This window comes from Haliotis cracherodii, unplaced genomic scaffold (genome assembly GCF_022045235.1).
Source record: "Haliotis cracherodii isolate W230 unplaced genomic scaffold, xgHalCrac1.p SCAF_5, whole genome shotgun sequence".
Classification (NCBI taxonomy): domain Eukaryota; kingdom Metazoa; phylum Mollusca; class Gastropoda; order Lepetellida; family Haliotidae; genus Haliotis; species Haliotis cracherodii.
In genome coordinates, this window is record NW_027266308.1 from 55603075 (window position 1) to 55747253 (window position 144179).

The 144179-nt window shown below is 39.6% G+C and overlaps 4 protein-coding genes across 11 annotated transcripts; 1 reads left to right on the forward strand and 3 right to left on the reverse strand.

The window, feature by feature from the left end:
* The first annotated feature begins 13886 nt into the window (after nt 1–13886).
* On the forward strand, nt 13887–51457 carry LOC139442181 (FERM domain-containing protein 8-like). 8 transcript variants are annotated; one of them, XM_071222965.1, is made up of 14 exons: nt 13887–14123; nt 16507–16606; nt 20228–20287; nt 28861–28881; nt 32414–32581; nt 33230–33331; nt 34620–34678; nt 37018–37184; nt 38768–38980; nt 40701–40833; nt 42763–42918; nt 43830–43938; nt 44723–44791; nt 45757–51457. In XM_071222965.1, the coding sequence occupies exons 1-14, from the start codon at nt 14082–14084 to the stop codon at nt 45771–45773; spliced, it is 1416 nt and encodes a 471-aa protein (XP_071079066.1). In that variant the 5' UTR covers nt 13887–14081; the 3' UTR covers nt 45774–51457. The 8 variants fall into 8 exon arrangements, with proteins under 8 accessions (XP_071079066.1, XP_071079067.1, XP_071079068.1 ...); XM_071222970.1 differs by lacking the exon at nt 13887–14123 and adding an exon at nt 14235–14313; XM_071222969.1 differs by lacking the exon at nt 13887–14123 and adding an exon at nt 14532–14634.
* Nucleotides 51458–54449: 2992 nt separating this feature from the next.
* On the reverse strand, nt 54450–54962 carry LOC139443778 (KH domain-containing protein 3-like). The gene has a single exon (XM_071224696.1). The coding sequence runs from the start codon at nt 54960–54962 to the stop codon at nt 54450–54452; it is 513 nt and encodes a 170-aa protein (XP_071080797.1).
* Nucleotides 54963–57570: 2608 nt separating this feature from the next.
* LOC139442024 (sprouty-related, EVH1 domain-containing protein 2-like) lies at nt 57571–109678 on the reverse strand. The gene is made up of 5 exons (XM_071222777.1): nt 109560–109678; nt 76830–77016; nt 67357–67525; nt 66157–66209; nt 57571–65682 (listed from the first exon to the last, which is right to left on the reverse strand). Exons 1-5 carry the CDS (start codon nt 109580–109582, stop codon nt 64750–64752), a joined length of 1365 nt encoding a protein of 454 aa, XP_071078878.1. The 5' UTR covers nt 109583–109678; the 3' UTR covers nt 57571–64749.
* A 3021-nt stretch (nt 109679–112699) lies between these two features.
* On the reverse strand, nt 112700–117347 carry LOC139443779 (autotransporter adhesin EhaG-like). The gene is made up of 3 exons (XM_071224697.1): nt 117343–117347; nt 114223–116725; nt 112700–112708 (listed from the first exon to the last, which is right to left on the reverse strand). Exons 1-3 carry the CDS (start codon nt 117345–117347, stop codon nt 112700–112702), a joined length of 2517 nt encoding a protein of 838 aa, XP_071080798.1.
* Nucleotides 117348–144179: the final 26832 nt, after the last annotated feature.

The window sequence follows — 144179 nt, forward strand, 5'->3', positions numbered from 1 at the left end:
TGTGTCACTTATCGACCTATTAGCTGAAATATACATCGAGTTTCCACTCAATAACCATTACCTGCGTCCGTTATGAGACGACCAAGGATAAGGATGCTAGACAACTTTTTTACCTGGTGACGGGTACACGGGTACAAGTCGTATAGTTCACCTATTTGTTATTTGGTGTGTGAGAACTAACATATCTGTATTAGATAGATTCATTGGTGGGCTTGATAAAGATATTTCGGTACCACAACGTCGGCAGAAATGTTTGAAATTAAAATTATGTGCAAACTTTCAGCCACCTAGGCCTTCCGGCTCCTGTTGGCCATTCTGAAAATTTCACGACAGACGTCAGAAACGTCCTTCAAACTCGTACTCAAGTTCTGAACATTCTGACTGTTGATTTGCATCGTCCGCACATTTTAATGTCCATTATGTGCGGTAATACAGCAACCGTAATTTGATGCATGTAGGTGGAGGTCTAAAAAACAACTAGTAAACAATCACAATTGTTTATTTTGCAAGGTCATGAATGAACTATCGATGACCGGAACACCTTTGTTGTTTCATTTACATTTTTGAAGTCATTTACTCCTTAATCTTGTAGTTATGACAAAAATCGTTGTAATACACTTTAAACATTTGCTTATTTTTAAGGCTGCTATGCTCCACGATGGGGTGACCATGGCTTGACGTTAAAACTAGACTTCATTCCATGTGACATTGTCTCTCCGGGAAGACTTTACCCACTACAGCATGGAGGCGGTCCATCATTTGCAATTAGTCAGTCCATTTACGTTCATGGTCAAATTCAATATAAAGGTTTATGGTGAGTCAGCTACATGTCGCCACCGAGACCTCACTTTAGTTAGACTATCCACAGTTTTGATACAGCTCATACAATAAAAATCTTATACAATCATAAAGATATTGTCATTTGAGAAAACGAACGGAGTTTAATCATAAGCAATAGATTCAAAATACTTTCACTAAATCCACTTACAAGTCAATGAAATGGCAAAGAGGGCTCCAGGGTTTCGCAAGATAGATGGAATGTCCCATGTAAATACCTTCGTGCGTGAGACCAAAGCCACTATTACCATATAAGCTGTGATAACACTCAAATCAAAGCGGAAATTAATGTTTTTGATATTCATTAATCTAAATGATGCGTTTAAGGCCATGAGATAAACGGTGTTTGAAATCAACTTGCGATCAACCAGAACCGCGTATTATGCAAGGTCATTACACAAGCAATGACTGGAAAAAACTTGTCGTGACGATTGTAGAAAGCAAATGCCATCTGAAGTTTACTGAAAAAACAATATGTTAAGTGCTGGACTTCTTCATTGATAACATCTTTGTGGGCACCACCTATGGGCTCGGAATTTCTGCTCTGTTTGGCAAAGTCAAAAGAAGTTTAACTTAAGCTTCAGGTATATCGATGATCTGATATCGTTCAATAATCATCAAATAGCCAATTCGCTTCCCATTCAATCCTCAACCTGAACTAAAGATAGTGGGTGAGTGAGTATGGTTTTACGCCGCTTTTAGCAATATTCCAGCAAAATCACGGCGGGGGACACCAGAAATGGGCTTCACACATTGTACCCATGTCGGGAATAGAACCCGGGTCTTCGGCGTGACGGGAGAACGCTTTAACCACTAAGCTACCCGACCGCCCCTTAACTGGAGATAAAGGACACTCGTGAAACCGCCTCATCTGTTTCATATTTAGATCTATGCATACACATTCAGAGTGACAAAACTCTCTCCACAAGACTGTATGACAAGAGGGATGACGACAACTTTCCAATAGTCAACGTTACCTGTATGTTGAGCAATATTCACGCAGCTCCAGCCCTTGTGTTTACATTTCACAACTTTTGAGGTATAATCGAGCATGCTCTTCTTAACAAGATTTAAAAGCGCATCATTCGACTCTTCCTCTTATTTGATGAAGGTTACGACATTTAAGGCCTCAGTAGGCTTTTAAAAGTTTAATGGAAGACAATTGGAGGACATATCCCAATTTGACGCATCAGTGACGAATATGATGTCCGATGCAAAGTCTTTCGACGTGTATCATAAATACGTTCCCATGTGTTTTTTCAAGTGAGCAGTTGACTTGCCCTTGCTAACCATAAACACATGCTCATGATATCGTACAATGGACTCTGCTTTTGGCAGATATTACTCATGAATAGGTAAATAAAGAGTTTTGTCGCTTTTATTTATTTGCAAGGCACAGTAAATGAGGACAAAATCACTCAAACATTTTTTTAAATCTAAAAGAAAACTACTAGACTGATATTTATAACAAAAAAAGACAAACGAAATGGTTTTTGAATATCTTGAATCAAATGTGCTACAACTGCCAACAAAGCCGAGCCAAGTCTCCGTTTAATGAACTAAAATCTGGTAAACGGATTGGGTTCTTTTTGGGTGTTCGTGATTTCCGTACCTCTACGCTCATTCATATCTGGACGATGTACCACAATCTTGCAATTGGTTAAAGGAAACGATCAATTACTGTTACCTGCTCCTAATCACTAAAATTAGTACGTGCCCATCTGTGAATGGCTGCTTGTACTAGTCCGATTTTTTAGTACTAGCTCACTTAGACACCATGGAACAGTTTAACATGGACAACCCACCCAAACACTGTAAACTGACTCCGAACATTCCAGTTCTTCTTTTATCGCCTTAATACGAAGCACCAGACAGAATGAAAAGTACCTTTTGTCGCCTTTTTGTGTAAAGCGGCCACGGGACCGAACCACTGACTTTCTGCTCTCTGGGTAGACGCTCTATCCACTACACTAGAGCACTGACGCGGTTAATCATATCCAACTATAAATGAGTCAGTGTACGTTGACGGACAAATATAATATAAAGGTTTATGGCGAGTAAGCTACACGTCCTCATATAAAAGAATGAACCTTAATTAACGGCTTTACGATCAAGTTTCCCTTACGATAGCTTTATCGACAGGTTGGCATAATAAGCCTTAAGCCTATTTCTTGAAGTAGTTACAGTTCCGTAGACGTTTTAACGATTATTATTCTCTTATTACAATTTAATCAGTATGTGAGAATTCTTCTTAAAGTCATTACTTCGCGTCATAATGGCAATAGTCAACAGCGAAAAGATTATATATTTTCAAATTTCCATCTTCCTTCTCGCAAGGAAACATATAAAGAGAAACCTTGGTGAGAATCATGAGTGTGTACTAATGTCCCCATTAATCTCAATCATAATAGTTAGGTGGGTTTTCTAACTGTTAGGGCCAGGACACATGAGTTTTCACTGCTTGGTAGTTACATTCTTAACATGTTCACCAGGCTACCACTTAATGTTCTTCTTGCCTGAAAGTGACTGGCAATAGTGTTGGCTAAACTTGTGTCTGAAAAGCCTCAGCATGGGGAATTAAATAGACTTATATCTGATCACCGAAACTTCGTCAATCCGTAAAAGGGCCATAATAATGTTATTTTACAATAGAAACCCGTTGAAAGTTACACAACAATGCTGACTATTATGCTATGGTAACATCTGAAATACAGACAGTGTGCTATAATATCACAGCAACACGATTTTGTGGCAATTATCGATGCATTGTAATTGTCCATCATCTGATTGGAATACTTCAAACCTGTTATAAATACTTTACATTTCGTTTTCCTTTTTGTAGGATAAATCTTCTTCTGTAGCGTTCCTGTGATCATCCGCTCTGTCTACTGAACCCAGCGAACATGTTATATGTATGTGCATAACTCATGTGTCAACATAAAACAACTGCATTCATTTCAGTTTGTTGTTGTATCATTTGGTACTTGTAATTTCTGGTAATAAATGAGTTGTCCAAAAAACAAGTTGTTGACAAATGTGTTGTGAAGAGTATAGTCTGTGTCGTCATGCTGAACAGAGAGAAGATCAGGGTTCTCATCGTTGTGTTATATCAATACTGTTTTAACTTACCAACTGAATCAGTACTTTTGCCGTTGTGACAATGCCACTTCTATGTAGTAAAGAAGAACGGTCGTTGGCATAGCCTTGTGTTGAAAGGGTTGCTCATGTTCCCCATATGGGTACAATATGTGAAGATCATTTCTGGTGTAAGTTTCTATGTAAGTTTCAATCTGTAATATTGAATATTCAGAGAGCGTCAACTTCAAATACGGTCCTCAGATTCTAATAATGTAATGTATTTACACAATTTATTTCCTATACACCGCATTACCTCCTATTTTACGCCTCGTCTTACATTTTTGTGATTGAACAACGCTGATGCTCATCACAAGAAATATATCAACCAAATGAAATCCAACGATAATGTCAGTTCACGCAGGCACACACTTTGCAAGGTGAGTGAGCTTGAATCGGAATTCATTGAAAGTAGCAAATGTGTGGTATTAGTGAGCATGTGCCGATGTAACATTTTGGTTCAAATAATTCAAAATTTCATTAATTATGTAATTATGAGAGATCGTTTTTAATATGGTTTAATAAAATTACTCGACACTTACATTTAAATTATTATGTTCCAACATCGTTTTATTCTTTGGCTCGTCACGATATGGCTGAAACATTGCCTATGTGACGTTAAATAATAACTCACTCACTTTATTCTTTGGTGCGTTTGGAAATGTTCTCCACATGTCTGCCATAAAACCTTTTAAAAGCATTTGCATAAGTAAGGCTTTGAATGTTGTAACCCTGATCAATCAACTTTTGAGCAAAAGACGTATGACGCTAGCGCTCTTAGATATCTTCGCAGAAAGAGCATGCTCGGTTGCAGCTTAAGCTTAAGTTGTACTCACGTAAATGTTTCATCTACGAGGAAGTCCAGCTCTTCATATATTGGTTTCTCAGTCACTCAGCCAACGAGGCTTCCTAAAAAATAAACAATTAAAAAAATGGTAGTCCAGATTACGTTCTTTGTGTACCCCTCTGATAAGGGTTAATTGGTACGGGTCATATCGCCGTAAGCTATATGAATACACTATACCTTTAAGAAAGTGGTTAAATATGACAAATGTTATATTTGGGATAACACTTTCTTAGTAAATTCCAAATTCTAGTACTTCTCGCGATTCGAACCCACACTCTCCGAGTGAGGTACCTAATACACAAAGTACGTGATCTGGACCACTAATTATGGGACTTCCATATTTCTGAAAGCCTCGGCGGCCTGACTTTGTTGTGCTGGCAATTAGGTCCCTCACGCTGAGAGTGTGGGTTCGAAACTTTACTGAACATTTTTCCCGGTATGGGATGTGGGGTGATATGGTCTATTTTCTCTTATATCCCAACTTTCATGACAAGAATGGAGTGATTTTCAGAAATTGAAACGTTTGGTAGACACAAATGGAAATATATCTCTTGGTGCCCGATCCATACTGACTGACTTGCGTTGGTAATTTCCGCTGTGGACCTGCAAACATATAACAGTCTACAGGGGATACATTCATTGCAACAATGGACGTTTTTAATTTGACATGACAGATCTTCAAAAGGTGTTGTGGAGATATTGGCTGCAAATTTGGATTTGAAGTTAGATTTGAAATTCAGAGTCCTAAACGGAGGTGGGTTCGGAAATTAATAGCAAATGAAGTTTTGTTAAGAAATATGCATAAAGTTAACGACATTGGAATGCGCATACATGACACAAATCGGATTTATGACAATATTTGGGATTGTTCATGTCCCAGAAATGCACCCAGTCTTCAAAATGCGAAAGATATAACCTAGAGCTGATTAGGTTAAATATATGCTATTAACATAAAACTGATTAGGCACGGGATGTCCCAAATTGGGTCGACCTCTCCCATAGATTTAAAAGAATTTTTATGTACAATTTATACATTAAAAGACATTATATTATGTATATACTAGAAATTCCAGAGATTGGGAAAAAGTATTTACAATGAAATATTAACGAAGGTCATTGCATGTGAGAGTGCAAGCAATCTATTCAGTTCGTTTACCTTGAGATAGCAAACGATAATATCCAATATCACTGAATCCAATAAAGACATGCATGTACACCTATATAACACCACCTATATCGCACCTGATTGTTTGATCTTCAGTCACAAATTATTGTTAATCTCCACGCTTCTACATTCTGCAATATCCGTGAAGGATGTGTGAAATCCCCAAGGCTTTCCAACAGACATTATGAAGTAGTAATCTTTTGTCAGTAGAGATATCTCAAAGGAAGAGTAATGTTTTGTTATTTTTCAGCACTGTATCAGGCGTACAGATAACCCTGTCAGAAAACAATTCGGCTAATATACCTTCCCTGAAGACGTCGTGATAAAACGATATGTATTTTATGATGACACTGCTGTTTATAATGGCCGGCAAATTGACTCAATCCTGCCTTCCTCATGATACTCCTTGATCAAAAATAGAAAATAGCTTTGGCGTTCGTGACAGTTGTAATTTGGTCATATTTGCGGATGTGTTTTGTGTGAAATCATCTTGTTTGTTTGACACATTAGATAGAATTCAATAGAATGTGAATTTCCACAGGGGGTAGATTTCTGAGATGATTTAAGATTGTGTTCTAACAATGTGTGTATTCCGTACTATATTCATTCTACAATGCCGCTAATGAGTTTAGTCAGAAGTCATCCAATTTAATTATTCCAACATTAATGACATTGCTACATGACGACAGCTATATTAAGTGCACTGAGAGTGATCAAATGTATTTTCAGAATAATGAAAACAAGTTTGTATTTTTGCATGCATTCATTCTAAGATACTACAATTCGCCGTTGTAAGACATAGTTAATAAAGAAAGTGTATAACATGGAATAAATAGAATGCCAGACTGAGTATAACATGGAACATAGAGAATGCCAGATTAGGAATAACATGGAATAAATAGAATGCCAGACTGAGTATAACATGGAACATAGAGAATGCCAGATTAGGAATAACATGGAATAAATAGAATGCCAGACTGAGTATAACATAGAACATAGAAAATGCCAGATTAGGAATAACATGGAATAAATAGAATGCCAGACTGAGTATAACATGGAACATAGAGAATGCCAGATTAGGAATAACATGGAATAAAGAGAATGCCAGGCTGGGTATAACATGGAACAGAGAGAATGCTAGATTAGAAATAACATGGAATAAATAGAATGTCAGACTGAGTATAACATAGAACATAGAAAATGCCAGATTAGGAATAACATGGAATAAATAGAATGCCAGACTGAGTATAACATGGAACATAGAGAATGCCAGATTAGGAATAACATGGAATAGAATGCCAGACTGAATATAACATGGAACATAGAGAATGCCAGATTAGGAATAACATGGAATAAATAGAATGCCAGGCTGGGTATAACATGGAACAGAGAGAATGCTAGATTAGAAATAACATGGAATAAATAGAATGCCAGACTGAGTATAACATGGAACATAGAGAATGCCAGATTAGGAATAACATGGAATAGAATGCCAGACTGAATATAACATAGAACATAGAGAATGCCAGATTAGGAATAACATAGAATAAAGAGAATGCCAGGCTGGGTATAACATGGAACATAGAGAATGCCAGATTAGGAATAACATGGAATAAATAGAATGCCAGACTGAGTATAACATGGAACATAGAGAATGCCAGATTAGGAATAACATGGAATAAATAGAATGCCAGACTGAGTATAACATAGAACATAGAAAATGCCAGATTAGGAATAACATGGAATTAATAGAATGCCAGACTGAGTATAACATGGAACATAGAGAATACCAGATTAGGAATAACATGGAATAGAATGCCAGACTGAATATAACATGGAACATAGAGAATGCCAGATTAGGAATAACATAGAATAAAGAGAATGCCAGGCTGGGTATAACATGGAACAGAGAGAATGCCAGATTAGAAATAACATGGAATAAATAGAATGCCAGACTGAGTATAACATGGAACATAGAGAATGCCAGATTAGGAATAACATGGAATAGAATGCCAGACTGAATATAACATGGAACATAGAGAATGCCAGATTAGGAATAACATAGAATAAAGAGAATGCCAGGCTGGGTATAACATGGAACAGAGAGAATGCTAGATTAGAAATAACATGGAATAAATAGAATGCCAAACTGTGTATAACATGGAACATAGAGAATGCCAGATTAGGAATAACATGGAATAGAATGCCAGACTGAATATAACATGGAACATAGAGAATACCAGATTAGGAATAACATGGAATAAAAAGAATGCCAGACTGAGTATAGCACGGAATAAAGAGAATGTCAGACTGAGTATAACATGGATTAAAGAAAATGTCAGACCGAGTATAACACGGAATAAGAGGAATAACAAACAGTTTAACATGGCATAAAGAGAAAGTCAAACGGAGTGTAACACGGAATAAGAGTATAACATGGACTAAAAGGGAATGCCAGACTGAGTATAGCATGGATTAAAGAAAATGTCAGACCGAGTATAACACAGAATAAGAGGAAAGTCAAACCAAGTATAAGATGGACTAAAAGAGAATGTCAGACTGAGTATAATATGGATTGACATGACTAGAAACGTTTATACAGTTGGGAAAGTGATAAATTCCAGTAGGATTCCTTATTTTGTTCATTCAATCGTGGGGGATATTCCGAGTAATGCGTTGCCATATCCTGATGGGCTGTTGTTTCCTCCATACGTCTTGGAGAACAATTGTTAGACTGAGGTTCATGCGATCTGTCATAGAAAGGTTATGTGATCATGGAGTGTCCTGTCAAATTATTCAGCACATCCTAAACTACTGTTGCGTTGCCATCATGCATGAGATCCAATTTAACAACGATGGTGGCATACACATCACGTGAACTACACATACAGCAGACAATATCCGGTCAAAGGTGCAATCCACAACTCAGCCAATTTAGAATCGACTCAGAGTAAATTAAACTCAGGAACCAAATGCTAGTCGGCGACAAAAAAAGAATCCATCTCAACCGTCGTGTTCTGAAAAATTACCCAAATTTGGAACTAGCACGCATGAAGTCTGCATACAGGAGTCATGCCAGTCAAGAAATTCAGATTGATATTACCTTAAGCTTCAAGTTGTCGTGCAAGAGCTGAACTGTATAATGACAGATCGTCGTTATCGTTTGCACAGGGTATTTCATTAGGATTGAATTAGCTCACTAGCCTATAAGACCTGACAATTTTGGAGTGAAGACCTCTGGTCAACCATTTGATTGTCTGGCTTGTTTACATGTTGTCGTCGCGTGGTTGCTGCGTGGTGTCAGGCAACAAACACATACTTTTGTACGCAAATTGTGAAAGTGACGGGTGTTATCGTTAGGGTGTGTGTGTGTGTGTGTGTGTGTGTGTGTGTGTGTGACAAAGTGTGAGTGACATATTTAGATTTCAAAACTTGAAACACTAACGATCTGCTTTTATGGGCTATTCTTTTCATCTTGATTATTCATGGATAATTTGCAAAGCTTTTGTGTCAGCAATTGCAGTAATACCCGAGGACTCGTTCAACAAAGCGATCCTAACGAAAGGATCGTTGTAATGCCCCTATGTGATACTTTACCTAACCTTACATGTACAATAATTTTATTGGTCAAATCTTTTGAAAAATGTCCCTGTAACCCGCTGTATACCAAAGGCAGCTTCAAAACCAAATTGCTCACTCACTCACTCACGTATTACAGAGAGAGAGAGAGAGAGAGAGAGAGAGAGAGAGAGAGAGAGAGAGAGAGAGAGAGAGAGAGAATTCCAGGTGATTTCCCATTTGGCCATGTCATTCGAGCCAAATAAAACCAGCATTGGTAGCAATATGAAAGCCCGTGTCTACAGCTTAGATTGTTTGGTTCAACCTAAAGCACTGGTTGTTGAAAAGCATGGGTGTTCCGTTTTGGTATATTTCTGGGTGTACGGCACGTCCATTCTGTCCGTCCCTTCAAAATGTTCCCGAGTTTAAAGTACACAGTTAAGAAGTCCCAATATGAGTGAGAGACCATTTGAGAAAACTCACAGCGTGTGGACCTATTGGCGAAGGAGAGCTGAAAGCGTCATTGGCGTTTGTTTACAATCTCGTGTGAAATCCAGCATCACGGGAGTAGTAATTATATACATAATGGATAGGGCCATTAGGGTGTCGATGCCATAAACAAATTCGTTACGCTTAGTATTAAGATCCGGTAAATATGCAAAAGAGTTCAACTAGAAGGAACTACTTTTAATTGGCACTATATAATATATTTTGTTTTCACTCTGGAATCGTATTACCACGTGGTTTCTAAAGTTTCTTTAGTGAATTAAAATGTGCCTGAAACGATTGCTTTAAGAATGCCATTAGATAAAAAGGAGATTAGTGTTTTCCCTCGAAAATATCATATTTTGACATTACGAATTGAATATGTTTTATTCTTGCCAATGGTTCGCTTATACAATATTTATTCTTAATGTATGATGTATACGAGATGAAAACATAATCGGATGATAACCTCTATAGATAGACCGAGCCTCATTATCGTGTCACTGGATTCTGCAGGGACGCAGTTTGGCACGAGTCCGGGCGACAAATTCCACTGTTTTCTTAGAAGTAACTGTCGCAGATCTGGACACAGCGTGTCGAACATCTACGAGGTGCGTTCAATAAGTTTTGCAACTTTAATATAAGACCAAGTCGCAGAATATTTTTCTGCACTTTTACTTTTCAATATACTCTCCATTCACCTCAATACACTTATTCCATTTGTCCTTCAAGCTTTTAGGTGGATCATATGGGAAAACCATACACACGAATCTGGTTCAGACAAACGGGGGATCATATGGGAAACCCATTAACAAGGATCTGGTTTAGACAAACGGGGGATCATATGGGAAAACCATACACACGGATCTGGTGCAGACAAACGGGGGATCATATGGGAAACCCATACACACGGATCTGGTGCAGACAAACGGGGGAAATCATATGGGAAACCACAAACACGGGCCTGATGAAGACAAACCAAGAATCATATGGGAAACCAGAAACACGGGCATGATGAAGACAAACCAAGTATCATATGGGAAACCAACAAACACGGGTCTGATGAAGACAAACCAAGAATCATATGGGAAACCAACAAACACGGGTCTGATGAAGACAAACGGGGGATCATATGGGAAACCACAAACACAGGTCTGATGAAGACAAACTGGGGATCATATGTGAAACCCATACATGATTTACACCAAATCTGCAGATGGCCTTCAGCAAAAGAAATGTGGTGTATCTATGATTCATTTAAACCCACACGCAATGTCACAATATTTCTTGACACACCCAAATTATCGTGTAGTATGAGGACGCCAACCAGCAATTTCTTTTCCACTGGACCACCTCGGCATGTACCTGTGAAGATCCGGGTTAGAATTGATCTTCAGCAACCCATGCTTGTCGTAAGAGATGACAAAGGTTCGGGTAATCAGACTTGCTGTTTTGGTTGATGCATGTCATCGTTTTCCAATTTCGTCGATCCATGATCATGCTGTCAATCACTGGATTTTCTGGTCCAGACCCGATCATTTACAACCGCCGTCATACAGCTGGAATATGAATGACTGCGACGTTAAACAACAAACACACAAACCTCGACATATTAGTAACACCGCGACTCTATACTGCGATACGGTTATTATATCTTAACAAGATTTATAGACGCGGTAACATTCGTTCTTATGCTGATGCAGATTGCCAGATATGTTTTGCTATTTCTTTATGTTTCCACAACGAGAAACATCAATTGCGATGTTCCTTTACTTATAGGGGGCGGTCGGGAAGCCTAGTGGTTAAAGCGTCCGCTCGTCACGCCGATGACCCGGGTTCGATTCCCGACATGGGTACAATGTGTGAAGCCCATTTCTGATGTCGCCCGCCGTGATATTGCTGGTATATTGCTAAAAGCGGCGTAAAACCATACTCACTCACTCACCTTTACTTATAGCAACAAGCTGACAAAAGTCAACTTTGATATATTTTACAAGCGCTTCGTGAACTAGTTCAACATCAGCGTTAAATATGATGAAGCTCTTTTGGGTTCCTTGTGGCTACCCTCTGGCGACTTTCCGGCTACATCTTCATCTCGATTGATCGGGCCACTTTTGAAATAAGTTCAAAGGTTACAATACCACATTACACAGTAAACTAGGCATATCACATATGTTTTCCTTATCAAATTCCACAATGATAGATGAAAATGTGGCTGAGTAATAGATAAAGATGGGTTTTTTTCCAGTATGACTGCCTGTCTCCTAGTCAGTAATACCCTTGCTATATCACGGCAGCCTGTAAATAATCATGTCTGGACCAGACAAACCAGTGGTTGAGACAATGAGCAAGGCCCTACACCGTCGGAAGACGGTGAAGCGCCATCACCAAGTCAACGAACACAACCAGTCGATGCATGTAGCCGCTTAGCACAAAGATAAGTTACTGCGGACCAGTTCCAACCCGTAATATCCACGCAGGTCCGCCAGGAACATCGCATATACATCGATTGGACCTTTAAAGTATTCACGTCTGGATAACCAGTGGTTGATAACGCGAACATATATCAGCAGATGACGTGCATTCATGATAATCCGGGTTGGTGGTTGTAGCCTAGTGGTTAAAGGGTTCGAGTCCCCACATGGGTCCAATGTAAGAAGCCCATGTCTGGTGTCGCCCGCCGTGATACTGCTGAAATATTGCTAGCGGCTAAAAACCATACTCACTTAGTCACTCGTGATAATCTTTGGATGACAGGCGTGCCTGAATAAAAGTCGTCGAGATGTAGACAATTAAACCACTCAGAACTGACGTACACAGTTCACATATCAGCCTGGTTCCCTGGGTATGCTGCGCTGGCGCTACACAGCGCGAGTGCAGCATACCTAGGGAACCAGCTTGTTCACATATTGGAATTTATACCTAAACATTCGTTGGGGTACGAAAGCCCATTAGGACGATATTGGTATTTTGTTGTTTTTTCTGTTTTAAAAGTCGTAATTACGAAACTTTTCAAAACTCGTAATAGCCAGAAGAAAGTAGTAATTACGAAAAGGGTCGTAATTACGACCTTTCAAAACTCGTAATTACGAGAAAAAATTAGTTTATAATAAGATTCTATTTATTGTTTTGTCATTATATCACGGTGATTTTCATCATCATTGTAAAAGTCGTAATTACAACTTTGTTTCTCGTAATTACGACTATATTCTCGTAATTACGAGTTTTGAAATGTCGTAATTACGCCTTTTAATGTTGGTACGTCATTATCAAACTTAGCGGGTCGGGGTTAATTAAAGGAATACTTGGGCGTCATAACAAAATGAAAATGTACTCCTCAAGCAGACATAGGATGATATGTTTTAAACCTCATTCTAGAGTTAATGCGATTAAATTGTTTGGCAGTTTTGTTAAAATGAAGTGATAATAAAGAGATATACATAAAGCAGATGTTCACAAATATAATACGTTTTCAGCATAGTCTCTCTATTACGTGTGAAATACCTACACCTACTATACATATATATATATATATATAAATATATATATATATATATACATATATATATATATACTTAAGCATGAACACAACGCATGATTCAAACGCACATTTCTGCATACACAGTATGTCTATGTTGACTTTATTTATTGCAAATCTTATTTTGATCACTTGAATGTAGGCTAGTCGAAATCGATCCGTAATATATGTATACTGACAGTGTGTAAACTGTCTGAAAACATTTATTTCATCTGAAGTTGGGTAGTTTAGTTCCTTGTCACGTTATTCCATCGACCCCCGTACATGTTCACGGTCACGTTATGTAAGGGAGGTAACTGTGTGTAGATGTTCGTGTTTGTTTTGATCATGGTCGCTCGGTGACTGGCAACTGGCCCCGTTGGAAGAAGATCCACGCGATATGTGCTGATTGGCTTGAATAATTCACATCGCAGCTTCGACTTTAATCATCCAGCAACCTACATTGGCCTATCTGCCCGTGAAATACATCAAAAAACCTTAGTTAGATGGTCATTGGAAAACGAACCTGATTCAAGATGGCCACACCCCCACATCATGCAGACCTACCTTTGGAACCGGTGAGACTAAATTATTCGGACCCTGCTTCATAAATGATTAATCAAGCGTAGCGAACAGCTCTAGTTTGTAGTTATCGTGAATAATTTAGTGCATTTGGAAGAAATGAAATCTTAGTGGAGGTGACGCATTCTGAATCATTGGTGACTGTGAGTAAACAGCTGTATATTTCGAAAGAACACCTGTAAGCCAGTAAGTCGTCTGTCTTAGCGCGTCAAATTCGTTTATTGTTTTCACAGCAAACAAGAACGGCGGGTGTTTGTGACGACAGGCTTTGTTCCGTTGTTGTGATAGACGCTCGACCTGGCAATCGATCTCAGGCATGTCACTATTATTGTCAGGGCGACCTGTTTACGTTTCATAACTCTATTTCTGATGGTGACAGGGAAGATTAAATCGATAAAGGAAGTAGCTACCGAAAATTGGGGTTTACCGCATTTTGAACGCTATGCTTTTGTAATCACAGCCTACTTTGTCTGTAATATCTGATACTGTGGTAGTTCAACAACTAAGGTAAGTTACTATCTGCTACCTGGCCATATATCTGCCATCATTAATAGCTTCTTGTCAGGTATATCGTGATGGGTAAATAATATTGGTATTTTTGACAATACTATTGAGACTGTAACACAACTATCAATGCTAAAGATGGTTGCTAAGTTCAATGTGTCTATTATGCATAGTACAATTGTTGCAAATATCTGTAAAATACCCAGTTATCGCATGGCTACACAGTGTAACAGCATATGCCATAAAATGTTTATGGCAGGGCCATTGTCAAAAATTATGTAATGTATGATACATAATATACCTGTTGACAATGGCCCTGCCATAAATATTTTATGTCATATGCTGCTACACTGTTATGTCATGTGTAGCCAAACAATATCTGGGTGCTGCTATACTATGGTCTGGCGCCTATTTTCTGCCAAGGGCTAGACATTGTAATAAATACTATGTGAGAGACAGACATTGTTGTGTAATTAAGGTAATCATGAGTTAGTGCCAAATTGATACACATAAATGATAAAGCAGAGCTCCAGATAAGCTTTTGGTGTTGTGGGTATTTTACCCATGCATTTTAAAGTCATTGGGTATCAGTAATTCTATCTGGGTATTCAAATTTCTATTACCCACTAGTTTTTACACATGTGGGTATTTAAGTTTAATATTTAAAAACACTATTCATTTAGTCCCTGCAAATTGGTGTCGTGTTGGTTCGAGAGCTTTATAGGACTCAAAAATACCACGACACTTCCACAAGAAAGTGTGATGACAAATGACCATGATGTAACTGTCATTGTGGAGTTTGGCAAGGTTGACGGAATGCCCATTTATAATTTCAAAATAAGTTGCTGATTTGCTAATCGAATACGCAGGGATACTTCACAATATTTTGATGATACGCACAAGTTTTATTTTTGTACTGTTTGTTGCGTATTTGATACGCTTGGATTTTATTTTACTGCATATTTCTACATTTCTGATGCATATTTTATGTAGATACACAGCTTATCTGGAGCTCTGGTTAAAGTAATGTTTGAATTATGTGAATCAACTCTGCTGGGACTGCAAATTAAGCAAGACCTATGGTCCCCCTGTATGTGTCTGTATAGGTATACAGCTATGACATGAAATGAAAACAACAAATACTAATGCATACTGATTGAACTTGTTGCTTACATCATCAGCAAAAGTACGTATTCACTATACTATATATATATATTGTACACTGCTCTTATGTGGGATGCGTGTCCTGCCTCCAGATCTGACTATTGAAAGAATTTAGATGGATCTCACTTGTCATGATAATGACTTTTAACTTGTCCCAAATTAAATGTTCCACTCTAAATAGGTTGTTACCTATAAATTTATAATATATAAACTAATCTCCAATGTCAGCAACCCCGTACCTACTGGAACAAAAATATTTATAACATACTTATTATAGGTTTGGTCTAATTTGCAGTCATGATCCAGATTACAGTAGAACAAATCAGATCAATTTTAATTCATTTATCATATAAGTGTTGCAGGTCACCCACAGAAGCCAGTAATAATAGGATGTTTGTTTGTTGTTTAACGCTGCACTTGGCAATATTCTAGTTATATGACAGCGGTCGTCTGTAAATAATCGAGTCTGGACCCGACAATCCTGTGATTGACATCATGAGCATCGAGCTACGCAATTGGAATATGTTGATATGCATCAGCCTAGTATGCCAGCCTGACCACCCGATCCCATTAGTCACCTCTTACGACAAGCATGGGTTGCTCAAGACCAATTCTCACATGGATCTTCACAGGTCTAATAATATGATGATTATACAAGTTGCAGGGCACCCACAGAATCCAGTAATAATATGATGATTATACATGTTGCAGGGCACCCATAGACTCAGTGCCAAGTACATTGGTTCAGAGGATCAAGAGGAGAGCAAGCACTTATTAGAAGAAGCTAACGGAGTTGCTGTCATGGATGAACGTAAGCATCACAAGTTATATTCATCACCTATCACTGATCATGATTTATTTTACTTCCTTAAACTTTCCTTAAAGCACCCGTCATTTTGTATTTGCATAATTGATTTATAACCACCGCATTAATTGTGTGTTAGTATATATCTTGTAAGTTCACAAGTTCCCGTGTAAAGTTATGTTGTTAACATTGCAGAAAATGTTAATGTGTAGATGTAAATGCTCTTTTTAGTCAGTTATTTTGATAAATAAATCCAGTTTTTTTTTAATGATGTGACATCACAATAACAAATTCCTGTCCTTATTATGTTGGTGAATTTTTTGTGCGTGCATGTTTTCATGATAGGGGAGACAGGGTAGGCTAGTGGTTGGTGCCCTTTATTATAACACACAAGTCCGATTTCAATTCCCATGGGTAGAAGGTATGGAGGGTGATTGTTATGTTCTGAGCCTCATACAGAAACACTTGACATAACCACATTAAAATGATTTACTTCTCAACATTCCCTTCCACGTTGATATACTTTTACCAACGATGTTGGCCGGATTTTATCCCATTTTTGTAGAAGTCTTTCCCTTGGCTGTACAAAAAGCTTGTCGCAACTGTTATAATGTCATAGTTCGAACTAAAACAGGTTCAGGCTAGATCAGGAGAATGAGGTGGATGCTGAAGGAGTTCAACGCCATACTTGTGGATTGTAGACATGGCAGTGACAGATCTGTGCACTCGTTGAAGAGCAAACCTTTTCTCAGCTTCCGATGTCTCTTAGTCTTACCTTACGTCTATTAGCCTTAATTGCATCTTATAACTGCCTCAGAGTGCACCATCATTTGCTACGTGTATTGTCTGACCTTTTGGAAGATAGTCCTCCATGTCGACACCCTCGGCATTCCAGAGTATGTTTTGGTGAACCAAGGTTTCATCCATAGTCACAAGCCATTGCACAAGGATCTGCTGAAACAAAGAAAGATTATCATAAGACATGTTGTGCCTGGAGCGTTTTTGATCAGATGACAGAAGCTATTGAACCCATTGATCTCATATTTCTTCATTGCCAAAGTCTCTGTGATAATGGTATGTACTCTCTCCTGAAAAATGCCTGCTAAACTAACAATGTGACGCTCAGTCATTCGCCAGTCGGTCATCACCATACCTTGGTTTTCTGGATCATTTGTGGTGTTGCTGATGTGTCAGGCCCTCCAGGACTGGGGTCGTCTAAGGTTGTCCCTGTCGCACTTTACTCTGCTGCCTACCTCTTTATGGTAGGATGGGCATACTTCCCAAATGTTGTGTTCATATCTTCATGGATGGCTGTTTGTTAAACCCTTTTTCTTCATGAACTTGATCACTGCACAGGCCTCCAGTTTGTCCATTTTCCAAAGGTCATAGACCCCTGATTATTTTTAGTACTTGTCACAATGAAAAACTTTGCTCAGTTGACTCAAATTCTTGTGGATATACCTCTATGACATAATGTAATTTCCATAGCCAAATATTACACAAAATATTATACAATTCCTTCTATTAGAGGCTCAGAATGTGGCAATGAACCCTCATAAAGACTACTTAGTTATTTTCTATGCCAGAATTGTGATGGTAAATTTGTAGAAGCAGCAAAATGTTCAGTTAAGGCACTCAATCAAAATGTAATTGTACTTGTAGTCATGTATCATCCTCATCAATTTTTTTTTTGCGCAGTTCACAGCTTTGTAGATTAATTTCATAAACTGCACTTTGCATCAGACATTACCCATCGTCTCAAGCTCAGCTGGCCGAAAGGGTGGTTAAAGCATTAACTTGTCACGCCAAAGGTCCAGGTTTGATTCCCAACATCGACACAATGTGTGAAGCCCATTTCTTGTATCCTATGCTGTCGTATTGCTCAAATGCAGTATCTTTCCATATTCACTCACTCTGACACACAGGTTAAAGCGCAAATAAGGCCAAGTTGATAAAAGTTTATTACCTAAACGATACAAGATTATATTATATCTGCTTGCAGCAGTTTATAATTGTCTTCCAGTGCCTTTGTTTTAGATAAAAAATTATTGTAGTCCACAGATTTCTGTTATACAGAAATATAATGGATGTGTAAAATCTTCAGGGGAGGGACATGGAAACACGGACAGTTATGCTTGTTGTACTGATGTATGAATTTCACAGTAGTCAATTTAATTAAAATCAGATCTTAGCTCTCGCTACTGCTAAACAAGGAGCTGTGGACATCCCATTAGGGATCACGTCAGAACGACCTTTCATCCGACCAATTGGAGCATCGCTTACCAGATCATGAAAGTGACAGTCGGAATGTGATTTCTAATCATGCAATCTTGAAAACATTAACACGGGGTATTCCGAACGATAGCTACTGGTTTAACAACTGAATCCATACAATCTAGACCATATATTTGCCATTCCAGAATGTTCTTTTGTTCAGGTTTCAAATTTTTAATTGAGAATACGTCAAAATATGTTTCAAAGCGTAGTCACCAATTTGAAATTAGTGCCGTAAAGCACGAGAAAGCTGCCTTCTGATTGGCTAATGTCGACTTCTTGTCAGTCCTTCCATTGGTCGGTCAAAATTTGCGCAAGGTCGGTCTGACGTAACCCGTAATGGGATGTCCTCAGATCTTTGTTTAGCGATAGCGAGGACTAAGATCTGATTTTAATGAGATTGCACAGCAGTGGGAAGGTTCGTGATAGAACGGCACAATCGTGTGGATTGGGTCAACTTTAATTATACACACATGCACACGCAATTTACCTGGGGTGAGTGAGTGCCTTTCAGCAAGTGATAGTTTTGGGTGTAGCTGCAAAATGGTAGCTAAAGTCCAATGCTGATTTTGCACCAGAATTCACAAGATCTACTAGAGTACAGATTACAGAATATTGTTGAAATATTTTATACCCACTGCTTCCCAATCCATTTGCATTTGAATACAGCCAAACTTTGCTTTGGAAAGTTATGAGACTACGAACACAAAGGATGTCGAGTTGACAGCCTTGGTTGCTGTTAATATTTTTAGACAGTAAACAAGGCAGTAACTCTTTGTGTTTACATGTTTATAACATTTGCTGAAATTACATTTTGAGTCAAAATATTTGGTGTACTTAAAGATGAATGGTTTGGGATCTCAGGGTTTTTATAAAAAAAAAGTCCATTATATACCTTAATTTGCACTCTGACAGAGCTTGTGTTTGTTTTATTGCTTATTGCCATATATCAGCAATATTCCAGCTATTGGACAGCGGTCTGTAAATAATGGAGTCTGGACCAGACAATCCAGTGATTGACAGCATGACCATGATCTAAGCAGTTGGGTTACGATGACATGCATCTACCAAGTCAGAGAGTCTGACCATACAATCCTGTTAGTTGCCTCTTACGACAAGTGTGGATTGCTGCAGAACAATTCTAACCAGGATCCTCACTGGGTGGAGCTTGTCTGGTGCAAAGTCAGTCGTCTTTAGTAGAACACTAGGAACAGTCATAAAGGCGCGCATCATTGCAACTCAGTATTAGCATCCAGTAAATGTCCTACAGTAAAAGCGTAGCAGTACATGGCTGCGATTTCACAGCTGTGTTAGGTAGAAACATGCTTTGTAATGTCATCCTCGTCTGCATAGGCTTCCTGCTAGAGGGGTCCTCCACAACAGTCAATACTATCCCAGATGCAGAGAAAGAAGGTACACTTGGTGGCAGGGGTATTCACTATTGCTTGCGTCTATACTGCAGTTGCATTTCTTCCTACTGCAGTTGCTTCCCTTTACAATGCAGTTTCTGCTTGCATCCTGTGAATATGCTGCGCTCATTCATGCATTGTTGATGTTTTTGTGTTTGGGATGAAATGGTCACCTGGGTGTGAATCGGTTATTTCTATATAAAAAAGCAATAGTTAAGCCTCAACAAATACTTGTGCAGTCATTGTAATTAGCCACTAGTCCAAACTAAGTACTAAAATCCCATTCCATTTCATCCCTGGCAAGCATGATTAGAGATAGCTATGTGTCTAATATTGTATCTATGTGTCTAATATTGTATCTATGTGTCTAATATTGTATCTATGTGTCTGATATTGTATGTGTTCTATTACTAACAAACATGTCAAGCTTGTATCCTGTATGTCTGATGTCTATGTTTTTCCAAGAAATTATTTCAAGGTATAGCCTTGTGATTGAGTAAGATTTCCCAAAACAGCCATCTTCCTCCTAGAGGAAAGAGTTGCCAGACTTCTATGCTGTGCTGGTGGTTGGACTCTGTTTATAGTCCACGAAATGTAATGTCAGTGTTTGTCTTTGTTATTAATATTAGAGTTAAGGATTCACCTTCCCCAAATTTTACAAATGTAAAATAAAAATATATTGTTTATCTTATTTTTATCTCACTAATGAGTTGGTTGAATAATTTCTGTATTGAAATGTTTCACAGCTGTTAAATAGGGAAATGGAAGTAAACCTGTAATTTGTCATTCCAACATTGTCCAAATGGCTATTTCCTTTCTTTTTTCATTTTTCTCCTGCCCCTGTGCCCGCACACTTGGTAATTTGTTGAAGGAATCATACGTTTTTAGGGTTTTATATTTTTTTTGTTTCCTCCACTGTGGAAAATGATGTGTAATCTAAGTAAGGAAGGAAGAGGGCCTCTGTTTTATTTAAATGATTATATGATGGAAAATTTCTGACAATTTCAGGGTTGCTAAATATATGATAGGTGTTTGTTCATATGAAAACAAAAGGTCAATAAGTGTCACTGACATGATTGAGGGGAACAAATAATTAGTGGGCGAGATTGACCAATCAGGGCTGTATTAGGTCTTGTGGGGGAAATTAGAGGGATGGGAAGAGATGTATTCTCGGGAAAACCTACTGGCAACCCTTCCTTTAAGCTGTTGTAGTGATTAGATTTGATGTAGTGGAGATGTGTACCTGTCAATTATGAATGAAAATGAGTGTACTAGCCTGACCTCTAATTCATCAAACATAGCTTTCATTTCTCTCCTTGCAACCATGAGGCTCCTTGGTTATCAGCCTAAATCATAATTTCTGGATGATATAAATGATAAGAACAAGTTGTCCCTATGTCCGCTTATCTAGACTTGCCTACTATAACAATAGAATTACTATACACCCAAGTACTTATCATTCAGTACAGCCTTAGAGAAAGGCTAAGTTGGGTCCAATCATCCTTTTGGTTGGGAGTTTTTCTCTCATTTTCAAACCTTGGTCTGTCGGCACCATGCTAATATTTTTCACCAAAGTGGTTACCATCTACAACGCTTAGCTGACACACGTCCACTTGTAGCAGTCAAGGACTTGGTTTGAACAGAGCTTCAGATAGGCTTTTGGTGTTGTGGGTATTTTACCCATGCATTTTAAAATCATTGGGTATCAGTAATTCTATCTGCGTATTCAAATTTCTGTTACCCACTAGTTTTTACACATGTGGGTATTTAAGTTAAATATTTAAAAACACTATTCATTAAGTCCCTGCAAACTGGTGTCGTGTGGGTTCGAGAGCTTTATAGGACTCAAAAATACTACGATACTTCCACAAGAAAGTGTGATGGCAAATGATCATGATGTGACTGTCATCGTGGAGTTTGGCAAGGTTGACGGAATGCCCGTTTATAATTTCAAAATAAGTTGCTGATTTGCTAATCGAATACGCACGGTTACTTCACAATATTTTGATGATACGCACACGTTTTATTTTTGTAGCGTATCTGTAATGTTCGTTGTGTATTTGTAATGTTCGTTTATATTTTACTGCGTATTTCTGCATTTCTGATGCGTATTTCACGCAGATACGCAGCTTATCTGGAGCTCTGTTTGAATCTTAGCGTGGGTAGATTCATTGTGAAGTCAGTAGGTGTTTCCTTGGCTTATTTTGATATCACTTCAAAGTGTCTCACTTTAACCTTGTTTTTTTACTGCCTTCGATTTTGTCAGCCTAGCTTCAACGTATGATTTATTACCAGAAAACTGTCAACCCTCTCTAGACATTTGATAAACATTTTTTTAAGACTTGTCTGCTGTAACCCCTAATCAGCAGGTTGATTTTTTACCTTAAATATTCAAATGCTTCCCTTTGAAAACTAAAAATCTCCAAGTAAAATTCCTTATACAGATTGATTTAAACTTACCACTATTCATCAATCACAGAGGTAGAATGACTTTTATTTAGCTCATTGTTTCAAGGCTACTTTCATATGTCTTGTTCTTCTGATAAACAGACTGTCAAGACACGCATCGATGTCAACTTGTTAGTAGAATGATGAAAATCCCCCGTTAAACAAACTTATCTATTGTAGGGGTATTTTAAAAAAAAAGTTGTGTTGTTGATGTTAAAGCTGCACCATGCAACCTTTTAGCTATTTGACAACGGTCTGTAAATAATCGAGTCTGGATCAGACAATCCAGTCATGAGAATGAATCTACACAATTGAGATGATATGCATCAGCCATGTCAGCGAGCCTGTCCACCTGATCCTGTTAGTCACCTCTCACGACAAGCATAGTCGCCTCTCATGACAAGCATGGGTTGCTGAAGACCTATTCTACCCCGGATCTTCACGGGTATTAGGGATGTTGTAATTCCAAGCATTGTGTTGAGAAAACATTTCATTCTATGCAGTTAAAGTGTTAGGCGGAGTTTTTTCTGATGTTATGGTTTTACTGGCCCAGAACAACATCAATGTTCATGAATGTGGAATAAAATATAAGTTTTGAGAATTTTCTATTTTTAACTGAATCTGTAAACTACTTTAAAAAATGAAACTTTAACTTGTAAAGGCATTTGGTGAGTTTCTTCTGGGCCTGTTGAGCAAAGCTGTATATTGCTAGAATATTATTAAATTTATTACTTCATATCTTTCAACTGTGATATTCAAGATGAGACAAGGTAAAAAGTGAGCTATATTTTAGTGTTTTAAAATTGGATTCCATCTGATCATCAGTGGGGATAATTGATTTGTTCTATATGCAGAATCATTGTGATAGTTGTAAACAAATTCTTTATGTTTTTCCCTGAAATAAGAACTACCTCTTTTTGTTAAGATTTGAATCTTTGAAAGTCTTATTCCTCAACTGAAAATCTTTGGAGGACCCAGATGGGATAGAATGTTTTTGTCACCAATATTCTTTTGCTTGTAAGAGGCAACAAAATTGTATCAGATTATCAGCTTTGGCGACTTGTTGATTGCATGTCATTGTACCATGCAACATGGGACATTGTTCACTGCATCAACCACTGCTATGGCTGGCTAAGACTAACATATGTACAGGCTTATAAACCATGATAAAGAAAGAATATTGGGGTGTAAAACAACAGACTTGAACAGAAGAACAGAAAAAATCTGTTCGATTTCATATTGATGAGACAGTGTTTATTTGTAAGTATATTATTAACATTTTAAAGCATTGCAATGATAGAGGGTAACCAATCAGTTGTTGATAATAATAAACCATCAAAACATCACAATAGTGTGTGGGATGGTTGGATAGCCTTGGTTAATGTGTTCGCTGGTCATCCCATAGACCAGGGTGCGATTCCCCACATGGGTACAATGTGTATAGCCCCTTCTGTTATATTGCTGGAATATTTCTAAAAGGGACATAAAAACCATACTCACTCACTCATTCACAATATTGGATTGTGCAAATTAGACATATTTCCCAAATTGGGATTGCTTGGGACTTTTAGTATTTTGTTTTTGGAACCTTGTAGAAATGCCATTTAGTGAAATAAATTCTGTTGCAATTTGTTCCAAGTGAAACCTTGTTTTGCCTGGACTATAGGAGCAAAAACATAAGTTCCTCATATGCTTCTCCTGAATTATGAATAATTTAGGAACCAAAGTCTTTCTTCCACAGTATACTACTTTAACCTGCAGTTCTGACAGCGTAACCAAGTTTCTAGGTCAGCCATAAGAATGTGTCGGTCATGTCAGCCTGTGTGGCAGGTCCTACAATTCCATACTTCCTGACCTGATAGCATGAAGCAAACTATGTCATCATGCATGGCTGATTTCATTAATATGACACATGCTTTGCACTCATAATCCGTAGGAGGAGAGCGTACCCGCTCACACTAATTATTTCCCCCATCCCTGGGTTCCCCATGATGTTGTCAGTGCTGTGAGCTTGACAGGCTTTGATCTCTCACCCAGCCCGGCAATAAACGTTGATCAGGTGATGAGTGGTTGTGCCATTGTTTATTTTCTGATATAAGCAAGAGCAGGTTGAGTGTTAAGGCTGTTAGGTACACAGTTGCCTGTTACAAGCTTATCTGGGTGCTGGCATAGATTGTGATAGATATATTCAAGTACAGGTAATATGATCATTTGTATGTCTTGTTAGTGAGAGTATGTTATGATTTTCTGTTAAGCCTTACATAAAGGCAGTAGTGATAAGTAATTCAGGCTTCCTTTAGCACAGTTTTACTGTAGTTCACATGCTTTGTTTACAGAGAGTGAGTGAGTGAGTTGCGTTAAACACCGCTTTGAACAGTATTCCAGCTGTATCATGACGTGTGATCATAATGTGGGAGGAAAGCCTGAATTGATGCAGGTCCCAGATGTTTACTACTTTGTGTATAGAGACAGGTAGATGTATACCAGTACATGTACCTAGAGAACAAAAATTATGCAAGTTCTGTAAACTGGGCTATTTAGAGAGTATTATTTGTATGTAAATTGTATGAAGAGAATAACAAATTATACATATCCCAAAATGTTCTGTACATTGATCAATCGCAAAATTGAATATGCATATGTTTTTCATGTTAACATTTTCAAGAAATGTGACTCCTTTGTAACTACTAAGTAGCATCTTCCTGAGGCAAGGGAGTTAACTGACTGTTAAAGTCCAGTTTCCACCCTTGCTTAACTAGGCTGGAATTTCCAGGCTCAATCGTAGCACCACCAGTGGCTATTACAAGTTATGTCCCTTTTATGTCCCTCCCATTGACCAATCACATTCCATCTCTCATATCACTTGCATTTGCTTCAAACAAAATCACAGCGCACAATCTAGACGATCTGATCGATAATCAAGATCTATATTGTTACCAAACGTGTCTTACCATGCTGTGTGCATTAAATCGCTTGAGCACCTTCATTAAAAACATGAAACGATTTACAAATCTATCGATGCTCAGTTGACGGTACACATGCTTTGCAAATCCTGCAATCGACCAAAATCTGCTCATTGAAATCCTTGTTGTTCATGAATTGGATGTCTAGATCGTTACACGAGTTTGCTTGGACGATGCATAGACTAGTTAGTCAAGCCAAAATGTAATTCTGGAATTTCAGTCTAGTTCGGCAAGAGTGGAAACATGACTTTTTTATCAGTTAACCCCCCTTCCTTCAGGAAGATCAAATTTGATGAATGTAAGACAGTCTAAGTTATCATGGTAAGCAATAATCCAAGCCCCTGTTAAGCCACTGTTTTAATTTACCAAGCAGAAATGTACTTTAATGTACCATGGGCTTGTGGCTTACGTCAGTACTGAATCAAGAAATACCAAATATGAAAGTACAGAATAATGGTATTTAACATCCACAGTGTGCAGGATTTGGTTAAAGGACAGGCAAAGCTGGGGATAGGTTTTAAAGCCCTAAAAAGTTTTATTTCTATGTGTTTATGTTTCAGTTGATTCATTTGAGTCTGTATTGTGGACTAATATGAATATCATTATCAAAAGATATATACATATATATTTGTATGTGCTAGTCACACTTTAGTATTGGGAAATAAGATTTTACTCATAAAATGACATGATAAAGATCTGCCACCTTGATTAAGTACTTGAAGAACCTTTAGACCATGATATGTTAATTATTAGATTTTCATCCAAATCTTTTAAAAATATACAAAACATTATATCAGAGACTATGTGTTAGTCTAGACCTATTTGGCTCACTGCTCTTTTACCCCAAGTTGAGAGTCATGTAATTTGAACTACCCTACACATACTCCATGTGCATATCATCTTTCTCAGGGCTCAGTGCAAACAATCTGCAAGGGTTGTTTAGCAGAATTTATGATATCAAACATATTTTCATTGTGATTTGAATAGAAATAGAAAATTAAAAAAGGCTGTGTTTGCTATCCAGCATGGTATGAACTCCCATCAAATATTTGTATCCCAATACATATTGTATCTTAGGCTGCATAACAAAATGCTTCCCTAAGTTACATTTGTTTCAAAAACAATGAAATTTTGAATAATTTGCCCGCAATGTATACCAACTAACACAACTGTGCATGCATTAAACTTGGTTCTTAAATAATATTTGTTGTCAAGCATTTTATTTTTGGAGAACAGAGTATGCTTTGTATGAGAGAGGTAATCTGTTTAAAAAATATTTTTATTTGCAATAAAATACTGATGCACAGGATTAAAAGTGATGCGCCAATGCAGGAGAAACGTTTCCTCTTCGTTTTATGTAGCCGTAACAATGTTAACCATTATGACACGAAAACAGATCAGTTTCTTTGTACCACTGGCCATCACGGGAGGATGTAGTGTAGAAACACGTCAGGCAAGTCCACTGATAATATCTCTTATTCTGTATCATGAATAATATCAACGAGCTGAACAAGTACGACAAAAATGGTTGACAAGAGCTGCCTGTAAGTTGTGTTGATGTTGTGTACAGTTTGTTGAGTTAAAGGTCATCTTGGGTCACGGTAGTGGTGACAGGGTAAGTCATTGAGATGAATAGACTGATTGCCCTGTATCGAGTTCAGGCAAAGGGAATATCTGTCATCAGCCTGTCAGTGCTTTATGATGGAGTTGACTGTACTATACTGTACTGTGTTGAGGAATCCTGCCCTGAAATACTTGTGTTGCCATTATTTTGCCAGACCCTTATGAGTCTGCATCATGCTAATCAAAAGAAAAATGATAAAAACATATCTATTTTGAAATTGTTTTTACCATATCAACAAATGGTTTTTTAAATGGTATTCTGCCATCAGTGTTAATATTAATCACTTTGTGGATTGATCTCCGGATACCTGGTACCTCTTATTGTGAAAATATTGTTTGACACAATTATTTCAATGACTTGGTTTTTCCACAAGCCCTTAATTCCACAAGTGTGATAAAATTTTAAAGTACAACATTCTTTCCTAGCTGCTGGGTGTTTACAAATTTAAAAATTTAAAAAAAAATGAAAGAAACTTCAGACATTGTGGTATGTTAAAGACTGGTTCCCCTTCGACTTCTCATTTCAAAACATACTTTTCATTTCCACTTAATTTCACAAACCAATAATACTTTTCAGAAATAACTTTAAAAAATATCTGAAATGTTATGTTTATGCTTATTCAACCATTACCTTTTATTTTGGGAGAAGAATTGATCTGTGTCCCAGACCGTAGAGAATAATTTAATGAAGGAGTCTAACTCAAATCTAGAATATTTTGGCAAGTTTAGATTGGCTCAGCTCTGAAATTAAGGATTGTTCTGGGCTCCAGTTGGATTATGTTTTAATGTATTTTGAAGATGTATATTTTCAAATAAGATGACTTTATTTCTGGGACTAAATATCAGTCTCAAGAATGTAGAATGTGATTAAAGAAAAATGGTCTCATGAACATAATGAATTAGAAGAGACAGAAAGAAATAAATGGTTACAAATGTGGCTGGTTGTATGATGTCACCTGTGTAATGCATCATCAATGTGGAGCATGAAGAGAATGGACTTTGTTATACCCTCCTGTGTTCTGTCTGGGTTAGGGGGCACGGGTGGCCCGGTCATCTAAGGCGCCGCAATTCGCTATGCAGTGTTCCTTGGGCACGCCAGAAACCTATGATTGTTGGTTCAAATCCTGTTTCGCCCGATTATGTTTCTAGGTTTGTCAGCACCATACCCTTTGCTTGTGGGTTTTACCAAAGTGGTAAACATCTGAGACCTGCATTCGGGCTTTCCTCCCACATTAAGCTGACACGCAGTGATGTAACTGGAATACTGTTAAAAGCGGCGTTAAACCCAACTCACTCACACTCACTCACTCTGTCTGGGTTATTATGAATATATTTTATGCCAATTACTGTAATACTTTAACATTAGATGCAAACATCACTGTATATACAGGAGTGTTGGCTTTTAAATATAATGACTGCAGCAGCATCCGTGTATATATCCGCATGTGTATTTTGCATGGTCTGTTAATTCGCTGATAATTACTTGCTATGTTATGTTATGTTATCATCTGAGTAAAGTGAGATGACATTGCCTTACATGCAGCAGAGGAGAGTCCAAAGAAAGGTAATGTGTCAGTGTAGCTGTATATGGTTGAAGCTGTACATGGTGTACTTAGTTGCATGTGTATGGTATGTGATAGATAGATGACCTTTGTTTTGTTTACATTTCATTCTGGTTATGTTGTTGCATGGTGTAGAGTTAGAAATAAACAATAATATCTGTCACGATGAACTATAATGATTGCACATTCTTCTTCAGTGTTATTGTATCAGGACAAAAACTTTAAAATAAATGCTCTATGCATGTTTATCTATAAATTCATTTGAATCAATCAAATCGTATTCGTAATGTAACTTAAAACATCTGAGCATGATTCAGTACAAGTCAGCATACGATAACGTTTATTAATATCTGACTAATTCCATTAATTGCTTTCTCAGTAGCGTGTGAGAAAGTTTTCAAGAGACAGGAAATTCCTGTGTATACAGCTTATGCCCTTTCCTACAGCCAGGGCCAGTGAGACAAGTGGGACTCCACAGTGTCAAGGCCCATTTCCGTTCTCCCTTCTGTGCTCTTATAGTGTAATTAGATCTACTTGGCCAGGGCCCACTTGCACAAAGCGATCTTAACGCTACGACTATTGTAAGCCTATGTTAAAATGTGGGAGTTACGATCATCTTAGCGCCAAGCCAGGGGAGTTTTGTTACATTGAAACTTACACTGATCCAGTATTTTTAGAACTGAAATTTGGACAACTTTTGTACCCAATTATTTTTTGATTATGTATTTTTGCAATTGTATTGGGATGGATTTAAAGGGTTTTGTATGAGATGTTTATGTGAAAATTGAATGTTAGGGTGAAGGAATATAGAAACATAAGACTTTTACATAAATCTGATTTTTTTTTTATTTCTGGTACTCAATGGATCATGGATCTGATGGTTCCAATTTACAGAGATATAATTTGTTAAAAAGTAATTGTTCAACCATGTAAATATCAATAAACTTCTTTTAAACCTTAAGGGTCAGTATATCCATGTAAGATTAATTTTAGTTTAGATTTAAGCTGTGCATGGGAAGGCATATTCTCTGCCTATTTTCTTGTCACGTTAATCAACCAAAAGATGTGTTAACTGCTGCTTTTGGCACTTATTTTATTTTGAGACTTTTCTCACCTCCATCTGCGGTGCCCACCTAAATAGATATGTGATACTTGTAAAGAAAAATGTTGGTGTAATATTATGAACACAGACCTTTTAGAAAACTTCTGAGAATAATAAAAACTCCAGTTGAATATTATGCTGAAAAGGTTTGAGATTAATACTCTTGATCATCTGAGGGAAATTAAAGTATAGGATAGATATAGTTACATTCAGTAACTTAATATTATTTAATTATGATAATAAATGTGGAGTTAATGTAGGCTGTCATCCAACAACAAGATTCAATAAATATTATGCTTACCCATTTTGCAAACACCTAGTTCTCATCACATATTTTCGGTGATCCATTTATATTTTCACTGTTATTTTGCCTTTAATGCCCAATTGAATCTGTTTTGGCAGATAATGGAAGGGGATTATTCTCTTGCAGTGACATTTCATGTTGTATATCACAAAACAGGAAAAATTGAATCGGTGATGATAACTGCTTAGTTGACACCAAATTAAGCAACAATGAAATGAAATTGCCAATTTTAAAGTAAACAAATTACTGGAGCAGCAAGCATTTCAAGTTACATGAACGTAAATATGGTGTAATTCAATCATGATAGGGAATACCCTGACATTTGAACCAGCACTGAATGTCAGCTGAAACACCTGCAGTGTGTTTCACGTTATTGTCAAACAAATCCAAGGCCACGTATGCTGGCCCAACTTTATATATCCGAGATATTGACTCACGAAGACGGTGAGTGTTCAAGAACAGCTGACATCAATAAAGCATGTAACCGTCCTCCCACGCAGTTACTCGCTAGGTATAGAATTTGTCATACATAACGCCTAACTCCAGGCATTGACATGTATTGAAATATGCAGGAGAACTCTCTTGTCCCACTGCTGAAAGATCGTAGCTCATGTTTTTGTGTGCATACAATGCGTCAATGTTGACTCAAGGCCTGCTGGCAACTTTTTGGGGGTTGTGTTTTCCTTGAGGCAGGCACTGTTTATACTGTGCTGTGTCGAATGTGAGGCGGTGGTAGTGGTGGTTTAGTCAGTGGAGAATCGTGGCAGAAGTAAGCTCGTGATCGACTGCATACAGTTGGTGCTTTAACTGCCAACAATGCATGGTAGTATATCATTTTGCTTGTATTGAATTCTCATCGCTAATGCCATTTTTTTGTAAGCTTTGGTTTTATGTCTAATAAGCCGTAAGTGTTCTCTCCTGTTTATTATTTCTGTCCTTGATTAAGTTATGTGTCTCCAATGTTGTTGTTATTGGCATGTAAATGTTTGACACAGATGACTTCACTCAACCACTTCCCATGAGGAGGTATAATTTAATAAATCACTTCGAATTTTTTTTTTACTTTTGATAAGTTAATGGTTCATTATGAGATTTATCATAATTCTGCTTATGGTGTGAAGCTGACTTATACTCTGAATATGTAATCAATCAAACATTAGATGGTATTTAGAAGATTTAGCCCACATCATATTTAAACACCTTTTTTTATCAAATCAGTGTTCATTAATGTTCATTACTAGATGTTGTGTTGAAGTTTTTGGATTGAAATAACTCTCCAATAGATCTTAGTCATTTCTTCAAACTGATTCGGTTAAAGAAGACATAAAAGAGACATGTTGATATAATTTCTAAACATTTTACCAGCTAATAAATTGCTTACAAGTAGAAATGTTCAGGTAACTCCTAAGCATATTAAGTGTTAATTAATGGCAGATAAACAGACATTTTGATAAAAGTTATCATATGAACAGATGGAAATTGAAAGGTTTCTATGTGTGTTATCAGACTGATTAAGTAGTTCAGTATTGAACCAACTATCAGTTTGTGCATCATGCAGTGACAGCTGACTTCAGTGTTTCTCCTTTCATGTAGGTTTTTTCTGCTGTTGTGCTCAAGCATTACCATAAAGAATTATGTGTTGTGTGTATATTTATAGTTACGCTGCAGGGTGTGTAAAATATAATAGCCTTATGGTCTGATGTGTGCTCCCTACAGGGGCCATGAGATTGCAGTTTGTATAGTCATTAGTGCATTACCATGTTTGATATGCAGATAGCTGGGTGTTGAATCACGAAGTTGAACACTTCAAATTACTCCATTCGTCAACGTGTTGTCAAAGTGTCGTCAAAGTCATCATTAATCTTCCTAGATTTATGTGTTTCTGTTAATTGGGCTCAGGTTGTCAGTGTCACATATGGTATTTTGATCATGAGAGGTAAGTTTTCGTTAAATTGCATACCGTTCCATTTTAAATTTAATTGCAAGTATTTTCTGTTTTATTTCAAGAAAATTATTCTTAGACCCTGTTGGTTCAATATGTATTGAACTCATGCTCTTAGAAATATGGTACTGTCATTTTCATTGGTTGTTTTGTCACTGGTTTATATTCTTTAATGTCTATTTTCAGTGGTAGACATGATCGTGTACTTGAGGGACCGAAATGGGATCTTCTACAGTTTAGAAGATGGCCATCTTGCCCAGGCGGAGGAGCTTCTGGATATGACAATGAAGGAACAGGGCTTGAGTGAGGTCGCCCGCGAGGTCTTCGCAATATGGCTCGTCTCAGAGCTTCTTGGTGGGTAGTTACAATGAGGAGCTGTAAAACAATTAGAAATGTGTCACAATATGATTGGTTGAAACTTAGAGGCATAGCCTCTGAGGAAACATCAAAATAACACACAAAAGAAACTGTACCTATGCATTGTAAAGATGATACAACACAAACTCAACAGTGAATCAGTCTATCAGGTGGACTCTCGGTAGGGAACATGATATGTGCACATAGCTGTGCAAATCAATGTACACATAGCAATGATTAACGTTTAAGTCCCTTGGGCACGCCAGAATCCCGGTTCGCCCCAATTATGTTTCTAGGTTTGTCAGCACCATACCCATGCTCTGGGTTTCACCGAAGTGTTTAATTGTGTGAGACCTGGCTCACTTCGGGCTTTCCTCCCACATTAAGCTGACACACCGTGATGTAACTGGAACACTGTTAAAAGCGACGTTAAAGCCTGCTCATTCACTCACTCACTAATGTATAAGTGGGGTGTTAGTGTTAAGTTAAATGTACATAACAGTTGCAAAAAAATCTTTAAAATTGGAGAAACTCACATAGGCCATGGAAAAATAACCTGATCTTGCATCTTTAAACAGTGACAGTTTATGTAGTTAGATACTTTTACATCTGTAGAACTGTGTATGTAAACTTTTTTATCTACAGAGATCAGATTAAAGAAAAATCATCAGCCACATCAAGTTGTGCAGAAATGGGATGAGTTGTGTGTTCTGTATACCGATGCCAAGTTGTCGGACATTGAGAAAAGTGAGTACCACAGTACAGGGTTGTTGAGAATTATGTGCAGGATTCATCTGTGCTGTGTGTGAGCTGCATCTGTGCTGTGTGTGAGCTGCATCTGTGCTGTGTGTGAGCTGCATCTGTGCTGTGTGAGCTGCATCTGAGCTGTGTGTGAGCTGCATCTGTGCTGTGTGTGAGCTGCATCTGTGCTGTGTGAGCTGCATCTGTGCTGTGTGTGAGCTGCATCTGTGCTGTGTGTGAGCTGCATCTGTGCTGTGTGTGAGCTGCATCTGTGCTGTGTGTGAGCTGCATCTGAGCTGTGTGTGAGCTGCATCTGTGCTGTGTGAGCTGCATCTGTGCTGTGTGTGAGCTGCATCTGTGCTGTGTGTGAGCTGCATCTGTGCTGTGTGTGAGCTGCATCTGAGCTGTGTGTGTGTTGTGTGTGAGCTGCATCTGAGCTGTGTGTGAGCTGCATCTGAGCTGTGTGTGTGTTGTGTGTATGTTTGATTGTCTGCTGCATCTGAACTGTGTGTGAGCTGCATCTGAGCTGTGTGTGTGTTGTGTGTAAGCTGTGTGAGCTGCATCTGTGCTGTGTGTGAGCTGCATCTGAGCTGTGTGTGTGTTGTGTGTGAGCTGTCTCTGACCTGTGTGTGTGTTGTGTGTATGTTTGATTGTCTGCTGCATCTGAGCTGTGTGTGTGTTGTGTGTAAGCTGTGTGAGCTGCATCTGAACTGTGTGTGAGCTGCATCTGAGCTGTGTGTGTGTTGTGTGTAAGCTGTGTGAGCTGCATCTGTGCTGTGTGTGAGCTGCATCTGAGCTGTGTGTGTTGTGTGTAAGCTGTGTGAGCTGTCTCTGACCTGTGTGTGTGTTGTGTGTATGTTTGATTGTCTGCTGCATCTGACCTGCTTGTGTGTTGTGTGTAAGCTGTGTGAGTTGTGTATCCTGTATATATGGCATTGCCTGTATATTATGCATATGCTTGAAGATAAGCTGGTTTAAAGTCACGTGACACACCATGCAGCATTGTTGAAGTAACACGATTGTGGATGTCATGTGTAATAACAGCAGGTAGATTGCATAGCTGGTGTCACAGCTTATCAGCAAGCTTGTCAATATAAGATGCCTCTGGCTACAGCTTATCCTATAGTGTGAACGATAAGGAAATTATGACATGAGTGTATCCTACAGATTTTGCATTAATGCTGACTCATTTCTTAAAATCAATGGGATACAAAATGACATAATTTCTATTTGACACGACTCTCGGATAGTCAGGTACATGTCTCTAGTCACTGAGACTGTTCTGTTTGTGCAGGTGAGCCAGTTCTGATGATGCAGAGAGACGTCTTCTATCCCAAGTATAAAGAAAAAACTGTGAGCAGCACCTTTCTCTACTCAAAAGAAAACCTGATTTTATGGTATTTGATGTAGAACTTTCAATTCCATTCCAAGTTGGGTGTATAGCTGCTTAATAAGTAATGAATAATGATGGCTGAGTATTCACTGATCATTTCACATGGGAAGTTACCGTGACAATATAACAGTAAGGATCATTTCACATAGGGAGTTACCATGACATTACAAGAGTAAGGATCATTTCACATCAGGAGTTACCATGACAATATAACAGTAAGGATCATTTCACATAGGGAGTTACCGTGACAATACAACAGTTAGGATCATTTCACATAGGGAGTTACCATGACAATACAACAGTAAGGATCATTTCATATAGGGAGTTACCATGATAATATAACAGTAAGGATCATTTCACATCAGGAGTTACCATGATAATATAACAGTAAGGATCATTTCACATCAGGAGTTACCATGACAATATAACAGTAAGGATCATTTAAGATAGGGAGTTACCGTGACAACATAACAGTAAGGATCATTTCACATAGGGAGTTACCGTGACAATATACCAGTAAGGATTATTTCACATAGGGAGTTACCATGACAATACAACAGTTAGGATCATTTCACATAGGAAGTTACTGTGACAACATAACAGTCAGGATCATTTCATTGGGAGTTACCATGACAATATATGCAGGTTAGATTATTTTGATGTAACTTTGTTGATAAAACAAACATAGATATATGATGTGCAATAGATTGTTTATGTCAACATAACATGCAGCATTCACACTTGATTCCGTCATGTCCATCTGGCACAAGATTATTGTATTTCTGTGAAGTGACTTTTGTCTGCAGACATTTAACAGCAAGAGTAGATTGTTAACGTTGAACAACCTACAGACAGGAACTAAAGTACTCACGGAAATGAAAAAAAACTGTTTTTTCGACCTCAGATCTTTAATAAATGCAGTTAATATACAAAATATGTAAATATTCAAACAACTAAAATAGTACTAATTGGGCCGTGGCACAAATACAGCATATCAAATGTTTTTATGCCTTTTTACACGTAAAAGTGTGTAAAAATGTGAATAAAACAGACTATTGTGAAACAGGGCATAACCAGATGTGAGTAGATCAAGGTGACTTATGACACCTTGACGACAGGTGAGAACAGGTGCTATGTTAATTTGGTCTTAGTTTTATTTTTGAATGTTGAAAGTGCCGACAAATTACCTCCTGTAAAGTACATTTTGTATTGTTCACCGAGATCAAACAAGCAAATCCAGACTAGTACTTTTCGAGTTGTTTTGTTATTTCGTGTTTACAGCTACATAACACTTTGTGTCGATTTTTAAATTGAGAAAAACAGGTTTTTTTCATTTCCGTGAGTACTTTAGTTTCAAGTTGATCATGTTGATTAACAAAGCCTGTGGCTTACTTCCTAAAACTGATGGTACAGTACATCCTGTTTTGAATAGTGAAGCTGCCTTCCATTTTGGCCACTGGTCTGAAGCTCGAATATGCCTTCTTTGATCCGGTATGGGTAAAACCTTAGACAACCTACATGTGTACTCTGACGAAACATATCTAACATACCGTATTCGACATAATAAGCGCGCTCTCAAAATTAGAAATGGGGTGCTCTTATTAGAATATTATTTTGGTGGAAAAAAACAGAATTGAAGATAAATTTTGTGGTTTATGCTGACAGCCTGAAATGTTTATATACGACATATATTTTTCCAGAATTTAATTGCCCATAATTAAGGGTGCATATAGCACACGAGTGCATATTATACACGAGTAAATAAGTCTTGTGTACATTGATCAATCGGAAGGGGTGCTACTTGGGATTATTCACTGGCTAATATATTAGCAAATATCGCCATGGGCGCTTATTAGAGCGGGGGCTTATTATGTCAAATACGGTAGCTGGAGCAAATTGGTTGAATTTGTTGGCACAGACTGAGACAGAAGTAAGATTTGGTATAAATTTCACCACTCTAAACCGGAAAATAAGAATAACCTTATGGATAATAACAGGTGTGCTAGGATTAAGATGGTGCCAGGTAAAGAAGAGAAAATGAAACAACAACAGGAAGACACTGGTTATTTCTTGGGAACGTCGCATCAACATGTATACACAAGAGTTACGTCAACTATGTATAATGTCAACTCATGTTTGAGATCATGTGGCAGTGAGGGTAATATCTGAAACAATTTAAACACCTGATGCAGAGGAAAGCTGTAGATCTGTGGATTACAGATATATAGAAACCTGGAAGAGAGATGTGACCTGTGACAGCACTGCTACATTTGTAACTTGTGGATTCTCTATGTTGCAGATTACCAATGAGGAGATCTTGTGTTTGCTGTACCACGAGGCAAAGTTCAATGTGATCGAGGGCAGGTATCCCCTCCACCCCGAGGACTATCACACCCTGGCAGGCATACAGGCCCTCATACACCTTGGCAAATATAACCCTAGGGAGCATGTGCAGGCAGAATACAGGTGTGTACAGTCAAGGAGTAGTGTGCTTTGTGTACAGGTGGGTGGGTGCAGTCAGTGAGTAGTGTACTTTGTGTACAGTCAGGGAGTAGTGTACAGGTGTGTACAGTCAGGGAGTAGTGTACAGGTGTGTACAGTCAGGGAGTAGTGTACAGGTGTTTACAGTCAGTGAGTAGTGTATTTTGTGTACAGTCAGGGAGTAGTGTACAGGTGTGTACAGTCAGGGAGTAGTGTACAGGTGTGTACAGTCAGGGAGTAGTGTACAGGTGTGTACAGTCAGGGAGTAGTGTACAGGTGTTTACAGTCAGTGAGTAGTGTATTTTGTGTACAGTCAGGGAGTAGTGTACAGGTGTGTACAGTCAGGGAGTAGTTTACTTTGTGTACAGTCAGGGAGTAGTGTACAGGTGTGTACAGTCAGGGAGTAGTGTACTTTGTGTACAGTCAGGGAGTAGTGTACAGGTGTGTACAGTCAGGGAGTAGTGTACTTTGTGTACAGTCAGGGAGTAGTGTACAGGTGTGTACAGTCAGGGAGTAGTGTACAGGTGTGTACAGTCAGGGAGTAGTGTACTTTGTGTACAGTCAGGGAGTAGTGTACAGGTGTGTACAGTCAGGGAGTAGTGTACAGGTGTGTACAGTCAGGGAGTAGTGTACAGGTATGTACAGTCAGGGAGTAGTTTACTTTGTGTACAGTCAGGGAGTAGTGTACAGGTGTGTACAGTCAGGGAGTAGTGTACTTTGTGTACAGTCAGGGAGTAGTATACAGGTGTGTACAGTCAGGGAGTAGTTTACTTTGTGTACAGTCAGGGAGTAGTGTAATTTGTGTACAGGTGTGTACAGTCAATGAGTAGTTAACTTTAGTTTTGCCACAGTTACAGTCAAGGTTAGTGAGTCAGGGACATATTACATAGTTACATACTTCGAGACAGGCCTAGCACTTGTGAATATATATATATGCCAGAGTACCCTGAGAAGTTCCAACAAAATGGCAGCTTCACTTTGGGATTCCTTACTCATGGAAGCTGATACGCTGTGCATCCGTGAGGATCTGGAGTAGAATAGGTCTTCAGCAACCAATGCTTGCCGTAAATGGCAACTGTGCTTGTCGTAAGAGGCGGCTAACAGGATCGGGTGGTCAGGCTTGCTGACTTGGTTCATGCACGTCATCGTATCCAAATTGCGTAGATTGATGCTCATGATGTCAATCACTGGATTGTCTAGTCTGGATTTTTTACAGACTGCCGTTGTATTGAGGGAATATTGCTTAGTGCAGCGTAAAACGACAAACACACAAACAAACAGACTAACAAACGTGTTGTGGTATAACTGAAATCAGACCAAGAATGTCTTTTCTGGAGATGGACATGAGAACATGGACGCAAGTCTGAATTACCGATCAGTTGAACCAAGGTTGTTCTGAGTTCCAGGAATGAAGTTTCTTATTAAGGTTTGAATTCCTATAAAGGCTGGGAGTGTGTGAACAATCAGAGGCCATGTTCTTACAGTCGAGCATATGCATGAAAAATTCATCCAATCATACTCAACGATGGAAATACATCTGCAGATGAAAGGCAACTCTATTGTTTCAGGGCAAACCTGGTCAAGTTCTACCCAGACCACATGTTCCAGAAGGAGAAGTTCCTGTTCTTCACGAGGAAAGACGAGAGTGCCAAATGCGAGGAACAGTTCATGACAGCTCATGCCCGCTTGTCCGAACAGTATGAACAACAGGACGTGCAAACAGTATTGGGCAATCTCTACCGGCAATACCTGGATATATGCTGGTCTTATCCATTCTATGGGTAAGATATGCAGGCAGTATTTATGTTGTTGCACTTCTTGGTGATGTTTGTAATTTCATTAAAGGGAAACCCTCGTCTAAACATTTTAATATCTTCATTTGGGAAATTCAGACATTCGGTAATCTTTTAGATTGACACTCATAGTAAACATTTGAGCTGACCATCAATTCCTTCTGTCCAACTTGTTGTGTCAGGGATGTGGAATGTCAGTGCCCAACTTGCCAGACTCATGTGAGACCGTTGGACCAACAAAACAATCAGCTTCAGTTGACTGCAGAGAACTTTAATATGTTGCAGACCTTTGGTCAATTTTGGATAACTGATTGGTAACAAGTACTATACATGTCTTTTAAGTGGCATTTAGAATTGATACACATAAGGAAGAGAATTTATGGATTTCAACGTCTTTATTATGAGGAATTCAATGTTTCGGAGTGCATGTATATACTTATTCCTCATCAGGTTAATATATGCTATGAAGCAATGAACATATATGTGCCTTTAAGAGCAACAAAAGTAATAAGATATATAACAATGGCGGAAACTTAACAAGGGAAGCCAACAGTTAATAACCGCTTATAGGTGATAGCAATTGACTACTGAAAGCCAGGACTAAATTATCACTGATTGGTAATAGGTAATGGACAATGGACGAACAGGAGGCAGGGGTAATTAGCACTGATAGGTAATAGAATGGAAATGGCATTGGCTCCTTGTAGTTTCCTTTATTGCCAGTTGTTGTTGTTGTTGTTGGTGGTAGACAAGACTTTGGTGGCCATACATAATGTTATGGTCTTGGTTCTTGATGATGAGTTCGGAAATAGTGGATTTTAGGTCTTTTTTTTGACAGAGGTCTGATGTTCTTTGAGTCTGGTGTTGAGGGGTCTGAGGGTTTCTCCCATGTGCTAATTACCATGGCCACCCACTTCATTTCTTTACCAAGTCAATTTGGAAATTTTAATTTTAACAAAAGAAATTCACACAGCATAAATATTCCTTCAATGGTGCTCTCATTATGGGTGTAGATGCCATGTAAAATATTGTATCAAATATTCACAACAATTTGATGATGCAGCCTTTATTATCTACATTCAGAACTGGTCATTCTTAATTCATTTTTTGGAGACCCATGAAGATCTGGGGTAGAATAGGTCTTCATCAACCCATGCTTGCCGTAAAAGGCGACTATGCTTTTTGTAAGAGGCAACTTACGAGATCGGGTGGTCAGTGTCCACGATGTGCTGAAGGGTATCTTTTGCTCATGAGACACATGACGATCCAGGTTTGAATAGGTTTTAAAGAGCCAACTATGCTTGTCGTAAGAGGCGAATAACAGGATCAGATGGTCAGGCTCGCTGACTTGCTTGATGCATGTCATCGTCTCCCAATTGCGTGGATCGATGTTCATGATGTCAATCACTGGATTGTCTGGTCCAGACTGGATTATTTACAGACCAGTCATATAGTTGGAATATTGCTGAGTGCAGCATTAAACAACAAACAAACAAACAAAACATTTTTGGTATATAGAAATCAGATATGGCCATACTCAGAATTTAGAAACCTGTACACTGATTGGCTGATTATAAAAATCACCCTACATGACTTCAAATGGAGGTGTTGAGGTATTGCATCCGATTTCAATGAAATTAGTACATAGTGCCACTGAACATATACCTAAATCTAAAGACAAGTAAGAATTTCTGTATCCTTCCTTCAGGAGTGCCTTCTTCAAAGGACAGGTGGAGACGCCTACACGCAAGTTCATGAAGATGATTAAGAGTGCACCAGATACCAAGGTGCTCGTGGCCATCAACACAGAGGGTGTGAGCATCATAGACAAAGAAAAGGAGGTGAGTGCTGCTTCCTCCGTGTCAGACACTCAACTGTCTTTGTAACCTATTTTGCTTTAGTTAACATCAAATTTCAAACTTCTGTTCTTTGGACTAACGGGATTGGATGGTCAGGCTCGCTGACTTGGTTGATGCATGTCATCGATCCCAAATGCATGGATCGATGCTCATGATATCAATCACTGGATTGTCTGTTCCAGACTCGATTATTTACAGGCCGCCATCATTTAGCTGGAATATGGCTGAGTGCGGCGTTAAAAAACAAACCAAACTAAAACCAAAACCTGCCATGTTTAAGAATATCAAGCAATAAGTTTAGCTCTGACTGAGTTTTGCTTTCCATGTGTCATGGTAGATGACACAAAAATGAGGGTTTACACATTAAATTTATGTTTGGAAACAAACTAGGGTCTCTACGACGTGATTAGCAAATACAGTTTGCACTCAGCTGTCCCTACCACGTCTTAGACAGTTTGCCTGCTCATGTAAGTTATCTCCCTTTATCAGTATTTGGCCAAGCTCCTTTCCCGCGTGACACCTTCGTTACATTCTACATAACATCGCTGCGCCCAAGGTGGGCATGGCCATTACAAGAATCATGAAATTTGCCCTCTAACCTCAAATGTAGTAATGTTTATACTTTTGTTTACGTCTTTGGGAATGCCTTTATGGTGAATTTTTAATTTTTTTATGACTGACCAGATTTCCCGGATGAATTTACCTTTTTGTTTGCTTGATCGGATTGGTTTGAGTTTGCAGACTAACGGAAAATCACCCAACTTCCCCCTTGCATTCTTATTGCAATGAAGCAGAAATTCAAATTGACAAACAAAGAAAATAATTTTGCAGTGGTAAGAGTATTCGGCGTCACGGCATCCATCACTTTTTTGTGAACATAACGGTCAGTCGGTTGCGAGTTCAACTCCAAGCATGGTTGTGGCCACCTATCACAATGGGGAGTTTTGACTGGTGGCAGCGATCGTATAGAGAGCTCCGCGAACACACTATCACTGTGAGGAGCTTGGTATTTGGCATGCTGACGCCTTTGTGAGGGCTTTAAGTATTAGGGGTAAATTGATTCAGTGCTGACTGGCTCTCTTCCATTCTTAATGTCATGGTTAGTAGAAAAAAAGGAGAAAAGTATGAACTCAGTGTGTTTCAAGAGCTGGAAAAAGGAGTGTGCACCCTCTTTTATACCAAACATTTAAACATTTGGAAGTTTATAGCAGATCATTAAGTTTGACATTTGTGTTGACATAGAACAATAATTAGGACTTGGAACCAGCTCCAACCATCACCCAGCAAGTGTTATGTAACATCAACCTCATTAAAATCAGATCTTAGTTCTCGCTACCGCTAAAACCAAGATCTGAGGACATCCCATTACAGGTCAGGTCAGACCGACCTTGCACAAACTTTGATCGACCAATGGAATGACCAATCAGAAGGCAGCTTTCTCGTGCTATACAGGACAAATTCCAAATTGGTGACTACGCTTCGAAACATATCAAACAAATTCTCTATTACAAATTTGAAACCTGAACGAAAAAAACATTCTGGAATGTCTAATAGATGGTCTAGATTGTAAGGATTCAGTTGTTAAACCCGTAATTATCGTTCGGAATACCCCACGTTAATGTTTTCGCGATTGCATGATTAGAAATCACATTCTGACTGTCACTTTCATAATCTGGTAAGCCACGCACTGATTGGTCGGATGAAAGGTCATTCTGACGTGACCCCTAATGGGATGTCTTCAGATCTTTATTTAGCGGTAGCGAGAACTAAGGTCTGATTTTAATGAGATTGAATGTAACATTAAATATTTGTTTTCCTTGCATAGGTAAACAATTAAAAAGGGTTTAAAATTAATTATTTCTATGCATTGAGTAGAGAGATGTCATGTTCCTGACTGTGCTGTTGATGTAGATCCTGCTGCTGCATGCACCGTTTGACCAGTTGCTGTGGGAGTTCCGCGAGGCCGAGTTTGATGGCGATGATGACATCATGCCCTCCCTGTTCCTGCAGTTCCTTGTCGAGGGAGAACAGGAAGTCACGAAGCTGCTACAAGTCTATTCAAGAGAGGTACTGTCTTCCTGATTTCTTTGTGCTTGTTGATTCCTATCCTCCATATTGTCTACTCTTCACGGGTTTAATATGCACCACATTTCTCCATCACACGTGAATACAAAGGACCCCTTTCTGAGGTAGAAGTGATGTGTGTCTTTTTATTAAGCTGATGAAATGAGGCCATTCTCAGGGAAGCCAAATTGGATGTTCTGGAAATACCACCAACGCCTTATATTGAATGTGTGGAGCCTGGAGCCGACAGCTGCACATATTGCATGAGAAATATTACCGTTTGTGCAATGTAATCTGAGCGTTCATTGGTTGGAGCTCGCTAGTTTCCCTCTTACAAGATCCAGACAATGACTATTTTGATGGTTAAAAATAGTGATTTCTGTGTGAAGTCTTGATGGTGTATCCTCCCTCACAATCAGAATTTCAATTCAAGATTCACAGTATAAACAGAAATCTGTTTTTGTGTCTGTTTTCTGTTTCCTGAAATTGTCTGCCACGATTTTTATAACAATAATTCACTGGATCAAGACATTATGGATGGATTCAATGATTGGAGCTCAATTCTAGTTTAGTTCTTGATGTCATTTGGGCCATGTGGGAAACAGACATCATCTCAGTATAATAAGCATAATTATCAACTGCTAAGTTGCATCAGCAAATTTGAGTCATCAGCGAACAAGATGGGTCTTGAATGACGTAAGTCTGCCAGATGAGCCCAACATTGTTTTTTATGACACTTAGCTAATTACTATAGACTGAGATGTACATACCAGAGTAGATGTGATTTGCTATGTTGTGTGTCTCATGCTCATGATGTGCTGTGTTGTGTGTGTTGTTCATGATGTGCTGTGTTGTGTGTTTCATGTTCATGATGATGCTGTGTGTTGTTCCTGATGTGCTATGTTGTATTGCAGGCTAAACTGATGAATGCATTGATCAACACTTGTGTCATGAAGAAGAAGCTGAGTAGGAAGGACGATAGTGTAGACTTTGTCGATGCGGGGCTGTTCCCTGGTAGAAATGGTGAGTACTGTAGAAGACTGTAGGCTTTGTTAGGCCAGGCTTTTTTTTATTTTTAGGATTACGGATTTTTCAGCACAAAGTCCAAGGTTGGAGGAGGGAAAAAAAAGACAGATGCATTTTTTCTTTAATGCAGAATGCCTCTGGCATACTTTATGAACATATTCTGTGCTCAAAAGACCGCCATTTGTGATGATAAAGCCCCTTGTAACAATAAAAATTCTAACAATAAAAATTCTACCACTAATTGTCAAGAGAGGCTATTCATGTTACAATGGTAAATTCATATGTGTATAATTAAAAGGTGATGATAACAATTACAATAACTGACTACCCGGCTATCGGCAGGGGAAAAAAATGGAAATCTGATTTTTGTTTTTACATTTTCCCAAAAATTAGAGTCGGCGGGTCCTTTATCCGAAAAATAAAAAAAACACCTGCACCTGGCCTTAGAAAATGGTGTAGGCTATATAGAATAGGTTGTAGGCTTTGTTAGAAGACTTTGTAGACTTTAAAGAAGATGGTGTAGGCTTTATAGAATAGGGTGTAGGCATTATAGAAGATGGTGTTGCTTTATAGAAGATAGTGTAGAGATAGTAGAAGATGGATTAGATTATAAAGAAGATGACACAGACTTGGTAGAGGATGGCGTAGAATTTAAAAAGGATGGTTCGTATGTGAGTGCATATCAATATAGAGATATGTTCCTGGGATGCATGTGTAGTGCCCTATATAACGCCACGATAGTGACACGATAGTGACATTGTACATGCTCCTGTTGTTGCAGATACCTCTCATGCCTCCAAGGTATGTAATAAGCTGGATAAGCTCTGTTTGACAACCTACACAAAGAAAGGTGAGTCCCTTGTACCATTTCCTATATGTTTGGAATACAAAACGGTCATGAGACAGATTTAACAGAAACAGATTTAACAGCTATGATGCAGTAATTCTATTGCTGAACTCATGTTAACATCATGGGTACATTATGATTTGGCAAAACCAAAGTGTCTCATTGTAGTGCAGGTCTATACTTTTCCTTACACAATTCCGAATTCAGCCATTCCTAATTTTCCCCATTTTACATCTTAGTCTTCAACCCCAGTTTAGCTGTTTGCATGTTCATGGAACCCGTGAAGATTCTGGGGTAGAAAGAGGTCTTCAGCAACCCATGCTTGCCGTTAAAGGTGACTATGCTTGTCGTAAAAGGGGACTAACGGGATTGGATGGTCAGCCTCGCTGACTTGGTTGATGCATGTCATCGATCCCAAATGCATGGATTGATGCTCATGATATCAATCACTGGATTGTCTGTTCCAGACTCGATTATTTACAGACCGCCGTCATATAGCTGGAACATTGCTGAGTGTGGCGTTAAACAACAAACCAACCAACCATGTTCATGGAATGAACTTCAACACTTTTCTTGTTGGAATTATGTACTTTCTTATTTTAGTGTCTCTGGTTGTCATCTTTCATTCACTGTTGGAAAACAAAACCATGTACAAAAAAACGTAGTCATCTTTAAAATCCGGAATTGATGAAAAACATCTTTTGTGGCGTTGGTTTGGTTCCATCAGAATGGTGGCATCGTTTGCAGTCTTTGTAAAACATTCTCTATGAATGGTAACCAACATGTATATGTATATATGTTTAGTACTTCTGGATTTAATCAATCTAAGAATTCAATAATAAATTTGATCTAAGACAATAGCCACTTAAGATTAATTCACATTGAAATGAAACAACCAGACTTCAAACATAATGGCCTGAAAAGCTATTGGTGTTTTATTGGGTTGACATCCTGTTCTGTGTTCTCAGGTGAATGCATAGACTGAGTCAACAGCAGCGCCATCTGCACAGAACGTCTCAGGGGAGGTAATCTCAAGTGCTACACTATGTGACTCCAGCAGAGCAACCACAGGATCAACCGGTACACACACTGAAGAATAACCTGGACAGACCCATATTCAGTCTGTGGGTCTGCCTAGATTAGATTGTGTCATCCTGGCTAACCCCATCCATATTTTTCATCCATAGATCAGGTTGTGTTAATCTTTACAGACTTGCATTCAGTCTGTGGGCCTATCCCAGTGCATAGAGCAGGTCTTGTTGACCTGGACAGACCCACTTGCAGTCTAACCCTGTGCATATTGCATGTCTTGTTGACCTGGACAGACAAACATTCACTTTGTGGGTCTGTCTCAGTGCATATAGCAGGTCTTGTTGACCTGGACAGACCCACATTCAGTCTGTATGTCTAACCCTGTGCATAGAGCAAGTGGTGTAGACCTGGAAAGACCCCATATTTGGTCTGTAGGTCTAACCCTGTGCATATAGCAGGTCTTGTTGACCTGGTCAGACCCACATACAGTTTTTAGGTTTAATCATTTGAAGTTGTGTTCACCTGTTGAAGGTCTATTGTTTTGACCTGGGAAGTTCAAGCCAACTGTGTGATGTCCATGTGCAGTGTGATACTATCTAGCAAGGACAAATACAGAGTCAACATGAGTCTCCCCCTTGCATGAGCTACTGCTTGTACCTATTCTGTGACATCTTCCCGAGGCAAGGGTGTTAACTGACTATAAAAGTCCAGTTTCCGCCCTTACCGAACTAGGCTGGAATTCCTGGGCTCGATCGTTGCGCCAACAGTGGTTATTACGAGTTATGTCCCTTTTAAGACTGTCCTATGGACCAATCAGATTCCACCTCTCGTATCACTTGCATTTGTTCCACACAAAATGGCGGCGCCTAGTCAAGACGATGTGATCAATAATCAAGATCTATATCTGGATCTTACTTCGCGAAGTGCATCAAACCACGTGAGAACCTTGATTAAAAAAACGTGAAAAGACTTGGAAAATATCTGTTGACAATGAGTTGGCAGTGCAGATGCTTTGCAAATCCTGCAATCGACCTAAATCTGCACGACAGTTTAGTAACCGGATTTCGATTTCGGTGTGCGATTTTGTTTGAACTATGCATAGACTCGTTAGTCCAGCCACAATGTAACTCCATAATACCAGCCTAGTTCGGCAAGGTTGGAAACTGGACTTTTATAGGAAGATGATTCTGTAAGGACAAGTCACACAACATGGTTATTCTCCAATGTGTTTACCACTAATAAATTGGACCATTAATTGCTCGGACGCACTTCATTGACATTGTGATATTGTGATGGACTGAAAGTGACATTCTTGAAACTTGTTGTGAATTGAAAGCAGAACAGGAACTGCAAGTAAGACATTTCAATGGCACATATTTGCAATATGTATTATTTTGCCATTATTAAATATTACATATCATGTCACTGTACTTTTAAATTTCAAGTGTTTTATCAGATGTTTTTTTGTGTATATACTGAGCAATGTTATATTTCCTCTCAGCTTCTCCGGGATATCCAGATAAATGTTTATTTATTGGAGTAATATCATCCTCGATGGTCTAGTGCAGTATATCTCCATTCTGTTATGGTAAATACCATGGACGTTTTCACTGTTCCATTCAAATAATATGATGCTAATAATAGTCATCTGGTCACATTACACTCATGGGTGAAATTCTTTGCTAAGGCTAAAAAAAATAAAAGTCTTGGCTCTCAGGCACCGCCTGCATCATGATTAAGTCTGACGCTAGTTCCGTTTTTATTTCCATTTTTAAAAAAAATTTAAAAAACTTATACTTGAAAACTATGCAATCCAGTAGCATGCAGTTACTTCCCTTTACATGCATACTGATTTACTGTGCATCTTGTGTTATGGTCATGGCGGCAGTAAGAGTTTGTATGCTTCTTTATGTAGAGAGTCCCGTTCCCATTTTGATGGTACACAACTGTTTATTTGGTTAAATACTAGTAATAGTAAGCCAAAAAACAAAACCTCTGCCCGCCCACACTACTTTTTCAAGAGTCATTGCCTGAGAACCAATTCTTTTATTTTTTTAAGCCTAAGTTAGTGATAAGGGAGATGAGGTGAGGACATCACTTTTGAAATGAAGCTTTGGTGATGAATGGTTCCAGGGTATTTATCATAGTAGATTTAATACCCTGGATAATTGCGATGGTGTATCATATTCGACGTAATTAGAAATAGGGGGCTCTTATTAGAATATTATTTTGGTGGAAAAAACAGAGTTGAAAGATAAATTTTGTGGTTTATGCTGACGGTCTGAACTGTTTATATACAACAGATATAGTTTTCCAGAATTTAATTGCCCATAATTAAGGGTGCATATAACACACGCGTGCATATTATACACGAATAAGTAAGTCATGTGTACATTGATCAATCGGAAGGGGTGCTAATTGGGATTGTTCACTTGCCAATATATTAGCAAATATCGCCTTGGGCACTTATTAGAATGGGGCGATTATTACGTCGAATACGGTAATGTGTCCTTCATTGTGAAATATGAAGAGATCATAGAAGCTGGAGTGTGCAATGGAGAGACTGTTGTCTAATGTCAAAAATGTAAATTCAAAGCTATGTGATATGATCATGAATCAGTGATTCCTATTCAAGTTCTGCAGTACGTGCCCTGAGGTAGGATGTTTGATGTAGTCAGTGTGAGCTATAATCATGATTATCAGGGTCAGATTTAGCTGATTCCAGATATAACAAAGATCATAATCCCACAGCTGCACATCAACAGTGTGAACGTCTTGTTTCTTGAACCATGCTAGTATTATTAGTTAAGACATACATATCAGTTTATAAATTTTAGATATTTGTACAGGTCATTTTTGTGATTTTATCAGTTCCAACTTACCATGACAAATAATGTTATTTTATATATCCATGTTGTAGGTGTGTGTAGTTTCATTTGCTAAGGTTGATACTGCAACATGTGAACGTGCAGCAACTGTCAGTATGATTGATATGTACTCATATACTATATGCATCATTATTGAGGGGTCATGCTGATAAAAAGATTTTAAAGTATTAAAAGAAGGTCGCTTTTTCAGCTTCCAAGAATGCAGTTAAGTTTCATCTAAAGTGAATAATTTCATACCCACATTGACTGTTATTCTTTATGTATGTGCAAGGACTAAACCGCTTGTTGCATTCAGACTTGTGTGTCGGGTAGCTTTTTTCATCACCTTCAATGTTTTCACTGTTAATAATAGTTGTTGTCCATTTTTCCAGTTTCCTAAAAGCATCCATACAGTGTGATATAGGCCTAAATAACTTGTATGTCACCTACTCAGACCTATTGACTCTTATTGGAATATTTTCATGTTTGACATCCAACATACCAAGGTGACCCTTCAATAATAATGCTGAGTGTATTTTCCTAAAGACTTACTACATTGTTCTTACATGATATCTGTTTATTTATGAATAGAAATATCAAATGTCCAATCAGAATCAATACAGTTATGTGATTCTTTTTAATTCAGAGATAGATGTTTCATCGTCTCATGTTTCAAATTGTTCCATGTGACAGGTTACCATGGTTATCTGACTAACACAATTTGTTGTATGGAAACCACTTTCTCAAGAGGAATGTTGCATGTGGTCCCACTGATTTTCTGTAATGGTTTTGTTTATTTTCCTACTTTTTGTTGCTCATCCCCACCACAAAGTTATTTTAACCTTGTAACAAAATTCATTTTGATTCTGCAGAACATTCCAGTTAAATTTTTTTTTTTTTATTATATTTGTTTAAGTTCATTTGTATTCTGAGTCATTTCCTCACCACCAATGTAAAACAAATGGAAATATAGAAGTTAGTTTTGTTTTGATAAGTTTATATATTTTAGAGTCAATTGATGTAGCCACGAGACAACTTGAGATTAAACTGGACTGACAGTGCAATGTGAACTTGCAATATAAAGATCCTGCAATATGATCTGTGTTAAAGTCTTGGACACAACAATTATAATATTAAAATCAACAAAATACTTTCCATATTAACAAGAAATGCCAGAAACCTATGATTGTGGGTTTGAATCCCAGTTCGCCCCGATTATGTTTCAAGGTTTGTTAGCACCATACACCATGCTCGTGGGTTGCATCAAAGTGGTAAATGTCTGAGACCTGCATCATTTTGGGCTTTCCTCCCACATTAAGCTTGACACGTGCGATATAACTGGAAGACTGTAAAAAGTGGCATTAAACCCAACTAACTCAAACGGTTTGATGGTCAGACTTCTGTTGCAGACACTGACAGAAATCTGATATGCAGACACTTGTTCCATAGTGATCTTTGCCATAACTCCAATACTATCATGTAACTGTTATGATAACTGCAGCACCAGGGTGGATTGGTGGATCTTGGCCCTGAGAATGAAAACAACTTGTGAAACGATACTTATAGATAGAGAATGAAACCTTAAGATTGAGTTGAGTATCATAGTGTTCAAACATAACTTCCTCAGAACATAGATTTAATAGCTGTAGCACTAAGATTGCTTTGTGGCTTTGTGGATTATAACAACTTGTGAAACGATACATTCAGATTCAATGTTGTATTATTGAGTTGAATATTGCAGTGCACTGACCCTCAGTTTGACATGACAGCCTTTCTGCACATCAATGATGATTTTGTTTATCATCGTCATTGTCGAGGGGCATGGGTGGCCCAGTCGTCTAAGGCGCCGTGATTCGCTGTGCAGAGTTGCGTCCCTTGGGCACGCCAGAAACCTATGATTGTGGGTTCGATTCCCAGTTCGCCCCGATTATGTTTAGAGGTTTGTCAGCACCATACCCGTGCTCATGGGTTTCACCAGAGTGGTAAACGTCTGAGACCTGCATCACTTTGGGCTTTCCTCCCACATTAAGCTGACACGCCGTGATATGACTGGAATACTGTTAAAAGCGGCGTTAAACCCAACTCACTCGTCATTGTTGAAAAATAATGAATGTTTATTGGGCCCTCATCATGATGCTTATGGTACAAATAAAGATTAAGGGGGTCTCCAGATTCAAATACGATAGGAACAAACCTCCAGGACCCCAGGACCCAATATTTCCAATCCAGATATATTTCAGCCAGACAGTCAGACTTGCTGGTCAATAACTTGCCAGTCAAATACTACAGGGGATAATAATTTGTGCTCATTTTATAAGTGTGTCATTTGTGAATTCTGTTGCTTTATTTTATTAACAAAATCCACAACAAAATCAGCCAAATCATTGGACATGCATGTTTTAAGAATGGACTGTCTGAGACAAAAACAGCCAGTCTCTGATGGTCGAGCAGGCAGGTACTTTAAACACTGCAGTGTCCCATTAACACAAAACGGATCATTTGGTTCCACCCCTAGTGTTATGTAGAAAAAGGGTTGGTCATGACAATCTGTCTTGCCTGAATGCTTGTATACAAAATAATGTATCTTGATCTGATCTCTCCCCCATGCTCACATGTGTATCCTGCAATATTTACCTACGTTTTTGTTTGCTTTACTTACCATGTGTGTCGTGTAAATATTACTTGTTATTTATGTTTTGTATATAACCTTAATGTGAAAACAATAGTTTTGTATATCTTATTTGTATATATGTAAATCTCACAGAAATCAATAAACAATTAGTACAGTTATATTTTTCTGTTCATTTATGATATGATCACAGCTGATTTTCTATGAAGATGATATGGAGCTCCATGATAAAGTTGGTCAATGAGACTGTTGGTTTGAAGGCCACACCAGGACCTGACCACAGTTGTGGAATATTTGCCTCAAGCAATGTGGACTGTACAGTGCTAGCCATTGTAGGTTCTGTTCAACTGTTGGACATTTTGTCACTGATATTGTTTTTGACATCCACTCTTACCCACTCACCAAATAACTGAACATAATATGGCTGTGGCCTAAACAATAATGAAGGGATACAACCCAATACAATCTATCGCCACACTGCCGAACATCGTCATATTGCTGAACATCGTCATATCGCTTTAGCCTAAACAATAACAAAGGGATACAACCCAATACAATCTATCGCCACACTGCCGAACATCGTCATATTGCTGAACATTCGTCATATCGCTTTAGCCTAAACAATAACGAAGAAATACAACCCAATACATTTTATCGCCACATTGCTAAACATTATGATATCGCTGTTGCTTAAACAATAACGAAGAATGGAGCCCAATACATTCTATTGCCACATTGTTGAACATTATGATATCGTCGTTACTTAAACAATAACTGAAAGGATACAACCCAATACAATCTATCGCCACATCATAAACATCATCACATTGCTGTAGCCAAAACAGTAACAAAGGGATACAACCCAATACATTATCTCACCAAATGTTTTTTCATACTTGCGGGGTTTGTTGTTGCTAATGCTGATGGTTTTCGTAGGAAATTTTCAGGCATCGAACACTCAAACCCCACACGTCTGACAACACATGATGTTAACCTTTTACACAGACTCGCACATACAATGCTGATAACAAACATTTAATTAATAAAGATATTCAGAGTGTACTTTTTTCACCATTAGTGTAGGTCAAATTAGTATGTTGATGTGACTGACTTCATTTTTTAGTTTTTATTTGTTGTTGTTGTTTAACACTTCATTTAGCAATTTTCCAGCGATATGACAGTGGTCTGTAAATAGTCGCTGTCTGACATCATGAGTATTGATCCACGCAGTTGAGGTACAATGACATTAAGTGAACCAAGTCACCTCTTACAACAAGTTTAGGTTGCTGGGGGCCTATAAACTTACCCAGAATCCCTGTGGATGGACTGACTACAGGCCAAACTACCAGGTATGGTAAGTATATTTCTCCTGACCACAGAACAAACTTATTTCATTTTTACCATTATGCCATAAAATTTAAATTGTAATTTAAAATGGAACACAATTTCTAAATACTTGCAAAACTACGTTATCTTATCGTTATTAAAAGCAGAGGTGTCATTTTCACCCGACAAACAGTAGCCCTTTTCCCTAAATGAGGTGCTGTTTTCGCCTGCACCTGTACATAACCAGTGATAACTGATTTCAATACTTTTATTAAGTGTATGTTCGGACAAAAAGCACCCCAGAATGGATGCCATACAGTATATAATGTATGCTAGAGAATTCATTTTTCATCCAACAAATGCATGTAAATTTTGTACTTGATGTTACAGATTACACTGGCATTAATTTTCTAAAACACAAACTTTCTCATTCTGCTTTATACAACGTAACCAATGCAGCAGTGTGGGAAGCAAGGAATACATACATCCATGACTCGAGCTGTTTCTTATATTTCTAGAGGGCAATATTTGGGATAAATAATTTTCAGTGATGGCCATGATATCATGTGATTATACAACGGCAGAATTGGAACTTGCTTTTCCTGGCCCTCAGTTGAAATTCTATCAATGCTAAGACATGAAAGAGTTATCCCCCTTCAACTATACACCACACTTTTCTTCTTGTGGTCAGGCAGGTTCAAATAAAATGGATGTCACAGTTGATCAACAATACTGTGTCAGTTTAGGGTTGGAAACTAAGAATTTCATATAAATTCCTAGAATAGATAGAATCTAAATTGTTTTTGTTACGTGAAACTTTATTGACATAAACCTTTTATGGTTACCTCACGTAATATATGATGCCCCCATGGACACATCTGTTAAATATCGTGTACTCTTAGATTTAAAAAATGGGGTTTAACGTCGCATCCAATATCAATGCACTTGTATAGCAACGTGCATGCACATGTGTGTGTGTGTGTGCTCGCGAGGTTGATTGTACCAATCCGTACTTATGCAGATTTTATAGTGCTAGCCCACTTAAATATCAATATAGTTTAACATGAATACCCCACTCAGACACAGTATTCTGACCCTGAGCCGACCAGTCCTTGTTTTAGCCCCTTAATGCCAAGCGCCAGGCAGGGTACCATCTTTTAATGTCTTTTGGTATGACGAAGTCGATAATTGAACCCCGGACCTTCTGCTCTCCGGGCGGACACACAACTCAACCACAGATTCGGTGATTCACCAGAAGTTGTTTATGATCTGATTGTGGTATGAATGGTAAATAAAGTACCATAGTTGTATACAAGTCATACAATGAAAACATCAGTACTTTACTTTGTCAATATAAATGAATACCACATGTACTGTTAATGGAGTAAGAAAACATTTCCCTAAATCAAATAATGGAATGCACAACTTAAACTCACTTGAATTTTCATTTCAGAACAGCTAAAAATAGTAATCTCCGTTTTATTTATGGTCATGTGTTGCAGCGATCAAATCCTTCCATGAAAGAACAGTCTGAGGTTAAGGCTGATTTGGACATGTCTGGGAAATGTTTATTTTTTCATTGATATGCCTGCATGCAAAATAGCCTTTTCATTTAAAAAAGAACAAATGTTTTCAATCTGTAAGTTGGCATCTTGCTGTAGTATGATGCATCCAACAACTAAAAACACAATGACTACTTCGGAGTCATGCAATAGTGTGCTGCATTGTTGACCTATATACTCAAGATTTATCTAATGCATCCTTGACCTTCACCACCCAGACTTATCGTTTTATGCATCCTTGACCTTCACCATCCAGATTTGTTGTCTGATGCATCCTTGACGTTTACCATCCACTTATTGTGTGATGCATCCTTGACGTTTACCACCCACTTATTGTCTGATGCATCCTTGAACTTAACCATCCACTTATTGTCTGATGCATCCTTGACCTTTACCACCCACTTATTGTCTGATGCATCCTTGAACTTAACCATCCACTTATTGTCTGATGCATCCTTGAACTTAACCATCCACTTATTGTCTGATGCATCCTTGACCTTTACCACCCACTTATTGTCTGATGCATCCTTGAACTTAACCATGCACTTATTGTCTGATGCATCCTTGAACTTAACCATCCACTTATTGTCTGATGCATCCTTGAACTTAACCATCCACTTATTGTCTGATGCATCCTTGAACTTAACCACCCACTTATTGTCTGATGCATCCTTGACCTTTACCACCCACTTATTGTCTGATGCATCCTTGAACTTAACCATCCACTTATTGTCTGATGCATCCTTGAACTTAACCATCCACTTATTGTCTGATGCATCCTTGACCTTTACCACCCACTTATTGTCTGATGCATCCTTGACCTTTACCACCTACTTATTGTCTGATGCATCCTTGAACTTAACCATCCACTTATTGTCTGATGCATCCTTGAACTTAACCATCCACTTATTGTCTGATGCATCCTTGAACTTAACCATCCACTTATTGACTGATGCATCCTTGACCTTTACCACCCACTTATTGTCTGATGCATCCTTGACCTTTACCACCCACTTATTGTCTGATGCATCCTTGACCTTCATGAAAACATATTGCAGCATGATACACACTGAAACACTTCCTGGGTCAAAAGACACATCACTACAACCAGCCATGATCATGAACAGTAGAACCATGCTTCATATATTAATCATATATGTTACTACATGGATGAAACGTTTCCCTTTTACACAACCTATTACATAAACAATTCATTCATATTACAACTTGGAATGAAAAGCAGTGAGGGGATCTAGCTTTACCAATGGGTGTTTCTTGCACCTGTCACAGCAGGAACTTCAGTCCTCAGTACCCCATGCTTGCTTTCAGAAAAGACTGTGTGGATAAACAGGTCGCACATTACCATACTCCCTGGATGTCAAGGAAATATAGGTCACTATGCAAACTTCCAGTGTGGATTACAGGGCACAATAGGTCCCTAATGTTCACTTCTGGTCTGCTGCTGGCATTCTTGGGCAGTTCAGTTCCCCTCCCTGAAACCCATGCTTGTTGCAAAAGGTTTCAGTGTGCAACCTGGTTGATTTTGTGTCACCGTTTGCTGATGGCATGCATGTCTGAGACTTGATTAGTGACAGACCGTCAAGATATAGCTGTAATGAATGCGGACTTGCATAAGAACAACTTTCACTCACTCACGTACAGCTGTGGTCCTGCTTAACATTAAATGCTTTTTAAGGCAAGAATGAGGTACCATTGAGCTATGAAATATATTTAAATTTAGAATTTGTATAGCACATTTTCCATTTATAACAGCTCTAAAGTGCTCCAAAGGCTTACTTGAAGAGCCAGTTCTTGAGGGATTTGTCAAAGTTTGTGTAAGTTTCTGTTCTCTGATGGGATTGCATTCCATAACACTTGGCCAGGAGGCTGCAATAACAAGTCACCCTATTTTGAAGGGAGATTGTTCCATAACACTTGGCCAGCATTCAGGAAGGACCTGTCACCATGTTTTTGGTACTTGACTGGTCCTGGAACATGATCGGGTTGAGGCTGTGATGGAGGGTATCACATAGATTTGTTTTGTTTGCTTGTTGTTTAATGCTTCATTCAGCAATATTCCAGCCTGGCTGTAAATAATGAAATCCGGACCAGACAAACCAGTGATCGATGCTGTGATCCATGCCGTCAGGGAACAATAATACACAATCAAACAAGTTGATGACGTCACCTCTAATGTGGTTGCCTGAGGCCAATCAGGACAAAGAATCTCCAAAGGGTACATCACATTAAGAATTATCCAAAAGAACAAAACAACACCAGACACTGGGACAGAACATTTTATGTGGATCCATGGATTTGCTGTTGGACAGTTTCTCATAGAAATATTCATATACATGTACACAGTGTACACACACAACCGCCCAAGGTGAGGATCAAACCTGTTCAAAGTCAAGACAGGTCAAGGTCAATTGGTGGAAAAACACTAAATCTAATAGTTGAGATTTAATCTCTGAAAGTAGCTTTGTTTTAACTTTCCACTTAACTACTGGAATCTGCAGACTGAAAACCACTCAATTTGTAATATTTGTAACTAATCTCAGATTGCGAAGACCTTGTCCCTTGACTTCTGACCAAATTTCCATCACAGTTGGACGGTATTGCGTGCCGGCAAAACTTGCATCAGAGTTACTTTCAACTCATAGACGATGGATACAACTGATGAAATTCTATTTAATGTGACCCCACAATTCCTGTCCCTCACAGCCATGCTGTCTCTTCCTACCTCCTTTTTATCACGCTAGAGAGTAGAAAAGGGAGACAACTTGGCTAGAAAGAAATATTTTCAGTTGAACGCCATGCTGCAAGACATTAGGAAATTTACAACAATTATAAAAATATATAAACCTTTGTATTTTATCACTCTTACTATTCTGTGAAAAAATCAACAACCGACTCTACAAGCAACCCTCTGGATAAGTCTCTTAACCATTGAGGCTCAAATCAAAGAGCATTGAAAGAAACTTGTCAACAATTTTTCATTAAGTAAATCTGATACTCTAGTACAACAATCATACCAGGTGCGTCTCTCCTTGTACCTACCCTGTTTTGTCAAAAGGGCTCAGTATTTGATCATACAAAACATTCACACAACTCCTTAACAATGAAGTGAAGAGGTTTACCCATATAATCATACAACTTGTATATAGATATTGACATAATCACTGAGCCGTGAGCTCCCTACCCCATAGGATGATGTCGCATAAAACCAAAATACTCAAAGAAACAAACTACTCTCTTTTGGCCAAGATTAGATTATCATAATATCATTAAAAGTAAAACCATTAAAATAGTTAAAATGTATAATAAAAGGATCAGATTTGTTAAAAGTGATATTCACAATCAATATTCAATCAATATATACCAGGTAGATATACATAATTCTGAATACTATCTGTTTTATGATACTGTACTTGTAACATTCATATCGGAATCTTTGCCCTCGACAGATGTATTTCTTAACGGGTGAATGTTCATGTCAGAAACTGTTATATATTCTGTTAAAATAACATTTCACTAACATTAGTTGCCTTGGTTTAGCATAATACTTCTGAATTTTATCATCCATATATCACGGGCATAAAATACAGATTTGATTTATCTTTCTTAATCTATTTGTTAATATCCCTTTCACTATGACTTAGCATTAAAGGGGGACTAGGCTTGGGCAAATTGGCAGTCCAGGCAAGTTTTGATTCAAGTCGTTCAAACACTATGTAAGTCTGCTAGCTAACATTTTATGATGTATATGTTATTACAGTTCATTCTTACTTACTAATAGAGTCTGTGCCTCAGTGTCAACCATCAAATATTCATCGGGCCGAGGATTTTTGCCTAATTTGTTTAGGCAGAAGTACAATGTTTTTTTACTCCAGACAAATAATTTGTTTTTCCCACAACACCTTTTTTTCCGAATGTGATTCCCATTGAATAATTTTGTGTTTGTATATAACTTGAGAGAAATTTGTTTTAAAATACCAGCCCCCAAACCAGAATATCGAATGGTCAGCCTCTAATCACATCTCGATCTATACTGATAATGGCAACAAACCACAAAGCATAGTCCCCCTTTAAATGTCAGATACAATCTTGAAACGCATTTACCATCCATGAGTTGTCTGTCGCTTTAAAATTTGTTTGTTTACTCAAAAACACAGACCGCATTTCTCAATCTGTAGCTTCAGTACAGGAAACTGACAAAGTCGTACAAATCTTATAAAAACTACTGGTACAAAGATCTACGTTAACTACGTTTGGACGGCTACGATGTCAATTGTAGTTTGTCGAAAACACTGTGTACTTTGAACCCTTTAAGTAATATGTACAGGGCCAGACTTCAATATATACACACGAAAGGTGAAGTGTTTGGCACTGGTCACTACAAGCTCGCATCCCTCTGTAGTTTCATCGTCATCTCCTCACAAATGCATGGTGGGTACCAGCATTGCTGGAAATTTCAGTGATGCTTCCTGAACACAAATTCACAACTGAAATACCTCAAAATTTGTTTAGAATATGTAATTCTCAGGCCAAATTCTCAGGGAATGTTTCATTAAAGCATCTCTCCTGGTGTCACATCCACCTCTACTCCCATAGACTTTCAGCAAAAACAGACCAGGACCTCGTTCCACAGAGAGATCTTGGTGCCAAAGACTGTAATCTCCTACTGACAGAATTAGGAGTCTTGTTATAATCCCTTCATGGGACAGTGAGTGAGTGAGTTGGGTTTTTAACGCCGCTTTTAACATTATTCCAGTTGTATCAAGGCGTGTCAGCTTAATGTGGGAGGAAAGCCCGAAGTGATGCAGGTCTTGGACATTTACCACTTCGGTGAAACCCATGAGCCTGGGTATGGTGCTGACAAACCTAGAAACCTAATTGGGGTGTACCGGGATTCGAACCTACAATCATAGGTTTCTGGCGTGCCCAAGGGACGCAACTCTGCACCGCGAATCGCGGCGCCTAAGATGACTGGGCCACCTGTGCCCCCTCATGGACAGACACCAGGTTATTGGAGATCAACTAAAATTTTACAAACTTATTCAACAAGTCCCTTAGAGTGTCATATTCAGAGTTGAATGTTTACAGAGCAAATACTTTCAAATAAGTGTGAGACATGTTATACATACTGTAAATACAGCATATGTATAGTGAGTATGTATATATATATTTTTTCACTAAGTGATACTCTGAACTGAAGTCAATGCCCCTAGGCTGATACCAGAGGCAAAACAATAAGCTTACACATATTTCCAGCTAAAATACATCCAAGAACATCTGTTACACTGGAGCTCATCTCCATTCCAAAATCATATTCTAAAACAATTCTCTGGACAAATACTAGAGAGAATGCAATAAAATTAGCAATCAGGTGACAAATTCCAATCTAAATATATCCATGATTATTGATCAGTTACACTGTATTAAATCCGAAAACTTATGCCAAAACAAGCTCTCATATCTACTCCTTCTCATACCCGAGTGAATACAAATATTTCAGTATAGAAACCACAGAGATTCTGAATTGTGTCTTCAGGAGGGCACACGGAAGATTTGGACCAGCATCTCACACCAAAAAGTGTTGAATGTACGAATACTGATCAGGCGAGTTGGCATGCTCCAGTAGCAAGCATACCCAACACAAGAGTTTGTGCATGGATTAGCGCCACGGGGAAGGGGTGTAAATGCTGACACAGTCTGAAGGAGTGAATGTGATTTAATGTTGCAAGCATGCAGAGTCACTTCTGTATTCCGTGTTCAAAAAGAAATATCAAACAACTTAATGAACTGTGCAATACGTAGAACTGACATTTCAAAGTAGATAATTACAGTGTAAACATTCACAAATAGGAAACTTTATCATACTGTTTTATTTCTGGGAAAATATGAAATTTTAAGAAATAATCATTTAAAAACATATAATGTCCATCACATTAACATCTTCAATGCCCAAGCACAAATCATTATCAAGACTCTCATTGCACTTATTTCACAATGTTCTATAAACAAAGTGGTGCCTTTCAATTACACATTGAGAAGCATATATCCCAGTAGTCGGATCGCACACAATCTTTCAAACATCACAGCAGTGAAACAGAGTCTACTTTCATAGTGCATAGGTCGTGGACTATCATAGGAAATACAGCCATATTGTGGACTACACATATAAGTCTAGCATTTGATTGTGAAACCATTCTAAATAAAAAGATCTGGAGTTTTGATTTCTTCAACCGGACTCACTTTTAATCTAAACATAACTAACAAATAGGAAACAAACCATATTTAACCAAAATGTAAACATGTGACAGAAGAATCACATCGGCTACCAATTTGATTTTCTATAGCAATTTCCATTTCCTCTATTTTAGGTCGCTTGCTAAAAACAAAAATAGTTCTTATTTCAAAATAATTATCCGACTCACAGAATCAGCTGACTAAGCAGAATCTGAACATTAACAATAAAATAACAATTTTCGTGTTAAAAAGGACACTTAACATGGCACAAAACTAACATGAATGGTCATGGTAACCATGGTAACAAGAATTCCTTACATCTGTATCAAATAACAATTTTTCAGAGCTTCAACAATGAAAAAAAAGAAGTCTTTTCCTTTTACTCACAATGGCTTCACAGTTTCAACAAGACTCTCTGATGTCATCTTTCTAATTTGTTCACACAACAAGCAACAATAGAAACAAAATAACAGTTTCAGTTCTTCACTGGGAGCCCTCTGCTGGCGTTCAACTGAAAACTCGGGACTGAAGATGTCCTCTTTACATTTGTTTAAGACACAGCACCTTTCTGCCACATGGGAGTGATCTAAGAATGAATTCAATAAAAAATCTGATTAAAGTGATTTCTTAAAAATCTATATTTAGCACTGATAAGTTCATCACTTTAAAAACCCAACAGCCTGTTCAATATACACATCTTTACACACAGCGTGATAGAGCTGGAACGATGATTCACATCACGATACGGGATTCACAATGCGATCAGTCCCATTGCAAAACGTAACATTATTCACAATCATTTCTTTAGCTGCTGTAACTTCTATCCAAAGAGCCATGTCTCTGAATGTTGCAAAACACCGAGTCGGCAATATTCCAGCCATAACAAGATGGCCTGTCAATAGAATTTGGACCAGTCTTAAACAGTGATAACAAGTATCCGCATCATTGGGAAAAAGAGTCTAGAGAGTGACCATACGGTATTTTCTAGTTACCTTTTATGACAAGCATGTCAAGGCCAAATCTGACTTCGAATTCCCATCCCTGTCAAACGAAGCAGATCACTCTACATGTAGGACATTAAAACTCTTCTTTACTTCGACCATGCAACTATATTCAAAACGTTTTTGTTCAGAATTCGTTAAATGGCCCTATCATGGGTAATATGGTAAGAATTTTGTCCTTTCAGTAGTATGTATTGTATCATGGGTCATATCACATAGTATGTATCGTATCATGGGTCATATGATATGATACATATTATATCATATGCCAATATCCTTATAGGTACTAGTATTGTATTGTGCATCACATTCCGAGGTATGCACCATATCCTGGATCTTAGCACATACTACGCATCGTATCGTGACATTCTTTATCGTTGCAGCCCTACAGTGCAGTGAGCACAGGAGTCGATACTTCCCTTAGAGTGAGTGAGGGCATTTTGATTCAGCGTATTGTTAATAATGTTCTTTGGCATTCCAGTTTCTACCAATATAGCTAATCACAATGAAACTAACTTATGTTCCACATTCAATCGAAGACCATGTGTCCTGTTTTTAGCTCATCTAATGTTCTTGTTCACATGCAACATTCCCGGTGCATAACAAAAATTCTAATGTTCCCCATTTGTAACAAACAAAATTTGTTTGTCACAAACGTCTGTTCACAATTACCATTACCTGATTATTAGTTCTGGTTTTTTATCACGAGACATACATGTTTACATTTAATTATCCTTCTGATGACTAATATTCCTTGTTTATTACTAATATTCCTTGTTTATCACTTATATAATATATTCCTCTATTACAAATCTTTAAATAAATTGCAAACCTCTCCTCGGTATGTCATGGTTCACCAAGCAAAGTTTTCTATTTTTATGCTTCCAAAATCCAGGAAAGAATTACACCACACCCACTAACACTCTGCTGTTTCTTGATTGGCTGATAATAGGAAGGGTGGTGGTAGTGTTGCATTATTGCTTTGAACAATGTTCCATGATATACACGGCTTTTAACGTCTATAACTTCACAAATGCAAAACATTTTGAAGTCAGTTCTTAAACAGAGAGTAAGTTATCCTGCAACGACCAAAGAGTCATATTATCTTGTTTTTCAAGGGTACCCCTGGTAAAAGATTTGTTTGTTTTGCAAGCTAGATGTTACATCCATCAATTTCAAACATGTTTGATTGGCTAATTCCTATTCTGTGTTTCCGGATTTGATTGGACACTTCCTTAATATTCTTTTTTATATTCATGAAAAGTGATTATTATCATTTGTGTCATACATTTTTTTCTGGAGTAATGCAAGCAGTTTCATATGCAAGTAGTCATGTTCTTCCTCATAAACCCAGTTTTCTTAAAAAGGGCTTTGAAAGCTGAATTTTGAGAGCAAAATTAAAGATATACATTTGTGCACATTATTTGCCGATCAATGGATTAAACTAAAAATAAACAAGTCGTTTTATAGACTAACACCAAGTGCAATGACTTCAAATAACTAATTTTGTTGTTTAGGAAATATGTAATACATTCATAATATGATTAAAACTATGAATTAAAAGCCGCAAAGTAAAAGGTTTCTCTGACTAAGCAGGAGGTAAAATATCAACCGATTTCGCAAACAGAGGTTCAAAAGTCACCACATATCAACTTATTAACAAATAAACAATAACAAGCTTCAAACTTAGTTTCAGTATCCATTACTGTATCATGGTAACATATGGACATCCTATTGACATGAATGCCCCGGATGTTTCTTAGTTTATTTCAGCAACAGTTAATGAAACCAATGCGTAAGAATAATGTCACCTCACGAAGTCAGATGGACTCAGATTCTTATTTCAGACCATGAAATGTCATGTCCTAAAAATAACTTTGATAACTGTGTATATCAACATACACATTTAGATGTCACTGTTTACAAACCACTGCAGTAGAACTGATAATTTCTTTCATCCTTTTCATTGTAAATATCCATCACATTCCCCAACCAGTGTTTACGCAATATCAATACCTTGGAAATCAGAATTTGTCCTAGCGATACCAATAAAGATTTCTGGCTAAGTCAATAATCAGTATAGGAGTATGGGATCTACTTTTAATACCTTTTTAATGCTATACCAGTAATTCTAATAGTTTAATGTAGACTTGAATGCAAGTGTGTAGGTTTAAGATAAACGATACAGTGATACTTAATGAATCAAGAACTTTCTTAACGCTGTGACAGTAAAATAACAAGTCAGACTTGTGGAACCGGCCCGGTTATCACTAACAGAGGGAAGTATCAACTCAATTGTGATCACGTGATCTTCTACTGTTGAACATTAGTGATGAGGGTGACACAAATGAAGCACAAATGATTTGGCACTCAATGACTGCACACACAATCGTGTTGTCTTTCTTACCACCAACATAACAAATACACCTAGTTTCGCTACATAAAGCATCACCTCAGTAGCCCAAGTCTACAATTCTGATTCTTTCTCTATATAAATTTAGGTGAAAACTTAGGCTAATGAGCTGATGGCACAATCGGCAAACTTATCAGATTATCAAAATCAGTAAAAAGATTGCCTGCTTAGAAACCAGCTCAGCCAACATGATATGCTTCTGTGGTACAAAGTATGCTTTACTCATCTTTTTAAAAAAAAAATATAAAAAAAATACCACTATGCTTAAACTTCTAACATGCTGTTATAGGATTGGTAACGTATAAAACTTGCCATTTTTAAACACAGGTACAAGGGATCATTTTCTCCCTTTTGAATGACTATACATGTTGTCATGGTAGAGTTACCCCCCTTGCCTTGCCACTGAGTCACATTGGAAACATGGTGCCCCTTCCCAGGGTCCATCATTTCTTTCTCTGACTTCCTGTTCACTGGTATCTTTCACCATAACCAAATGGATTGCATGTGTGTTTTTGGAAATGGTTGCTAACCTAAAATCAAGAATTATACATGTATGTTCAAAGATGAAAAGTGAAAACTAGTATTGCTATACAAATGTAAATGGAACTACAATGACATGATCCCAAGGACATATTGCTGATTCCAATCCACTCATGTGACTATATGGCAAGTAAGGGAAAGTAACTCCTCCAGTTTGGTCATCCCTTCCTGCACACCAACTCAGTTCTCTGGGTATGCACGCACCACATGAATATCCATCCGTTCACTGTATGTGTTAGCTAGATCTAGAAACCCATGCGTGTCAGATATATCTACAAGTTATGATGAAAAGGCGAACAAGGGGGAGATAATCCTGTGCATATAAATTTGCGGGCGTGGTCATACCGCCTTGTGCCGGCCACCGCAGCAACGACAGTAGATGCCACATCTATGACAGGCAGTCAAGGGCCAGTAGCACCATAAACAGGGCACAAGCAACGATAAAATTGTCAGTGCGGTCCATTTTTTGCAGTTGGAATCATCGCGAGGATCACACTCACAAGGGTGTCTGTATTCGCCATCAGCATCCGACATACAGTGGTATATCAAACATTTGGAACACGCTACACAAGTCACGCACTCAATAAATTTTTCGACACCATCTGGGGCGTCTTCACAACTGCCCCGTTGGTTATCGTCCAGAGAGAACACCTCATGGCAGTGTTTGCACCGTGATCGGTTGTTCAGCAACCTTCCTGATGTCCCCCCAGGCTTGTGGCGAGTCTTGTGCTTCTTATTGAGTGGTAGAGGGGGATGCTGAATAATCAAAGGCTGTGTCTTCATGCTAGTGGTCGACTCCCGTTTTGTAGGTGGTTTCGGCATTGGTTCTAAGTTAGGGTAGCTGTATTCATGAGGTGCCCCTGGCTTGCTTTTTGAAAATGTCACATAGGAGTCCTCTTTGCTCATTTCTACATTAGGGTCCGTGTCTAACAACAGTGTGTCGGACTTGCCGCTTAATGACGTAGGGTCGTCAGGACGAATCCAAACGTCATCCTGCCCACTAGAACTCTCGAAACTGTCTGATTTATGTGAACTTTTATCACTGGGCGGTGAGGAGGCGTTTTTATTGGTCCGATTTGGACCAGACATGTAGTGGACAAGATGGAGATGATGATGGTTGGCATGAGGGTGGGGGAACGGGAAGGAATCGGGGAGCCCCGATATCGGACTGCTAACGGGGGAACGTGGAGCTGGACTGGAGGTGGTGGTAGACGTTGTTGATGCTGACTGGGACGAGCTGTCCTTGCCCCCGGAGAGAGGCAGCTCCACGATCTGAAACATAAAACCTAGCATCAGTACAGGGGACACAATCTCAGCTCCACAAAGATGGGTCAAGTTGTCATTGGCTTAAAGAAAACTGTGATAACAGTAACATCAAACTGTGAAAACAGAATGACTATTAATGTCAATGAATGAATCACCCAAGTAAAGTGAATAAGAAAACACACCCTGATACATAAAACGGTCATAACATCAAACTGTGAAAACAGAATGACTATTAACGTCGATGAATGAATCACTCAAGTAAAGTGAATAAGAAAACACACCCTGATGCATAAAACGGTCATAACATCAAACTGTGAAAACAGAATGACTATTAACGTCGATGAATGAATCACCCAAGTAAAGTGAATAAGAAAACACACCCTGATGCATAAAACGGTCAATGACAGCGATCTGCCCCCACGTTCCTGTTTACACCCACAGTAGCATGCATACAAAGACGTCACCAAGTCATTACAATACCTGAAATACTTCCTCTTCTCCCGTCATGGAATTTCCCATGCTGCCAGCTGAGCCTGAAACACATACAATAACGTGAACGTGCATGAAGTCTTTTGCTGGCCTGATGCCTGTCAATTAACACCACCCCCATGTGTCGCAGCCCTCCCTGAACAGACTCCTGCAGAGAGGCACTGAGCACTTTCTGACACTGCCCACGTTGCTCGAAATATTTTCAATCTGATGTCAAGAGTTTTTAGATAGCATAGATGCTTACCACTCTTGTGAACCCGTATAGCATTCATGGTCGTAACAAGTAAAGGGTTATATTCAGAGCAAAGTCCAAATCCACAACCATTGCTGTACATGAAATGCTGTACATTGCAGCGCATGTTTATCCGTTCCTCATGTCTGCTATTCATTGTTTAATGCCACACTCAGCAATATTCAAGCTATGTGACAGTGGTCTGTAAATAATCGAGTGTGTACCATATCATTGTAATACAACAACATGCAAACAACAAAGTCATCAAGCATTATCATCACATTCATTAAGTAGCCTCTACGTATTGAATGTATGAGGCACCGATCCACATTAAACAAATAGCTATCAGAGAAAAAGAATACCTCACTTATTAAAGGTCAATGCTTAAAATTTTCATTTATACAGCACTAAGATTTCTGGTCAGGAGAGAGTGAGTGAGTATGGTTTTACGCCGCTTTTAGCAATATTCCAGCAATATCACGGCGGGGGACACCAGAAATGGGCATTGCATTGCATTGTACCCATGTCGGGAATCGAACCCGGGTCTTCTGCGTGACGACTAAACGCTTTAACCACAAGTCTACCCGACCGCCCCGGTCAGGAAAGTGAAAATGAGTGAGAGAATATGGTTTTACGCTGCTTTTAGCAATATTACAGCAATATGATGGTGATGGGGGGGGGGGGGGGGGGGACGACCTCCACAAATGGGCTCCACACATCATACTTGTGTGGGGAATTGAACACACTACGCTTCCCGACTGCCCCACGAGAGGATGAAATCAAACAAGTTCAGAATGACACACAATCACATTGTAATATAATTTCTGAGAAACAACAGTTAACATTTCTTCAATAATCAATCTTCTTAGAGCAGTTAGAGCAAGACAGTATATAATCAAGGATGTTAATTAAATTCTTCGAGTATGAAACTAAAGAAAGTTTGTTACTATAGATCATACCTTCTGTGAGCTCTGCCACCGCCCTCTTGATACCACGATCAAACTTTTTGGCATCATCATACCTCTCAAACGTTAAACCAAACCTTTGTTCATCGGTCTTCCAATGATGAAATTTGGGATTTGCCTTTGTGTACTGAATGTCCTTCTTCAATACACAATCCAGTACAACCTGCAACAGAGGAACACAGTCTTCACACAGTTCACAACCCAAGGAAATCAGTAGTGCAAGATTATTGCACTTATGCAACGATGTGCATGTATTATCTTTTACCATGCATCCGGGATTTGAACCTCCAGTCTTCCGCTCTCTGGGCAGACACTCTATCCCCTTGACCATGGAGGATTCTGATGTATGTATATTGACGTCTAATTAACACTACAGTTGGAGTCTACTTTGTTCATGTCAGATGAAATCTACCTTCCTGTTTTTTTTTTTAACTTAATATTATTTGTACCTCTGTTTACACAAAGTCAATAACCTGATTTAACCAATGTAGGTCATAACAGTAACATATCATTAGTGCATCAAGTCTTCAACATTTTCCAATCCTCGGACCCAAACCCGTCTTCCACATGACATTTCACTATCGATTCTCAACTCACTGCTATATGAAGGTAAGCTTTCAAAAAGACATGCTTTCAAAATGTAAGAAATTATTATTTAGAGTTTGCAGTAAAATATGGTTTTGTTTCTCTAAACCCATCATAAATTGAAATATGCAATCACATCTGAATGATTTCATCAAAATATTTATAGTCTTCTATAGTTTTAATGAAATAGCTACATGTCCTGTGTTGTCATGAGAAACTTGTGCTGCACAGGCAAATATTTTGCTTGATATTTTATATACATTATCAAATTATTTTGACATATTTGATCCTAATTTGCCAGTATGTAAGCAAGCGAAATACTCAGTGGTCATGCTTGAGATTCTTAACTCTCAAGACGAACGAGTGTGAGCAGCAGGGAAGAGAAACAAGGATCTGCGTGTAGTATTTCCTAACTATTTTTAAACTTAATCAATCTAGGGATTTTATATCTCATTAGGAGAAAGAGACATACATCAGTTATTCTAAACATCTCTGCAGCAGACCTTGAGAACTACACTCAGTAGCAAGAAACTATTACCGGAAACATGCATTGGTTTATTGTTCCCCAAGGCAGCTAATAATGACTTTAGCCTGCAAGATTCTTCCCAAAATAGCATATATCTTTCATCTTAAAAACATAATGCTGCCTGTAGTCATGTGCATTTTATATTTGAAATCATTCACAGTGATATCAAATCTACTTCCTAAATATCCCGGAGGACTAACAGTTCAACACATTAACAGTATCTCGTGCAACGAGTAGACTAGCAGTTGAACACATTCAACAGCATCTGGTTCACATGCCAGCTAACAGTTGAACACATTCAACAGCATCTGGTTCACATGACAGACTAACAGTTGAACACATTCAACAGCATCTGGTTCACATGACAGACTAGCAATTGAACACATTCAACAGCATCCGGCTAACATAGTACATGAATAATTCAACAGCATTCAGCTGTTCTTTTACAAGAACTAAGCTCTCATATCATCTTGTGAGTACAGAACACTCATATAGACTAGCCTCTTTTGTGAATTAAGCTCTTATATAGACTAAAGACTCTTGTGAGAATTGAGCTTTTGCATCAAGTTCTCTTGAATACTAAGCTTTAAAAAAGACTGGGCTCTCTTGAGAACTAATCTCTCAGACAGACCGGTCTTTCTCAAGAACTAAGCTTCATACAGACTGGGCTCTTTCAGAACTAAGCTCTTATATAGACTGGGCTCTTGTGAGAACAAAGCACTCATAATATAAGTAATATAGAATGGGCCCTTGAGAGAATCAAGCTATCATATAGACAGGGCTCTAGTCAGTTCTAAGCTTCTTATAGATTGGGCTCTCTTGAGAACTAATCTCTAAGACAGACCAGTCTCTCTCAAGAACTAAGCTTCATACAGACTAGGCTCTTTCAGAACGAAGCTCTTATATAAACTGGGCTCTTGTGAGAACTAAGCTCTCATAATATAGATTATACAGTCCGGACCCTTGTGAGAACCAAGCTCTCACATAGACTGGGCTCTTGTGAGAACCAAGCTCTCACATAGACTGGGCTCTTGTCAGAACTAAGCTCTCACATAGACTGGGCTCTTGTCAGAACTAAGCTCTCACATAGACTGGGCTCTTGTCAGAACTAAGCTCTTATAACGATTTGGGCTCTCACAGGCGCACAGGAACTTGACTCTTATGAACTGATCGCTGAATACATGAACAACTGAAGCAGCCCATATACATGTTGTATACTTCTCTGATGAAACCAACAGAACCCCTTTCAAAGAGCAGACAGCTGTCTCCATCCATTCATTCAACCTGGTGATTACCACAGGAGCTGGTCACAACACTGACATTTCCTTCATCAACACATGGACAACTGATTAATCCATTGATTTCTCCCAGGCCGGCTGGACATAGCTATCTGTCCCTGCAGTTGTTTCATCTTCACTACAGCATGCAATTGATGCTGGCTAGTTTGGTCAGGTGACCTTCAGGGGATCATGTGACCTGCAAGCATGGCAAGTGTGAGAGCCTGGCTTTGCCAGCTACACACATTATGTTCAGTTTCTGAAAACTGGTTCAGGACAAACTGTCAATGGATTTAGAGCCATGGGTCTTTCCAGCTGGAATGGTATGTTATGGGGCTGTGAGACTTTTATGCATTGACAAAATATGCTGGGAGAAGGGAGCATTGACAACATGTCTCCTGATGTTGGATGGGGAACTGGCACAATATATAGCAGGAAGGCTCACACCATACATGTGGTACATTCTATTGATGTGACAGAACACGTCTGGTTCACACTATATATGTGGTACATTCTACAGATGTGACAGAACACGTCTGGCTCACACCATACATATGGTACATTCTATTGATGTGACAGAACACGTCTGGCTCACACCATATATGTGGTACATTCTATTGATGTGACAGAACACGTCTGGCTCACACTATATATGTGGTACATTCAGTAGATGTGACAGAACACGTCTGGCTCACACCATATATGTGGTACATTCTATTGATGTGACAGAACACGTCTGGTTCACACTATATATGTGGTACATTCTACAGATGTGACAGAACACGTCTGGCTCACACCATACATATGGTACATTCTATTGATGTGACAGAACACGTCTGGCTCACACTATATATGTGGTACATTCTATAGATGTGACAGAACACGTCTGGCTCACACTATATATGTGGTACATTCAGTAGATGTGACAGAACACGTCTGGCTCACACCATATATGTGGTACATTCTATTGATGTGACAGAACACGTCTGGCTCACACTATATATGTGGTACATTCTATAGATGTGACAGAACACGTCTGGCTCACACCATACATGTGGTACATTCTATTGATGTGACAGAACACGTCTGGCTCACACTATATATGTGGTACATTCTATAGATGTGACAGAACACGTCTGGCTCACACTATATATGTGGTACATTCTATTGATGTGACAGAACACGTCTGGCTCACACCATATATGTGGTACATTCTATAGATGTGACAGAACACGTCTGGCTCACACTATATATGTGGTACATTCAGTAGATGTGACAGAACACGTCTGGCTCACACCATATATGTGGTACATTCAGCAGATGTGACAGAACACGTCTGGCTCACACTATATATGTGGTACATTCAGCAGATGTTCCAGAACACGTCTGGCTCACACTTTATATGTGGTACATTCAGTGAATGTGACAGAACACATTTGGTTCACACTCTACACATGGTACATTCAGTAGATTATGACAAACAGAAAAGGATAGATATTGAGTAGCATTTTACTCATTACCATTCAAATTAATATCTTCTGCATGTCTTCATATCAAATGTCCCGGTCGTGCACAATTACACCATGATACAAATTCTGAAATGTTTTAATAACAGATATTCTCAGTTTCAAACAGTTTTCCACCACTAATCAATGGGTTGCACATATCAAACTTTTGTAATAGCTACATACATAACACATAAACCATCATACCACTGACCTGACATATGATCTCTAATAATCATTATACATGTACATACAGCTCAACCAACAATTGTGGTCCTTTTTTCAGCAAAGTGACAAGAAAATAGCAATATAACATATGCCAGCAGCTGTCAGTGACATATAGCTGAATGAGCAATAATCATGTCCAATCAAAAGTGAAATCTACTGATAAAACATCCAGTACTTCCTGGTTGAAAGAAGAATAGACTGTCAATCGCCACAGCCAGGTTCATTGATGCTGCTGCTGACAGGTAGGCAATGTGAATTCAAGTAACCATGGTAACATTTATTCATGAAAACATATTGGTTTGCCCATTCTGTTCGAAATAAAGAATGAAAATCAAAGGGACCATGTTTTAAACCTCTAACCTAAAGTTTTGGAAGGCCCTTACCTGTATTAAAACTATTATTCAATAAAAAAAATTTAAAAAAATGCCATGGCCATTTAATTTCATACCACATATGGCCTTGCATGATAGGAATACCGTAGGTAGATTTTTCTCTTAACTGCAAAATAATAAGGTACAAGTCCAGATTTATGCAGGTTTTATAGAGCTAGCCTACTAAGACACAATACCACAAGCTAAACATGCACACCCCATACTTATACGTTATACTCTGAGCTGACTTGTCCTTGTTTTTTTCCCCCTATTGCCAACTGCCAGGCAGGGTAACAACAAGTACAATCTTTTAATGTCTGTTAGTATGACGTGGGAGAGGTATACAGCCTAATTTCATTGCTATTACAAAAATGGACACACGTCAAGACTACACTGCATATTGACGTAATGAATTCACAGGTGATGGAGGAGGGTATACAAACCTGCACAATATTGACGATAGTTGCATGTAGGCAAGTAAACTATTTTTTTCCCCAATCCACACAAGTAATGATGACACACATTCCAACCACATCATATTAAGCAGCTCTTACAACAATTGGGAAGAACTTCTGGATTTATTCTGCATCACAAGTTGCTTGTTTTCACAAAGCATTAAAATTCTAACAGATACTTATATTGTTCATTAACCAGGTGAAAATATATTTCACTTTTACAAAATGAATGTGATGAACTGACAACATCACCATCAGCTTCAGATGTATAACAATGGGTTCCATTCCCTGTGTAACTGGATGGTCAGAAACAGAACAAGGAGGCCATGCTGCATTTGTTTTTTCTGATCACCATAACAGTAATCAAAATAATTAGTGACCCAACAACCCCTTACCCCAATACCCATGAAACAGTGCAAATACCAATTATGACACATCCTTCCCTCCTGAATCCCATCCTTCCTCCTGGACCCATCCTTGCCTCCTGGATCCCATCCTTCCCTCCTGGACCACATCCTGGCCCTTGCATCCCATCCTAACCGTATTATGTCGCATCCCAACCCTCCTGTATCCAAATATATTTCTCGTGTATCCCATCCTAAGTCATGAGTATCCCCATTTTAACCCTCCTGAAATCACATCCTAATCCTCCTGCATCCCACCCGTACCCTCCTCCTGTATCACATCCTAATCCTCCTGCACCCCACCCGTACCCTCCTCCTGTATCACATCGTATACCTCCTGCACCTCATCTTAATCCTCCTGCACCCCATCCTAACCCTCCTGTATCGCATCCCACCATGCATACTGTAACAATTCATAGGTCTCCGACTTAGAAGGCTTGGCTGTAAACTATGGTACATACACACAAAGTACTCCCTACAGGCAACTGAGCCATTCACCTACAGCTACTGGTGACTCACTACTTTATAATTAGATGGCCTCACCATAGGTATCAACAGCCATTCATATGCTGCATACATTAGCCCTGGTCTACCAATAGGCAGCAGGTATTTAACATCTCCATAATTGAAGACACAATTATAATGTCATTGATGGACCATAATGAACTTAAATAATTAATCATCAGTTTTGCTCTGATGTTTGAGATAGAACCTTCTTTGTATTCACAATAGGAACAAAAATGGAGGTAGTTATTTGTAGATCAGAGAGAAGTGATGATGGTCTTACACCACTTTAAGCAATATTCCAGTTGTATCACACCATTAAAAGCTTCACACACTACCCATGTGGGTTGTCAAACCTCGGTCCTCAGCATGAATAGAGACGAAACTATGATAGTTCATGTACATTACAGTTGAACTCAAAATATGTCCTCTCTACTCAAAGCTCTCTTTTGCAAGGCCTTTGAATTACCTGTCGAGTGAGTGAGTGAGCGAGTGAGTCAGTTTGGTTTTGCGCTGCTTTTAGCGGGGGGGGGGGGGGGAGGGGGAAAGGGACACCAGAAATGGGCTTCACACAGTGTACCTATGTCAGGAATCGAACCCAGGTGTTCGGCATGACAAGCGAACGCCTTAACCACAAGGCTACCCTACCGACCCATATTCTCTGTCTATATTGTGTATGGGGATGCCAGTAAGAGGCCTCTACCTGGTATTCCCAACTACCGTTTGGAATAATATATTAAAATAGCTATACCCCCTCTGCGTTCCAAGCACGTTTAGTGCATTAAGAATAGCAATTGACAAAATGGACTTTTACATAATGTTTGTGATTATTATTATTGTCTCAGATAACACAGAAGCATTCATACATCAGACTGCCTAAAGTAACTACCAACAAGATGTGATCCAAACTGGTTCTGACATTCCTTCCTTCAGCTCATTCAAGCTAAATAATCCACCTGAATGTGTCCAGTGATAGATAGTTTGTTCGTCATTAAGGTCATGTGTAAATTGTAAAATAGTGAAGCTCCTGTAAGTGAAGGAACACAACATACACTTGTTGAAACCATATTACATTCAAGAAAACATAATTGTCTGTTACTGGTTCTTTTGGCACGTTTCTATTTCATTTGATCATCCAATTACTGACACTGAAAGGAGGGTCATATATGTAACACATATATCAGGGCTGAAATGAACGTTGTTAAAAATTATTCTACAATCCTAAAACAAAGGCTCATAAATGTGGTCCTTCAAATGTGTCAAAGCAATTATGAATATCCACGTTTTATTGAAACAAACACAAGCACAGTACTACATCTTGACACAGTTGTCCTAATGAAACCTAGTTTTTCTTACTAAGACAATAGTAGTCTGTTGGAAGACCAGATTTTGACATTGTTGTGCTATAAAACTGAATCAGGAACAATACTTCACATATGGGAATTACCATGTGATTAACCCTTGGTGTCAAGGCTGCATATGAATGAAAAGGCCATGTTAATAGTTTCAAGCAATTCATTTGTGCCTCCCCTTAAGGAGTCAAAGCCTTCCAGACGAAGTCTACACAATTTACCAGATCAATAGCAGACCATAAACGCTGAAACTGACCATAGCTGACCACTGGCCAGTCGGACTAATTAGGTCTGGTCTCAATGGTGAGTGGGAGTATTGAGATTAGCTGAGGTCGGAGACCATAATAGGCTATGGTCAATCAGCACAAGAGGTGAAGGTTAGTCTAGGAAGAAGGTAAAGGTCAGTTGTGGTAAGGTTATGGGCAGGACAGCCAGTGACTGAATGAATCTGGGCTGTAGACTGCTGATCACAATGGAGCAGGCTGGCTTTGAAGGGCTTGGAGATACCCAGTGATTTTCTGGGGTCTTCCACTGACCACAGCATGTATAAAAGAGATGGGAGCTAGCAGGGCTGGAAATATTTATTTGTTTACAGATTTTATGGAAAAATATCTTAAAATAAAATCGAAATTTCTGATCGCTTTCAAGATTATTTCACTTTAATAACATCTTTGGGTCAGGGGAGTTTTGATTGAGGAATTTTGATACTGATACTTTGAGAATATAAACACTAAGTGTCCTGGGACACACTTTATTTGTTGAAAGACTAAAACTTGTCTCCTGTCTGGAAGCAGCGCCTATTTCCAATATTAATGTTTAAAAATCATGTAACAGGTTGCAGCTCACCTCATACATCCAAATTAACTTGAAATTGCATTGACAAGTTATGACAAACCCACTGACTTGTTAAACCATCTTCTTTGCAATCTTCAAAATAATTACACTGACTGAGCAAACAGTGAGCATGGCCAAGGTTTACAGCCTAATTTGTTTATTTTGCACAATAGTGATAGGTCTAGGGCACACCACTTAATCACCTAATGTCATCATTTGACTTCAGGGCCTATTCCACATAGTGAACTCTGAGCAAAGACGAACTTACCTACCACAACATTTAACAATGACTTACGCTACTCGCAGCTCGTTCGCAGCTTGTAGATGTCGTCGTGTAACAATTTAAAAACATAACATAGAGCAAGTTGAAACGGTCATTGGACTTACAGCTGGAACCAAATGGAATGAATTACAAATGGAACCAGTGATAAGGCTTACAAATGGAACCCAATGGAACAACTAGCACCTGGAACCCAATGGAACAACTAGCACTTGGAACCAGATGGAAGGACATACAACTGGAACCAGATGGAAGGACATACAACTAGAACCAGGTGAAACAATTTACACGTGGAACCAGATGGAACAGCATACAACTGGAACCAGGTGGAAGGACATACAACTGGAACCAGATGGAACAGCATACAACTGGAACCAGGTGGAAGGACATACAACTGGAACCAGATGGAAGGACATACAACTGGAACCAGATGGAACAGCATACAACTGGAACCAGGTGGAACAGCATACAACTGGAACCAGATGGAACAGCATACAACTGGAACCAGGTGGAAGGACATACAACTGGAACCAGATGGAACAGCATACAACTGGAACCAGGTGGAAGGACATACAACTGGAACCAGATGGAAGGACATACAACTGGAACCAGATGGAACAGCATACAACTGGAACCAGATGGAACAGCATACAACTGGAACCAGATGGAACGACACACAACTGGAACCAGATGGAAGGACATACAACTGGTACCAGATGGAAGGACATACAACTGGAACCAGATGGAACAGCATACAACTGGAACCAGATGGAACGGCATACAACTGGAACCAGGTGAAACAATTTACACGTGGAACCAGATGGAACAGCATACAACTGGAACCAGGTGGAAGGACATACAACTGGAACCAGATGGAAGGACATACAACTGGAACCAGATGGAACAGCATACAACTGGAACCAGGTGGAATGAATTACACCTGGAACCAAGTGGAACGACTTACACCTGGAACCAGTGAGAATGCCTCACAGCTACTTGTTTTGTTTTTTCATTCATGCGGCAGTCAGCATGTTCCAGCTTTAACATGGTGGAATTTACCACTGGAACCAGACATGTCCATACATCAATTAATATCAGAATTAAAACACTTTACATGCTATGAAAAATATATCCTTATATACTTACTGTGTTGTCGGCTATCCTTTCACCATATATGACGTACTCATTTTTACTGTCCCCTCCTCCATTGAATTTATATTCCAGCTTTCGTAGTCCAACATTGCTAAGACCCCCACCTCCCATGGGCACCCAGCCGCCGGTCGAGTCATCACGGGTCATAACCTGTGCTTGTACATGCACAAGGTAGTCGCCACTGAAACAAAGGAAACACAACATTATTACAAACATCACATATATCAATATCAGTCAGATGCTTCTGATCAGTGAATACACATGGTTATTTCTATCAATACTTGAACTAATAAATATTGCATTTGTGTGCACATATGTGCATGTATGTGCGTGTGTTTGTGTATGTTAGACACTAGAGGTGAAACAATAGTGTTTGGTTGCGATACGATACTTATCCAAATGATATGATACAATACTTATCCCAGTTAGGGTGGCCTCTTGCCGGCACGGCAATTCAATTCCCATAACTCTGTGTAGAAATTCAGTTTTGCCTGATTTTACATATTTTCCCCCTTTTTGTTAAAAAAAAGTATTAACTTGCATGAAGAAAGACACAAATAGTAACATACATTCATTATGTTTGTATTAATGTACTTTTGAAAAAAAAATAACAGTAATCTTGACTTAGAAAGGGAAAATGTTAAAAAAAATGATGCAAAACAGTAGGGTCATTTCAATTGGCAACTGCAAACTTCATTTGATGAATTTTGTAATAAAACTTATATCATTAGAATCGCAAATGCTTAAGGAATACTATAACGCACCGTAACGCGATGATTTTCGCCAACTTCCATGCGTAACGCGGTGGCGAAAAAATATCAAAAGCAGGAGAAATGTGTTGGAATTGGTGGGCAAGCCATTCGCGCGCGTTCAAGGGAGATAACCGAGTGCGGCTTATTTACCATCAGCTGCCAAGAAGAAGAAGCGGCAATAAAATATACAACTCTAAGTACATCGTCATTATTAAGCGTAATACAATGTTGCCTTCAAACAAAAAGACATTGGAGAGAGAATGAGGAAATTCTCAAAAGCTTTGACTGTCTCAGGTACCCAAGAAATGACATTTCGTTACATTTTGAGGGCTCTTTTACCGCATGTGCAGACAACTTGAGAGTTCTTCGACCGGATCAGCTCACTACTTGTGCCTAATGTCAGGTCTCATCGTATGGTCAACGCAAGTTACACCATGTGAATTAATTATGGTAATTCCTACAAACACAATCGTGATCTTTGCTGTAACACACAGGAAATGTTACGTAATGACCATGTCGGGCAGGTGTTCTGTTTATGTAATAAACTTGTCAGTGTCACCAAGTTGTTTTTACAGTGATTTACGGCACCTCGTTAATAAAATCAAAGCCAGCATTTCCTCGAACCCACGAATTTTGCAAGAGAATTTTTAGTTGTTTAGTTGTTTATGTTTATATTGTTTATGGCATTTTCTTGATTTCATGAATTTTGTATGACAATTTTGATAACATGAGAATCGCAAATGCTTACGGAACACTGTAACGCGGTGGCGAAAAAAAAGGAGAAATGTGTTGGAATTGAGACAGCAAATTTCAATATATTATAACCATGATAACGCGGTTGGTTTCCGTGGATATCGCCTGACAAATATGTATGTGGGATTTTATTAGCGATTTTAATTGTGACAGCATATATATGTGTGTGTGTGATGGCGATACTCACCTCAATGTTCCCTTCCGCCACTTTATTATGTGGCGATACGGTACGGAATAATTCGAGCATGCGAAAGACGTTCGTGTGATGTTAGTCATGTCAGTCGGCATTTGTCACCTCGAGTTATCGGCACGGACACGATGTTTAATGCCAGAATATATACATGAGAAATCTTTGTCACATGTGGTAACCAACCACGATATGTCCACGAAGTTCCATATTTTAAACATCCGCGCGATTTCCATCTGAAGTACGGTCAGAATATAACAATTCAGTAAAAACGATAAGCATTGTTGTAATCAGACCAACCATGATCCGGCAAAAAGCTTTATTCCGGCGCATGGGTGACCTGGCATTACACCTAATTTGCATATCATGTGACACAACATTTCGTAAACAAACGCGCTTATTCTGAAATTAGAAATGCAAGCCTTTCTGTGCGCTTTACATATTATTTGGCATAATTATTTAGACTGTATTGCTACTGGCTATAAATTATCGCCAACTCCCCGTTGTCGCACGGGATATCATTTTAATTTTGCTCGTTTTCATTAGAAGAGAGAAATATTTATCCGAAAATGATAAACAAAACACTAGTGAGGAAATATTTTTTTAAAAAACCCACAATAATCGCCAAGCTCGAATACAGTTTTATCAAAGACATGCGGGCTAACGCGACTAATTCACTCAAACATTAAAAAAACCCACAATGACACACTTCCGTTCTGGCATTGCTTTCTATCGGTCAGTCATTTCTTTCTCAAAATACAATTCTGGAACCTATTTGAGCTGTACATAGCATGGGTATATATCGAAATCCATAGTACATAACATAAGCATGTAGAGATCGAATTTGGGGAACATTGGTTTGTCAGATTGCAGACGACAAATTGGTAATGTCACTTGTATAACTGAAGCGCATGCGTGATCACGTGGCACGTGGCACGCGAAAGTTCTAACAGAGATCAACGGAATCTTATTTCACGAATTGAAATCACGGAGTGACAGAAATGAAAAAACAAATGGCGATAACTGGTCGGTGACCAGTAGCTCTATCATGTCTACAATGAGGTCATGGCACGACGCAAAAGTGATCTGTGCCGTGTATGTATTGAAATGTTCTGTAATGAGCATGTCGGGCAGGTGATTCTGTTTATGTAATAAACTTATCAGAAGTTGTTATACAGGGATTTATGGCATTTCCTTGAATCAAAGAATTTGATAACATTAGAATCGCAAATGCTTACGGAACAGTTTTTTAACTATTTTCGCCAACTTCCATGTGTAACGCGGTGGCGAAAAACATTTAAAAAGCAGGAGAAATGTGTTGGAATTGTGACAGCAGATTTCAATATTTTTAAACATGATAACCATGATGGTTTCCAAGGATACCGCCTGACGAATATGTATGGGTTGTTTTATCATACATATAAATCGAAAACAACAGTCGTCAAAAACGGAGATTACAAGAAAAAATGGCATACATTTTCAGAAAAGATCAAAAGCAGGAGAAATATGTTGGAAATTGGGGGACATGTGGTATAATATTAGCGATTTTGATTGTGACAGCACATATGTGTGTGTGATGGCGATGTTAACCTCAATGTTCCGTATCGACACTGCATTATGCAAATGCTTACACAAATGAACACACGGTTGTTTTCGACTATTTTCGTCAACCTCCATGCGTAACGCGGTGGTGAAAAAAGATCAAAAGCAGGGAAAATGTGTTGGGATTTGGGGAGCATGTGGAATTTTAATAGCAATCAAAATAATTGTGACAGCAGATTCAAATATTTAGAACCACGATATCGCGGTTGATTTCCATGCGTAAAGTATTACCAATATGGATCTGGGGTTATATTATATATGAAACTGCCGCCACACAAATAAAATCGATAGTAAAATCCCGACTGTCCTCATTGGATAAATGTTGCTTATATATACGATTAGCAAGCATTAAATTCCAACGTGTTGCGCATATGTCTTTTACCCATTTCAACTGGTAAAAGACATATGCCTGGCGAATCATATTTGCATTACCAGTGGTGCTAAGCGCTTGCGGGCTTTTTTTATACATGTTATAAGGCGCCGAGACAGCGACAACGAACTTGTGGTAAACATAGTTTCACGGAGTTTTTGCTCAGTTCAGTTATTGCATAAAACATTATGAAATCGGGTAAGTCGAAGTGAAACGGCGATTACCTTGATTGCATCCATGAATTACGCCGTGGCGAAAAAAGATTAAAAAAAACCAGGAGAAATGTGTTGGAATTGATGTGCATGTGGATTCAAGCAATTGAGATACTATGACATGCCAGCAACCCATGCTTGCCGTAAAAGGTGACCATGCTTGTAAAAGGCGACCAACGGGATCGGGTGGCCAGGCTCGCTGACTTGGTTGATGCATGTCATCGATCCCAATTGCGTGGATCGATGCTCATGATATTAATCACTGGGTTGTCTGGTCCAGACTCGACTATTTTACAGACCGCCGTCATATAGCTAGAATATTGCTGGGTGCGGCGTGAAACAACAAACAAACAAACGATGACATGCATCAACAAAGTCAGCGACCCTGACTTGGTTGATGCATGTCATCAATCCCAATTGCGTGGATCGATGCTCAATATGTCAATCACAGGACTGTCTGGTCCAGACTCGATTATTTACAGACCGCCGTCATATAGCTGGAATATTGCTGAATGCGGTATTTAATATATGTTGTGTTGGAGGGAGCGTTATTTACATGAGCCAGTTTGGCCTGTTATCAAATCTCAGATGAATAAAATATGATTAACCCTTATTACATGTTGCGGGGTGTCTTATTTCATACAAAACCAATGTTCTTAAACACATCACCTTGGGTGAAACAGATTTATTTCCTTGTTTTTAGCGTCGATTTCATAATGCTTGCATGCTTATGGGATAACATAAGATTGTTATTTGATATTGTTAATATGCTGTGGGGCATTTGATATTTACAGTCCACATGCCCACGGTGATTTTCTAATATATATTTCATATGCATACAGTACTTCTAGAAATAATGCAAATTCCTCAATCGGCATACACATCTGCCATACACAGGAAACTCTGTATATTTAATTATCCACTGTGATTGGCAGTTATACAGTCATCCCCCGCGATAACGCGGGTCTCGGGGCCCATGGACGACCCCCGTGTTATTCCAATTATGGAATGTAGGTCGGGTGATAGTTGAACTAAAGAGGAGTCCAATACATTACTTTATATGAACACTTGAGGACGTATGTGCATAAATGAGTAAGATCGATCTTTTGAAGAAGTTTTGATGTTCCGTTATTGTTAACTACTTTGACTGTTGGGCCCATTTGAATGCAAATATGGTAAGATATACATGAATGAAATAATCTTTTGGGCTTGAAATTTCATAACTTCGCCACAGATGGGTGTCCCGTCATGTCGGGATAGCGTAACTCACGCAAACAGTGCATTGTCCAGTGTCTGGTCGTACCCCGTCTTTTCCTGCTTCATGCCAAGGCCTCCGATTCTGTCTTTAGCCTGTGAATCTCTTTCTCTCTTGATCAACGCTGACTTCTCCGCAATGCTTGTCGTCTGCTTTTCAATGATGCCATGATGAATTGGTACAGAAAAAACTGGGAACTGGACTTTTATATACCCAGTATGATTTCAGCACTCACTTCTTCTCACTTTTAATGTAGTTTCAGATTAGTTTTAACTCTTACATACGCGACAGCTTGATGTTCAAAACTAGTCACAGCAAAGATTGATTTGTTAAATTGATGAAGATGGAAGTCGAATCATAATTAGGTCCAGATACGGAAAACCTACGTCGTGTGTTTTAAACAAATAAAAATAACAGGTGTTCATTGTTTTTTGGATATTATTGTATTAGGTAATCCCTGTGCTATCACCAAATACGCGTAATCAAATGGGAAACAGCATGATATTTATGGGAGCCAGTGATCACCCTGCGGTCAACTGGGATGACGCAATACAGCACGTGACTTCTCCATAAATGAACTTACCCCTCCACGTTAAAATATGTCGCCTCTTGTTTTGTTTACATTGACAAACAGGGGGATAACTGCACATTCCATCAGCAACTAATATATATACAAAGCCAATTAGACCGTGCACGCGTTGGCACAATATCCCGTAATTAATGCCAAAATATTCTTCATTTCAGAAGGTATATATATATATATATAACTTCATATATGAGAGAATCACGATTTCTTTCCGTGGTATGATAGTTGATGACACCACGAATTAGCCAAAGTACTATGTATCGACATCACAGGCGCGGCGTTTTGCGAGAATGCAACGATTACTTGAATCGGAATTCGCTCGATCGTTCATACTTCCAGTCACTGGCGAAGAATTGTGAAAGTGTAAGAGAATCGAAGCGAAGCGAAAATTAACGTATTGATGTCAATATCGAAATATTTTCTATATGATTGTATATGAACACATTTAACATTAATAAGATACCAAGAATTGCCCAATAACATATGGAATTGATAACGGGGTAAAATATTTTAAAACAAATTATTATCTAAAAATATTATGCTATTTTAATATAATACATTTTTATGCTGCTGTCACCCATCTTGAGTGCCTCATGTTTCAGTTAATTTAATATGTTTTATGTACATAAACATGTACAAATACATGGACATATCAATAAGAGGTCTGATTTACTCCTAAACGTTCATCCAGTAATGAATGCGTCAAATTAACAGTCACAACAATAACGCGTCAGGCTGTACTTTACAATGACACAACCTTACGAGTTTCTTTGTCAACAAGTAAGGGTTAGTTTCTGGGATATGCATTAAGGCACTTATATCAACTTTTTACAGACGTGCACGTCTCGAATTCCTTGAATTGGCTGTATGGCAACGTGAACCCGGGAATGATTTTAATTGTTTGACAATCGACCGTGCAGCAATATACATCTACAATATACTTCATCGCTATTTAGACCCGTTAATTCGACAGCCTCGCACTCCCGACATCGACACACCATATTTGCAACGAATTGCTGAAATCACTTTTTAATTAGCCTCGTTAATCCGACCGTGGTCATCTGCCCGCGAGTACACAGACAAGTGTTTTGATGCGAGACGAGTCGGCGAGTAGCTGCATATTTCAACGTCTGCAGAGATAAACTTGCTTAACAATAAACAATTACGGCTTTAAATAAACAAAACAGGATTAATCACATGCCTCGATTACCTCAATCTCATTAAACTCATATGCAAATTCTCGCAACCGCTGTGGACATTACAGGTCACGTCAGAACGACCTTCCGCGAAGTTTCACCGACCAATGAAATTACTAACAGGAAGTCGACATAAGCCACTAAGAAAGCAGCTTTCTAAGCATTTGCGGCACTTGTTTCAAATTGGCGACTTGCATTCCCAACTATGCCTTATAAAGAATTTTAAGTCAGGCAAACAGTCCGTATCAGTAGTTTTTGAAAAAGTATTCCGCTAACATAGTAACATAACAATATGATTATTTCCTTTTTTAGTACAACGTGTTTGAATTGTTATCGAACGTGTAGTTGTCCGATTTTCGATCACGAACGTTAATACTACCTAATTTCGTTGACTGTACGATGAACACATCCGACCTTAAGAGGACGTTTCACAGTGAAATATGCCCCGGTCACATTCCCACAACAAGAAAAAAAATGTCACCATAGTGTGCTTAGTGTTTGTCAAATTGTCGATTCTTCTTCTCATTGTTAACATAGCGAACCACATCGCGGTTGTTTGTTACACTACTACAACTAACTTGTGATTGTCATGTTTTAACATATTATTGGCAGCTGCTGTAGAAAATACCCATGTCCTTAAGTGTACATACAACGGTTCAAAGTTACAAAACGTGTGTATTTTTCCGTTCTGGCCGACGTAATGTTAATTCATTGGACCTTCAAAACCTGTGTAGCATCGTTATCGTAACATTTAAATGACAACAAAATAAGTACACAGTATTATTAATATCAATATCTTCGTGAAGATCCGGGTTAGCATGGTTAGAATTGGTCTTCAGGAACCAATACTAACGGGATCGGATGGTCAAGCTCGCTGCATAGATTGATGCATGTCATCGTATGCTCGTGAATTCACTGGATTGTCTGGTTCAGACTTGATTATTTACAGTCCGCAGTCACCCAGCTGTGCGGTGTTAAACAACCCCACAAAGAAACAAGTCACCTCGCCGTAAGGAAGTCCGGGAGTCAATTATTGTCGGTTTACCGGAGTGCATTTTTTAATTCCAATAAATAACGGTAGAAACGATGAAACATACACGTAAACACGCGCGCACAGTGAATATCACAGGCAACATTGTGTGTAGAAAACATACTGTCCACGTGTTTTCAGAATTTGAAAAACCAAGTTGGCCAATGGAATTTATGCCCGGGTAAAAATATTTGCATAAAGCGAATTCCGACCTGTCGACAACGGACAAGTACGTAAACCATCTATCTAGTCATTGAAAAAGATCATGTTTTCTTCCCCATTTATATTTATGTTTGATGTTATTATTCTTGCATTTGCTATAGTGTAAATTATAGCTTATGCAACATATTGTTGCCATAACACGCGCAATTGAACTTGCTACAAACACCCGCCTGAAACACGTGGTGCTCTTTGTGATGCTGATGTATCCAATAAATGGAGCTGTTGATGACATCTGAACATGATTTCAGAATGAACATGTATATTTGGTGGGACTAAATATTTCATAAAGCAAAGAAACAAGACAACAGGCGTACGGATTTCTTCCGTTGACTTTTATTTCTAACATCCTCAAATAAACGATCAAAAAGATATGCCTTAACTGTTCCATGACGTGGATGAAATAACTAATCAGCTGCTACCGTATTTTCTTGAGTATAGTGAGAAATATTTGTCCAAAAAACACAGCTGTGTAGAAGAGGGTGCGCACTGTACACGAAATAATGAGTTTTTATAATTTTTTTCCCCATGGAAAGATATTGCCGTGAGCACGTAACACCGGAAATACCATGTCAACAAATCCATACTGAAGTACGAAAATTAATCATGTAATAACACTGTCTGGCTATAAAAAGTGTTGTTTTTTTGTATAGCTGGACTTATGCATGTAACTTATTTCATTAATTTGATTCAAAATTCCTTTTAATATTGTTTTAATTAATTTCGGCGAAATCGCGTGTGAAGCGAGCGGAAGATCGCGCAACTCACCTTTATTAACAGCAACCACGGTCAGATTACCGCTATTGACGCCTTGAAACGAACATTAATTCACAGAGAATGGATACATATATCATAAATGCCATACTTTGACTCGTTAAAAGTCATATTTGTTACAGTTTGACGATTCTATGTCAACACGTAGTTCTCGCGATCACGTGCGCGAGAGCCTTGACGGTGACTGGTCAGACTGGTTCCATGTGAAAAAGAATTACCCGGCAATAGCGATCAGCTGCTTCGCTAAGGGATATTATTATTTAAAATATGTTTAGTAAAAGCCGCAACTAAATTAACAAGATATTGGGATATATTATTCCTGATAAAAAATAGTTTCAGATACAATTTTTGCCGATCCTTGCATTAAAATACTGTAAAGTTATATATCATTGGGTGTGTCTTGACCGAATCACCGGTAGATTCCAAGAATACGTGTGTACAGCTGATTGCTGTGTCCGGCTTAGTTTACGAGAAAATACACAAGGTAATCTTAATCCCTGGATGTAAAACAACGCCTGGCAGAACACAAAATCCAATTTAAACGGTAAATAAACATGTCTGGTGATTTTTTATCTCAAATTTCGAATTTGTACTGACCAAGTTTTTCATCACCCGTTCGTTTACCGGAATTCGCTGAAGGGGTAGATCTACGGTGTAATTTTTTTCTGCACTTAGCATTCGATTTTTCCCCCCAAAATACTGAATGCCCTAGAGGGGGGTGCGCACCATACTCAAGAAAATACGGGTAATTGATATAGGAAATACCCACACACATTGTGTGAACTCTCAACATCAACTGAATGTCATATTAAATCGTAGACCATTCATTGTGTGCTATGATGAATAGATAAACCACTAAACTCGTGAAGTTCACGTAATAATTTTCAAACAATCCTGATAGTGCAACACGTCAATTTTAAATCACACACATCCAAGTACACACACGTCTTTCCATGTATTCACATTCACCCGCTAACCGCACAGGCCGCGGACAGCTAAACGAGTCTCCTGGTGGTAATGAAGGCCGGGAATCAACCAAGCGCTAATGGTGAAGTGACACCAATACACAGGATATTCAAAGTCCTTTTACACGCGCTTCAGTGACTTTGCCCACGCACGCGAAAAACCGGGTCCTGCAGTAGGAATTGAAAATCCACATCCCAAAGAGGCCACCCTGACTGTTATCCCGATACTATGAATATGATACGATTCATATCCCGATACTATGGGTATGATACGATTTATATCCCGATACTATGGGTATGATACGATTCATATCCCGATACTATGGGTATGATACGATTCATATCCCGATATTATGAGTATGATACGATTCATATCCTGATACTGTGAGTATGATACGATACTTATCCCGATACTATGAGTATGATACGATACTTATCCCGATACTATGACATGATACGATACTTATCCCGATACTATGAGTATGATACTATACTTATCCCAATACTATGAGCATGATACGATACTTATCCCAATACTATGAGTATGATACGATACTTATCCCAAAACTCTGAGTATGATACGATTCATATCAAGAAACAGTACTTTAATTTCAAAAGTTGATATTCTTTCTTTTTGCAGGTGAATCACAACACTGAATCATATGTTTCTAAATTTCATAGATCAAATATGGGATATTATAGTACTGAAACACATAGGCTAGAGGGCACAGTGAATGTTAGGCTATTTATAGCCAACTGGGAAATCTTAGAGAATCTCCATAAGTTGGTTGGCAAACAGTTTCTGCTATTCCTTACATGCTTTTACACTGATATAGCTTGTAATGTAATGTATCATATGTATTGCGATACATTTGTTGTAAATCGATGTATTGTATCGTGGGCCTCATATCACAATACTGTATCGTTACACCACTACTAGACACTTGTGTTGCTAGATACTTCTTGCCTAACTAGGAAAAACAGATTGCTTGACAATTTCAACCTACCAAGAAACAACAGATTGTAGACACCTCTAGCCTATTTAGAAACAACAGATTGTTGACACCTCTAGCCTATTTAGAAACAACAGATTGTTGACACCTCTAGCCTATTTAGAAACAACAGATTGTTGACACCTCTAGCCTATTTAGAAACAACAGATTGTTGACACCTCTAACCTATTTAGAAACAATAGAAGAAGGTGAAGAGTTGGCAAGCCACTCAGTGTTCATGTGTGTTCTAGCCATTCTCAACCGTCCATGATGACTCACACAACTCAAATGAGATATCTTCACAAACTTTATCAACAGTCATTCATACCCTGCATACATTAACCCCTGGTTGAAGGGGGAGGGTGTTCTAATTACTTTAATATGAACAGATGCTGTGGTAGGCACTCTGTGACTGTTTCATTCGGGCCCATCATGAGGAGATATTTGCATGATTGACTAAATGATGGACGTATCTATGATAAGATGGCTGGGAATCACATATAATGGACTCGTTAGCTGAGCAGGAAAGGTATTAGTCACTCGCCCACTCGTCTGAAACAACTTCCCCAATGTTAACCATGTCAAAAGATTTCACTTTGAGAAAGTAGAAATTCTTTGTTTCAATAGCTGGAATGTATGTGATCATTTGGGGAAGTGTTTGTGCTGACATCCATGTCAGTCATCTGTTGTTTTATGCAGCAGTCAGTCATGCAACAGCAGTATTACGGAGACTTGTAAATAACTGGTGTTCCACCAGACAAACCAGCAAAGTCTCACAGCTTGACCACCAGGTCCCCATTCGTTGTTTAACACTGCACTTAGCTATATATTTCATCTATATGACGGTCATCTGTAAATAATTGCATCTGGACCAGACAATATAGTGATTGACATCATGAGCATTGATCCACGTAACTGGGACCACCCAATCCCGTTAGTCGACTTTTACAGAAAGCATTGGTTCCTCAAGACCTGTTCTAATCCGGATCTTCACAGGACGACTCCAATGTTAAAGAACAGGTATTAGTTACATGAGTGAGTGACTTTATTCAGTGGGTGAAAGAGTGGGTGAATTAATAAGTGAGTGAGTCTTTATTCAGTGTGTGAGCGAGTGGGTGAATGAGAGGGACTAGTGTGAACAATCCATTGAATGAATGAGTTGGGTTTAATGTCACTTTAAACAGTACAACAGTTCTAGGACAGCATGACAGCTAAATGTCTGATGAAAGCCTGAAGCGATGCAGGCCATGGAGCTTCACTACATTGGCGATCCGCCAACCAGCAATTATTCATACTTGGCAGCCATTGTGACCATCTTGAGCCATGTTATAATAGACATCAGGTACTGGTGACCTTTCAATGTTTCATGTCCCAGAATCTAACAAAAGTTGTACAACTATATTTCATGCTCATGGAATAACACAAGATTTTGATTGTTGGTTTGTTGTTTAACGCCACACTCAGCAATATTCCAGCTATATGATGGCGATCTGTAAATAATCGAGTCTGGACCAAACAATCCAGTGATTGACATCATCAGCATCGATCCACGCAATTGAGATATGCTGACATGTATCAACCAAGTCAGCGAGCCTGACCATCCGATCCCGTTAATCAACTCTTATGACAAGCATAGTCACCATTTACAGCAAGCATGGGTTGCTGAAGACCTGTTCTACCCCGGATCATCACGGGTCGATAACACAAGAAAAGGGTAGGATTTTGAAAGTCAGCAAAAAATAACACATCATTTATTCATAAAGGGCATATATATAAGTGGGATGAGTGTAACATAACCCTCTCTGGGATGGTCCTGATGGTAATAGAATGCATACATGTAGAAATCCATTCAACAGGTCTTCTGAAGAAAAAACAATCTATGATTCATGAGCAGTGAGAGAAGTTTCCACAGAAAGTCCTCCCGAACTTGGATAATGTTAAAACCATCTATGAAGTTGCACAGCATTATTATCTAAGAACAGTAATGGTTTGAGCTTCTCTTCTCCCCAGCATATTCCCCCATCACCAAACATGATATTTCAAACTCATTGCCCACCAAGTTTAACCCATGTACTATAGGACATCTGTGTTATCCATACCAAGGCAAATGAAATGTAGAACTTATCCCTGACAGTGGTGTACAATACTTAATACCAACGACAGTCTCAGCAGGCCTACACATGCGTAGACAATACCATGAACTGAACTAGTTCTCAGGGTACATGCATATGGCCATTACAGTACAATAGCTGAAGCTTGTGTTCAATAATTCATTCATAACCTGATATCCTACTCCTAAAAATGCAAGGGGCAGTTTGTACAATAGTGGAGACTGTGAATGGTGGATAGGTATGGGGAAGGCCAGGGGAATACCATGCTATTCAACAAGAAGCCAGGCACCAGCGTTTGTGAATAGGCCTCCCTCAGCTGCCAGCCAAGGAAGTGTTCCTCTGTGGGAGACCTATATTTAGATCACTGCTCCTTGTATCACAGCCAGCTTAGTAGTGCTGCTTGGAGGAAATTTTACTTTAGTGAATGGGCAGGCTGGTTTCAACATCCCCCACGAACATGATCACTATCTGACACTGCCTCATCACCTGGCAGAAAGATGGCTGTTCAAACTTCTGTAAGATTTTGGCAGGTTAACCCATGTCTGAAAATGATTCCTTGGTAATTAGATACCAGCCCTCATGTTTAATATTTATATACCTCATAATGTTTTTCCCTCCCCAAAATACTTCAATTGTCTGTCATTACTTATTGACATGGTTGAATGGGTTGGTTGGTTGGTTGATTAACGCCGCACTCAGCAATATTTCACCTATATGACTGTGGTCTGTAAATAATCAAGTCTGGAACAGACAATCCAGTGATTATTATCATCAGCATCGATCACGCAATTGGGATCGATGACATGCATCAACCAAGTCAGTGAGCCTGGCCCCCCCGGAATGGGTAATGAGGAAGAGGTGTCCCCTTGAGAAGATGGATTTCTTTGGGTGTACAGAGGTTGGGTATGAGGATTGGGGCAACAGAACATAGCAGTGGTGCTATAGGTTCACTAAGGTAGAGGAGATGTGTGGCTTGGAGTGGAGGGGAAATCCCATGACTCTTGAACTAACGCCAGGTGGGCAACCAACCCACTTGCATAATGTTTTTGTGAACACTTAAGTAATACCTATAAAACAATTCACTTCAGTTATTCATAAGAGTACAGCATAATGATGATTCTCTCTAATAGATTCCTTTGTTCCCCTTCCCTTTTCCCCCTCTAAAGGTTTGTCAATCAGAACTCATATCCTTTCCTAAAGAAACAAATCTGGTACAGTAGTCTTCTTCTTAAAACTTACAAATATTAATATTTTGTAAATAAAACAAACAAGTCTTTCTCCTTCATGGTCCCCTCCCAAGAACACTAAACAACAACACTATTTTTCAGCCTTCTCCATCTCTAGTCAATTGCAGGTGCCCTATAAAGTCCCACAAAGGCTTACTTTATCATCACACACAAGGTACTGGTAGCTCAGACTTCAACACTATTATTACTTCAAGTCAGTATGGGGGCGGTCGGGTAGCCTAGTGGTTAAAGCGTTGGTTCGTCACGCCGAAGACCTGGGTTTGATTCCCTACATGGGTACAATGTGTGAAGCCCATTTCTGGTGTCCCCCGCCATGATATTGCTGGAATATTGCTAACTCACTCACTCAAAACAGTATGCAGGTGCCATGTGATATTATCATATATTTAAACTCTTAACTAACAAGTTGATCACACAATACCATCTGTAATGCGACATTCGCAACAGTGCAAGAATCGTATATATTGACATACAGTCAGGAACGAACTGTGAACAAGTGGTATGCAGCTACCCCTCAATTCTTGTCAGAAATGACCAAAACAAAATCACAATATTTATATGGGAGCACTTTCAAGAAATGCCACACCCACACACATACCAAATCATCATATGGCTGAAATAAGACTGAAGTGATCGTAAACGTTTTATCTCGTTCTCTGCATCAAAACCCACACCGTTCCAAACTGGGTGCAACACCATCAGTCAGTCATGTTACCATCAAATCTCAATTAATCATTGCTGGAGATTGTGACGAAGATTAATTGCAGAAATGTTAATCATCCAAGTGGAGAATATCTTAAATAGTTGAGAACTATACACATCAAAACATCTGCTTCAATGAGAAGACGTCGCAAATATACATTCTTCAGTCGCAAATATACATTCTTCAGTGGTCACAGGGTTTAACATGCATATGTGGTGCAATGTGGTGCATATTGGACAACCATATAACCATGATCAGGACCTGTACTGGTCAGGGCTGAGTGACCACAAAGTAGAATGGCCCATGTCATAGTGTAGAGAAAAGTTAGATTTATTTATTCAACATTGAGAGTGTTCTTAATAAAAATTATGATGCATGAAGTTATTCATGCTGTAGTCAACCTGCCAATTTCGCATGCACTGTTTCACTGCAGTCAACCTCGTCAGTTTAGCATGCAGTTTACTGCAGTCAACCTGTCAATTTAGAATGTAGTGTTTTACTGTTGTAAACAATGTCAGTTTAGCATGCAGTGTTTTACTGCAGTAAACCTCATCAGTTTAGCATGCACTGTTTTACTGTAGTCAACCTGTCAATTTAGCATGCAATGTTTTACTGCAGTGAACATCGTCAGTTTAGCCCATCAATGCACCATTAATGCACTGTTCAGACTTTATCTGTATATTACTGCTCTCAGCATATTTTGTTTTTATGGCAATTTGAGTTCACGAATCTTGGGTATCTTCTCTGATCCACACTGAGAGAGTGAATGTTGTCCTACACTTCAGTCAGCAATATTCCAGCTGTGTCACTGTTACCGATCAACAATCCAGTTTGTGCCAGGTAAACCAATGGCTAACATGTGTGATTGGCCACAATGGCACACAATCAGCCAGGTCACACATTGTGACCGTCCAATACTCATTACTCATAATTCTCACCAACACTGGGTACTGGGGACATTCTGCCCCAGTGCACTGACATGGGGATCCATACTGAACCCTTCTTTGTGAGGAAATTCCACCTACTAATCAGAATTTTTCACACAATAAATACGAACACCAACAAATAAATTGCCTGGCCTAATGTCCAGAATATATAATCTGAAACCAATTTCTGTATCAATCTGATGAAGGTAGAAATTTCAGCACTGCAAGAATTTAGTTCAGAAATCTGCACATTTTCAGTGCAAACATAAGGCCTTAGAAATAAACTGCCATTCTTTCAAGTCGTATGGAACAAAAACATTTATTCTTAATAATTCTTAACCATCCTTATGCTCCTTGCCATTTCAACAATGAGAGCAAGAAGTGTATTGCTCAGTATAGAATAAATACGAAAAATGAGAAAAGAGAAAGTTACTTAAAACTACTACTAAATTCTTGGTACAAAGATATCTGGTTGGAGGTTTATTCTGGCAGCAAGAGGTCGGACACTAGCCCATGTATGTTTCTTGATCTAGTCATGGTAAGCCCTCACATGACAACCTAGCACCAAACCACTGACTGCAGGGGCAGCACATGGCAGGCAAGCAGGCAGGCAGGACAGGCAGTTTCTGACAGTGAGAGGGGTATGACAGCCTGTAAACAAACTGCACACTGGCATGTAAACCTGGTGGGGACATCCTGACAGAGAAACCTGAGTCCACACTTCCCCTAACCCTGCCTTGTAACATCATGCTTTCTAAATAACACTCACAGGGTTTATAAAAAAAACAGAAATGTTCACACTGGTTGTGAAAGTTGGTGTCTGCATGGCAAGTTGTGACGAGATAGATTGACAGGAGGTATGATTTTATAAAATTGTTACTGGCCGATTCATACTCGAGCCCCTTACCACGCTGGAAGCTTTTATTCATTACCTGACACAACATTTCACTTGGTTTGTTTTCTTGTTTTTTGTTTTATACAACAGTCAGCAATATTTCAGCTATACCATGGCAATTTTCCACCCAAATGACCACTCTTGCCCCTAGTGAGCTGAGTACCCCCAATACTGCCTTCACTTTGGGCTAAGCCCCCAATGTGCCCATGTGCTGAGTGTACCCAATCTTGCCCTTGGACTGAGTGCGCCCAATATTGCCTGCATGCTGAGAGGCCCCAACCATGACCAGGTGCTAAGTGCCCCCAATCTTGCCTTCACCTCATGACTGGCCCCCTTGGCTTCCCCTTGTTCTGTGCCCCTTCATCTTCTGATGAATCCCCCAATCTTGCTTTCCTTTATAATGACCACCCCTAATCTTGCCTTCACTTTACAATGAGTCCCCTTATCTTGCCTTCACTTCAGGATGAGTCCCCTAATCTTTCCTTCACTTTACGATGAGTCCCCTTAACTTGCCTTCACTTTATAATGACCACCCCTAATCTTGCCTTGACTTTCCGATGAGTCACCTAATCTTGCTTTCACTTTCCGATGAGTCCTTTTATCTTGCCTTGACTTTACGATGAGTCACCTAATCTTGCCTTGACTTTCCGATGAGTCCCCTTATCTTGCCTTCACTTTATAATGACCACCCCTAATCTTGCCTTCACTTTCCGATGAGTCCCCTTATCTTGCCTTCACTTTCCGATGAGTCCCCTAATCTTGCCTTGACTTTACAATGAGTCACCTAATCTTGCCTTGACTTTCCGATGAGTCCCCTTATCTTGCCTTCACTTTATAATGACCACCCCTAATCTTGCCTTCACTTTCCGATGAGTCCCCTTATCTTGCCTTCACTTTCCGATGAGTCCCCTTATCTTGCCTTCACTTTCCGATGAGTCCCCTAATCTTGCCTTGACTTTACAATGAGTCACCTAATCTTGCCTTGACTTTCCGATGAGTCCCCTTATCTTGCCTTCACTTTATAATGACCACCCCTAATCTTGCCTTCACTTTCCGATGAGTCCCCTTATCTTGCCTTCACTTTCCGATGAGTCCCCTTATCTTGCCTTCACTTTACGATGAGTCCCCTAATCTTGCCTTCAATCAACGATGAGTCCCCTAATCTTGCCTTGACTTTACAAGGAGTCCCACAATCTTGCCTTCAGAACCAGCCTTCACCTTGTGCTGAGTGCCCAACCAAGAAATGTGCACCCTGTCCCCATTCCCCCTAGTCTGGGATGAAGAGGATTCCTCTCCTCTCCTACATTTAGCCACTGTAGTGAGAGATTATAACTGATCTTTCAGAAATCGGCAGGTATATTCTATTTGTGTGCCACTGCCCTGTGAAGAGTGTTGGTGGATGCATACTCAAACCAGCGTCCACCATGTCTACTGAGGGTGGTATTTCTGTACAACCTGTTTCATATCAGGGTAATCCTTGGCTTAGTGAGAGGTATATTACCTTCATGAATATTTCCTACCCTCAAATGTTGCTGCCTTGCAAGATCATAAACCACAATGATGTGCCCCTCTAGCTATCTGTCTAACCGAAAAAAAAGGAACTTTTTATGACTGGCTAGTGCAGGAAGTATTTTATCATCACATTAAAAAATTAGATATTCATCACCAAAACATTTGCAATTATTTCCCACCAAAAAAGGTATATTAAAATCTCTAAAAAGACACTTTATTACCAACGCTCAGAACAACCTTGGTTCAACCGATCTGTAACTCACACTGAAGCCCATATTTACATAGATCTTCGGAAAAACACATTTTGTCTGATTTCAGTTATATCACAATATGTCAGCTACCGTGTGTGAGTGATGCTATTTTGTTGAAAACATCTCAGGGTACATTGGCATACAAATGGTATACAATCAGCCAAGTAAGACATCCAGTCCCCTCTTACAACAAACACAGGGTAGCCCAAATCCCCAATGCCTTGTCGAAGCTTCTGTAACTCACACTTTCATGTTCAAAATCTTCCCTTATGTATTTCTATCAGCAATCATTTGTTATTTTACATTGTCCGTATTTAAGCAAGTGAAAATTTTGGTATTAACAACAGATTGATGTGACATATTAATTGAAAAATACCCAAATCTGGCAACCCAAATGACACCAGTCAGACCATGCGTGGTTAAACAAGCTGAGTTAAAACAAATGGGACAGGCTGGCATTTGATAGTATTTCAAAGGGCAAATTATACAGGATGCAGCACCACATAATCACTGTATCAAAATGAAACCATGTCATAGATTTTGTTACACCTATTTCCAGATTTGACAAGAATATCATTTAGCAGTTGAATCCATTAAGAATGAGGTCGACATTCCCTGGCCCTACAAACGAGGCATTGAAGGAGAGCGAGTGAGGTGAGGTGAAATGGGGTTTAATGTCGCTTTCAAGATTACTTCACTCATATCTCGATGTGCATGCAGGTGTGTGCTTGACTGCTTGTACTAGTCCAGATTAATGTTGGGTTTATTGTGCTAGCCAGGTGAGATACCATACCACAGTTTAACATGGATACTCAGACACATATGTGGACTCCAAGCCAGTCAGTCTTTGCTTTATCCCTTTAATGCCAAGCAACAGGCAGGGTAACAACAAGTACATCTTCTTGTGTAATCAGGCCTTGGAATCAAACCATTGACTTTCCACTCTCCAGGCGCTCAATCCACTACACACAACAGGTGGTCAGGAAGTGTAAAAGTGGGGTTTTACGCCACTTGGAGCATTGTTGAATTCTATGAGTGTGCCAACTCTAAATGTCAGTGAATAGCCCGAAGTTATGCATATCTTAGACGTTTACCAATGTTTTGGAACCAATAAGCACCAAGACCCATAATCATGCAAATCTGGAGAGCAAACCTATGAACATAGTATTCTGGCATGCCTAAGGGAGGCAACTTTGCACTGTGGATTGCAGTGTCAACTGGGTCCAACACTGGGAGAATAATCGCATAAAAACTAAAATCAACCCCTACCAGTCTCAAAGATGTATTTATTTAACTTCTAAGTTTAAAAGCAGGAGCATACCTGCACAACATTACCCTTGAAAGATGTCTCCTGACAGTGCCTCACTACCAACATACATTTTATTCTGAGTCAATACTTCTGAAAATTCTATTTTGATGGACTTCCTGTTCTTTGATGGGGCCAAATCTAAAACGTCTTAATCATTTCTACTGCACATCTCCCAGATAGGTAAGGCAGACAATCTAATTTTTATGCAGACATTAGAGAGATGAGTAATCAACAATTTCTCAGTTTGACTGAAGCTACAGAACAGATTACAGTAGCTCCATGTCTATAGGTTGGCTGTTTTCAACAACCTTCGTCAAAACAGAACATGAGCTCATTGTGACTTGTTCATTCATGTCCAAACATCTCGTGATAAATGAAGTTAAATGCATGTTTCAATGATCCCTTATAAAAGTCATAAACTGTGTTAAAGTACTTTCTGAGTCAGTACAGCATATGATTATGAACATAAATTTGTTCAAATTTTTCATGGAATTTTTAACAAATCATCATAAAGGTGTGGGAAGCATGCTGTATATTGTACCCTGGAGGGCTATGAATTACATAGGTCCTAATTCACTGTGTCATGAAAATAGATCCCTGTCTTGCTTCAGAGACATCCAATAAGTACAATGACTTGTTAGTTTTAGGTCTCGCTTGAACAGTTTGATGCCATCACATAACAAACACAATATCACATGCTGTTCATTCAGATGGTTCAATAGGCACAGAGATCGATTGAATGAGTCTGCTCTAACAGCAATGAACAGCATTTCAGGTATATCAAGGCACTGAAGCTTAGTGGGAGAAAAGTTGCAAATGACACAGGTCAGAGACATGTACCCAGTCTGTGCTAAAAACGTTGTCACCCAAACTTGTCGATAAGCATTATTTTCTGAAGATTTTGATGTTATTAGACTATTACTAGCTGTGCTTACTAGTCTAAACAGAATTGTGCTGGACTCAGGCTTCGGACTGTAGGTGAAAGTTGGTTGGTTACGCCGCACTCAGCAATATTCCAGCTATATGATGGCGGTCTGTAAATAATCGAGTCCGGACCAGATAATCCAGTGATTAATATCATGAGCATCGATCCACGCTATTGGGATCAATGACATGCATCAACCAAGTCAGCGAGCCTGACCACCCAATCCTGTTAGTCTCCTTTTACGACAAGCATAGCCACCTTTTACGTCAAGCATGGGTTGCTGAAGACCTATTCTATCCCGGATCTTCACAGGTCTGTAGGTGAAAGGATTAGACTGTGTACCTGAATGAATCCTGTGTGCAGGTATCTTGCTTATCATGCTTCTGGAAGATAATATTTGTTGGAATATTGGATTCAAAACCAAGGATCCTTCCAGCTAAGGGACTCAACTCTGTACAGAGAGTTGCATACTAAAACCACTGTGCCACCAATGCCTTCTAACTTATCATGGCTGCCATAGCAATCTATTGAATCTTGGACCAGACATCCTAGGATTCTCAGAGTAAGAATATGTTAAGTATTTAGCATACTATCGTAATACAATTACATCACGATTAAGGCACAAATCGGACACTCATATTTTGCATTAATTTCAGGCTCATATAAAGAAAAATATTTTCTATCATACAACTACAGTTTGCAAATTGAGCCACAAGTCCAAAGCCAGTGTATGCCCAAATACCTGTTGGTTAAGTAGGTTCAGCTAATAAAAGTCCACAAATTAACACCAAAATCTACTGGAAAGGATGTCAAGAGAAAAGACTGGTCACATAAACACAACATATTTTAGTACAGACTGTAAATATCACAATCTTGTAATGAATAATACTTATGCTCATGCAATAGGGAACCCTAACAACCAGCCCCCAATCAGCTGATGATTTGGGACTGCCCGATGATCCTATTGAGAAGCTAATGTAGTGTTAAGTGATACAAGTAAGGCAACATAAACTACAGATATCAATGAGCCACCATTAACAGCTTCATTCATAGTGTTGTGTGCCTACATTATGCAGGCAGGTTAGTTACAGCATAATGAAGATCAGCTGCTCAGCCTATCTGTTACAAACCTGTAGATGTATTTCTCCCATATCATCAACTGAATAACTGAATCATATCATTCACATCTTGTGTGACTAGGACAGATTTTTTCAAGGATACAAACACCTGATATATGCACTATAATATTTGGTTGATTAGGGGTATAGTGTTAAGTGTCCTGATTAATGCTGCACTCTACAATATTTCAGCACTATGACGACATTTCAATGATTGATATTATGAGCATCAACAGTCACAATTAGTTACAATAAAACAAATTATACTTCAGAAAATTCAAAATGTCAAACCTGCCGTGTGTTGATTAGCAAAAATTTGACATCAGATTAGAGTTACTTCCCTTTGTTTTTTTGTTGCAACAGGGAGACAGTGACATTGTTGGCAATACTTCATTCTTTTCTATGGCACGGAATAACACAATTATCAAGCAAAGATGGTTTAACACTATAGTTTAACACTATAGTAATAGTCCAAATAGTCACCCCTACATTATTCTGGCTGTATAACATGTAAAGAAAGAAGAAACATATTGAGGTACATTATATTGTGTCTTCGGTGATGACAATAGCCAACCCATGATATGATGCACATAAATATTTTTTTCTCTCTAATTAATCAACTTCAAATCGATGATTGATTGGTCTCAGTTTCCAATCATTGTATTGATCAGGAAATCAATGAACTCAGGTTTCAAACTGATATGATTTGGATTTCAAACATATATTTCATTCAAAATGTGTATTTAGAGTTATCTGCCCTTGCCATGTACTCCCAAAAATGAACATTTTTCAGTTTAATGTCTAAGGGAATAGAAATTAACATGGAATGCCTACTTGCACAAATAGCCCAAGGAAAGCTTCTCGTTGATATCCATTCTGTTTAAAAAATGGTGTCGGCCCCATAAACTTACAAGTGTGCATATGATAGTGTACACCATGAAACAACGTGAAGTGTTGAACCATGTATTTGTATGACATAAACACAGCTGTCTGGGTATGGTGTGCTCGACATGTAGGTGTATGAGGTAAGCAAATATAAAAGTTACATCCCAACAGCTCAGTAAAATAATTGACCCTGGACCAGGCAAACCAGTTGTGTATAGTGTGATCAAGATGTGAGTGAAGTGTGTTGTGGTGTGACTACGGTAGAGTAGGGAAGCTAATGTAGTGTAGGAACCATAATGTAAGATTTGTATCTTAAATAAGTGTAGGTATGGTGCTTCATGTAGTATATTGAAGGAAGTGTCGGTCAAGGGTAATACTGTAGTGGAGGTATTGTCATACAAGTGTAGTATGATATCGATCACTGGATTGTCTGGTCCAGGCTTGATTATTTACAGACCACCGTGATATAGCTGGAATATTGCTGAATGCGGCGTAAAACCAACCAACCAACCAACCAGGTGTAGTACTGTAGTTTAGATACTGTAGGGGGATGCACTGCAGTGTAGATACTGTAGGGGATGCACTGCAGTGTAGATACTGCCGGGTAGATACTGTAGTGTAGGCACTGCAGTGTAGGTACTGTAGTGTAGATACTGCCGTGTAGATACTGCCGTGTAGGTACTGTAGTGTAGGTACTGTAGTGTAGATACTGCCGTGTACGTACTGTAGTGTAGGTACTGCAGTGTAGATACTGTAGTGTAGGTACTGTAGTGTAGGTACTGAAGTGTAGGTACTGTAGGGGGATGTACTGTAGTGTAGATACTGCCGTGTAGGTACTGTAGTGTAGGTACTGCAGTGTAGATACTGTAGTGTAGGTACTGTAGTGTAGATACTGTAGTGTAGGTACTGTAGTGTAGATACTGTAGTGTAGATACTGTAGTGTAGGTACTGTAGTGTAGATACTGTAGTGTAGGTACTGTAGTGTAGATACTGTAGTGTAGATACTGAAGTGTAGGTACTGTAGTGTAGATACTGTAGTGTAGATACTGTAGTGTAGATACTGTAGCGTAGGCACTGCAGTGTAGATACTGTAGTGTAGGCACTGTAGTGTAGATACTGTAGTGTAGATACTGTAGTGTAGGTACTGTAGTGTAGATACTGTAGTGTAGATACTGTAGTGTAGATACTGTAGTGTAGGTACTGTAGTGTAGGTACTGTAGTGTAGATACTGTAGTGTAGGTACTGTAGTGTAGGTACTGAAGTGTAGGTACTGTAGTGTAGATACTGCAGTTTAGATACTGTAGTGTAGGCACTGCAGTGTAGATACTGTAGTGTAGATACTGTAGTGTAGATACTGTAGTGTAGGTACTGTAGTGTAGATACTGTAGTGTAGGTACTGTAGTGTAGATACTGTAGTGTAGGTACTGTAGTGTAGGTACTGTAGTGTAGGTACTGTAGTGTAGATACTGCCGTGTAGGTACTGCAGTGTAGATACTGTAGTGTAGATACTGTAGTGTAGGTACTGTAGTGTAGGTACTGCAGTGTAGATACTGTAGTGTAGGCACTGCAGTGTAGATACTGCAGTGTAGATACTGCCGTGTAGGTACTGTAGTGTAGATACTGTAGTGTAGGTACTGTAGTGTAGGTACTGAAGTGTAGGTACTGTAGGGGGATGTACTGTAGTGTAGATACTGCCGTGTAGGTACTGTAGTGTAGGTACTGAAGTGTAGGTACTGTAGGGGGATGTACTGCAGTGTAGATACTGTAGTGTAGGCACTGCAGTTTAGATACTGTAGTGTAGATACTGTAGTGTAGGTACTGTAGTGTAGGTACTGTAGTGTAGGCACTGCAGTGTAGGCACTGCAGTTTAGATACTGTAGTGTAGGTACTGTAGTGTAGATACTGTAGTGTAGGCACTGTAGTGTAGGCACTGTAGTGTAGATACTGTAGTGTAGGCACTGTAGTGTAGATACTGTAGTGTAGGTACTGTAGTGTAGATACTGTAGTGTAGATACTGTAGTGTAGGCACTGTAGTGTAGGCACTGTAGTGTAGATACTGTAGTGTAGGCACTGTAGTGTAGATACTGTAGTGTAGGTACTGTAGTGTAGGCACTGTAGTGTAGATACTGTAGTGTAGGTACTGTAGTGTAGATACTGTAGTGTAGATACTGTAGTGTAGGCACTGCATTTTAGATACTGTAGTGTAGATACTGTAGTGTAGGTACTGTAGTGTAGGTACTGTAGTGTAGATACTGTAGTGTAGGCACTGCAGTTTAGATACTGTAGTGTAGATACTGCCGTGTAGGTACTGTAGTGTAGATACTGTAGTGTAGGCACTGCAGTTGAGATACTGTAGTGTAGATACTGCCGTGTAGGTACTGTAGTGTAGGTACTGTAGTGTAGGCACTGTAGTGTAGATACTGTAGTGTAGATACTGTAGTGTAGGTACTGTAGTGTAGATACTGTAGTGTAGATACTGTAGTGTAGATACTGTAGTGTAGATACTGTAGTGTAGGTACTGTAGGGGGATGTACTGCAGTGTAGGTACTGTAGTGTAGATACTGCCGTGTAGATACTGCCGTGTAGGTACTGTAGTGTAGATACTGTAGTGTAGGCACTGAAGTGTAGGTACTGAAGTGTAGGTACTGCAGTGTAGGTACTGTAGTGTAGATACTGCAGTGTAGATACTGTAGTGTAGGCACTGAAGTGTAAGTACTGCAGTGTAGGCACTGCAGTGTAGATACTGTAATGTAGGTACTGTAGTGTAGGCACTGCAGTGTAGGTACTGAAGTGTAGGTACTGCAGTGTAGGTACTGTAGTGTAGATACTGTAGTGTAGGCACTGAAGTGTAGGTACTGAAGTGTAGGTACTGCAGTGTAGATACTGTAGTGTAGGCACTGAAGTGTAGGTACTGTAGTGTAGATACTGTAGTGTAGGCACTGAAGTGTAGGTACTGAAGTGTAGGTACTGAAGTGTAGATACTGTAGCGTAGGCACTGCAGTGTAGATACTGTAGTGTAGATACTGAAGTGTAGATACTGTCGTGTAGATACTGCAGTGTAGATACTGTAGTGTAGGCACTGAAGTGTAGGTACTGCAGTGTAGGCACTGCAGTGTAGATACTGTAGTGTAGGTACTGTAGTGTAGGCACTGCAGTGTAGATACTGTAGTGTAGATACTGCCGTGTAGATACTACCGTGTAGGTACTGCAGTGTAGATACTGTAGTGTAGGCACTGAAGTGTAGATACTGTAGTGTAGGCACTGAAGTGTAGGCACTGAAGTGTAGATACTGTAGTGTAGGCACTGAAGTGTAGGTACTGTAGTGTAGATACTGTAGTGTAGATACTGTAGTGTAGATACTGCCGTGTAGATACTGTAGTGTAGGCACTGAAGTGTAGGTACTGTAGTGTAGGCACTGCAGTGTAGATACTGTAGTGTAGATACTGAAGTGTAGATACTGCCGTGTAGATACTGTAGTGTAGGCACTGCAGTGTAGATACTGTAGTGTAGGTACTGTAGTGTAGGCACTGCAGTGTAGATACTGTAGTGTAGATACTGTCGTGTAGATACTGTAGTGTAGATACTGTAGTGTAGGCACTGAAGTGTAGATACTGTAGTGTAGGCACTGAAGTGTAGATACTGTAGTGTAGGTACTGCAGTGTAGATACTGTAGTGTAGGCACTGCAGTGTAGATACTGTAGTGTAGGTACTGTAGTGTAGGCACTGAAGTGTAGGTACTGTAGTGTAGGCACTGCAGTGTAGATACTGTAGTGTAGATACTGACGTGTAGATACTGCTGTGTAGATACTGTAGTGTAGGCACTGAAGTGTAGGTACTGTAGTGTAGGCACTGAAGTGTAGATACTGTAGTGTAGGCACTGAAGTGTAGGTACTGTAGTGTAGGCACTGAAGTGTAGATACTGTAGTGTAGGCACTGAAGTGTAGGTACTGTAGTGTAGATACTGTAGTGTAGATACTTTAGGGGATGCACTGCAGCGTAGATACTGCCGTGTAGATACTGTAGTGTAGGCACTGTAGTGTAGATACTGTAGTGTAGGCACTGCAATGTAGATACTGTAGTGTAGATACTGTAGTGTAGATATTGTAGTGTAGATACTGTAGTGTAGGCACTGCAGTGTAGGTACTGTAGTGTAGGCACTGCAGTGTAGGCACTGCAGTGTAGATACTGCCGTGTAGATACTGTAGTGTAGGCACTGCAGTGTAGATACTGTAGTGTAGGCACTGCAGTGTAGATACTGTAGTGTAGGCACTGAAGTGTAGATACTGTAGTGTAGATACTGTAGTGTAGGCACTGCAGTGAAGATACTGTAGTGTAGGCACTGAAGTGTACGCACTGCAGTGTAGATACTGTAGTGTAGGCACTGCAGTGTAGGCACTGCAGTGTAGATACTGTAGGGGGATGCACTGCAGTGTAGGTACTGTAGTGTACGCACTGCAGTGTAGATACTGTAGTGTAGGCACTGCAGTGTAGGTACTGTAGTGTAGATACTGTAGGGGATGCACTGCAGTGTAGATACTGTAGTGTAGATACTGCCATGTAGATACTGTAGTGTAGGCACTGCAGTGTAGATACTGTAGGGGATGCACTGCAGCGTAGATACTGCAGTGTAGATACTGTAGGGGATGCACTGCAGCGTAGATACTGCCGTGTAGATACTGTAGTGTAGGCACTGAAGTGTAGATACTGTAGTGTAGATACTGTAGTGTAGGCACTGCAGTGTAGATACTGCAGTGTAGATACTGTAGTGTAGATACTGTAGTGTAGATACTGCAGTGTAGATACTGTCGTGTAGGCACTGCAGTGTAGATACTGCAGTGTAGGTACTGTAGTGTAGGCACTGCAGTGTAGATACTGTAGGGGGATGCACTGCAGTGTAGGTACTGTAGTGTAGGCACTGAAGTGTAGATACTGCAGTGTAGGTACTGTAGTGTAGGCACTGCAGTGTAGATACTGTAGGGGATGCACTGCAGCGTAGATACTGCAGTGTAGATACTGTAGGGGATGCACTGCAGCATAGATACTGCCGTGTAGATACTGCAGTGTAGGTAGTGTAGTGTAGGCACTGCAGTGTAGATACTGTAGGGGGATGCACTGCAGTGTAGGTACTGTAGTGTACGCACTGCAGAGTAGATACTGTAGTGTAGGCACTGCAGTGTAGGTACTGTAGTGTAGATACTGTAGGGGATGCACTGCAGCGTAGATACTGCCGTGTAGATACTGCCGTGTAGATACTGTAGTGTAGATACTGCAGTGTAGGTACAGTAGTGTAGGTACTGCAGTTTAGATACTGTAGGGGATGCACTGCAGCGTAGATACTGCCGTGTAGATACTGCCGTGTAGATACTGTAGTGTAGGCACTGAAGTGTAGATACTGTAGTGTAGGCACTGAAGTGTAGATACTGCCGTGTAGATACTGTAGTGTAGGCACTGCAGTGTAGATACTGTAGGGGATGCACTGCAGCGTAGATACTGCAGTGTAGATACTGTAGGGGATGCACTGCAGCGTAGATACTGCCGTGTAGATACTGCAGTGTAGGTAGTGTAGTGTAGGCACTGCAGTGTAGATACTGTAGGGGGATGCACTGCAGTGTAGGTACTGTAGTGTACGCACTGCAGAGTAGATACTGTAGTGTAGGCACTGCAGTGTAGGTACTGTAGTGTAGATACTGTAGGGGATGCACTGCAGCGTAGATACTGCCGTGTAGATACTGCCGTGTAGATACTGTAGTGTAGATACTGCAGTGTAGGTACAGTAGTTTAGATACTGTAGGGGATGCACTGCAGCGTAGATACTGCCGTGTAGATACTGCCGTGTAGATACTGTAGTGTAGATACTGCAGTGTAGGTACAGTAGTGTAGATACTGTAGTGTAGATACTGTAGTGTAGGTACTGTAGTGTAGGTACTGTAGTGTAGCTACTGTAGGGGGATGCACTGCAGTGTAGATACTGTAGTGTAGATACTATAGTGAAGGTACTGTGGGGGGATGCACTGCAGTGTAGATACTGTAGTGTAGATACTGTAGTGTAGATACTGCAGTTTAGATACTGTAGTGGAGATACTGTAGTGTAGATACTGTAGTGTAGATACTGTAGTGTAGCTACTGTAGGGGGATGCACTGCAGTGTAGATACTGTAGTGTAGGTACTATAGTGAAGGTACTGTGGGGGGATGCACTGCAGTGTAGATATTTTATCTGGATAAAAATATTCCAACATCATGTTACTTTAGTTGCAGCTTTCCTATAAATGTTTGAAATAAATTCATAACCATAAGGGTAGCCCTTGGGTACAACTGATTGCAATCGCCAGATATGTTTACGTTTGGAATAATTTGACCAATCACAGTATATGCTCCCACACTCGAGATTGCCAAAGTTTATGTTGACATAATAGTTAAACTACAACAAATATGACTTTGTCGAAGTATGGCATTTATGATATATATATCCATTCTCCGTCAACTTAAGTCCAGACATACAATGAACACTTTATAACCAGACAGTGTAATTACAAGACTAATTTGCGTACTTCAATACAGATTTCTTGACATGGTATTTCCAGTGTAATATGCTCACAGTATTGTCTTTGTGTTGGGGGGAAAAATAACATCAAAACTTGTCTACCCTGTGCACAGGCTGACCCCACCTTGAAAACCCCCTAATTCTACAAGCGAAAAAGTCGCCTTATACAGTGATGTACGGTAACTAGTACATGTCAAAATGATAAATAAGGTTGCTTCACATGGTTGACGCAGCCTGAAATATAGTTTGTGTGATCTAAAATAGTTTCTATGGTATCGCTAACAGATGCACTGATATATTTGATTTGATTTATCAATACTTCAATTCAAATCCAAAACAGCCTGACATTTTCAAAATTCTTTGAATCATAACTGGGTGCGAAATTTACAATAAGTCTGCCAGTAAAATTTAGAGAGGACTGGCTACATTTCCTTGTCGACTACCACTCTTACTATACTGTAGACTGCAAGTCTGTAGAATTCTAACTCTTTGGTAATCACCAGGCGGAAATCCAACTTGTTTGTTTTAATGCTGCACATAGCAGTCTTCCAGCTGTCAGTATATAATCGAATCTGGACCAGACAATCCAGTGATTGACATCATGAGCATCATTCTGTGTAATTGGGATACGATGACACACATCTACCAAGTCAGCGAGCCTGACCACCTGATCATGTTTGACACATCTTGCGACAAGCATGAGTTGCTGGCAGCAAATTCTAATGCAAATCCTTACTTGCCACTAGTATGAAGCCCAGGTCTAGCATAATTTGGAACAGTCTAGTAAGCTCAACTAATAATAGCCCATATAATAAACCTAGAATCTACAGTAGAGATGCTAAAAGCCATGTTCGGGCTAGTAATCATTAGTGGTTTTTTTGTCACTGACTAGAATAAAATTTTATTCTTAACATGAAGGTCATGACAAGGACCCCTTCATTCTTAATTTCAAATACTGAATGATAAAGTTTTCGTTTGTGGTTTGACACTGCACTCAGAAATATTCCAGCTATATGACGGCAGCCTGTAAATAATTGACCCGACAATCCAGTGATTGACACCATGAGCATCAATCCACAACAATTGGAATATGATGACATGCATCAACCAAGTCAGCAAGTCTGACCATCCGATCCCGTTAGTCGCGTCCTATGACAAGCAAAGTCGGCTTTAACGGCAAGCATGGGTTGTGGGTCAAAATGATAAAGTACTGTACATATAAGGCACATTGTCTGTGTCATGTGTCATTTTAACACCAAGGGACAGTGCCATGTTCATTATTATATTTTTAACTCACGTACTAAAGCATGTTGCTCTGACTTTATCAATATTTAATGGCAGTGATAGGGAAGTTGCACAATAAAGACATTGGACTATTCATTATATCAGGCTTACACCGCTGACCTGCAAATAGATTTATTCATATGGAAAATTAAAATCTAACATAACCATGTTGAATGTTTTAGGTAGCTCTCTAAGTTATCCCGAGAACCTATATGCATTTAAACTCAAGATTAATGTAATCACTGGTACATATGTGATTTACACTGTGCAGGATACAAAATATTCTATATGAAAAATTAAATTCAAATGTTTTAGCCAAAACATTAACATTTGTTACAATATTTTAAACACATATCTATATGTCCACTTTAATGTCTGCAAGTCATACCAAGTATCAAGAGTACAAGGCAGGGTATTGCAAGTATTGTGCAAAATAATAATTAATATTACATCAACATTTTCCAAATTTTTAAAATAACACTGACTGAATGTTTCAATTTCTCATCAACGTGAAATATTAAAATATTTAGAAGCTATGACAGACCACATAACTCAATAATGGGTTATTATAAAACAATAACATATTCAAATCTTTTAGTGTTTGCCCCTGACTGAAACATTGTACATTCATAGCTGAACAATGTTGGTAAATATAAAAACAAGGATATTTTAAATTCACATTGTGTTCAACATAATATTACTTCACAAACTGATACAAATAAACTTAACAGATAGGCTTGTAATAGTTATACTTTGTGGAAAATGTTCCTTTTTAACCTGGACATAACAACCAATACTGCAATGACCCAATTTAACATCTCTATACACAGTATTGTTAATATTCAGCCCATTTATTCAATGTCAAGGATGGACATTATTGTGATCATGTGGTTTTGTTATTGCTATTATTGTATATACAGAATACACATCTACAACCAGCCTGTCTACTGCCATGCATTAATTGAAAATGTAGCAACCAATTATTCAACATGTTTCTCCCCTCCTGCCATGCGGCATCACTAATTGTCAGCCAGACTGTTGTCATTTTGTTAGTTAAATAGACAGATCACTCTTACTTTGATAAATAATGTATAATTTATATATATTTCAATTAGGTAATGAACATAGAAATTTAACGTATAATATTTTGCATGATTAAACACAAATATTTGAGAATTACAGTGCACTGAAAATGCTATAACCATTTGATGAAATAATTTTAGTAATGCATATTTAATTTCATGACTTGAAATATCCAGGTAAATTAAGTTATTGATGAATATTTATCAAAAAGAAAGGATTCATCTCAATTATAAATAATACTTGGTAAGGATAATATTTCTTTCAAAGAAACTGTTATGTCATAGGAAAATCATCAGCATCACAAGGAATATTCTATTTGCCAGGAACCTCACAACTTCCTGTTTTCCCGTTCATGAATGAAATAACCGCATGTCTAGATATGAAATCCTGTTTCAATATATATATCAAACATGGACACGGGAAGTGTTCAGACAAGCCCATAGATAGCATCCAACCAAGTTCATTCATGATTCATATAGGGATGAGAGAAAACAAGACAACAGTCACAAACTGCATCCACGTACCATTGTCTTCACCAGTGTCAAATTATTAAAATGTACATAATTACACCATCGACCGACCATTAAAAAGAACAATTAGGAGCGGGAATGATTTAATGAATTCCCTATGCCGCTAACAAGGACTGACCGACAACATTAGTCCTTTCCGCCCAGCCCTGGCCCGTACCGTCATTCACAGTCTTTTATGAATGAATTGCTAGGGCTAAACAGAGGTCTCGGATTCGTGCAACCATCCCGTGTCAACTCGCCTCACAATCAGACGTCTCGGACTAACTAGCACATTGTAAAAACGTTCACTGTACACCTAAACTATTAAATACAAAGTTTCTTGTGTCCGTGTGTCGAGGAAATAGAGTTTATACTGTATTTACATGGGTCTACCCTCATCAATGCCGCTTGGCTTGGCGTGCTGGGTAGGAGGCATCCATGTTGAACCACAAATTCTTTCACCCTGCCCAGTTTACTCAGCCCATAGGACAAAGCGAGGCAGCACATCAAACTTAAATATATGTCACTTACTTTTTAAGTTGTTCTTCTGTCATCTTCTCCAGGTCATTTTTCTGTTAAATTCTTCGATTAAGTATACAGAATACAGTATAAACTAGAAATTTTCTCTCTCGACGATTTTTCCACAAGACAGGAAATGGGACGAAGCACTACTTTCTATCATCCGCGCAAGAAAAATGTAGTTCCAATGGGTTTCCGCATTGAGCATGCCTCCATAGCCAGCTGTGTCACTGCATATTGTTTCAATGCTTTGTCTATTATGTTAGTCGCCATCACACGCTATATGTTATAGAAAGTATGGTGTTTTTTAAATGTCGCAAAGAGGCGCAATGATACAAAAGTATAGGCCATCACTGGGACTCAATTCAAATATGGAACACTCCATTATGCAAAGATTTCCCCCAGCCCTGCCCAGCGGAAATGCAAAGTCTTTTTATTGTCATTATACTTCTTAATATCAGACTTTTGCAGGATAATAAGATACGACTGTCTAAACAACTTTCCAGTGTGTCTGCACACGTCTGCCGAATGCACTGTGCACATTACATTGATATTTCTCATGTAAATTATCCCTCTCCAAATACAGCCAATGGGGTGGCAGATTACCACACGACTGTCAATCATAACAGTAGTGAATTACATGTCAGTTTCCTTCCGGAAAGCAAACCCTTTGCGCTGTCATTCAGCGAAGTATAAATCGCCAATTACACCGAACAACGCTGTATATTTGACCTTGTTTTGAGGGGATCTCTGTTCATGCTAGTTATGTTTTTCAAGCACTTTGCAAGTGTGCCAAGCAATGTGACGTCAGTCTAGGTTTCACGCGTGAATTGGCCACGCCCATTCGTTGCCGTGCTGTTGTTTAGACATTGCAATGGGTATGACCGTTGTTTACATTGAGAATAATATGTGGGTCGAGGTTGGTAGTATTGATTAGCTCTGTATGCCGTTTCATTCAGGGTTCTTTTCATTCAGCTTCGATATGATCAAAGGCTCAAATATTCATTTGCGCGACGCGTGCGCCAGGTGAAGGAATACTCGATACTAGTACAAAATGGAGACAGAGAAAATTTGAAGGAAATATATTTCCAACTTTTAATAGTGAACTTGATAGTTTCAATCCCAAATTAACAACGTATGGACATATTGCTCAGCGGAGGACACACCTTGTAGACAATCACTGTAGGGTAGTTTCATTCACGTTTTGACGACCTAAGATGTCATTATTTTATGAATTGTCAACACCAGCCATTGAGGCTGGGAAAACGATGTTCAAGTTAATTGGCGGCTTAACTGTTCGATATGAGGATATTTTTTGTCGCTTTCAATTACCAAACGTTGTTCACTCAAGCTTATCGGGGCTTTCGGTTAATTAGGCGACACGGTTAATTAAGTGTTGATTAACGTTGCGGCAGACATTGTATATCGCGGTCGTATGAAGTCCCGAGGTTCGCTAAACCAGATCACGAGACTTCACATGTGAGGTATTAGTTATTCTACGTGAATAAATGGATCTATATTTATACCCGATGTTGCAAATCAAGGGAATTCATACATGTGAGGCATTTTAAAAATTATTATTAATATAATTGTTGTTGTTGTTATTATTATTATTATTTATTTTTTTATTATATGTGAATACAAGGATAAAGCCGCTGCATTATGCATACGTTTGTTTATGGATGTGATGACACTACTTCGTAGGGCATTTGATGTGGATGAGATTTAATTGGATATCATATCATTTCTATGATATTGCACACAAAAATGTTTTAAAGACATATTTATATGGTATTCACTGACACAATATGCATGTTCAACCGTTTAAAGTATAATAAACTTACTCGTATAAGCTTGTTTGACATACATGTGAGAATGTTTTATCAATAATTTATAGCAGTATTTAATATGGTTAAGAACATAGCATTTTAAGACTTCTTCTAGTTATTTCAATACTGTGGTGCCACGTATGTAAAAGTTGTAATTAATATTGAAATACTTTATGGTCATGTATTGTGAAATTATCTTTATTTATGTATGAAACAGTGGGTGAGGCATTTCGCCGCTGCCTGTGTTCGTCTAACTGAAAATTGGGTTCGATCCTTCCACAGTGGTGTATTTATTACGCTTTTTATGTGGGTAGCCTGGTCGTTAAAGAGCTAACTATTACAAATCTTAGCCTTTTTCAAAATGTATTGTTGTCACGAGCGTGACTATAAGTGAAACCCCAAACCCTCAATTTTAATTTAGCAAAGGAATATTTACTTCAAATGAAAATGTTTTAAATGATATACCAAGTCATTACACAGAGTCAATAAGTTGTAAATACAAGTGTTCGGTGCATTTTAGCGCACGCCAATACCAGACAACATGGGTGTGTGGTTAGAATGTCCACCCGGGGCATAGTTCATATATATTATTTCGGAGCTTCATAGCTTACTCCTATAAGTCTTTTACTTAAATGTTTTTTTTCTGAAAGACCTATCTAATGTGTAAAGTGCATTTAATTCATTTTTAATCGTACCCTTAAAAGTATTTCAAATTTACCCTACACAACATGTTATTGATTTGAACATATTTCGAAAAGACACATTTTCTTTGGAATTAATATTCTCTTTTTTTTCCAACACCCACGCTCGTACGTTATAGTCTAGGCGGAACCGCAGGGAAAGTGACGGGTTTTACCGAAATAGATCAGACACTTTCATCTTCCGTCAATCACCAATGCATAGACAATTTATGTAACTCGAAACTCATGCGCTTTTATTTATAGTGCCGAATAAAGTTGAGGAGTTACCCACTTCCCATCATCTTAATGCACTCATATTCATAATTTTCGAATAGAAACCTGAGCTATGGTCGTACCGTCTAAAACGACCTGTAAGTAGAAAGGTCGCCAATAATGCTTACTAAATATTACGCAGTTTCATGACAAACAACTGCAAACAGGCCTAATAATGATTCCCTGACACAACGTCCTGCTCCCGTGCACGAGGTCAAGATGACCCTAATCATCAGGAAGCCCACATTCCCCCCACAAACTCAACCCAAACCCTATCCATTAGCGCTACGTTTTATAATAAAGTGGATACAAGGAAAATAAAGGTAAGTTTGACTATGATGCATACAAAATCACATTCACTTCCATGCGCTCAGTCGTACTGTTTAAACAGATAAAGACATTACATTCAGATCCTATATTATTTCTAAATCAACTAATATGACATGACCGACAATGATTTGTAATGGTTTAATTCAATTTTTAATGAAATATCAATGAATTGTCTTCGTCATTTGACTGAGCTATTGCCGAAGAGACGTCATATATTTTAACTCACTCACGCACTCACGCACTCACGCACTCACACACTCACGCACTCACCCGTGCTAACTCATATTCACGCAGGGCAGTTTTGATAATATTTATCATTCTTTTTCATTTTAAACCGTGTTCTTCTATATTTTTAATTTGAAGACTTAATGAAAATGGCTTACACCCAGATTTTTCAACAGTAATGTGACAATGTCCTTATTTGTGCATAACATGATAACAGTCCCCGGTGCAAGAACTGCAAAGTTTGCATTCAGGTTTACTGCTGCAAATATCACTACCCCTTCATTGAGAAGGCAGAAATTTATTCACAATAAACACAATGGGCTCACGACCTGCATGGCGGTAATACGGTGAAAGGCATTTTCAGGCAGCTCAAATCGATCGTAGAGTGAATCAGCAAAGCCCGACCTACACGCGCACGCTAGATCGACATAGGGCAGTCTGGCCGGTGCCGATCACTCCACGCTGCAGGACGGCAGGAACGTAGACACATCGGCCCCGCGACCACGTCGTTGCCACCGCCGCCAATACAACTCATTTGACTCATTTTTACTGCTAGACATAGCGTCACAGACAGAATTCTCCCGTCATCGTGCATACAGCTCGCTGACACATTGTGGCACATGCACTCGGAAGGACACAATATGTCGTAACACATAATTTAGGGACATCATCACTTTGCAGATGGATACACAACAGATACGTACACTGAGTGCGTTGCATTGTGGCGGGATTCGGTGATGGCGGCTGAGGGTGTTTTGGGGGTGGCGGTAGCATGAAGTTCGATAATTAACCCACGTTGGTGTCCAGAATACGATGTCGTTTAGAAAGCAACGATTCCAACCAGAATTCCAAAGATGATGTTTCTCTAATTATCCACAACGTCATCGACAATTTCCACGTTGGCACGTTCCCGAATACACAATTGTATGTCCAGAATTCCCAATTTGGCGTTCTAATACCAACAATTGCAAGAAAACCCAGATGAGCCTTCTGAGTACCAACGATTTCTGTAACAAAATTGCCCCCGTCTGCTCCCTGAATACCTACATTGTCGTCCCGAATTCCCCAAATGGCGTCCAGAATACCCACGATGGCGAAAAACATAGATTGGCGTTCAGAGTGTCAACATTTCCTGTAGAAAATACTCACGTTGGAGTCTAGAATATCCACGTTGGTGTCCAGGATACCTACCATGCGCAGAAAACCCGGTTTGGCGTAACGAATATCAACGATTCCTGTAAATAATACCTACTCACTTTGGCGTCCAGAATACCCACGGTGGCGAGGTCACCCAGCATGGCGTTCAGAATATCAACGATTCCAAAAGAAAATACTCACGTTGGCGTCCAGAATACCCACGCTGTCGTCGAGAATAGACACGTTGGCGTGCAGGATACCCACGCTGTCGTCGAGAATAGACACCTTGGCGTGCAGGATACCCACGCTGTCGTCGAGAATAGACACGTTGGCGTCCAGAGTACCCACGCTGTCGTCGAGAATAGACACGTTGGCGTGCAGGATACCCACGCTGTCGTCGAGAATAGACACGTTGGCGTCCAGAGTACCCACGCTGTCGTCGTGAATAGACACGTTGGAGTCCAGAGTACCCACGCTGTCGTCGAGAATAGACACGTTGGCGTGCAGAATACCCACGCTGTCGTCGAGAATAGACACGTTGGCGTGCAGGATACCCACGCTGTCGTCGAGAATAGACACGTTGGCGTGCAGGATACCCACGCTGTCGTCGAGAATAGACACTTTGGCGTCCAGAGTACCCACGCTCTCGTCATGAATAGACACGTTGGAGTCCAGAGTACCCACGCTGTCGTCGAGAATAGACACGTTGGCGTGCAGGATACCCACGCTGTCGTCGAGAATAGACACGTTGGCGTGCAGGATACCCACGCTGTCGTCGAGAATAGACACGTTGGAGTCCAGAGTACCCACGCTGTCGTCGAGAATAGACACGTTGGCGTGCAGAATACCCACGCTGTCGTCGAGAATAGACACGTTGGCGTGCAGGATACCCACGCTGTCGTCGAGAATAGACACTTTGGCGTCCAGAGTACCCACGCTGTCGTCGAGAATAGACACGTTGGAGTCCAGGATACCCACGCTGTCGTCGAGAATAGACACGTTGGCGTCCAGAATACCCACGCTGTCGTCGAGAATAGACACGTTGGAGTCCAGAATACCCACGCTGTCGTCGAGAATAGACACGTTGGCGTGCAGGATACCCACGCTGTCGTCGAGAATAGACACGTTGGCGTGCAGGATACCCACGCTGTCGTCGAGAATAGACACGTTGGCGTGCAGGATACCCACGCTGTCGTCGAGAATAGACACTTTGGCGTCCAGAGTACCCACGCTGTCGTCGAGAATAGACACGTTGGAGTCCAGGATACCCACGCTGTCGTCGAGAATAGACACGTTGGCGTGCAGGATACCCACGCTGTCGTCGAGAACAGACACTTTGGCGTGCAGGATACCCACGCTGTCGTCGAGAATAGACACGTTGGCGTGCAGGATACCCACGCTGTCGTCGAGAACAGACACTTTGGCGTCCAGAGTACCCACGCTGTTGTCGAGAATAGACACGTTGGAGTCCAGGATACCCACGCTGTCGTCGAGAATAGACACGTTGGCGTCCAGAATACCCACGCTGTCGTCGAGAATAGACACGTTGGCGTGCAGGATACCCACGCTGTCGTCGAGAACAGACACGTTGGCGTGCAGGATACCCACGCTGTCGTCGAGAACAGACACGTTGGCGTGCAGGATACCCACACTGTCGTCGAGAATAGACACGTTGGCGTCCAGAATACCCACGCTGTCGTCGAGAATAGACACGTTGGAGTCCAGAATACCCACGCTGTCGTCGAGAATAGACACGTTGGCGTGCAGGATACCCACGCTGTCGTCGAGAATAGACACGTTGGAGTCCAGAGTACCCACGCTGTCGTCGAGAATAGACACGTTGGCGTGCAGGATACCCACGCTGTCGTCGAGAACAGACACTTTGGCGTCCAGAGTACCCACGCTGTCGTCGAGAATAGACACGTTGGAGTCCAGGATACCCACGCTGTCGTCGAGAATAGACACGTTGGCGTCCAGAATACCCACGCTGTCGTCGAGAATAGACACGTTGGCGTGCAGGATACCCACGCTGTCGTCGAGAACAGACACGTTGGCGTGCAGGATACCCACGCTGTCGTCGAGAACAGACACGTTGGCGTGCAGGATACCCACACTGTCGTCGAGAATAGACACGTTGGCGTCCAGAATACCCACGCTGTCGTCGAGAATAGACACGTTGGAGTCCAGAATACCCACGCTGTCGTCGAGAATAGACACGTTGGCGTGCAGGATACCCACGCTGTCGTCGAGAATAGACACGTTGGAGTCCAGAGTACCCACGCTGTCGTCGAGAATAGACACGTTGGCGTGCAGGATACCCACGCTGTCGTCGAGAATAGACACGTTGGCGTGCAGGATACCCACGCTGTCGTCGAGAATAGACACGTTGGAGTCCAGAGTACCCACGCTGTCGTCGAGAATAGACACGTTGGCGTGCAGGATACCCACGCTGTCGTCGAGAATAGACACGTTGGCGTGCAGGATACCCACGCTGTCGTCGAGAATAGACACTTTGGCGTCCAGAGTACCCACGCTGTCGTCGAGAATAGACACGTTGGAGTCCAGGATACCCACGCTGTCGTCGAGAACAGACACGTTGGCGTGCAGGATACCCACGCTGTCGTCGAGAATAGACACGTTGGCGTGCAGGATACCCACGCTGTCGTCGAGAATAGACACGTTGGAGTCCAGAATACCTACGATGCTGGGAAAACACTGGTTTGGCGTACAGAATATCAACGATTCCTAAAGACAATACCCACGATGGCGTTCAGAATATCAACGTATAGACACATTGGCGTCCAGGATATCCACGATGCTGAGAAAACCCAGGTTGGCGTTCAGAATATCAACGTTTCCTAAAGAAAATACCCACGATGGCGTCCAGAATACCAACAATGACGATAAAGACCCCGCATTCCGCCCAGAATATCCGCAGCGGCCAACAGAACCCCCACGACAGTTACCAGAAAACCAACGCTGATATTCAGAATACCCCCGAATTCCGCGAAGAATACAAACGACCGTCAACAGAACACGAGATGATAGCGTAATTAAGGTAAGGGAGAAAGAATAATCCTGTACTGAACAGCAACCACTATTGTACTGACAAATATAACAACACTGTGCTCACCAAACACCGATACCGTACCGACAAAACAACCCGCACTGCAGTGGGTATGGCTTTACAACACTGTCAGCCTTATTCCAGCAATATCACAACGGGGGACACCAGGCATGGGCTTCACACATTGTACCCATCGTGGGGAATCGATCCCGGGCCTTGGGCTTGATGAGCGAACGCTTTAACCACCAGGCTACCCCATCGCCCCACCAATACTGTACTAACAATAGACCTGCACTATACTGAAAAACAACCATCACTGAACTAACACCAGCCGGTAGTGTATGGAGTGAAGGACAAAAGCAGTGAGTGAGTATGGTTTTACGCCGCTTTTAGCAATGTTCTAGCAACATCACGGCGGGGGACACCAGAAATGGAATTCACACATTGTACCCATGTCGGGAATCGAACCTGGGTCTTCGGCGTGACGAGCGAACACTTTAACCACTAGGCTACCCGACCAACCCACCAATACTGTACTAACAATAGACCAGCACTATACTGAAAAACAGCCATCACTGAAGTAACAACAGCCGGTTGTGTATGGATGGAAGGACAATATCAGTAAACATCATATAAAGGGTATATTACATTCTGTATGTCTCGTGTAATCGTTGTTTCTGTATGCAACTCGAGTAAGTGAAAATCATAGACGGTTTTGCAATTCCTATTTCAGAACAACTTTCTGAAAAATGTAAATTAGTTTCAAAAGAACTCACCGAAAACGCGGGGTTAAAATTATTTTTAGGCTACATAAATATTTGGATTTCGTTACTGACTTAAACCTTATGTGCATACTCGCATGATAATAGAAACCGTTATCGGTTTGTGATCGATTTTCAGGCCATACATTTATAACGCTCTACAACGTCACTATCACACATTAAGGAATTAAGCAACTTTATCTCTCATGTGTTTTAGATGTCCTATTAAAATCTCTCGTCATTTTTGACGACATCCATTAGTTTCAGCATTCGTTGTCGACTAAAAAAGAACCGAATATATGGTGAAAGAGACATTCCTGGAAAACGTGTGCGCAAAATCGTATAGTGGGCAGACGATATGACTAAAATACCGAAAATCATTTCATGAAATAGTTCATCAATGTCTGACGCAGGAACTATATCCATAGAATAATCAAGTCATCGGCATTTCCTCACAACGAGCCCATCCTGAATTCTCTTCAGTGACACCATGAAAGATGTCCTATGTATTTTACTGTTACATGGGCGATAGTCATATACGAAGCCGCCTCTATTTCTAGTGATTACGTCGGCAGTGCCTCTGAGCTCAGCTAGAGCAATGCCGCTTTGACGTCACAGACACATAATGGTCACGCCAAAATACTTCGACTTTTTCGCAGTCGGAAAAAGCGGCTCACATATTTTATGAAATTAAATAAATAGGTATAAAAGTCGGTTAAGTGAATTAAGGAAACGGCTGATGGATTTTTAACGGTTCGATATTTGTCATACTCTGGCGACTACAAAGGAAGAAAGATAGATGGGTTAGCTAAAAGCCTTTACCAGAAATAGAATTTGGTCGATCACTCACGAAGAAGACTGCTTTATATAGGATCTGCGTTGCCCTGAGATGTAAAAATAGCTAGCTTGGAACTAGAGGTATGGAACAGAGTGGTATAAGCGCAGTGTGTGTACCAGGCCGGGGGAGATGTGGGTATGGGGCAGAGGTATCTACTCCGGATGACAAGCATTGACAATCAGCAGTCTCGTGTACGCTATGACGTCAAGTGACGACACAACAGGCATCAGCTGGGACTACGTTGCCACTAGCAACCGATTTGCGTAGGTGTGCTTGAGTAATCGATGAAGAAGATACTTGTGGTTCTCTATATGTAGTCGGAATTGTGTTGTCGTATTAAACGATGTTACGATGCACACCCGATCCCTCCGACATGTAAGTAACACAGTTATTCTTTATTATTCCATTCCTCTTGTGTTTTGTCATTAATTTTTGCACCTCATGCACAGTGCTAGGTGCATGTTAGACGCAAATGAAGTGCTCCAACTTCAGGTGTGAACATCGTTTACGCTTTTGTTGCTGCAGTGTTTTCTTATTGCGTACACACACACTCTGATGTCTATCTCTCTCCTAACCATCCAAATCTGGATAATGCATTTTATATACCAGAGCTTCGTGCTTAAACTCGATGGTTCTTATAGCATAGCCTACCCATTGGCACCAATGGTATTTATAGACACAGGAGAGATATTTTGGTAGCTGAGGGCACGTATATGCTATTTGGGGGTCCAACGACCCCCCTCAAAATAAGCACCACAATGATAGCGTTGTTGACATTGATTATTCATTAATTAGCATTGTCATTTTCTATAACCTGTTCCTCAACCATATGCATTTATAACCAACTTTTAGATTGCATTTGATACAGAATATGTTGTTATTCAACCACGAATTGTCTTAACTAGCCAACTAACGTCTCAGACAGGCGGTGAGTAAGCAGACAGAGTGAGATTGGTTGATACGGCAAACACCTCGACCCTACAATCTAAATATATCCCCTAATTCTCTATTTTCGATCGGTGGTATTTTTAGATGTTGTTGACATAGTGAAAATAGACTGGTAATATGGCTCCGTCTTGTACACATGCTTTATGCTTCTGTGGTCCCACTGTCTCTTGGGTAATTGTGCGTCATTGAAAACTGTTACAGATATTTTTTGAAACCTGCAAAAGCATTTTCGCTATATATGACAATATATTGGCCTGCAGGCCCATCGGGATTGATTGCTCAGGCCCATCGATCTCGGATAGAGTGTTGTGACGTCAGAGCGCTATAATGTTGAAAGCTATTACGCATGCAGCAAGCCCGAGCGCCCGGCCTAGGGGACCACAGGGCACTATTACGCTATGGGTCTGGGATAAGTCGACACGACTGTCTGCTAGCTGCTAATGTCTGAGGCGGGTTGCGCGCAGAGCACAGTCGTAAAGGCATCTTGTTTCGGGGTTCGATTCCCTGAACGCACAAGACTCTTTGCGTTATTGCTTCTTTGTAACAGATACAATTTTGTTGTTCTGACAGACCTCATCGGTGGTTGCTTATGTATGTAATTGTGTTATTTGTTTTAATATAAAAGGTTAATGGTCGAAATATACGTTGCATATATATTGAATTAGCTTTTAGCAAGTAAGGGTTCGAATCCTTAAGGACTCAACCTTAAATTTGTATTTTTGCAAAAAAATGTAATCCCAAATGCAGCATATATTACATTTGACCACCTTCTAAAAGACATCGTCTGTTCATTTTAGCGAGTTTTAAGTAAACCTTACGAAATAGAATACTAAGAGTATCTTAACACGAGTCATCGAAATGACATTTACGTGGACAAACTACGATTCACATCAAAACGTTGGGATAAATAAATTCATAATTTGTAATGATAAAAGAGAAATTAAAGATTTTGTATACCTTTTGCAATGGAAACATTATGCAAAACATGTGTCATGACAAACATGCAGGTCGCTCCAGATGCTGAATAAAGCATTGCAAAGATTCAACCGCTTATCTTAAATACCGGTGTAAACTTTCGAAAATTATTTTATCAAACTGAATCGAGAGTGTTATGTTATCCTTTATAAGACGCTTCGTTCAAGCTTATGTCTATATTTGAGCGTCCTATATTTTGGAAATCACAGAATGATGAACGCTGACTTATGTATGTTGTCCTTTAGTGGGACCTTCAAAGCTGTGAAGGTTTGTGTATGTCTCTTTTAAATGATCTTTTTCGTCTCTAGCCCCGAGACGTTAAGATATTTTTTAATCGATACATATACATGAACATCGATTAAACGTCATTTACTCTGTTGTGGAAACAAACGACAATGTAGTTACGATAATAACTTCACGATGCGATACGTATCACGACCAATTTCTGACGTCACATGTCATACGTATTACGATAATAACTTCACGATGCGATAAGTTTCACAACCTATTTCTGACGTCACATGCCATACGTATGACGATATAACCTCACGATACGTATCACAACCTATTTCTGACGTCACATGCCATACGTATGACGATATAAGCTCACGATACGTATCACGACCTATTTCTGACGTCACATGCCATACGCATAACGATATAAGCTCACGATACGTATCACGACCTATTTCTGACGTCACATGCCATACGTATGACGATATAAGCTCACGATACGTATCACGACCTATTTCTGACGTCAAATGCCATACGTATTACGATAATAACTTCACGATGCGATACGTATCACGACCAATTTCTGACGTCACATGCCATACGTATGACGATATAACCTCACGATACGTATCACGACCTATTTCTGACGTCACATGCCATACGCATGACAATATAATCTCACGATACGTATCACGACCTATTTATGACGTCACATGCCATACGTATTACGATAGTAACATCACGATATGTATCACGACCTATTTCCTGACGTCACATGCCATACATATTACGATAATACCTTCACGATGCGATACGTATCACGACCTATTTCTGACGTCACATGCCATACGTATTACGATAATAACCTCGCGATACGATACGTATAGCGACTTTTTTCCTCGATTCATGCCTTTACGCATTAAGATATTAACCCCACGATACGATACGAATCACGACCTATTTCTGACGTCACATGCCATGCGTATTACGATGATAACCTCACGATACAATACGTATCGCGACTTTATTATCCTCGATACATGCCTTTTACGACCCTTATCTCATGATTCTTACAATACTTATCACCATATTAGCCTCACGATACCATACATACAACAACTTATTCTGTGCCAACTAACGGACTAAACCAGGTACGACTGGCTCAGTGCTAGAAAAATATGCCTATTTCAAAATGTCTCATGTTACCAATATCTCATAGCGAATGCGAGCCATACTGCCACAACTTTATTAAATAAACAATTCAAGCAATATTTCAAAGATTTTGTGACGTGTTTGTACTTTAATAATAATGGGTTTTTTATTTAATTTAAATAATACACGCCCTCTTCGTTATTGGGGGGCACGGGTGGCCAAGTCGTCTAAGGCGCCGCGATTCGCTGTGCAGAGTTGCGTCCCTTGGGCACGCCAGAAACCTATGATTGTGGTTTCGAATCCCGGTTCGCCCCGATTAGGTTTCTAGGTTTGTCAGCACCATACCCATGCTCGTGGGATTCACCGAAGTGGTAAACTTCCGAGACCTGCATTACTTTGGGCTTTCCTCCCACATTAAGCTGACACGCCGTGATATAACTGGAATACTGTTAAAAGCGGCGTTAAACCCAACTCACTCACTCACTCACTCGTTATTGGGCCCTTGTAGGATTCCCAGATGTAGTCTTTGTTTGTGCGAGCAGGTGCGCAATGACCTCTTCACATACATACCACCCCTTGGGGACTCGGGGGCAGGAGGGGCACCCGGTGTTGGTCAAAAGACCTAACTAACTAACTAACTAACTAACTGACTAACTAATGAAGTTAGAGTGGTTTAACGTTGACCTGGACCCACTTGCGCAAAGCGACCTCATCGCTACGACTATCGTAATTCTGTGATAAAGTATGGCAGTGGCGATCATTGTAGTGCACCAACATCACTTTTGCATGTAAACCCATGTCATCGTTCACAGGCAGCGTCGATCTTTCATCATGCTTTCAACTACTATAAAACGGCTGTTGCTGAATGCGGCGTAAAACAAACTTCACCCACATTAGGACATGTCCAGGTAGACAATAGCAGGAAATCGTTTTTCACCCAAACTGACCGAAGCCTCGTTCAACGTCTTCTCGTAACTTATACACAGACTTATTAAACAGACTTCTGACTGTCGTAACGCTCAGATCGCTCTTTAGAACGTGGCTAGAGGCATCAGGTCGGAGAGAGATCGAGGTCCACTTACACAAAGTGATCTTAGCTACGACCCTTGTACCTTAAACCTGTACACAGACTTACGAAATCCATAGCGCTATAATTGCTTTATACAAATCGGCCCAGCTGAGCGCTACTATGTTCCATGCCCAACACAGAATCACGCTAGTCGTAGTTCTAAGATAGATTTGTGGAACAGGGCCAAGAGTGTCATTTAACAAAGCTGTCTTAGCGCTTCGACTCCCGTAACGCGCTTAGGCTTTGTTCTTGGGAAATAAGTTAACAGTAAGTTTAATAAATATTTCATCTCTAACCGTTTCAATGATATTAAACGCGTGCAGATTGTATTCAAAGTAATATCAATGTGTATCGATTCACTTGCAGATGTACATTTACACAAAACCATTCAATATATCGCGACAGGGGCGCTTACACTTCACGGTGGCAATCGTCAAACGTTTGTTTTAAACAGGTAGTGAGTGTATCTATCAATATCAAAAGAGACAAAAAGATGGCAGCACACTTGAATCACTGTCATAAGTCAGTGACTTGGGTTTAAGCAGTTGAGACTCAGACTTCGGACACGATAGTCTTGCTACCAGAGCAATGGGAGAATTGACCATCAGTTTTATTGTATACATCAAAATCCCTAAAAATACTAAGGTATTTTCAACCCCCACCACTTCACCCTGGGTAGCTCACCCGGTACTATTAATGTATCTCTTAATGATACATCGTAACTATAACCCTACCCACCCACACGTTCTGCCGCCTTGTCAAGATCACGTACCGTTCTATGTAGCTCAATCCTCTGTTAATTAGAATAGATGAAAGTCTTCAAAGAAGCTCATTTCCTGCGCCAAGTCACCTGGATCTTCTGTAACCATCATCCCTCCTTGCGTCAGTTATTATTGACCGAGTTGACGGTACAAACCTCCCCCTCTATTGTGTTGCGTCACTGCCTTATAATAACTGAGATTTTGCCTTATCATTACGCATTCCATGTGATAAAGCTGTCTTCTTATACAAGGGAAGAACCATAGAAAGAGTACCCAGACTCCCTACTTTTACTTACCACTTACGGAACTGTTTAAGAATAATTTAATCCTTCGTATTTAAATGGCCATTATTACACTGAAAAGATTTGGCAAGGATGAAAAACCTACCATTTGTTTGCTTTGAGAGATATAAGTTGCATCATGACATATAATTGATAGAATCTATTCACGCCTTGCAGACAATGTGAGAAATGTACGATTGGGACGCATATATCCGGTACAGTCATTCTCTGCAGAATGATCAAGTCATGATAAGAAGAAAATGCACATTTATATTATGGTAATATATATCAATGTGTACAAAATCGAACCAGTATTTGATAAAATAAGCAGCGATCCACTCCGTTCAGGTTACGGTGACACGCTATCCGCGTGCCTGACCATGCCTCTTCGACAGATATTATTCCTTGTGACCACCTTTACCCTGGTATCCCCATGGGGATGTAACTGTTATGAATCATATAAACTAATTTATTTTTTTTAAATGTATATTTGGCAATGCTTGTTTATTAACTATACGTAACTCCTCTTGGCTTAAAGCGGCCTTGGTTGTTAACTACAACTTCATATTCATAAATAGCAATACGTATAAAGTGGTTACAAACCGAAAACAAATTAGCTTCAATCTAATATTTCAATATTGGCGTTGCCTTTGAAACACAATTAAACACATACTGTAAAGACGAACTATGTGAAAAACTGTAGAAACTGAAGAAGAACAATTCTACTGCATCTTTGGCAATTTCTGGATTCTGATTCGTCAGATGGAGGTTTCAAATTCCTAATGAACAGTGTAGCGTGTAGACATTATATAATCTCATAAACATTATTTACTAAATTTTGATCATGAATTATTATAATAGTTAGTTCCTCCACAACAATTTTATGTCTGTGGATTTACAGCATAATCCTCTATTACACAGGCTTTACACGGATTCAACAGCTTAATTTGATTCCTTAAAGTCAAGGTCTCTGTTGACAGCAATTACAGTTAAAGTTGTCGTTTATTTGGTTTCTCTGTTTTCTCTGAAATCGACAACAAAACCCTATTCTTCCATTTCCGCTGAAGGGGAGCAATGCTGTGACAACCATGTACTGTTATAAGTATCCTACCGACCTTTTCCTCAGTATAATTGCTTCCGGTGCGCTAGTTCCAAAATGGTGAACTCTTCAGCAGGAGAATCGAGCATTCGGGTCCACTCGACTTGTTCGCATATAGTTCGCACGAGTTTGTGAACAACATTGTAAGGTTTATCAATAAATAGCATCTACACTTGAATATCATGCACCATTACATAACGTCACCTATTGCCACAATGTTCTGTAATTTAATGCTAAAGTAATGTGAACTAGTGAAACTAGTGAATCCACATCCAATATGGATCCTTCGAAATATCTGCCGATATGAGCTATGGGACTGAAGTGAGCCGAGTGTAGGGCGATCTCATCGCATATCCAGGCACCTGTTATTCGCACACAGGGTCGTTGCAAGGTGACCGCCGCGGATGATGTTTTCCTATTCAAAGATATTCAACCCGCATTAACTAAATTGTCGTCGCATGCAAAGCTTGGTAAGTGTCTAAAATATTAATAGGATTTTGCGGTGTGATTGAACAGAACATAAAATAGTAGTTTGCAAAAAAAAACTATAAACTTTTGTTGCACTCCTCTGAGAAGATGGAAAATGAGTAGGTGCTGTTGAAAGACATCTTGTTTTGTCCTGAGTGACTTAATTCAAAAGGTCCTCGCTCAGGTCAATCAGCAGACCTAGCAAGTATATCATTCAAACGGCATTTTTCTTCAGACTCAAAATTTCTCAGTGTGTATGTATGCATCTCAGTTAATTATAGTTTTACATTTGGTACTAATTACAACGGCAAGACCATGACTAGAAATTGGCACAAGACTGTGGCCCATTGTGGTCATTGCGATGAGGTTTCAAGTAGCACATATCTGAACTGTTCGTTATGTGCTACAAGCATTTAATACAAGGCACGCTAGGAAGTACACGCCGTGCAGCTGTTCTGCTATCCGGCCTATCCGCTAGTTGGATACACGGTTGTGATATACCTTTCAAGTAATATGACGAAGGAGGGGAGAACAACAAGCAGGCTTAATAGTACCTAGTACCCAATTACCAACTTGATTCTGGAACATCAATTTGATGGTGTGGGTGGGAAGAGATTTGAATTTCTAGTTTGTACAGAAATATGTTCAAAATGAATATATTGGCATTGTTTGTTTTGGAAGATACTAGAACGTCAGAGAGTTAATAGTGTTAATAGCACGTACCCGCCCGCCCGCCCGCCCGCACGCACGCACGCACGCACGCACGCGCACACACACACACAGAAACACACACAGAAACACACACACAGAAACACACACACAGAAACACACACACAGAGAAACACACACGCGCGCGCTCGCACGCACACACACACACACACACACACACACACACACACACACACACAAATCAAATGGTTTTGTAACATACGAGCGACGTGGGCTATACTTCACTTGCAACACTTCTTTATGTTTCAAAATCAATGACCAGCTGAACGGTTATATCCAAATATCCAAAGTCACGAGTATTTCACCCACACCTCATAATGTTTGTCACCCAGTGCCCTACTGAATGTTTCGTCACATCCAGATATTTAAAGCGTCCACGCCAGAGAATAATGTCACGTTTATTTTTCTCACCTGACTTTCAAGGTTTCTTGCCCATTGTCTCATAAGAAGAATTAGATTCTAACTTCGACATATTACATTCGAGCTCAAATGAGTTAATTATGTTGTAAATGTGTGTAAAAGGATTCGTTTCAGAACTTCCAACTGATTGTACACGTAGCTGTAGCTAGTCAGTGATAAACTGCTCTCCACATGAAATAAATCACGCCCACGATTTGAACAAATCCATATAAATAAACCAAATCTATTCTAAGCGGCCCTCAGCCTCGTAAGATGATATGTTTATTTAATAGGAGATTATTTGTGGTTGGTATCGGATGTTAGATGTGCATTACAACTACATCAAGCAGTTTTTCCCACAAATCCTGCACGTTAAAATCAGGTTGCATCGCATCAATACGAGATTAAGATAAAGTACATATATTTACCCCACTGGCATCAATTCTTTAGATTTGACGAAAATGAAAATCGTCTATTGATCACATCAGGTAGTCAAATGGATATATACAGAGCGTCATAGGCCTTATTTTACAGGTTATTTTCAGTGACAAGCGGTACCGTGAAGATCCGGGGTGGAATAGGTCTTCACCAATCCATTCTTGCCATAAAAGGCGACTATGCTTGTCGCAAGAGCGACTAACGGGATCGGGTGGTCAGGCTAGCTGACTTGTTTGATGCATGTCATCGTATCCGAATTGTGTGGATCGATGCTCATGATGTCAATCACTGGATTGTCTGGTCCAGACTGGATTATTTACAGACCGCCGTCATATAGCTGGAATATTGCTGAGTGTGGCGTTAAACAAGAAACAAACAAACAAAACAGTGAAGAGCGATACGAATATTACCTTCAGGTGTCCTGAGGTCAAGAGGTGACTTTGTAGTTTAAGCATTTGATAGTCGCGCCAGGCTCTATTCCCAACATGGTGCCAATCTATGACGCGTGATAAGAATGTTATGTTTTGATGTCCGAGGGACAGTGGGGTAGTCTAGTAGTATAAAGCGTTCGCACATCCCGCCGGGTTCTATTCCCAACATGGTGCCAATCTATTAACCCGTTTACATGATCCTATGTGCTTACATATATGTACAATATGCTAAATGATAGACGTGAGTATTTTCGTCATGGAAACGCAAATACACACCTGGGTAGATCTGCATTTGTGGAAATCTGGTGCACCTAGATGGACAAGGTGCAAAATTTAGTTTACGCACATGCAAATTTTTCACGCTACGGATTTTTTTTTGGCAAAGTCTCTTCCACACTGCCTCTCTACGGTTGATACCGCGGCATATCTATTCACTAAAAGTAAGTTATGCCGTGCATTGATCCGGAAACATCAACGTTCTATAAGAGTGAGTGAGTGAGTTGGGTTTAACGCCGCTTTTAACAATATTCCAGTTATATCACGGCGTGTCAGCTTAGTGTGGGAGGAAAGTCCGAAGTAATGCAGGTCTCAGACGTTTACCACTTCGGTGAAACCCACGAGCACGGGTATGGTGCTGACAAACCTAGAAACATAATCGGGGCGAACCAGACCCCTTTGAGAACCTTGTAGACTAAAGCTGCAGACCTGAAACGTCTCTCAATGTTGCTTTCTCTTGTCATAACTCTTCATCTACACCTACGCCTTGTATTCTTGTCATTCAATTAGCTTAAACATCAGGGCTATAGCTGATGTTATTGTCAAATGAAATTTACATTCATTACAAATGGATTCTAGTCCACTCGATTTACGCTAAAACACTTACACAAATAATGGTTCCTGGCTAATGTTATAAATATGATGTGATAGACGTATCCAGCTCATTCACCTGAAGTTTATGGTCAAAGCACATAAATCCGTATCATATCCTAAGTCTCATCAGGAACGGATGTTACTTATTTCATCGGGAACGGCATCCGTTTAACTTGTCACGTATGTCTGAATCAGAGAGATTTCGTACGAAGTGGGCGAGGAATGTACGCCTGGCCTCGTAAGTCTTTGTCAAAATCACACACGTCATTTGCAAACTAATTCCAACCGCACATAAGGCTAAACTCCCACATCTTTATATCAAGGTCTGAAAGATGCAGTTTCAATATGTTTCATTTCGTAACGGAAATACTGATTCAGCTGCCATTTAATTATTCACTCATGGTACCACCTTCCCACACAGTGTCCCAGAGTCCGATATGCAGCCTGGCTACTATGAATTATAAGTCTCTTTGTATAGCAAGTCTCCGTTTCTGTCAAAAATCGCTTTTGAAGCCTTGATACTTTACAGACTGCCGTGGCATGGCTAAGTACTGCTTTGAGGCACTCAACCAACAACAAAAAGTTTAAGCCCTCATAATTTAATCGACAAAGCTATGTCAGCCATGTTCATGTCAAATTCATGTCAACACAAATAAGTGAATGTAATTTAACATTCAGAAAGAACCTTAGACTGTAGCGTGTCAGAGCCTTAGACTATACTGTTAATACTAGCGTTTAGCCTCTGTTTTATGCGAAATAGCCATGTTTACGTTCTCATCCAGAGGTACATGTCTGACACACGCTGAGGTGACGGTCACTTGTCATAAGTGACAACGTCCAATGTTGTTAATGTAAAATAGACGTGTACGCAAGCGCAGTGTGAATGAACACACCATACAGATATCATCATGAATGATGGAATAGATCTTGTCATGGGATTTTCTCTTCTCAGCTATATATGACAATCACATATGAACAAGTAAACAGCAAACAAGTGTGTGGGTGTTTTTTTCAAATATGGAATTGACTTGTAACTGTTAAACACCCGTGCCTTTTCACAGCTGTTTTCTTTTCAGCTGTAAAACAGTTTAAGAAAATAGAAAGGCTAGCATACCTGTACGTGGTCATGTTTTCACAAAGTCCTATCCTTTGACGTAGCCGTATCCTTTGACCGTAAACGGATGCCCAATTATGAAATTTGCTTAATGAACGCATTGTGTATTTTGTAGCTAACTTATTTTTGCACTTTCTTGTACCTTATCCGCTAATGTTTAAATACCTGATGTTCAATGTTAGTTTTCAGTGTGTCAACATCACTTTTTAAAAATATTTGCATAAGGTTCTTTTTGTATATTTATTCATATACTAAATGTATTGATAACTTTTTCACGTACCGGCATGTATTGCGTGTTGTATATAAAAATTCAGTCTAAACAAGTTTGCTTTTACACACAGGAAAACTAATTGTCTTACGTGTGTGTTTCTAGATTATTGCTATAGTCACACATTCTTTCAGTGGTCAATGCCTCATGCGATGCTTATCGTTTTCGTAATATGTTTTTAGCTAGTAATTTTAGTCAAACGAAAATGTTACGAACCAGTTCATCATTCTGTTGTTACTCTTCAAGTTTGACAATTTTTATTTCTATATGCTACAACCTATTCTTACTTATTACTTATTTAATATATATGTAAGCGGCAAAACAACAGTTAGGTTAATGGTTATTACCTCTTCCACTGGGCACTATTTATACATTTTGGTACATTGTATACATCGATTACGTTTTTACCGTGTATATTTTATGGCCTATCAAACAGGACAATTTGCTTAATGGTCTAATAATGTACACGCTGATACATTTTATCGATACTCTGAATGCAAGAAAGTGGATGATAACAGCAATACACGAACACCCATCATTGACAAGACATGTTTCAAAGACTCACCTTTGACAACACTTCACCATATCAACTCCCAACATATTTTTCCATATCTTTTTCCAATAAGCACATTGCTAACGTTTTATATAAAAAACATTACACAATACTTCACGATTACTAGCGCACGAATATCCCAAGTGGCCAGCCCAACCTTTATAACATGAAGCCGCGCTACTTAAACCGACTTAGGTTCGTAGAGCTCTCCAAAGTGCGACACTGTCTAGAGTCATTGCGTGCACTAGTTCTGGGTAATTCACCGCTTTTACTTTCCTCATCCACCCACAATCCTCTTCTGAGCAAGCTCCAGACACTGGCGTCTTAACTGATAGGTCGTAGCTTAAGCTTACGAAAATGTGTTTTTGAAAACCAAGGTCAAAGAATATCTCGTGACGTTACCAGGACCGTCACGTTGACGTTGGGCGTGACGCAAATGAACTTTGACACAAACCGAAAGTAAATGCCAATGATATCAGTGGTAGTGTTGTTTTGACATATTTGACTTATTTTCAAGACGTCTACATTTCCAAGGAACATTGGAATGTTATACGGTATTTGACACATTTTGTTGTTTACGCTACCGTGTTGTAAGCTCTTGTAAAATTAGCTTAAACATTGTGTAACGTCTTACTGATCAGGTTAAGCTGAAGGTGATATATATTGGCACCATCCCGCGCCATTTGCAGAAGTCAAGGCACAATTGTATCGAATTTGTTCAGTTAATTCTACAAAAGAAACCAATCTGTACCATCAAGTGCTGTCAGAACAAAATATTTACCTTCAGCATATTATTTTTGTTATAATGATGTGTGAATGTGACCAGAAATGCTTCATTACAACAATTGAATCATGTCATGACTCAAACGCAGCACTTTAGCATGGCAATAAGGCACGTTATTGCTTGAAAACGCTATAGAGATTTCCCTTTGTCTTGTGATTCAGGAGTATTTTTCAAATTTCAAGAAAATTCCCCTATTGCAAGTGAAATGTACAAGGATAGTGATATTAGTTTCCTTTGAGAATAGTCATTGTGTGACTTGTATTCTATGTCCTGTTTGATAGAACACGTAGTGATCTAAGTGGAGCTGAACACAGCTCACCCATTGCGTTTGACAACAGCAAACCAGTCAGTGCGACACGCTTGTCCATGTTATAAAAAAAGAAATGTACGACGGTAGCTCATGTTGAGTCACGCAACACAGTACAGTGAAACCTCGTTAGTCCGGCATCTCCTTATTCCGTGTGTGTGTGTGGGGGGGGGGGGGGGGGGGGGGGGAGTGTTATGTCCATGTCATACTAATGACCGCCTTCCTGTTGTAGTGGATAAAGCGTCTGCCCGGATAGCGAAAGGTCGAGGTTTCATACCCGGCCGTGTCAAACCAAAAGACGTTGATAGATGGTACTTGTTGTTTTCCTGCCTGGTGCACGGCATTGAGGGGCTTAAACAAGAACTGTTTGGCACGGAGTCAGTATAATGAGTCTATTTGGGTATGACCCGGGTTTTTAGAAGTTTGGTTTGCTATGATTCGCAAATAACAAGGGAAATCATGAAACACGGAGCCGAAATAAAAAAAATATCATAATAAACACGTGTGATAGGCCGGGAGCAATCCACAATTTCTTCCGACAATATCAATATCAAAGGAACTATTGATACTATGGAATAATTAATACCACGTTCCTGATACAGCATGTCCAATGGCTTGATCTATACCTAGGGTTAATAGATAAGTCCTGGGCCTCACATAGAAAGACTTGACCTAAAGACATAAAAATGATTTATTTTTCAACATAATCCCTTTCCACATTGATACACTTTGCCAACGATGTTGGGCGGATTTTATCCCAGTTTTGTGGAAGTCCTTCTCTTGGTTCTCATGGGTTCCAGTTAGAGCTTTCGTCGTGTGTTAGGGAATAGATGAAAGTCTCACGGAGCCAGTTCAGGAGAAAAAGGTGGGTGCTGAAGAAGTTTAAAGCCACACTCGTGGATTGTAGCCATGACCATATCCGATTTGTGCTCTGGTACATTGTCCTGATAGAATAGCACATACTTAGTACTTAGTATTTACTTAGCTTCCAACGTCCCTAAATTTCATCCTATAACTGCCTCAAAAGTGCAGCATTATATTCTCCGTTTATTGTCTGGCCTTTTTTTAAGATTGTCCGCCATGCTGACGTCCTCGTCATCCCACGGAGTTCATAACCTTTCCAGCTTACGGGAAAGTCTTTTCTTTCTTTCGAGGTGGTGACATCAAGTGCTTCCACTGTTCGATTGTTGTTTGAACCCAGGGTTCATCCATAGTCAAAACTTTCTGCATCAGCTTCAAACAGAGCTAGATTATCAAGAGATATGTTTTTGATCAGATGTCGGAAGCTTTAGAATTCTAAGAGCTGATGCTTTCTCCATTGCCAATGTTTCTGTGATAATGGAATGCACTCTCTCCGTGGAAACATCTTCTGAACTCGCAATGTGACTCTCGTTCGTCATCACCTTCATGGACTCTCTAGATCAATTCTGGTGTTGCTGACGACTTGCAGGATAGGGGTCGTCATCAAGGCCGTCCCCTAAATGCCCTAAACACTGCTGCCACGTTACAGCTCATGTGTCAAGCCCTTTTTCTGAAAGTAGTTTACTGGCCGTTCGTCAATTTTGTCCATTTACCAAGGTCACAGAATCCTGCTTCTGTTACTGACTTGTCACAGGGAAACAATTTACTCAGTTGACTAAAGTTTTAGTGGATATACCTCTATGACATCATGTTATGTCCACAACAAATCATTTCACTATGTGTGAGGCTCAAAACTTATCAATCACCTCGGGTAAATGAAGGACAATTCATGTCAAATAATGGACCGGCTTCACGATCAGTTCCTAGCGCAACGGATGTGCAACGGTCACTTTGTGAAACGAGTCCCAGAATTATTAGATGGTGTCATGTGGGGTTAATATGTTCATTATTACTGGTTTAAAGCATGTTGATGTGTTGTATACAAAATACAAATATGAAAAGTTACGCATCCAATTTACAAAAACAGCTTTATAGTACTATGAATAAACCATGAATCTATCTTGTCACTAAGAGATAACTTGTTGAAGTTATAGTTTAATGTATACACCTTGCATGCAAATCATATTTGCCATTATCCTACTGTAAATGGTCCGGGGCCATCGTGCAGAGACGCGTTCTTGGCTGTGACAAAACGTTGCCTATGATAATTTGGTGTTTTGAGACGCACTCGTTATATGTTGGCGGCCCGGAAAAAACAGTGATTGATGTTTTGATTGGAACGATGACACACAATCAACCAAGTCACCGAGCCTGACCACCCGATCCATTCAATTGCCATTTGCGACAAGCATAGGTTAACTTGGATCAATTCGAACCCGGGAAACCCAATGTGTTTACTTCCATCGGAAGAATGCAGGAAAGCTTTGATGAATTAACCTATTTGAGTGTTTCATGACGTGTTATTGACTCCAATGCTTGCACTGCTTCCCTTGTACACTTCCTGGTCCAAGAATCCTTACAAGGATTATTATTCTCTACTTAACCTGTGTCATGACTGGTGTCACCACGCGCATGACTGTTTTGCAACGTTTGCGACGTTCTTTATCTTTCTTAAACAGTGAATCCTGTAACAAAATATCAGTGTACATGGTACATTTGTTAAGTAACTTCAAAAATACTTATTTTCAAGCATCTGATTGACGCACGCACTTGCAGCATGAGCATCATGTGTATCGATAAAGAATTAACTTCTTTTCTCAAAGGTGTGTCATGACTTGTGAAAACCGCAAAGATGTTTTCATAAGATTGCGTTGCTCCAGCTTTCTACGTCACAAGGTTGAAAAGGACTGGGGGAGGGGAGTGATTGAGAAGGCTGGGAGGAGGGACGGAGAGGGTGATGTACTGGAGTTGACGAACGTAGCGCTGTAGTAAACATATTGACATTTGCTTGTGTTATAAACATACAGTGTTTTGATGTGTGTATCAGAAACCTGGCTAAATGTTATCGATTCTGTTTACATTCCATTGGGACTTTCAGCGTTTGACGTCGTTGGAGCTATTACCTGCGTCTGTTCGTGAGTATAGCGGCAAAGGCTGATCACGACTGCGTACCTAGTGGCCGCGGCTTACTACCAGGATTAGTGTTTTACTATATAAGGTTGCCATAACGGTCATGGATTCTCTGTTGTGGTATTGCTCAATTCGACCAAAGGTAGGACTTTTAACATTCCAACTTTTAAAACCATATTTCTTGGTTCACCGCTTGATCACATACAGATTTATTGAAATGTTATGCTGTTATTTCTTTAGACAAGATTCCGCGTCTTTTCAGGCGTAAGTAATATGTTGAATGTGCAGGAATTGCAGTTTGTTTCTTCTGAAATGACATATGTGACTTATTTTATGCATAGCTTCGAATTCGTGCCCAAGTAGAATGACATTTAGCTTGTATCATATTCAACGTTACATCGGAATCTTGTTACAGACACATTGCTATGAAATGAGCCTCTCGTCTATACATTCTTGAATTGTATTTAGAGTGCTTTATTCCAGAGAGTTTGTCTGAATATTTAAAGTTATGTTTGGTTCAAACTTTTATTTTGTTGTTTTCATATTCAATGCATTCGCCGAGAGTGGTGAACTGCCAGTCACTAGTAAACTGCTGTGTTAGTTGCATGGAGCAGAGAGTGTGTGATTTCTGTTGTTGTTTCAGGCTGTAACCGAAGGTCAGTATAATGATTTTTTTTAACATTGGTCTTATGACATTATTATTAATTTGCATTTATTCCATATCTATATTCTTTATCTTTGAGATCGATGATGCGTTGTAACCTTATGGATCATTGAATGAGATGTTTTTTTAGAAAACACGTTATTTGGTCACATAACTTCAGAATAGTTAATGGGTTTTGTACTGTATAGTATTCTGAAGTAGTATGATGTAGCAAATGAGGTTTGAGATTCGCATCTTTAGATTGGTATTTTTCTAGTGCCATCCCAAACATATCGAGTTGGAAATATAACGTTTTATTAGTTTTACAATCGCAAAAGATGTTGTACAGAAATGTTATTGGACTTACGTTGTCAAAGATAATATTAAGCTTGAGAACGTCGTCCTTAACGTCGACCGATATGAACTTCATCGCTATGATTGCATGATGAAATCAGACCCTAGTTTTTCAGCTTCAAACGCCCCGCTGTTTAAGATCACATGTCTTTTACATTGTTACAAACATAGATAACTTGAGTTTTTGCAAGAGCACAACTTTCCATGTTTTCTTACGTAAGGTTTCATGATGACAACGTTACAACGTGACGCCATATTACAACGTGACGCTATGTGGGAACGTCGCCATTCCTACGGACTAATTATTAACAGATACATCTCTCCACCAGTCTGCGTTTTGTGCAAGACGAAAATAGTTTAATTTTTTGGACACACCCAAAAAATATTGTTAGTGGAGTCACATAAATTTTGTGGATGTATATAAATGGTTATACCGAAATACTGAACTATACGCACATATTCCCGCTGTTTAAGTTAAAGATGGCCTCAAACTTCAACTAAATCATACGGTTAGAAAACATCTGACTCATATGTCATTGGACATTAAATGTATTACCAGTTCTCGATACAAGTAACAACGCCTCTGTAAAACCCTAGTGTATTTATATGCGTGGTGTCGCCTTTATTTCGAGTTTCGACATCAAAGTGAGGCTTGAAGAGGAAGGACGTATATGTCCCTGTGGCATCAAGGTGGTTATCGCCTCATGCTGATATATTTGATGAACAGTCTGGTAAGATTATCTGTAATTGCTGTTACTATTACTAGTTGGTAAAGAATAGAACTTGAAAGAAACGTATTTCGTATTTTGTGTTTAACGAATGCATAATCAACATGAAGGACGCTGAAAATTTTAAAGAGGAAACTCATTACAATGAGACTGATTAGATAGCGTAGGCATCACCTATGGTAGATCCTACGCAGACATGACGTATCCTGTCATTTCTGTGACGTTCTTATAAAATTCATATGACGTCATGGGCCATTGGTAGCGTCATTTCCTATTATGCGTAATTAGGAGCGTTACGACGTCATGCTTCTGTAGACTGTTTTATAACCATCAGAACAATCGAACAGTCATGGGCTGACTAATCAGCGTAAAGGAACAGAGATATGTCTTATTGATTTTCCAATGTCGGCGCCCATATTTATCAATAAGAAACTTTTTAACGTGCTCACTCATGATAACAGGACTATTGCTAAAATTTTAACCACCGCGTTTTCAAACAGACGCGAAATCCATCACACTTCTTTTTTATTATTATTTATTTAGTATATTGTTGACGCATTCAAGTGATATTTCATAATCACGTGATCAAATGATGACGATACGGAACGTTCAATCTGTGTTGGTTATTTCAGCACTCGTACTGCATGAAAGTGAGTGAGTGAGTGAGTGAGTGAGTGAGAAGGCATGTTTCACGAGGCTTTATGTTGGCCATGTTAGGGAGGAGACACCAGACAAGAGCTTCACACGCTGTACTTATGATCGTGCATGTTCATATACCGGTACATACACCTCTGGATGTGAACATCTGCGTGAGCCTGCAGATGTATATGCCAAATGCGCGTTGACGAATCTATCGAGACTGTTTTTCAGATATATTCTCGTACCAATTCTATCAGCGATGTTATATCTTGACCGAGAGGCGCACAGACAACATTGTATCTCGTTAGTATTGATTGTACGCGTACATCACCAAGCGTTACCGTTACCTAGCTTACAGAACTGCACAGAGCATCACCACAATCACACAAGTAAAGGTCAGATTAGTTTACAAACAAACAGACAGCAGTGTGTACTGAATATAAACAAGGTCAGGTGTTCCAGCTCACACGTAGTGTAAAAGCACGTCCTCGTGCTCTGCGAAGCATTTAGGCCTAGTTTTTATCAATTTTCATCAAATATATTTCTTTTCTTTTCTACATGCTTCTTTAGAGAATAACCAACAAACTACATGGCAGTATAGGTTGGTCTCCTGTGTGGATGATTTGGGTAGATATATATATACTAATGTAGTCTTTGTTTGGTGTTTAACGCCGCACTCGGCAATATTCCAGCTATATGTCTGTATATAATCCAGTCTGGACCAGACAATCCAGTGATTGACATCATGAGCATCGATCTATGCAATTGGGGTACGATGAGATACACTTACGGAACCTACCCATCGTTCTTAATGACGTCACAGCGTATTGTTCTGACGTCACATTGCTTCAACTGACCAATAAACTTTGTGTCTCGCTAAATACAAGTGTTGTAATATCGGAAAGTTATTATTTTCAAATTTGTTTTTGTTTAACATATTATACATGTCTATTTTCCATATGGTCCAAATTAAGCGTGTTAACAAATGGCCCTACTAAACACACGCAAAAAAGATTATTTCAAGTTGTTGACGTTATGCTAATATCATTACATACGAGCGACAACGAACTAATGATTGTCTGTTTCTTTTCCGAAACTTGGTCTTTTTTGTCGGAGTAAATGTAAAAGATGTAGGTTTCCAGATCTCAAGATTTCATAGGATACATCTGCTAAAGTTATATGTTATTGGAACGACGTCACGAGAATACAACAACCAGATGTATCGCGGACGAAAAATAGTTACTCAACAAAAGAGATTATATGATTGTTGGTTCGATCAAAATGTACTTCAATATACTTCTTTTGTGGTTTGACTAGAACAAATAGATGTGAATACTATCATTAATAGATGAGAAATGTCTATGTTTAGAACTACCCCATTAAGTCAGTCACAGTGACAGTATGTCTTCAAGTAATGGCGGACCGCCTCCGTGGTCAAGTGTTAGAGCGTCTCGGGGGTTCGATCCCCGGCCGCTTCATAACCAAAAGACGTTAACAGATGGTACTTGTTACCCTGCCTGGCGCTCGATATTAAGGAGCTAAAACAAGGACTGCTCGGCTCGGAGTCATTTCCCTCTGTCTGAGTGGGGTATTCATGTTAAACTGCGACATGATATCTCAGTGGGCTAGCAATATAAAATCGACATTAGTTCGTACTAGTACAAGCAGCCACACACACACAATCATGCACATTGCTATATAAGTGCAATAAATCTTGGACGCGACGTTAAACCCCTTTTCACCTCACCTCACGTATAGGACGTTAGAATGGCGACACGGTCAACGTCATGGGGGAGAGTCTTCAGTGAATTAATGTCGATTCGGTTTTAGTAACCATTTCTCGGTTTGTTAACTTGGAAGGGTAGCAGCGAGGATAATCGATCACGGATATGTAGTCAAATATATTTCCAGCGTTCAAGATTAAAGTGTCTAAATGATCGGAATCAACGGTTCTGAGTTTATTGGTGCCAATGAATCCTAGGCTATTATCCAGGAATGTGGAAGTAGTCCGTTAATGGTACGTCATTTCAAGAATAGTCCAATGAAAAAGACGTATGCACTTCAAAATATGTCGTTCACGCGCTTATGAACGTCAGTTTCGTTGTCATGACAAAAAGGTGGTGTACATTTCACAACAAAGTATTAATTACGTTACTACTTCCCGACGCAGTTTTCAATAATTAAGGTACTCACAACTGCTTATTACGAAGAGTGGGTAACAAAGAAATCATTACATTCATGTCTGCATCCTGATGATTTTTCCAGGGTTTCAAGATCTGTCGTATATAGACCCCGGAATTTTTCGAAACGATTTTGACAATCGTTTCGTAAAATCAGTACGACGCACATATTCATGTAACAATCTGTATATAACAGTCACATGTATCATCCTTATGCTGGAAAACGTCTGTCTGTTATGGGGGCGGTCGGGTAGCCTAGTGGTTAAAGCGTTGGATCGTCACGCCGAAGACCCGGGTTCGATTCCCGACATGGGTACAATGTGTGAAGCCCATTTCTGGTGTCCCCCGCCGTGATATTGCTGGAATATTGCTAAAAGCGGCGTAAAACCATACTCACTCACTCACTCACTCACTGTCTGTTATGGACGAATGCATTTCGCTCGGTAGATCACTTGTAGCGTGACAGCATGGCGAAGCATTTCAGTGATCCTTATCCTGACTTGCACATGTCCATACATGTGCATCTACCACGGCTATTGGAAAATATAACGGTCATATTAGACGATGTCTTTTATTTGTTTGTTGCTTAACGCCATACCCCGGCTATATGACGGTGGCCTGAAAATCCAGTCATTCTGTCATTCATACTGTCATTCATACTGTCAATCATACTGTCATTCATACTGTCATTCGTACTGTGCACAAACGTCGGGTAAGATGACACGCGCCGAAGCTGACCACACGATCAATTAAGTCACCTCTTACGATGAGCATAGGATGCTGACCTATTATAAATAGGAATCCCCACGGGTCTATTGAAGAGTGATATTAAAATATGCCAGTTGGAAGTAAGTTCTCGAAAGCGAAAACATTACGCAGAGGATCTCCATGCGCATGTGTGAAGGAATACCTGCGACGCCATACTAAAACGTGTTCAGTAAAGGACACGATCTGTATATATCTTGTATACACGTCTGTAAAAGGTAATGTTATGTCAGTGTCGATTAGAATGATACGAACAAAAGTTTTTATATGATGCATTACTCGTTTTGTTTTGTTCCTTACTACTTTAGGGGGCACAGGTGGCCCAGTCGTCTAAGGTGCCGCGATTCGCCATGCAGAGTTGCGTCCCTTGGGCACGCAAGAAACCTATGATTGTGGGTTCGAATCCCGGTTCGCCCCGATTATGTTTCTAGGTTTGTCAGCACAATACCCGTGCTCGTGGTTTCACCGAAGTGGTAAACGTCTGAGACCTGCATCACTTCGGGCTTTCCTTCCACATTAAGCTGACACGCCGCGATATAACTGGAATACTGTTAAAAGCGGCGTTAAACCCAACTCACTCACTCAACTCACTACTTTAACTTATGAGGCAATTTTAAGACATGAATTAGAATGTATTTAGAGACATATAAGATGTGGTTACACTTGACTTACATTCGAAAAGTGAACAAAAACAAAACTTGTATGCTACCTGTCTCCACTTCCTTTCCTATTAAGATAAACGAAAAACATTATCACGGCTGCATTTCCCACCCTCCCCAAACATAACCACTGGCAGGATTAATTTCTATGCTTCACATAGATGCGTTTATCAACAAACAACACAGATTGTGAATCTTTTCATTAGAGCCGCACGTGCCCATACATCTCGAGTATGAGCACAGCGCAATGACACTGTCCTCGGGTTCAAATATATGACGCTTTCGAGCGAGATTGGTAGGGGGAATATGTTCCAATTTTAGGATCTTTTGCCTATTTTCGATCACGATGTTGGTACCCAATGTATGTCCTGGCAGGAATTGTTCTTCTGCAACCCATGCTTGACGTAACTATTCTTCAGACACGTACTTCTGCCAAAATGTGAGGGGATTTCCGGTAAGAATATTGGTCCCCAGTAACTTATGCCAGCAAGAGTCGACTACATGGATCGGGGGGTCAGGCTCGGTGACTTGACTGATGTATGTCATCGTATCCCGATTGCGGAGATCGATGCTCATGATGTCAATCAATTGATTGTCTGGTCCAGACTCGATTATATCTGTCGTCATGTGGCAGGAATATTGCAGAGGCCGTCCTAATACAAGAAACAAACACACAACGAGATGTTAGTGTTGTATTCAGTGACTTAACCTGTTAACCTGAGACAATTGTGATTAGTGTAATCAACTTCTGTTAGATTGGTATTCATCACAAACATGAGTCTACAGCTGGCGGAGTTTATAAAGTTGATTTTGAAGGGTTCGAATTAAATTTGCTACGACAGCAAATTTGCCCGAGTTTAGTTTCATTTTACGCATACGATAAACGACTAATGAGACAGATCATTACCCGATTTATCTTTTTGCTAATCCCGCATTTCAGGCTGTGAGGCGACATCTAAATGTCACCAAGCATCTACTGGCAATGCCAGTCGGCGCTGTTAAAATATATACCTAGGCCGCAGCCTGCACAATGCAAACTTACACTCCCGCAAACAGTTCATCAGCTGAAACGTTCGCACTGAATGTCTACAGCGTTAGGGCTGCTGTCGGTCGTGTGCTAGCCTACTACAGGTCTACTACTGCACTGTACACGCGAGAGCTGCAACCATTGAGCTAGGTCGGCAGTGTAATTCCCCCACAGCTCTCAGCGCTAGACCGTCTCGGTTCATACAAAGCTGGTCAAGAATGACCTTTCACCTTCATTCGCATGTCGGAACTACTTTATTTCATTGATCTCGCTGTGTCACGTGGTCAGTTCATAACATGCATTATGAGGTTGGGCGATTTGTGGTGTGGTAGAACATGTGTAGAATATGCATAAATTACTTGCTTTGTTTTCAGTCATGTCTGATTCGTATCTTGGTCTGACAATTCGTATGATTGGTTTGCCTAAATGCGTTGACATAGCAATACACATAATAAACACTACTTATTGATACTGGTATCGCTGGCTCAGATTCCCTTGCCATTATAAACTATGCTACTTGTGTGTATCGATCTTAAGATATAGGTCAGCCTTTGCACCATTCATAGATAGGAACCGATTATCACAAGCTTAGACTGACCGACAGTAACAGACGATACGTTTACAACTGTCGTCTGCGCCGGGAAACACAATACAAACCGATTGCAAACTGATATATGCACCAGGTCGCGATGAAACCGGATCCCCTAACAACGTACAATTTATGAATAGCTAATATCACCATTCACGAAAACTCCTGTTAATCAAATGATAACCGTTGCTGAAACTCAATACCATTGTCTTCCCGGTCCATGCAGCCTATAGCTTTCCCAAAGCAAACGTCAACAGCTCTGCGCATGTGCGTGTTCCAACTTGGCTCCATCGCACTTGTGATTGACACGGTGTCTCGCGCATCATTCATGTGTGCATTCATTCATTCTTCCCTTCATTCATCCGTTCGTCATTCACACATGCATGTTGCATTCATTGATACCCAGCCTATGCATATCGACCGGCTAAGGCCGACGTTTGAAAACTGCTAAACGCACATTAATCAATAAGGATTCGTATTGAAATCTGGATCACATGTGCGGGATCTGTTTGATTGATCCGTGTGCAAGATGTCGGCCAGATGGTGGCCACAACAACCCGTTCACCCTTAGGTGATGAATGAACTCGCCCGGTTTGACATTTACCGTCCGGCCGTTTTGTGAATTATGCGAGATGATAGTGTGAATGACTGACCGCCATGATGCCAGCTCATTGTATGAATGGAGATCTGGGACAAAGGATGAATGAAAGTGACTCAACATATAGTATCTCATCACAACTTGAATGAATGGCCTGCAGTTCATAAATTAGCCAGACTCAACGATTGCAGTACAATCCCGTTCTGAATGATTCATCGTGTAATTTCTTATCACATCACGGATTTCGATTTTTATGCAGACAAATAGATTATGCAATTTATAAAATTTGATATATGATGAAAAACAAAGAAATTGTTTATGAAAATGGTTTACGCTAAGTATTCCGCTTGAAAATAAAATCGATATTATAATATTTAAGAGGAAATATCAATTACCAATGGTTTAACCAATATGTGTCCATCATCATGTTAAAGGGCAATTACATTCTTGACCAATAACACTGGGAATGCCATTTTACGCCAGTATGCCGGGAGTGACCGATATCGTTTGCCAAAGCTATGAAATGGTGATTATCGGTTATAGAGCTCTGCATGGCGTTGCTATGACTGAAAGGGGCACGTCCTTATGTGACACCGATGTGCTCTATTCTATCGTCAGCATCGTGACATCTTGTGATGAAAGAACCTGTACGATATAGCATTGATGCATTATTATATTGTATACATGTCTGTACCATATGCTTTCTTGAATTCATTTCTGTTTTGTCATGTGGAATCTATAACTCGCCATCGTGAAAATCCAGCTGAATAGAAGAGGCAGGTCTTTATTCGCTCAAACATAGTCCTGCGCCATGTCTGTGGAATTTGAATATATATATATATATATATATATATATATATATATATATATATATATATATATATATATATATATATATATATTCAAATTCCACAGACATGGCGGAGGACTATATATATATATTACTACAATCCTAGATAAATCCAGATCAAAATAAAACTGGGTTCAACGTCTCGTCAAAGAGTATTGCACTTAATTAGCGACATGCATGCACGTGTGTGTTTGTGGCTGCTTGTACTAGTCCGGACTGATGCCGATTATAGTGCTAGCTCACTGAGATGCCATGCCGCAGTTTAACATGAATACCCCACTCAGACACTGTATACTGACTCCGAGCTGATCAGTCCTTGTTTTAGCACCTTGATGCCGGGCGCCAGACAACAAGTACCATCATTTAATGTCTTTTGGTATGACGCGGCCGGGGATCGAACCCCGACCTTCCGCTCTCCGGGCGGACGCTCTACCACGTAGGCGGTCCGTATGACTGAGGGTCCCAAACCCCTTTTGGTACGCCGGATGCCAAGTGGTATAACGGATTTCGTAATGGATGCCACATGTTTATCTGGTACGCGGAAGCCAATATTCCGATGTCTTGTTTTCTTGCAAAGACTGACAAATCA

Excerpts from the sequence above, each read along its gene's own strand:
- LOC139442181 (XM_071222965.1), top strand. The coding sequence starts at position 14,082 with ATGGCCACACCCCCACATCATGCAGACCTACCTTTGGAACCG. Across the intron at positions 33,332-34,619 it reads GTTGTCGGACATTGAGAAAA|GTGAGCCAGTTCTGATGATG; the intron begins GTGAGTACCACA and ends CTGTTTGTGCAG. Across the intron at positions 37,185-38,767 it reads CATGTGCAGGCAGAATACAG|GGCAAACCTGGTCAAGTTCT; the intron begins GTGTGTACAGTC and ends CTATTGTTTCAG.
- LOC139443778 (XM_071224696.1), bottom strand. The coding sequence starts at position 54,962 with ATGGTTAAGTTCAAGGATGCATCAGACAATAAGTGGATGGTTAAGTTC.
- LOC139442024 (XM_071222777.1), bottom strand. The coding sequence starts at position 109,582 with ATGACAGAAGAACAACTTAAAAA. Across the intron at positions 66,210-67,356 it reads GGTGGCAGAGCTCACAGAAG|GCTCAGCTGGCAGCATGGGA; the intron begins GTATGATCTATA and ends TATGTGTTTCAG. Across the intron at positions 65,683-66,156 it reads GAGAAGAGGAAGTATTTCAG|ATCGTGGAGCTGCCTCTCTC; the intron begins GTATTGTAATGA and ends TTTATGTTTCAG.